The sequence below is a fragment of the Archocentrus centrarchus genome, chromosome 19 (genome assembly GCF_007364275.1).
Source record: "Archocentrus centrarchus isolate MPI-CPG fArcCen1 chromosome 19, fArcCen1, whole genome shotgun sequence".
Taxonomy (NCBI): Eukaryota; Metazoa; Chordata; class Actinopteri; order Cichliformes; family Cichlidae; genus Archocentrus; species Archocentrus centrarchus.
This window is the reverse complement of record NC_044364.1, coordinates 21,169,838-21,314,016: the sequence shown is the minus strand read 5'-3', so window position 1 is coordinate 21,314,016 and position 144,179 is coordinate 21,169,838. Positions and strand designations below refer to the sequence as shown.

The window sequence follows — 144,179 nt, the reverse complement described above, 5'->3', positions numbered from 1 at the left end:
AAAGAAAGAGGAAACATTACTCCACAGGCTGTAATTCCACCGGCAGACAGGAATGAAAGACTAGAAAAACAACCCACAAATTTTAAGACAGCGCCACCATTTGTGATCCACATGATGGTGCACAGGTTCACTTTGAACCTTTGGATTGGTCTCCATGTGGGATCTTTTAACGATCATTTATTTATTGAAATGATGATAAAGTTTTGTGTTTTGTTGCAGAGGTGAGTCTGTCTTTGAGTTTTCCTTCTTCGTAAACGCAGAGCTGCTGTTCAGTTTTCACTGTTTCTGATTTGTTCTGAACGTGTTTAGCTTGTTTTCCATGTTTGAAAGCGTATCGATCGCCCGTCACTGCGGTTTCAGGTCAAGATGACTTTTCAGTTTGAAGCGAGCAGATTTCACCAAAGTGAATGATTTGTGTTCGAGGACGTTCGGTGTGAAATTAAACTGTAAATGATCAACAACAGCAACAACAACACATCTGCTTCTGCTAAAAGAAGTGAGGATGAGTCTTCTCCACTGCATCTCTCTCTCTCTCTCACACACACACACACACACACACACACACACACACACACACACACACACACACACACACACACACACACACACACACCGGAGATGTGAAGTGTGTGTCGGAGGCGTCCAGTGGGACAGAGCTGAGATGTGAGATGCTGAGGTCTTGACCTCGTCTTATTTGTGAGTGTGAGACACTTTCAGTTCGCTCAATTATCATACAATACACCCACAGTGTGAGTGTGTGTGTGAGAGTGTGTGTGTGTGTGTGTGTGTGTGTGATATTTTAATAGCAGCGAGGCTGCTGGTAATTACAGTCAGATTGCGTCGGCAGCAGCAGAATACACTCACACACACACACACACACACACACACACACGCTCATAGATAGTGTGTGTGTTTAAAGGAGCAGTCTGTCATATTTCCTCCTCAGCGGTCTGACCAGCAGCAGGTAGAAGAGGCGGGGCTTGAACCTGTGGCCTCAGCTCCATCCAGGAAACAGGAGAGCTGAACAGGAAGTCGAGGGTTACAGTGTAATCATACGTCAACACGTTTAAAGGTTAAAGTTTAAAGAAGTCTCCATCTTTAAACTGGAATATTTCCACTTAAAACCACAGATTCCTTAATGAAGTGCTGCCATTCCTTTAATCCTTCTTCCTGCTGCCGCAATTAAAGTCAATTAAAGTTACTCTCTCCAAACAAAGTACTGCAGGAAGAGCAGCAGAATCCACAACCCTCAGCGGTTACTCTGGTTAATGCACATTTGATTTGTTGTCTCATTCATGAAACCAACAGCCGTTCATTGATATGTGACACAGTGAAGTTACTGAACAATGTGTTCCCGCACACTCGTCCCACAGCCGTCTGCACCCAGTGGAACCAGAGATGCTCACCGGCTCATTTTCATGAAAAACTTCATTTAAAATGCCTGGAAAGACATTCTGTTTGGACAGTTCACTTATAGATCAGTTCTTTGTGTTTTTGTGGTGGTTTGGTTGGTGTCTGGTGTTTGTAGTGGTCATCGTCCTCCTTCTGTCTCTGTCGTGTCAAGTGTTGGTATCCAGCTCAGTGTTCTTTGGCTGTTTCCTGTTTGACCGTGTAGCTGTGGTGCTGTGTGTTCTGGTTTTACCTGTTCAATCAGACCTCTGCGTATTCGTACCCGCTGTCTCCTCTCTGTTCTCATGTTCTGGTTTATCATTTCGGCACTTTTTGGACTTTCTGCTGAAGATTAAAGACTCACCTGAAGTCCAACCTTCATAACAAAGTCTGACAAACATGCAGGAGTTTCCTGGAGAATCAGGAAAGAAGGGGGCAGGTCTGAGCTTCAAATTTTCAGTGAAACATTGTTATCTATTTTTTATACATAGTGAGTACTGACAGGTTAATCTATTGGTGTAACCATGCAGGGTTATACAGTACCTGCACTTCAGGTATAACTGTGCACAGTGCTCAATGAGAAGCTTCACAGGTGATACACCTATGAAGCTTCTCATTGAATATAAGGTTGGGACACAGTGTTTGACCTTTGACTAAAGTAAAGACTAACCCTGGAATATGCCGGGCACATGTCTCATAAAGTCAGACTGAAGTTGCAACAAGCTGCAGAGAGCAGGTGAGGAGGGCAGGAAGTCAAACACAGCAGCAGAATAAAGATCTGGTCATTTTTCAAAATTAAAGGCAGCATGCAGAGTAAACGTGCTTCATGTGTTTCTGCAAAACAATCAGAGTGTAAGAAATACTGTGTGTGTGTGTGTGTGTGTGTGTGTGTGTGTGTGTGTGTGTGTGTGTGTGTGTGTGTGTGTGTGTGTGTGTGTGAGAGAGTGAGGTGTTGAAGGAAATAACTGCAGAGAAAAAGAGTCGTCCGTCTCTGAATACTGATGATATTCAACTGTCTGCTTCAACTCCCCTGACACACACACACACACACACACACACACACACACACACACACACACACACACACACACACACACGCACACAGTCAGATGATTGGTATTCGTGGCAGTAGGAGATGACGGTGAAGAAAAAGACTGACAGTCGTCTGTCTGTCAGTGAGGAAGCAGGTTAACAGCCAGACAGCCAGACAGAGGTTATATTCACACAGTTTGGGAGGGTTAAGGATTTTACACCTTCTCATCTTGAACAGGTCATTCCTATTTGTTGAAAGGTAATAATGGTGATGTTAAAATAGAGCTCAGCTCAAGTCCAAACATCAGATCAGACATTTTAGCTGAGAACTCAGAGCTTCAAGGTTCAAACCCAACTTAAAAAGCTGCTTATTTAAGAAATGTTTTGTCCTAAATTTGACTAAAGTACATATAACCTTGTTTATCTCCTTGTTTTTGTATTTGGCTAATCAGATTAAACCCAGATTTGGTTCACGTAAGCCCGGATTTGATCCGTGTAGGCAGCTCAGGTGGATAAATTGTGGGGAAGTGTGTGAGGATAAGGTGACACTTGGACAGATGTTGTGTTGTGCCAGCATAACATTAGAGTTAAAACACTTTTATCAGGATTCCATCTAACAAAGCCAAAGGTTTACACTCTCACACACACTTCACTTTGCGTGACTGGGCAGAGTTTCAAGAGTTTCCCTGTAAACCTTTAGCTTTGTTAGATGGAATCATTATTTATGATGTGCAATGACCGCTCAGGTACCAGACCAGTTTTCTTTCTTCACCGTTAGTTATCTATTATATTCTATTTTCTTAAATTATTCTATTTATTTGTAAATGTACACTGTACATAGTTTCGTGCGACTTGCACTGGAGGGACCTCAGAATCTGAATTTGGTTCCTGTCGTGTTTTACATGAGAAGAATGACAATAAAGCTTTTGAATCCTTGAATCATGGATGACCAGCTGAGGTTACTGGGTTACTGTAAGAAACAAACATTTCTTCTCAGAGCATTATTAGTTATGTACTTAATGTTATGTAAAGACAAAAAAATTATTGTTATTGGCACTTGGAGTTGGCTCTCACTGCAGTATTGCATCACTTCCTGTTCCTGTTACAGAGCACAGTGGTGTTTTTGTATAGCTTAACTTGTGTAGCTGTTTAATGGTAAATCTCTAGATAACAAATGATTTCATTGTGTAATCTTCACGTGCTTTATCCAGAGCACAATCTCTGCTGAATCACCTGTAAATTATATTCACTAACTCACTAACAGCATGGCTTCTTCTTCTGTCCCTGCTCTTTGTGTCTGTAGCCGGGATAACAAAGATTCAGAGCTCTGCTGAGCTCAGTGTTCCTGTAACTTGAAGTAATAATGACTACCTGACTGTTCACAAATAAAATTTTAACCAGTTACCTCCTCCAAACCATCAACATGTCTATTAGACCCCATTTCTACTAGACTGCAAAGAAGTTCTATCATTAATTAATGCTTCAATCTTAAATATGATCAATCTTTCTTTATTAACTGTGCCACAGGCCTTTAAGGTGGCAGTAATTAAACCATTACTTAAAAAAAACCATCACTTGACCCAGCTGTCTTAGCTAATTATAGGCCAATCACCAACCTTCCTTTTCTCTAGAAAGAGAGCATAATTCTCCCATATTGACTTCTCTTCACTGGCTCCTTCAATAATCAGGCCCCATTTTATCTTAAAGACCTCATAGTCCCATATCACCCAAATAGAGCACATCGCTCTCAGACTGCTGGCTTACTTGTGGTTCCTCAGACACACACACACACACACACACACACACACACACACACACACACACACACACACACACACACACACACACACACACACACACACACACACACACACACACACACAGCTCAGGGGTCTGTTTGCAGCCTCCTCCACCTAGGAGGTGTCCAGGAAGCATCCAGTCGGACGCTTGAACCACCTCATCTGGCTCCCTTCACTGTGGAGGAGTAGCAGCTCTAAATTTCTCCATAATGACCAAGCTTTTCATCTTGTCATGAAGGCAGAGCCCAGACACCTTTCAGAGGAAGCTCATTTCTGCTGCTTGTGCTTGTGTCCCTTGCTGCTACACTCTCCCTGGCTGTTTGAGTTTCATGGTGGTAGGCTGTGCTGGCTCACTCTGATAGATACAGAGTCAAACTGACATCAGCTCCCTGTCTTTAACAGCTGCTGACTAACAAAGCATTGTTAACCTGTTACCTTTGCTCAGCTCACCTTTCTGTAGAAGAAAGTATGCTGACTTCCCTCAGTTTTCTTTCACTCCCTCTCCGTGCTTTCTGTGCTATCCGGATGCACTGAAATTGTTTTCCTCAGGACAGATTTGATACAGTGTGTGCATTAGTAGTGGCCTTGGTAAATAAATGAGCTGTTCTGTAAAGGTGAGTCCAATGAGGGGTGGACTGTGTTATTTGCAAGAGGTGAAAGAGGCATCACTGGGTCTCCAGTATTTTTTAAATCAAAGTTTAATCACTAACCAAATTCTTCAGATGATTTAGTGATGACACAACATGTTGAAGCAAACTGATCTAGCACATGGTTTGCAAACACAGCCTGCGGACCTACATTTTACATTTTACTTCCAATACATACAAAACATAAAATCTCAGAAATGCTGCAGCTCTGATTGGAGTGAACATCAACAGACTAAAAAAAACTAAAGTCTTATTAAATTAAATAAAATTTTATTTATATAGCACCAAATCACAGCAAACAGTTGCCTCAAGTCTTATACGCCAATCATACAGCAAGGAGCACAGCACCATCTGAGCTTTCCAGGTTGTTTTGCATTCTAAATGCTTAGAAGCATGTGCTGCATCATCGCTCAATGATTTCTGACAATGCTGTGACATTACCTGGGACATCCATCCATCCATCCATCCGTCCGTCCGTCCACCCGTCTGTTCGTCCATCCATCCATCCAACCATTAGTTGCCACTTATTCTGACTCAGGACATGGGCAGCAGTTTAAGCAGACACAACCACACCTCCCTCTCCACCACCACCTCCTCAATGTCTTCAGGGTGAACAGCAAGGTGTTCACAAGCCAACTGACATGTAACCTCCTCAGTGGGTCTCCCCAGGACCTCCTACTGGTAAGACGTGTCCAGAACACCTCACTCAGGAGGTGTCCAGGGAGCCTCCTGAGTGACAGGACAAAACTTTGGGGTGTTGAAGAAAAAAGGACACATAATATTTCCTTTCTATAAATTATTACTATTGGGGTGTGGGCTGCATTGCAGAGTATTCTAACCTCCACCTCCAGATGAGAATTACACCAAAAGATATGAGCTGTTTAATAAAGTACCACCATGAGATGCTGCTTGAGGTTTATTCCTTAGCAGAGCATCTTTAAGCAACTGAGGTCTTCAGTCTGTTCCAGGTACAGAAGATACACCTGTCTGAGTCACATGATTCAGCTTCAGATCAAAGAGGCTGTTTCCCTTGAAGAAGTAGGGAGGGTTTTCTGGAAATAAGATTATTGTGGAGTCTTTGAATGTTGAAAGTTTTCTCTAATACACAAACTTATGAAGTACCACACGCACACACATACACACACACACACACACACACACACACACACACACAGTCCCCACAGATGCAGTTCAATAACAGAAACATACTAATTAATACTAAAACTGACACACACTTTGTCTCTCTCTGTTTATCTGTCCACTATCTCTGTGCTTGCTCGCCCTCGGCTGGGATAATTGCCTCAATGGCTGACATCATTACACTGAAGTATGTGTGTGTGTGATGATGATGATGAAGTGTCATCTCTTAATTACATTCCTCTCCTCTCTCACCTCCTGCAGAGCTCTTTGATTAAACATGTTAACACTGTGATCATCTCTCTCTCTCTCTCTCTCTCTCTCTATTTCTATATTTCACACACACACACACACACACACACACACACACACACACACACACACACACACACCACACACACACACACACACACACACACACACACACACACACACACGCACACACACAGATGTTAAAGAGCAAGGAGCAGTCTTTGATGAGACTTTAAATGTTAGAAGAAGAAACAGAATCAGAGTCAGAGGAGCAAAGAAAACTGTGAAGGATCAATGAAACACGACAGCAGCAGCAGAAGAAGCTGCGTTCATGCTGACCACAGAGGATCTGCACAGATATGAAAACACAGAGCAGATCTGAGACTGACCCTGATTGAGACATGACAACTTCTATTCATACATCTGATCAATGAACCCGCAGCTGCAGAGCAAAGCACCACAAATATGAAGATTATATTTTAGAATTATAATAACGATTATAATCCACATAGTTCTGCCCAGAATTCTGATTATTTTCTCTGACCTCTGTATTAAACAGTTACTTCTATGATGTTTTACCAAGAAATTCCCAACTTTATGTTCCTGTGAGACTGTTTTGCTAACTGCTCATATTTTAAACTCTTAACATCCACCACATTACTGAGAACTTGTATGAGGTTAGGGCAGGCTTTTATTTGAGCACATGCTAAAAAGGCAAATGTTCAGAAACTAAAAGGTGTAACCTACAAGATGACGTTTCTTACGTCCTCACAGTTTTTCTGTTAAAGCTTCTAAACAGGTGAAAATTCTGCAGTGAGGAGTGGATGTCAACCTTAACCAAACCCCAAATTGACTCTTGGTGACAGAAACAAACATCTTTTCTTAAACTCATACAAGGGTATAAAGGAAGTATGTGTATTGCCCAAGTGGTCGGTGAATGGTTGCAAGGGATTACTGACTGGCACAAAGAGCTATACTTTACTGCACCTCCTCGTGATTGCATGGAAGACACCAACTTGTCTGCAAAAACTTGCTAACTACTTGGCAAGCAGTGGTAAAATGGTGACGTGTGCAACGCAAACCAATAACGAGACTCTTTGCCTTCAAAATAAAAGCTGTGCCTTTTGAAATGTTACTTTTACTTTGAAGCTCAGTGAGTAAATGATGAAAGCCTGCAGACAAGCCAGCATCTTCTATATAATCCACAGGCAATGGCAGCAAATTGCTAGCAACCAAAGTGATCACAAAGAGGTTTTTGGTACAGCTTTCTCTTTGTGACAGATTTCACCTAGCAACAGCCAGAAACTTCCAGCAACCACTTGCCAGCCAGTCAGGTAATACATATTTTTCCCTGTGTGACTGAGGGCCTAACAAAATAGTCATAGTAAGTAGAAAGCATGATAATTAAACCAAAATATTGCATTTAATTGGCAAATATTGTTGTTTTTTTAAATCCCTGATTTATTGTTAAGTGTTTATATTATTCAAATATATAGTCCTTTCTGCGAATTAACATGGGATTCTATGGGGACTGGCTCACTGATGGAGCCTCTGCTGGACGTCAGAGGAACTGCAGGTTTTGGTGCTTCAGCGTTTTTGTTGATGTTTTTATTGGGTTCATATCTCCTCCTCCTCCTCCTCCTCCTCCTCCTCCTCTGATGAAGAACAGTTTGTCTCTACAGCTGCTGATGAATCAGCACACTTTCAGTTGCTCAATCTGTGTGTGTGTAACATGCTGCTAACAGCCATTAGAGTGCTCATTTTATTGTTTACAAATGGCATGTGCGTGTAAATAAATGGGTTGCCGTGGCAGCTGCTAATGAGGATAATTAGAGGAACACAGTCGCAGAGATGCTCTCATTAAGAAAAGACAGCCTGAGGATGCACACGTGCACGTTGCACGCACACGCACACACACACACCAGCTGACCCGGTCCAGACCCTGTTCTGAGGGTCAAAGGAGACAATCTCAGCCTGAAGTATGAACATGAGAACAGCACGCCTGAAACACGCCACGATAATGCGTTTGTGTTTCATAAAATGAGCAGTATGTGTGTGTGTGTGTGTGTGTGTCTGTGTGTGTGTGTGTGTGTGTGTGTGAAACCAAAAGAAGTTCAAGTGATGACCTTTTTCACAGCACAACTTTGTGAGCGTTACCAGGCTAACAGGTGCTAATGAACACATGCACACACATAATATAGGGGTATAACTGTGTGTGCGTATGCATGTGTGTCTAACAGATCCATTAGTGTCAGATTATTAACAAGTTCTGAATATTATTGGTGATTCATTAATGAGGTAGCGGCAGAAGTGATGATGAGCTGCTACTGCTGTTAGCACCTGTCAGACCGCCACTTCCTGTCAGAGACAGTGGGTGGCGGCCAGGCTGCGAGCTGATTGGATGATAGGTTTAATTGGATAACTAATAGAAGTCAAGAACACACACTTTATGCATGTGGATGCTTGACTCTGACATTCATGTTCTCACGTTGCATTGACCCACTGTGTGTGTGTGTGTGTGTGTGTGTGTGTGTGTGTGTGTGTGTGTTATCATCACATGACCCATCAGCTGTTCTTTTATTTATGGTTTTCATAGCTCATGATGCCCTCAGATGGTTGTATCTACAAAGCTTAATTAATGTGTAAGTGAGTCGAACTTAAAGTCAGAGTTTTTTCCTTTTACCTGCTAAATTACCATGGCAACTGATGCTTAACACATCACCAGGTCAGGAGCAGGTGATGTTCAGAGTTTCAGTTTCAGATCAGCTGGAAGCTTTTTTTTTTTTTTTTTCCCAGCATGTTCTGAGGGTGCCACAGACTCTCTGCTGGGGGATATGCTTGTTATGAGCAGCTTGTTACTAAAACCTCTGAATGAAGCCCAGCTGTAAAGTTACAGCAGCTCAAACTGTGCGCCTCATTGTCACTGAATGTGCACGGATTCATTTGGTGATGCAGAAAATGTCTAAATGTTCTACTTGATTCTGATCTGCTGCTGAGTCTCTTTCAAACTGCTGGAAACACAGAACACACACCAAGAACGCCTGTTCAGTCAGTCACATTCATTTCACTTTGATCTGCGACCAACTGAAGTGATTTCCACGTCTCCTTCATCAAGCTGTGGGACAGGAAGCTTTAATGCTTCACTGGATCCAGTTGAAAGTTTCAGAGCTCTGATGCGCAGCCTTAGAAATAAGCAGCAGCACCGAGAGCGACTCAGCCACAAAATCATTCACTGCAATTCAAATCTTTATTTGATCCTCTGTGCCAGAAACCAGCTTCTGCAGCATTCATCTCTCAGATTTTTATGTTCTTTATAGATTTTAATCACCATTTTATCATCATTATCTGGTAACGGGGGCGCTCACAGGGATCGTTTTTGCGTCACGTGACGTGTGGAATGCAGCTGTTGTGACCCGCTGATGTGCGCACGCTCAGAGCCTGAAGCAGAGAGTCTAGCTTAACTGTAAAGTCACAGTCATTATAAAATTCAAATAAATGAACTTTTATACCTTAAATCAGTTTAAGAACAAACACCAACACAAAAAAACAGCTGATGTGAAGACAGAGAGTCTTACTGAGCATGTGTAAAGTGAGTGCTAAACAGAGGTGAACACTGACTTGTTTATTTTAAGCGTCACAAACTTCATACGTAATAAAGTACTGACTTAATAAATGAGTGCTACTACAGTAGTACTCTGAGTGGGTTTTGTTTAAGTACTAATACTCCATTACAACTACTGTCATAGTTACCACAGTTGTATCAGTCATACTGCACACAGTACAAACAGTACAAACATGGTACTTAAAGTACTCGTGTTTAAATTATTTGTGTTTCTGTCATCATCTCCTCGTCCTCTGTTCTTTCACCTCCTTCCCTGATCTGCCTCCTCGTACCTCCTCTTCACTCCCCCGTCTCCTTCATTGCCTTCTTGTTTCTCTTCCTCCTCCTCCTCCTCTTTATCCCCACCCCGCCCCACCCTGCATCTTCCTCCTGCTGTCAGATGTGGTGAAAGATCAATTTAAAATCTTTGCACCTCTGGACTGAAATCTGAACACTGCTGCAGCTCCGCGGGGCGATCGGCACTCACACACACTGACAGGCAGAGAGAGAGAGGATGATTGATAGAAATATAACACTTCATCTCTAACCCCACTCCTCCCTGTCTGTCTTTATCTCTGAGTCTCTGTCTGACAGATAAATTGATCAGAATATTGGAAAATAATGTTCCAGCGGAGAACCTGTCACACACACATTACTGTCAGTGTGTGTATGACCAGCTCTGGAGCCACAGCGTCAGGACATTTATGAAAAGTCAGGACTTTTATGTAAAGTTGTCATGGTTACCACAGAGCGATGACTCAAATGCAGGACCCAGAGACTTGGACCAGTTTAACAAGTTTATTACAGAACCTCAACAACAGGTGAGAGCAATAAAAGCAGGTGTGTTAAACAAAGATTGAATTCTGGGAGCCGGGCAGCAGTATACACTGAGACTGTCGACGGGAAACGAGGCTGTGAATCTATAAATCATCAGTGCATTTGTATATATAATGAGCAGTGTTTTAGAGCCTTATATCTGATGTCTGATTTGTTAGCAGGCAAGGGAGGAAGCTCAGGAAGGTATTAAGTTATCCATTGGTGGGCAGAGAGGATGAATTACCAATCTGCAGGTGGGGCTGGAAGCTGAGGGCAGCAGGTAAGTTTTGGAGAGATTTTTCTGTGTCCTGAAGTGTATTCCTTGTATTCAAATTTAGGCTTGCCAGAGGATTTACCACCTAGAGAGGAATTAGGAGAAGGTAATGGCAGTTTGAGGTCAGGTTTCAGGTTGGCAAAAACTGAAACACACAGGTAAGCTTGGGCCTGACACTACTACAGTGACAGCGGTGAATGGAGGTGAATGGAGGTGAATGGAGGTGAATGGAGGTGAGAGTCGGTCTTTAAATCCACAGCAGTAATGAGTAATGATGGAGATGGCTGAATCCTGGAAACAGCAGGAAAGACCCTGACTCCAGGTGATGCTGAGCAAGGAGGCAGCCCACCTCAGGGTCACCTCCACCTCCAGGTGAGTAAAGAGGGAAAGAAAACAGCAAAACCAAGGGAGATGGAGGAGGCTGGGAGAGGGAAAAGACAGAGATGATGCCCAGAGGTGACAAAAGTCAGGACATTCATGCAAAATAAAGATATTTATGCAAAGTGAGGAGATTTGTGTGACCCACGAGTACCGGTCAAACGTTTGCACACCACACTGTGTCCTGACCTCACTTCAGCAGATCTCAAAGGGTGATTTGAGGGTTTAGGTGTAGTTTAAGGTTTCAGGGTTCAGGTCAGGGACCGCACCTCTGTACAGTGAAAGTCCTCACAAAGACAGAGGAACAAACGTGTGTGTTTCATACACCAGCAACATTTTTCAAAGGACATTAAACAAGTGTGTGTGTGTGTGTGTGTGTGTGTGTGTGTGTGTGTGTGTGTGTGTGTGTGTGTGTGAGATGATGGTGTTGTGAGGCCATAAAGTCTGCCATCTGACACCAGCACACACAGACTCACACGTTGCCTTCAGGCCAGCTCATTATACACACACACACACACACACACACACACACACACACACACACACACACACACACACACACACACACACTCACACACACACACACAGAGCTATCTTTAACCATCACTGTGGACTCGGTGATTGTTACTGAGATTCTGACACACTGATATCAAACACACACAGATATGAAGTTGTAACCTCATTCGACCTTCCCTCTGGCTCACACACATCTGTGTGTTTATTCATTTGTTATTAGAAACACACACTCGACTGCCGATGCCTGACTGAACTCAGCACAAACCGTCAAAAAAGAGCGAAACTTTCATCATCATCAACAGCTGACATGATGGCAGGTGAGTTGCTGGTCTGTAGGTTTCACTCAGAGCTCTGCGGACAGTCACCTACATGTTGTAGCTGTTTGCTGCCACCAGGAGAGTTAAAAAGCAAATGTTTCTCAGCTTACACGGCATCATCATCATCATTGAGCTAGATGCTCCTGTTTTTTTTTGAAAATTCCCGCAATCTCTGAGTACTCAAACAACAACAGCAAGTATACAAGTAAATTTCTCAGAGATTTTTATCTTAGTTTTCTCTTACTGATCACTTTGCCCCCCAGGTGACAGAGGAGTTAGAGAAGAAACTCATTTAGCACGTTAGCAGGGAAAGCCTGGATGATGGAGGGAGGATTCCAGCTCCTGCCATGTCTGGTTTAATAAAACAGACAAGATAAACTCAGCCTGTACTTTCAGATTAGCATCTCTGAGAAATCATTTGGCTGACTGAATGTACACAGATTAACCAGCTGTTTTCCTAATACACCACCTTCATTTTTCATTAATATTGTAATCACTCTGTAGATATTGCCATGACAGGTACTTTTAACTCAGCTGTGACAGAGAGAGACAGCATGTGTAACACCATCTTGTGCTAGTACAGAATGTGATCTCACTAGTATGGTTGGTTGAAACTTCATTTTCAACAGAAAGAATCAGTGGAAATGAAATGTCTTTGGAAGAAAGACCAGATTAAAACACATGATGTCTCTCCTGCATCATGCTGCACTCTGCCTGGATGTCTTCACGTCAAAGAATTTATAAATATTAGTTCTGGAGTAATCATCAAAGTGTTTACTATTAGCTGACAATGACAAGTGATGGAGGAATTATTTAGAAGAGTATCCAGCCTTCTTGGAGTTGCTGGGTGGGGTGCTTGAGGTTGCTCCAACGCTACTGGCAGGACAACTGGACCATGTTTGGGTGGTGGTTGAAGTAAAAACTCATGTGTGGGAGAAGTTCAGTGAGGCCATGGAAAAAAGACTTTGGGACGGCCTCAAAGTGATTCTGGCAAGTCATCAGGCGACACAGGAGGTGTCTCTACTCACACATGGTATGGTGCAGGTGGGGCACTGCTGGCTTCAACTGAGGATATAATCAGGAAGTGAAAGGAATACTTCGAGGACCTCCTTAATCCCACTGACATGCCTTCTGGAGAGGAAGCAGAGTCTGGGGATGAGGGGGACAACTCGCCCATTACTGGACAAGGTCACTGAGGTCACTCTGGGGTGGATGTTATTCACCCTGAGTTTCTGAAGGTTCTGGATATCGTAGGGCTGTCTTGGTTGAGATAGCAGATGTCACGTGGAGCTATGGGCCGGTGCCACTGGATTGGCAGACTAGGGTGGTGGTTCCCATTTTCAAGAAGAGGAACTGGAGGGTGTGCTCTAACTATCGGAGGATCACACTACTCAGCCTCCCAGGAAGGTCTATGCCAGGGTGCTGGAAAGGAGAGTTTCTCTGTTAGTTGAACTTCAGATTCAAGGGGAATAATTTTGTTTTTGACCTAGTCGTGGAGCAGCTCTTTATCCTCTCAAGGATATTCTGTTGTCTTTTTTTCTCTATTCTATTCTATATAGGTAGTGGCCTGCAGCTCGCAGCAGAGTGTGAAGCAGCAGGTATGGAATTAGCACCTCTAAGTCTGAGGCCATGGTCCTCAGTCGGAAAAGGGTGGAGTGCCCACTCCAGGTCAGGGATGAGCTGTTGCCCCAAGTGGAGGAGTTTAAGTATCTTGGGGTCTTGTTCATGAGTGAGGAAGAGGGAAGCAGGAGATTGACAGACCTATTGGGGCTGCAGCTTCAGTGATATAGATGCTGCACTGGTTTGCCATAGAAAAGAGAGAGCTGAGTGTAAAAGCAAAGCTGTCAATTTACTGGTTGATCCGTGTCCTTACCCTCACCTATGGTCATGAGCTTTGGGTAGTCACTGAAAGAATGAGATTGCAGATACAAGCAGTGGAAATGAGCTTCCTCCGAAGGCTTGCTGGCATCTTCCTTAGAGGTACAGTGATGAGTGCCGTCAGAGATGGGCTCAGAGTAGATTCAGTCCAAGGCAGACCCAGGGCCTGCTGGAGAGATTGTATCTTTGGGCTGGCCTGGGAATGCGTTGGTGGTCCCCTGGATAAGCTGGTGGAGGTACTGTGGAAAGGGCTGAGGAAAGGGAGTTGGATAACCAGAAAAAAATCCATCACTCTGAGACATGATGTTTCTAATTTCAGAACTATTGTGCAAATGCAAGAAAGCAGTCCTACATATTTGTTTAATGGGTGCATTGAAGGACATATCCTGGTCAAAAATGGCTCAGAGGTTCCTCACAGTGTTACTGGAGGTCAAGTTAATGCCATCCAGAATAAGTATCTGGTTAGACACCATGTTTCTAACATTTTTAGGGCCATGTACAATAATCTCAAATTTATCTGAATTTAGAAGCGGAAAATTAAAGGTCATCCAGACCTTTCTACTTTAAGACATTCCTGCAGTTTAGCCAGTGGGTGTGTGTCTTCTGGCTTCACGGATAGATAAAGCTGGGTATCATCTGCATAGCAATGAAAATCCTTGCAATGTCATGAATCTTCTCTGTGATCTCCATCTTTACCTCCTGCCTGGTTGCTCGCTCTCCAACATCCTCCCTGTACATGTCCAAACCATCACAGCCTTGCCTCTCTGACTTTGCCTCCAAGCTGATCAACCCGAGCTGTCCCTCTGATGTTTTTAATCTTCTCCATCCTGGTCACTCCCAATGAAGATCTTAATATTTTCTATCCCGCTACACCCCTATTTCTCTATATGAGGAAACACCTTTACCTGCAGGTGAAACCGAGTAACTGGTGATGACATTGCAAGAGAGAAGCCTGCATCTCTAAGGCAATAAAACAGGACAAAGTCCAACTGAAGGAACTGAATCAACTGTGTCCAAAGCGGAAGTCAGAAAAGGCACAGCATTCCAAGGTGTCATTGTCAGCTAAAATTGAACACTTCAATGATTACTTTAGTAGTAATTCTTTTAAATGCTTTAATGTGAAGATGACGACAGAGTGCCGCAAGATGCAGGAGAGACATCATATGTTTTAATGTGGTCTTTCTTCAAAAGACACTTCATGCCACTCGTTCTTTCTGAAGTGAAGTTTCTTTTGTAGAGCTGTTGTAAATAAACAGCTTAGATTAAGGTAGATGTTGATAACTTTTAATTATAGAGCATTTTTGGAACAATTTGATATAATGCTGAAAACAATATGTAATGCCATCACTACATGGTATTATAGAAGCTGTACAACTGTGTAAGAAGTCCGCATTGAAGGAACCGTGACCGTGCCACTTCTAACCAGGCCATTCAACCTTCCACACATGCAGTGTGAAAGTAGCTGCTTTCATATATCACACCTGTACTGCTGCAGCTCTGCTCACCTGCTGCTATTCAGAGCTGCAGCCCATCATGTCCTGACTGAGCTCCTGTCAACACCTTCAAAAACACAGTAATGTCTTTACTAACTGCATGCACAGCACACACACAGACACACACAGTGTGCCCTCTCCCCAGGTAATGACAGCAGGTTGAGTGTAATAGTCCTTTAATTGGCTCTGCGATCAGTTTGTCACATCTATGGCCGACTGTGTGTGTGTGTGTGTGTGTGTGTGTTTAAAATGAGGCCATCTATCATGCAGAAAGATGTTCTTTATATAACACACACACACGGCCTGAAGGAAGTGGTGACCGTGCCGCTGCTGTGGTGGTATGAGTGATGAAACCTTGCAGCAGGAATCTCATTGTCTTGTTATGCTCCTATATCAGCTCTCTGTCACCATAGTGACCACCATCCGTCACAACAGGAAGTCATGTGACATTTATCTCTGATCTGCTGCCCAGGAGGATGGCAGTGTGTCCCTGAATGACCTTTGACCTCTGATCACAATATTTATCATAGTCCCAATCGACTCCACCCCCTTCAGGTGAACCTAAACACCTGAGTGTCTCTTCCTCTCAGGATGACTGCTGTGCTTGCTTTAAGAACCACACTGATTGGATGTGAGGGGCGGGAGGGAGGAGCTCCTCCTCTTGTCCTGTAGAGGGCAGTGTTCAGATGAGGATGAATTAAAAAAAAAAGGGCCTTTTTGAAATAGAGACTGTTGGAGTCATTGATTAGTTAGTGCTATTGTTTAGATATTAGCTGCAGTCTCCCAAACAGGGTGCTCTGAGATGTTCCTCAGTGACCAGATGTGAATGAAGGTAAAATAATTATTTCCACCTACTTCCAGACAAAACATTTCCATTTAGTAAAGCTGATTTGCCCACAAAGCACTAGCATTCTGCTAATGCCTGCTGATTGGTTGGTTAAGGATTTAGGACAGGCACCTGTTTCCCAACAATAACTCCAGCAGACATTAGTGTCACAGTCCCCGGTCTTTCTGGCTGGCTTTCCCTTTTCCCTCTTTCTCTTTGCTCTCTCCCTGTGTTTCAGGCCCAGAGTGTGTGATGGTCTCCACACTGCTAACCGCTCACTTGATGTCCCACGTCATGACTCACACCTGTTGGCGGTTAGGCTGACTGAGTCGATATCTTAAAAGGCTGTTGTTTTCCTCAAGTGGACGCTGGAACGTTACACTGCTAGAGCTACCAAGTTCAGCTCTATTTTAAAACCATTGTGGCAAGTTCTCTTTTGTAGATATTCGCTCCTCCTCACCAGCAGCTAAGAAAGTGTGCAAGACTGGGAGTAATCTGGAGAGTGGTCGGAGGGAAACTAAACTACTGAATCTTACCACTATCCTCCGCCCTAAAGCCCGGGGTTAACGCCCAGCAGAAGCTTCTGTGTATGTAGAAGAAACAGCTGTGGTGGTTGAAGGTGATGCTATCGGGAGGTTGCTGCTTCTAATTCTTTGCTGCTGCTCGCTTTATGCCCCAAATTAATTTGGAGGATGCTGTAAAGTGGCTTTTATTGAAACAGACTTTAACGTACATTTGCTCTCTCTGGTGGGTGTGTCAAAAGTGTTAGCCAATCATCATCAGTGTACATAAACCCCGCCTGCCAAAGCGTTGCAGAGGATGAATGAGCTGTCACCAGGGTAATGACAGGATGTTCACTCTTTAACACAGTTTGATGAACTGTGTTTGCTGAACACCAGCTGATGCACTGTCATCACAGGGCATCTTCTGATTGTCCTCACAGCACAGCTGATTGGCTCATTACCTCTGTAAACAAATGTGAAGCTGCTTGATTCCTTATAAACACCTTTTTCCCTGCAGGTAAATTCTCAAAAACAAGTAACCATAGAAACTGTCCTCTGAGCGAATCAGAAGGCTGATAGCAGGAACTAATAGTCTCCGCCCTCACCGCACACGATAAAGCTTATTAAGAGTTATTGGAATAAAAGTGTGTTATTGGGATAATAAAGAGCTCTCACAGCTTATTGGCTGTTATTGCTTCTGTCTCTATTCAAACCAGCTGTGTTTCTATTGGCTGCAGCTGCACACTTCCCGCCTCCAGCAGGACATCTATATTTGGTTAGCTCATATTGACAGGATGCACATATTTGGTTATGAGATATTGACAGCAGGAGTGGATTGAGTTACAGGATATTTATTGCTGGGGGTGGGGGTGGGGTGGGGTTGCTGTCATTTCTCTTTGTATGAAAATGTCAGTTTATAAAATGTGAAATCATGTGGTGGAGGTAAATACAGGAGGCGTGACATCATGGACGAACTGTGTGCCCCTTTTTAAGGGCGGAGGTGCAGTGTATGACTGTTTTAAAGACAGCAAAATTAGGTGGTGAAAACTTATTTCATAATGCTGATCCTGCCGTGTTTACCTGGCCAGGACTTTTAAGGCTTATTTATGAAGAGATCTGATTGGTGTTTAAAGTTTTCTCACTCACAGGTGATACAGTAGGTGTTATGAGACAATATCAGTGCATTCAGCTACACTCTTTGATGCTTCCTATAGTATCTCTGGTTCCTGTCCAGTCCAGTCAGTATTTAGTATATTTTCCTTGTGTGAACCAGCAATAAAGTTGCATTTAAGTTCAGTCGGGTCTTCCCAGTCCTGCACTGGGGTCCTGCTCCTGCCTGCCACACAGCTGATCTGGGGGTTAAGTGAGGTTAAGTTAAAGAAGAGCACAAATAAAACTGACATTGTACACTATAAATCTAAGAAACCGCTGCAAGAAAGTGCAACACAGAACGGTGACGATGCCTCTTAAGGTTTAAAAGATCAAACCGTGTCTGGTCATTTTAATGCAGAGGTGAATTTACCCCTGGAACACTTTAACTCCATGAGGTCAGGATCAGTGATGAACCCAGTGGCGGTCCTAGCCTGTTTGGCGCCCTGGGCGAGCATCCCTGCCGGCGCCCCCCCCCCCCCCCCCCCCCCCCCACACACACACACACACACAATAGCGATCGCCGCACTACTACACTTGGGGGGGTAATGAGCGACTGCTGTGTGGTGTATGTAGCTTTCTGCCATGGTCTGACAGACAGGCTTTAACAGAAGGTCCCCCCCACCATCACAGGCACACTCAGAATTTCTTTTAAATTTTTATTTGAAGAAACATGGAAGAAACTGAAATATTACACAGCTTCTGCTTACCTTTATCTTTGCTTGTTTCTCCTCTTCTTCTTTTCTCTTTTTCCTAAACTGTGCACCTGATGGCTTTGACCTTTTCCTTTCCATCTGCCACAATTCGCCACCACCACCGCCCATCCCCAGGGTTGTCAGATCTGACTGACAGTTGCCAGCCCAACACAACAAAACCTCCACTGAAACTCATGTTAATAGCACCAGGTGTGATATATATTTAAATATACAAGCTTTGGGTAACTTGTTAAAATTTTGGCTGCTTTTCACCATATTTGGTAGGTTTTTAGGAAGTTTTTATTGTAAAATTATATATCTATATAATTTTATAATTATATAGAAATATCTATATAATATTCCACCCCAATGTGTTCACAAGCTGCCCAATCTGGCAACACTGCGCCATCCACCAACATTTGTCCAAACTGTCTAGATTCGTATTTGTGTTATTTTTTTTATCAGGATTCGGGTTCACACAAATACTGTGATTTAATGACCATATTTACAGTATTATAAATGAAATGGGCTTTGTGTTCTATCAGTTGTGTGCATCTAATTTTATTAGACGCACAGATTCATTCTGTGGAACATGGGAGGAAAAAAAAAAAAAAAAGAGTCAGTTTTGCATATCTCGCAAAAGTTTTGCGAGATCCTGAGTTACTTTTGCGAGATCTCGCAAAACTTTTCAATATTAGGACATACACTTCGCGTTAATCTTGATATGGCAGTGTCCGTGAGGATGAAAGGTTTGGCGAGAGACTGCCAGCAAAAGTCGCCTTTATTTATAATTCAGCGGTTACTGTTGGCTGTAACCAGGCCCAAACTGTACAGGCATGAATGAATGAACCCGGCTGACAGTCTCACTCTCACGCCATCACTGCTTCACTCGACTCGCACCCCAGGCTGAGAGGAGAAGGGGGCGGGGCAGCGCTGTGTGTGTGACGGTCTAGTGAAGCAGTGACAGCGAGACAGACAGAGAATCCCCCGCCTGCCCTTTTTCTTCTGTTACAACCTGTCTGACCATGGCAGAAAGCTACATGCAATACACAGCAAGCAGAGGGCGCCCATTATCCCACAAGTGGAGCAGTGCGGTAGGCGTTGCTGAGGCGATCGCAATGCGTTGGGGGGAGGGGGGCGGTCATGCCGCCCTAGATGAAATGCCGCCCTGGGCGGCTGCCCATGTCGCCCATATCAGAAACCGCCACTGGATGAACCCCATCCAAAGTCCTTCTAGAAGCAAGTCCCAACACTGAGCACTGCCAACACCTCAGGGAAGTTATCTGGGCAGTTATTTTGAAGCACTGATTGCCAAGACTTTGGAGAATAATTACCTCGCCCACTGACAGGTGGAGGCGGGATAACTCGGAAAATTATCAACGGATTTCAATGAAAATTTCTGGAGTTGTTGGGGGTGTTACAAGGGCCAATTGATTAAAATTTGGTGGTGATCCAGATCATGGATCACCATGATCTGGCTCCAGGAACTTAAATAATTCTTTACCATTGTGAAAGAGGGACAGAATCACATTTTACAGTTTTTAAAAGCCCATCCATCCATCCATCCATCCATTCGCTTCTGCTCATCCTGTTCAGGGTAGAAATAAATTTCTAGTCTTTTTGATTTATTAATTTATGACGGAGTATGACAATATTGGGTGGCATCTATAGCAGAGGTCCCCAACCCCCGGGCCGTGGACCGGTACCGGGCCGTGGGACATTTGGTACCGGGCCGCACATAAAGAATAAATAACTTAAATTATTTCCGTTTTAGTTATTATCTGCGCCTAAACTATATTTTATTTTGAAAAATGGGCGGATTCGCTCCGTTACTTCCCTCCATGACTTCCTCTTGACGTGTCAAGACGTTTCTGCTCACATGATACGTCACCGCTAAAATTAAACCCAGAAGCTTCAGGCCTGTCTAACGAAATCGGTTGGTTGACCTACATAACGCTTCTTTAAATTTTTGAGTGCTCAACAAGAGTAGAAAAGCGCTATGTAAGAACTAGTCCATTTACCATTTTTATTTATCAACACCGGGGATAGCAGTGAGGTAGACCCAGCCATCAAACTGACTCTCCAGCGCTTGACACCGCGGCTCTGCAGCCACGCTCCATGTGAAATCGGCCGAACCCAGTCAAACCAGAAGCCAGCAAAAATGAGTATCAGAGAAACAAGCTCAGGGGGCTTACACTGATTCAGTGTTATGGTGAGTTGTATTTTTCATGCGCTTTATACAGTAAAAATCACCTAAGTCGAAGTCGCACAAATCGGGTTTTCGCTCTAGTTGGATGGCATCTGCAGGTCCTGATTTTTCCTAACATTAATTCCAATAAAATCATCACATAAATCCGTCGGATATTCACCTACCTCGGATGAAAAATCTGGTCCCATTGTAATAAATTTCCAGTTAAATGTGATCGCATAAACTGGATGAGTTTAGCGCTAAAACCCTCCTCAGCTCCTGTCCGCCCACTTCCATGCATCGGCTCGTTCGTGCACAACTACACACACACTAACAACGCCTGGAAATTGTTTTAGTGTTTATATCAGTTCATTTCACCGGTGACAATCGTGGCAAGTGTAAGCTACAAACTTGCACTTACGAGTAAAATTTCAGATTATAAAATTTGCAGAAGCAAATTCATAGATGAAGCAGAAGCCATTGCAGCGAAATTCGATAATAGACCCCAAACTGGGCCATTTGAATCCGACTGAGGTGATTTCTACTGTATTTGTTTTTGCGGTGTATCTTATTTTGAAGGCATGTTTTACCATGGCTCTAACAGCTGACCAGGGAGCGCTGTGGGCAGAGAGCCTGTTATTCGTGTTGAGGCCGGATGTTACGAGAACGCTGCTGATAGAGTTGCATATGAATACAAAGTGGATTCCCGTTTTTTATTATTATACGTAGAAAATATCACACTTGGTTATGGTCGTATCATTTATTTTGACGTATTTATTCGCCACACCTTAAAAGCCGGTCCGTGGAAATATTTTCTAACACTAAACCGGTCCGCGGTTCAAAAAAGGTTGGGGACCACTGATCTATAGTATAAAGTATAAATTGGGGTGGGCGAGGTATGCGCTCTACTGAGCATGCTTCTAGTTTAAAAAAATAACATGTTCTGATCTGGTAGAGTCAGACTACTGAGGTTAAAATAAATAAAAGAGCATGTGTGAGATTTATTTAGCAGGAACATGGAAAACATTCAGCTTAACTGAAACTTTCAGTTTCACTGAAGTCAGAACATAAAAATACTTTGACTGCACTTTTTACTGCTATCTATAGACCACACACACACACACACACACACACACACACACACACACACACACACACACACACAGATTCAATTAGTTTCTATGAAGTAGTACTCGCTAACTGTCTGAACGCCGCCTCAGCAGAAACTAAACTGGTAACATTTCAATCCTCTGCAGGCTTCACACACACACACACACACACACACACACACACACACACACACACACACACACACACATACACTGTGAAGCTGCCGTCGGCCTCAGCAGCGGCAGGATGTTGTTGTTGTATTCAGCAGATTCACAGGTTTTCCCTGCAGACGCTTCAGACGTCCTCTTTATCTTTGGAGTGTCGCCGCTGTCGTGCCTGCAGGCTGAACACGAACGCCTCACATCTGGATTCAAAACATCCACCAAATACTTCAAGTATCAGATTTCTGTTTCTCACCAATCAGCACGTGGGCAGTTAAACAGTGAACAGAGGTCAGTTTAACTTTGCACACAATGACACAGTGTGTCACATGCAGCACCTGTTTGATTAGCCGGCACTGAAGCCCCACAGCTACAGATCCTCTAACATCCAGCAGAGGCTCCAGCAGTGAGTTAGTCCCCAGTGACTCTCATGGGGTCTAGAATCTAGAATCTCACCAGATTCATCGCCTGTGTCACCATCCCAGGAGGATGGTGACACCGGCTACTAGCTGTCTGCTAGGCTTCACCTCAGCTAACTGGAGTTCCTGAACTGGACCTCTGGACCGTGTTTGTGACCAAGATTCTCGCATTAGCTGCTAATTTAGCACTCCACTCCACTCCACTCCACCCTCTGGCACTTCCCGAGACAACTAAAACAACATGGCTCTGTAAGTCAGTGGTGGCTACATCCATCCTTAGGCCATATGTAGGCTGCGTTGGCTGCTGTTACAATCAGAGATGAAGCTGTGGGCTGCGTGTTGCCGTGGTAACAGCGATGTTTAGGAACAAGTCTTTGTGACTTTGAGTGTAAATGTCACCTCTGACACAGCTGCTGTTGTTTGGATGCAGAGTGGAGTGTGTGTACAGCTTATTGACAAAGACAGGAATCAGTCTCTCTCTCACACACACACACACACACACACACACACACACACACACACACACACACACACTACACACACACAGTGTTACACTGGTGACATTTGTCTTTCATCATCATGTAAAGGTCACCAGGAAACGGCCCTCTGCCAAACAAACTGCTGCTTTATTAGCATCACATTATCACTGCATGTGTGTGTGTGTGTGTGTGTGTGTGTGTGTGTGTGTGTGTGTGTGTGTGTGTGTGTGTGTGAAACAATATAAGAGCAGCAGGCTGTCTGTGTGCTGAAGTTACTTTATTTAAACTTTAAGTTTAATTTCATGAACAAAGACACACATGACGAGTTTACTGAAGATGGGGGTGCAGCACCTGGAGGAGGGGGGAGGTGGAGGAGGAGGAGAGGGAGCATGGGGTGGTGGAGGTGTAAAGTCTTCTGAGCTCACAGGTCCTAACAGAGTATGGTGCCTGGTGCTTTCAGGAAGGACGGACCCAGCCTCTCACCTGCTTGCATCTAAGCTCCTCCCACCTGTCATGTGAACAGAGGAAATGGGGAAAAAGTGAAGATGAGGAGGTGAATGAAGGGGAATAGGCATTTAACCAGATGAGACATCCTTAAATTAGAGCCTTTGAAGTGTGGTGTAGCTGGAACATCTGTCTGTCTGGAGGTGATCTCAGGTGGTGAACAGAGTTCATGCATTAAATGAAACTCACAGCCTAACAGTGTCACAAGATCCATCCATCTTCTATGTTTTATCACGGTCTGGGTCACGGAGGCAACAGACCGCCCTCTCACAGCCACCTCCTGCAGCACTTCCAGAAAGATACCAAAGCATTTTCAAGATAGTCAGAGTTGCAACCTCTCCAGTGTGTCATGGGCCTGCCTGGGGGTCTTCTCTGGTAGGAAATGAAACACCTCACGTAGGAGGCTCCATCATGGTCAGATGAACCAGCTCAACTCTGAACTCCTGCTGGAGGAACTCAGTCGTTCCTTACTATCTCTGAGTGCCACAACATATCATACTTCAGTGTTTTTATCACGGGAACAGGGTGAAGAACAGAAAGTTTAATCATCAAAAAAAAGTGAAACAAACTTGTCCTTCCATAGTTTCCAGTTTTCTTCTCCTGGGCTTTTGTCAGATGCCACCAGTGGTGTAAGTATTGGGACATCTGAAGTAGAAGCTGCAGGTTTATCAGCCAGGAGGCTGCAGTGTTCAGAGACTAAAGCCTACTCAGTCAGTTTTAGTAAAGATGGTGGTTTGGGGTAAAATGCCCCTTGACAACAAAGATCCTGAGTGACGGTCCCGTCTTATTAAACCTCAGCATCCTCTGTCCTCCTGATATCCTTCAACAAGGAGCACTGAGGCTGATTTCAGGTCAGAGTCAGGAGTATGGAGGAGGCACAGAGCAGAGACACGAGGAAAGCTCTGATGCTACTTTCCCGCCGCCGAGGAGCCAGTGCTGGTGCCAGTGCTGGTGCTGGTTTCAATGAACCTGCAAAACGCTTAAGAACGGGCCCGCATTCCCACCGCGTTTCTGTAAACTGCTCCTTTATGTATGAGTGTGGGCGGGTCCTTGTCTGGCCACGCAAGCTGAAGAACACAAACGTGGGAGAACACGCTCCCCTTTGTTGTGCTGCAAATACGTTTTATGGTCCAAACCAAACTACTGCAGCATCTGTGTGCAGCACAGAGGTAAACACAGACAGCGATTAGAGCAAGACGACAAGTACGCACTTTGTGTCCTTTTATTGTGATACAAAGCAGCAAGTTCAGCCTTAGAGCCCAACCTAATTCACAGTGAAAATCGCTTTGCTTTTCTCAGGTAATACACATGTAATATGGTAGAAAACTTGATGTTGAGATGGCAGAGTCACCCCTTTCTGCTGCTTTCATCATGCGTTCTTGGTTTGAGACCAGCTAGTTTGCGGGGCCGGAGTTGAACCCGTTTTTTGGCCGAGCACTGAGTGCTTCTGTGGTGGAAAACCCGCCTAACGGTTCAAATAAAGGCACCGGCTCCGGAACCCTGTTGGTGGGAAAGAGGCTTGAGAGATATTTGGACTCTGAAAGTGGTTCAATCCTGCTGGGCCAGGAAGGTCCATGTAGATGGACTCTACCATAATTTGTGAGGGCTTGACTGGAAGAACTTTAAAAACTGTGGCTGGATAAAGTGTGGAAGTCTTTAGATTTTGCATCAATCTGATTAATGAACCACATGTGAATTGTTGCAGGGTTTTATGGATCATGTTCCTGCCTGACTGACCAGCTTCTTTAATCTTGGGACCAGCATGAAGCCTGTGCACGTCTAATTTCTGTGTTACACCCTAAAGCCACCGTGCCTGCTGCTTACTGTGCTGTGATTTTGACACTTGATGGGTCACCCCACACTCCTCAGATTCACTTTTTTGTATTTTGTAGTCACTAAAGGAGCAGGATGGTGATCTCACATAGGGAGAAGCAAACATGGAGGCCACTGAGGTTTGTTAATGTGCAGAAGAACGCAGCAAAGGATGAAGACAAAGAGAGACAACTGGTAACACTTTATAATTGTTGGTAAGAAACAGTGAAATCATAAACTTTAATGTTAAGTAATAAAATTACGAATTGCTGTATTGCCTGGATTTGAATGTGACCATAAGCGGATGTTTGTGAGCAGTTTTGACTCACTGTTTGGACACCCGTCAGGAGTGGGGACACTGTGGGTCATCTACTAATCCAAAAGTCAGTGGTTTAAGCTGCGGTTCTCTGAATGTGTGTGAGACACACATTTGTCACATGACTAAAGCTAAAAGAAACACTGTGTGTCTCTGAGAGGTCAGTTAGCATTAATCATTTCATTGTCCAGAGTAAAATAAAGGTTTACTAAGTTTGACTGAATATCAACTTTAAACTCATTAGCTCAGCTTTTAATGAAGGAGCAGACGTGAGTGTGGAGGTCATGACCTTTTACCTCCAGTCTGTCCCTGAAGATGTTGCAAAGCCCTCGTTTCATGATCACCAATTAAAAACCTGATCTGAGACTCTCATGAGCAGAAAAAAAATCCCATCTGTTCCCTGTGGCTGAAGTCTGGAGAAACTCTCCTTCCTATGCTCCCCCCTCTACTCCTCCTTTCACCTCCTCTAACTCCTTTCACCCCCCCCCCCCCCCCTCCATACTAACCTCGTTTTAAACTTCTCCTTCATTTCATTTGCTCGTTTTTCGTCCCTCCTGGTTTCTTTTCATTTTTCCGTCTTCGCAGTTCAAACTGAATTTCAGTCACAGTGGGATGCGTGTGTGTGTGTGTGTGGTATATTATGGTATGCATTGCAGTGGTGACGGGTAATGGGAAATTGATTGTGACAAAACGACATTACAGATGGACATTTCCATAAGAGTTTATTTATGCGGCGTTTCCAGGGGGAACATCATCTCCCTTCATATTCCCTTCTCCGTTGTCGTGGCGCTGATGTGATGTGGGCAGGTTGCTGTGGCGGCGGTCGCGGCCTCTAGGGGAATCGAACCTGCAGCGTCCGCTAACAAATGAACAGCCCCGCCAAACGGGCCGCAGTCGTCTTTTCATTTAACCCGAGCGGCGCTCCGGCCGCTCCGCACTCCCTCCAAATCAACAGCTAATTTCATTCCCATGATTCCCCGCTCCGCGGCAGCGCCGGGCGTTTGGTCGGCAGTTTATTGGCAGATATGAAGCCGGGCCGGGCGACGGAGACGCAGTAATTATGGCTGTAATAAGCCGAAGTTCTCCATGTAAATGGAAACAAATCAGATGTGTGTAAACAGAGAGCGCAGTGGCTCCGGGACTTATGGGTATCTGAACTGCTTCACTGTGACACCTTCTCGCTAATGACGCACTCAAAATGTATTTTCAGCCAATCATCTGAGACTGAGAGCGAGTCCGACAAAGTTTCACCTCAGGAAGAAAAGGCACTTCTTGTTATTGATCCTTTACATTGATATCCGGGCTATTGATAATGTGATTGTGTATGTCCTTCCATCATCTCTGCCCTGTTCGTATCATTTTAAATTTCACATATTTTACTTTCTTAACAGCAACACAAATATCTACTGTAGGAAAGGAGGCTTACAGGGGCTAAGACATAATTACCACATAATGAATTTGTTATTTTTACCCAAAAATCATTAAATAATAAAAACATATAAAAAGAACATGCTGTATTTCTCCTGCTGTCAGTGCCAGCAGTTGACGGCTCAGCTGATTGTCCTACTGCCTGATCTCATATTTGGCAGAAACCAGCAACTGTTCCTCTGCTAAGTTAAATGCTACAGGCCTGATAAAATCATGCCTGAGCTGAACACCAGACATGACAGTCTGGAAAACAATAGAAACAAACTCAGCAAGAAATTGTGGAAAATCCTGGCAGACACGGGGCATGCTCTTTATTTATTTATTTAAATGATGTTTTCCATTGTTTTTATACTTAAAGCATCAATACAATCAACCCAACAAAGAAAACAATAAGGTAAATCTATCTTAAGCTATAATCACTCATAAATGATTGGTTGCGTGCACATTTGTTCATGTTGCCTGTTAAAAGATATATTAAAAAAATCCATTCTATATGACAATACCAACCAGCAGACTGCGACTAAGGACGAGGGAAGACTGAAGCTATACAAGAGGCAACTTTATTTTAAAGCAAAAAGTAACTCAGAAAGGCAAAAATACAGACAAGACTAATGAAAACATGTGATCTGTAAATTATCTAATAACAGAGTGGGTGTACTCTGTATCATCAGGTGTTTTTGGTCACAGGTCACTCTCTATAGAGAACACAAAGACAAAGAGGACTCAGACATAGGTCCCACACTAATACCAAACCCAGCATAAAGAGGTTCAGTGAATGTGGTGTTGAAGGTGTGGAGGTGGATCAGAGTGTCAGAGGAGACTCCGTAGAAGGACAGAGTGCCGGCAGGATAGTCCACATACACTGCTACTCTGTTAGAGACAGAGGAGGAGGAGGTGGAGGAGGTAGTGGTGGAGGAGGAGGAGATGGGTGTTTCTCTGTTATTATGCCAGACAGAGTAACCATCATTATCAGAGCAGATCAGACTCCAAGATTGACCGTTTTTTCCAAACACACAGTCTTCACTGTTTCCTGTCCTTCTGATTCCTGTGTAACTCACTGCGATATGAACACCTCCCCTCCACTCCACCTCCCAGTAACTGCGACCAGTCAGACAATTTACACACAGCAGCTGAGGCCACCAGTTAAATCTGTGTTGATGATTAGAATGTCGCTGATACGTTTCCGCACAGGTGATTCTCCTGTTGCTGTCAGACAGTCTGAGGAATCCGTTTACTGTGTTTGTGTCTACCTTCAGTTCACAAGCATCTGATGGACAGAAAAAGACAATACAGCTGCAGTTTATCACCTGTTGCATTCTTTTTGTGTAGTAAACTAACATATGCATTTATACTGGGATGGTGGAAAAGTACAGAGAATCAATTTACATAAATTCCAGGGAGTTCAAACAGCATATTATTGTACCATTTTGTTGGCTAGTAATTGAAAGGTTGGTGGTTCCAGTCATTGCTCCTCTAGTCAGCATGTCAAAGGATCTTTGGGCAGATACTGAACCCTGATGTGTGGTCTGAATGTGTTAATGGTCAGTTAAAAGCACTTAGGCATAGAAAATAGCGCTCACATGAATGTGTGGCTCAAAGCACTCAAATAGACTAGAAAAGCACTATATAAGTACCAGTCCATTTACCATTTGAGGATAAACTAATATAGTGACTATATGAACATGGTAGGCTAAATAAAATAAAATGTTGTCATCTATATTTATACCATAGAGGAAACGCTTTCAGCTGATCCAAAATGCTGCAGCGAGAGTGCTGACAGAGACTGTCAACAAGCCAACATGTTGGCTTCTCTTCATTGGCTCCTTGTTAAATCCAGAATTGAATTTAAAATCCTTCTTTTTACACACAAGGTCTTGAATAATCAGGCTCCATCTTATCTTAAAGACCTCTACTGTATCACCCCAATAGAGCATGTCGCTCTATTGCAGTGTTTCTTTTTCATTCACCTCTGTTTATACACCACTCTGCATTTAATCATTACTGTAGTTATTATTAATCTCTGGCTCTCTTCCACAGCATGTCTTTTGCCCTGTCTCCCTCCCCTCACCCCCAACTGGTTGTGGTAGATGACTCCCCCACCCTGAGCCTGGTTCTGGCTCTGGTAACAGGGTTCTTCCTGTTAAAAGGGAGTTTTTCCTTCCCACCATCACCAAGTGCTTGCTCATAGATTGTTGGGTTTTCTCTGTATTCTTGTCTGATCTTTACCTTAAAACATATGACCTGAGGCAACTGTTTGTTGTGATTTGGCGTCATATAAATTGAGATGAATTGAATTCAATTTCAATTACAGTCATACTTTCCTAATAAGTCAGCAAGCCACACTACTGTCTCAGAGAATCAGTGATATTAAATATCACCACTGATTAACTGGCTAAAATTGTTATTCTGCATATTCTTCATACAAATATTGCATACATATATCGCATTAGCTTTTAGTTAATATTAGTGTTCCGACATAGTCATCTCTACATAGTCATATCCTCTGTAATATATGCATCAATTCAAAAAAATTAAACAAATGAAAAATTATTTATTTGGAATTTCACAGTATGTCCAACTGCACTGACACATTTGATATTGCAGAGTCCAAAATAAATGCAGGGATTTTTTGTTTATTTTAGTGCAAAAGACTTAAAAAAATATAATTAAATATGCTTACACTTCTTCAGACTAGGTTTAAGAGTCTGAGGTCCACAATGCTCCATCCTGAAGAATAAATAAAGACAGAAAAATCAACTTGAATCAGCATGAACAATATCTGTCACTTTCACATAACAAAATATATCTGCCACATTTATCAATTACCTGATAATCTCCAATCTCGACTGTGGATCTTTTAGCGCAGACAGCAGTTTTCCAGACTCTCCTAGATGATTATAACTCAGGTCCAGCTCTCTCAGACACGAAGGTTTGGCACACAGAGCTGAAGCCAGAGATGTACAGGCTTCCTCTGTGATCATACAGCCAGACAGCCTAGAGATATTCCAGTTAATTTAGTCTAGCCTACAGGATAATATCAAGGTTAACCTCAACAACATTAGTTAAATATTTATAGTTCAACATGTGAAGTGGCTTACTTGGATCAATAGTGTATTAAATATGTCAATATGCAAGTACATTTTACTTAATTGCTGTAAAGTTCTGGAAACAGTTAACTCACTTGAGAATTTCCAGTGTACAGTGTGGACTCTGCAGTCCAACAGACAGAAGCTTCACTCCTGAATCCTGCAGATCATTGTTACTCAGGTCCAGCTCTCTCAGACATGAGGACTGAGAGCTGAGAACTGAGGAAAGAGCTTCACAGCTTCTTTCTGTGAGGTTACAGTCACTCAGCCTAAAGAGAGTTTTAGTCATTTAATTCACAGGTCATTTGACAAAGTAAATGAAAGTACAATGAATAAACTTCAAACAAATAAACAATAAAGTCCTGACCTGAGATTTTTAAGTGTACAGTGTTTTTTCTCCAGTCCAGCTAAAAGCTTCTTTATTTCTGAATCCTGAAGGTCATTGTTACTCAGATCCAGCTCTTTCAGACTAGAGGACTGGGAGCTGACAACTGAGGACAGAGCTTTAAGACGTTTCTTTGACATGTTACAGCCATTCAACCTGAAAATAAGAGATTATAGTTCAATGTGTGAATTGAATTACTTGGATTACTAGTGTATTAAATATGTCAATATGCAAGTACATTTTAATTAATTGCAGTAAAGTTCTGGAAACAGTTAGCTCACTTCAGAATTTCCAGTGTACAGTGTTGACTCTGCAGTCCAACAGACAGAAGCTTCACTCCTGAATCTGCAGATCATTGTAACTCAGGTCCAGCTCTCTCAGACATGAGGACTGAGAGCTGAGAACTGAGGACAGAGGTTCACAGCTTCTCTCTGACAGGTTACAGCCACTCAGCCTGTATCATGATTAAAAAAAAAAAAAAAAAAAAAAAATATATATATATATATATAAATTTTGTTTCCTGATCCAAAACATTCTATAACCTCCAGCTGTTCCACATAAATTATCTCGAGTGTGTCCTGGGTCTCCATCAAATGTCCAAACAGTTATCCTCTAAGATGTGTTCATATTTGTACATTCAACAATGTACAAATAGCCAAATTACTTCAACTATCGCCTTTCAGCACTATATCTGCCAAAAGATATAGTGCTTCACTCTTTCTCTAAGGTTGAGCCCGAACATTATTTAGAGTAAGCTCTTTTCAATCACTTGTATCCACAATTTTATTTCTTTGATCCCTACCCATAACCTTTTGCCAATGGAGAGAGTCGGAACGTAGAGTACCAGTGTTGTCTTCACACTCAGCAGTTCTCTTAATCACAGCTGACTGATATAGCATCAGCATCATTACAGACACTATATCGGCCAATTGAATTCCACTCTTCCTCAACAGTAACATTCTGCATTCCTTTCTGTGTTGAATTTGTATGTTTTCCTTGTACATAGGCTCTATTCATGCACTCTGGATTTTTTTTTTTTTTTTTGGTAAGGCACTCTGGATTCTTCCCACAGCCCAAAATGTGGATATGTGGTGTGAACCTGAGCATAAATTGTTACCTGTCTTTTTGTGTTAGCCCTGCAATACACTGGCGAATGCCCAGGGTGTATTTAGTTAAGATATCTTTCTAACCCTTCATACTCACAGAGCTTTCTTGGAGACTTTAACCACTGGTAGCAGCCTCAGAAGAGCCTCCTCTGAAGCAGAGTATTTCTTCAGGTCAAGCACATCCAGATCATCTTCTGATGACAGTAAGATGAAGACTAGAGCTGACCACTGAGCAGGAGACAGCTTATCTGTAGAGAGATGTCCTGAACTCAGGGATTGTTGGATCTCTTCCACCAGAGAACGATCATTCAGTTCATTCAGACAGTGGAACAGATTGATGCTTTTCTCTGCCGAAGGGTTCTCACCGAGTTGCTTCTTGATATATTGTACTGTTTTCTTTTTGGTCTGTGAGCTACTTCCTGTCTGTGTCAGAAGGCCTTGTAGGAGAGTTTGATTGGTCTGCCGTGAAAGACCCAGGAGGAAGCGGAGGAACAAGTCCAGGTGTCCATTTGGACTCCGTAAAGCCTTGTCCACAGCAATCTTGTAGAAATTTGTTGGATCAAGTTTCTCTGTGAGCTGCTTTGACCACACCGAATGTTCTTCCAGCAGATTGACTCCAGAGTTGGTGAAAGTCAGATGGACATGAAGAGCAGCCAGAAATTCCTGAAAACTCAGATGGACGAAGCAGAACATCTTGTCCTGGTACAGCCCTCTCTCTTCTTTAAACATCTGTGTGAACACTCCTGAGTACACTGAAGCTACTCTGATATTGATGCCACACTCTGTCAGGTCTGATTCATAGAAGATCAGATTTCCTTTCTGTAGCTGATCAAAAGCCAGTTTTCCGAGAGACTCAATCATCTCCCTACTCTCTGGACTCCAGTGCTCATCTGTTTCAGCTCCTCCATCATACTTGACCTTCTTCACTTTGGCCTGAACCACCAGGAAGTGGATGTACATCTCAGTCAGGGTCTTGGGCAGCTGTCCTCCCTCTCTGGTTTTCAGCACATCCTCCAGAATTGTAGCAGTGATCCAGCAGAAGACTGGGGTGTGGCACATGATATGGAGGCTTCGTGATTGCTTAATATGAGAGATGATCTGTTGCTCATTTTTAAATCTCTTCCTGAAGTACTCCTCCTTTTGTAGGTCAGTGAACCCTCTGACCTCTGTCACCATGTCAACACACTCAGGAGGGATCTGACTCGCTGCTGCAGGTTGTGTGGTTATCCAGAGGTGAGCAGAGGGAAGAAGGTTCCCCTTGATCAGGTTTGTCAGGAGCATGTCTACTGTGGCAGGCTCGTTAACATCGGTCAGAATCTCAGTTTTGTGGAAGTCCAGAAGAAGTCGACACTCATCTAGACCAGCTAAAATGAACACAACCTGGAAGTCTTCAAATCTGCAGATTCCAGTTTCTTTTATTTCAGTAAAGAAGTGATGAACAAGATCCATCAAGCTGAATTTTTTCTCTTTCAGCACATTCAGCTCTCTGAAAGTGAATGGGAATGTGAGCTGGATGTCCTGGTTGGCTTTGTCTTCAGCCCAGTCCAGAGTGAACTTCTGTGTTAAGACTGTTTTCCCAGTGCCAGCCACTCCCTTTGTCAGCACTGTTCTGATTGTTTTATCACTTCCAGGTAAACTTTTAAAGATGTCTCCTGGTTTGATTGCTGTTTCTGGTATCTTTGGTTTCCTGGATATTGTTTCAATCTGTCTGACCTCATGTTTATCATTGACCTCTCCAGTCCCTCCCTTTGTGATGTAGCGGTCTGTGTAGATGTCATTCAGAAAGGTTAGGTTTCCTGCTTTTGCAATCCCTTCAAACACACACTGGAACTTCTTCTTCAGGTTAGACTTCAGTTTATGTTGACAGACTGCAAGAAGAAGTTCTAAATGGTAAAGAAAGAAAAAAAAGGATTGAGAAACACTAAACTTTAGTTCAGTTTTATTTATATAGCACCAACTTGATTAAGGTGCTTTATATTCTAAGGTAAAGACCCATGTAATACACATGCAATATGGTAGAAAACTTGATATTGAGATGGCAAAGTTACGCCCTTCTGCCACTTTCGTCACGTGTTCTTGGTTTGAGACCAGCTAGCTTGTGGGGCTCAAGTTGAACCCATTTTTCAGCCGAGCACCGAGTGCATTCACAGTGGAAAAACCGCTGAACAGTTCAAATACTGGCACTGGCCCTGGAACCCCATCGGTGGAAAAGTGGCCAGAAATGCCCTTTGGCCTCACTGACCCTGATGCCCAGCAGGCCTTTGAGTCTTTGAATCTGTCAAGACCCGGGGAGGAAGAGGACACACAAGCGGTGGCTGATGAAAGCAAGGTGCAAGTTTATTTACAGTGATCGAGAAATGTGCAAAGACAAGGGGGTCCAGGGAGGCGAGGGTGGAGGCGGCTGAAGCGGGTCGAGAGGCTGGAGGAATTCCCAGGTGGTGAGGGGAGGTCAGGCAGGTGAGTGAGTCAGGGAAAGGAGCCAGCTGTGGTACGGCGTGGAACTGCAGGATGACGAAAAGCAGGGGTTCCGAAAGGACGAGCAGGAACTGACACGGGGATCTGAAAAGGAGCGAACACGAAGAGCAGGTAAGTCATATAAATACACGAGAGCGAGAGTCACACGAGAGAGCCGGTACTAACTGAGAAGTAGTCAATGATCCAGCGAAGAGTGATGGTCTGCTGGCAGCTTAAAGAGACCCTGCCTGATGACTTGATCCGGAGCAGGTGTGGTGATCTCCGCCCTAGGGAGGCGGAGACACCGGAACCTCCGCTGTGGCCCGCAGGACAAACACACATGTATACAGACCAGGGTTATAATAGTTTTGGATTCTACATTATAGTTTAGTTTTAGTTAGTTTTTACTTTTTTTTCTCTAATTCAGTTAGTTTTAATTAGTTTTCAGAGTGGTTTTGCTCGTTTTTATTAGTTTTTATTTTTGGTTTTATGCTTAGTTTTAGTTAGTTTCAGTATTAGTTTTAGTATTTTCATACTTAATCAGGTACGCTTTAAAGATACCCTTTAAAGAAATAAATTCAGCAACCAACTGTTCACAGACAGCAGAACTACATGCTAAATGTGTGTAATATTAAGGACACACATGAACATCAACAGGGAGAAACTGCTAACAATATGAACTCCAAAACTCGATAAATTCTACAATAAACTCCCAATAAAGTTCAGTCTCAGTGCAGCAGATTAACAACAGCTACATGTGGTGTTTGACAAAAACAAACTCCTTGAAGGAGTCAAAGCTCAAATCCAGCTGCATCCTGATGTTCTCCACCACCTGATGCTGCTTCTGTTTTGGAGCTAGCTTGGTTAGATGCTCGCTGATTAGACTTGCAGGGTCTTTGCGGCCTATGTAGCCTACGGAAGTGTCCGACCTCATGTCCGCATTTATGCATGTATAGCTGGATTGCGTGTGTTAATTACCTTGTGGTTGTGTGCTGGGGGTTTTTTGGTCCTTGCTCTTTGTGCTCAGTTTTTAGGGTACAAACATATTTGTCCCTGTTTTTTCACTTTCTTCATTCCCTCACGTCCATTCCCATAGTTTCAGCAGCTCCCTCCAGGAATTTGCTGACATTTGTGAGTCCTTATATTGATGCTTTGATTATTAGTCCTGATTGTTATTATCTGACTGATAAAGTAGCCGGAAACGCACAAGGACTAAACACAACGTTGTGGGCTGCGTTGACCCGACGAGTCGTCACGTTTCTCTGGAGGTGCAGGCCGGGTTGCCTTGTAGGATGAGAGCGGTTTCCGTAGCTGCCTTGTGTGCGCTTCTCAGGTCTACTTTGATGTTGGTGTTTTTTTTCCTGACTAAGAAGTGTTCCGTACATCATCCACAACATCATCCACAACAAGACACTCGCTGCTATCTGTGCTATCATAGTAAAAAAAAAAAAAAAAAAAACACCACATGGGACTCTCTGAGGAGCAGCGCGGTGTGCGCACGGACGCACATGCGCACCCATTTGCCCGACGGCGTTCCGAGCTTAAACTCGGAGAGAGGAAAAAAATGATTTCATATCAATCCATAAGACTTTTGAAAAAATAACAATATCTATAATTTCAGTTAGTTTTAGTTAGTTTTGTAAACTCACAATTCAGTTTTAGTTAGTTGTCGTTTCTTCCTTTTAATTTTAGTTTTTATTTATTTCAGTTAACGACAATGTTTTTTCAATTTCAGTTTTCGTTATTTCGTTCGTTTTCGTTAACTATAATAACCCTGCTACAGACACACACACACACAGACCCTCTCCCTAGGTTATGACAGAAACAACTATTTGCATTAGCACTAATTCTCATCCAACCGGACACAGCCAAACAATTCATTATAGAAGTCAGCACTTCAGACACAGGAGTAGGAGCAATTCTGTTGCAACAGTTTGAAGGCAAACTGCGTCCTTGTGCCTTTTTCTCACGTTGTCTCTCCCCAGCTGAGCAGAACTCCAATGTGGGTGATCATGAGCTATTGGCCATTATACTGGTATTGGAAGACTGGAGACACTGGTTGGAGGAATCAGAGCAGCCATTCGTGATCTGGACCGACTACAGGATCCTGGCCTACCTCCCATCAGCTGAACGCCTGAACACCAGGCAAACCAGGTGGGCTCTGTTCTTTATTGTAAGGTAAAGACTATACTATAATTACAGAGAAAACCCAACAATTAAAACACCCTCCTATGGGCAAGCACTTGACAACAGTGGGAAGGGAAAACTCCCTTTTAACAGGAAGAAACCTGAGATTAAAGTTAAGCTTTATAACTGGATAATTTTATCTAACTTTAATGTCTTACTAGAAAGCTGTCAAAAACTATAGAAAGAAAGGCAAGCCTGCAGTCTGGGAGCAATGTACCCTATTCAGGCTATGAGGTCTTGGCATAGCATGACAATGAAGTTTCAGTAAACTCTCCCCAGCGGTCCCTTGGTCACCAATGCTGGTGTGCACAAACATAGTGCAAAATGAGCCAAACACCGCTAGAATCGAGATAGCTGTCTGAATCAGTTGGAACATGGTAAACATGGCTGCTCATGTGAGACAGAAAGGCAACTCAGCCTCAACAAATTCATTTGAAAAGATGGAAAAGGTAAGAAGCTATGAATTTGTGTGGAGAAGTTAAATGGCAATGACTGTTCAGAAATCATCAACTTGTACTTTGTTTTGTCATATTTGTTTGATAACACAGTTTGATGACTGGGTTAGATGACTGATGAGTAGCATTTTACTATGTAGCTACTGGTTATGTCTAACGATCTGCAGGCGTGCACACTTCATCATTCTCATGTAGACCTACAAAGCTGCTCAGAACATACTTATGAACCAGCTGGACATTTTGCAATGACAGAAGAGAAAATCAAGCAGATTTATCTTTCAAATTCAAATTTCCTAAATGACAAACAATTTAAAAATGAGAAGTAATAACTAATTACTAAACTGAAAAGATCGCTGGTATTGATTTGACCTTGATCCTGCATGCCATCCAAATGAACTCACCTGATCATGATTTGTATTTTTGAAAAATGGGAGAAACGAGGGGTAAAGTAACAAAAACAAAAAAAAATGTAAATTATTTTACTAGAATGTGGTTCACTGATAGGATGTGATATCACGATTAATCAGTGAACCACACCCAACTCTGTGTCAGTGCTCTCATTCAGGATTGTTTGACTTTCACCTTCACACCAGGCCTTACTGTGGTCAACCTGAAATAAAGCAAAGGATGGAGGGCTGCCTGAACTAGTTTCAGAGGCATGGGACTCCCAGCCACTCCCCAGATTTGTCTGCCATAGTCTGAACACTTCTGCTGCTCTGTCCTCCTCTAATGAATGATTTACTGTTGGGTGGGTGCCTGAGATATATGAGTACATAGCAAGTCTCTCTGGTTGAATAGGAGGTAACAGGGTGCAGACTTTAACTTTTCTTTATTTTACCAGGCAACAGACATAATGGCACCCTGACTGCTATTAGGTACTGGGATGAAATCTGTGGACCCATTGTCAGATCCTATGCTGGTGCATTGGGTCCTGGGTTCCTCCTGGTGCCTGTCAATGTCATGTGGCGAGACTATGCAGGCAGTTTCTGAGGATAAAGAAACTGACACCATTGACTGGCCCTTATGGTGCCTGACCTAAATCCAGTAGAACACCTCTGGGACATTATGTTGTGGTCCATCTGACAGTGCCAGATTGCACCTCCAGGAGCTCAGTGATGCCCTGGTCCAGATCTGGGAGGAGATCCAGTGTTACCAACTCAGTAAGGAAAGTAGCTGTTGGCTGTCCGAAAAGTCACAAGAAGTCACTATACGAATCATTTGTAGTTATAATCAATGCTGGAGGAGAGATGAATAAGCAGTCACTGGAATAAAATCCCTAAAATACGGTACTGTCCAAGGTATGATATCTCTGTATCAGTCACAGATACGGACAATATCCCAACGAAAGTGCACCGGATCTTTGACGGATACGTTTTGGAGATTTGTCCGTAAACTAACAAGATTGGACCCTGAAAAAATCCAAACTCTGAATGAACGTCTGTTACATATCCTGATAATATCCATTTAAACATCTGTGACAGATCAGATCTTCCTGTATTCTCTCCGGAAACATTTCCGGATAAAGGCCCTTTTTGTCCAGTGAGTGTTCTATTCTGGGGGTAGGGGCTGCAATCAAACAAGCATCAAACAAACAAGGTAATTAGCTCAGAAAAAGAAGAACAGGACACTGTACCGCAACAGGACGCAACAACAGGAAGTGAAATGTTACTCCTCACTGAATACGTCAGATTGGACCATCCAAGCAGCCATAAAATCTTGGCAGTATATTCAGAATAGATCCAATGGTTATGGTTGTATATGTTCAAGAAGAATTTGTTGGCATCATATTAACATCAACATAGTCTAGTGGTGGTTTACACATTCACCTAACAAGCAAAAGACCTCCAGTTCTATCCTAGGAGGAGCCACAAATCCCTTTGGGGTTGTGCCAGGAATGGCAGCTTGTTACAAGAAAAAGGAAAAACCCTGCCAAATCCTCTTTTATTGCATGATAACAGTGGAAGTTGAAAATATTATTTTCGCCAGTGTTTCCTTAATTTCCTTTTGCCATCATTTTAAAGCTGTTAAATTCCCCTTACTGCTCTGCAGTTGGTCAGCCAGCTTGTTTTGCTTCATTCTCCTCAGGAAGTGCTGTGTGATCTTTAGAAAAGCCTCGCTGCTGCTCCTCCTCTGTTCTTCATCTTCATGCTCCAACATCTCCTCATCCTCCCTATTTTCTAAGCATTCTGGGTAATCTGGACTCAGAGCCTTCTGGATCTTCTTCAGCTCATTTTTCACAAAAGTGATGATATTTTCCTCCAGCAGCTGAAACAGAAAGTAATTTAAACTTTCAACACAACATTTCATTTATATGTTAGATTTGCTGAAGGTCAGTAAATCTGACAGTTTTGTGACTGAAAGGCCTGAGCAGGCATTTTTGCAGCTGACATTATTGCGCATGTCTTTGTAGAGGAAAATATTTACATGAGTCATACAAATGCGAATCATGCTAAATTTAACACAAAAAAAGCCCCTGTTATTTTGTTGTGATATTTGCTGCTACAGTAGCAGTGTTCATCTATCTATCTATCTATCTATCTATCTATCTATCTATCTATCTATCTATCTATCTATCTATCTATCTATCTATCTATCTATCTATCTATCTATCTATCTATCTATCTATCTATCTATCTATCTATCTATCTATCTATCTATCTATCTCTCTGGCTGCAGCTAGAGTACAGCCAGGGACTAGAAAGAGAGAGCATATTTCTCTCATATTGGCTTCTCTTCATTGGCTCCCTGTTAAATCTAGAATAAAATTTAAAATCCTATCAGATGTGTTATATACACATATCACTGGGACTCAGGCAAACTTAACATTAATGTTTGAATCTTACAGTGTATAAGACTGACTTTTATAAATACCTGCTGCCTCACACAGCCTACAGAAAAACAGCAGTGAACAGAGTAACAGTAACACAGAGGTGTCTTGTGAGGTGATGGTAAATAATGTTTTCTCTTCATCTTCACAATGTACAGGTCAGCTGTTCCACACAGATTTCAGGTTTATAAAGTAAAATAGTTTGTAATAGCACAGCTGTCCTCTGGATGAATCCTGAGCTGTGGCTGAGTCACACTTATCCAAAGATCACGCACACAATATCTTTCATCACCTGAGCCCCAGCAATAACTAATGGAAGAGTTATCCCTCATATTAAAAAACATGGATTATCCTTCAAGTCCCTCTCATTGATCTGAAGTGTTCATAGAGAAAAACATGCCGGCTTTTATTACTATATTATTGTGGTTGTGGTTTTATATGTATATATATATATATATATATATATATATATATATATATAAATAAAAATTAGCTCATTGTTAGTAGATCACTCTTAAAACTTTAATTCCAAGTGGAACATTTTGTGGTCTAAACAGAGCAGCACAGACATTGTGGTGTCTGTGCTTGTGGTGTGAATGATTGTGTTGGATTTAGTTTGTGGTTAATGTGAAAAGTGTAAACAGACCATAAATATGGAGTCCAGGTGAGTTTGAAGCTCTCCTGAGCTCTCCTGCAGACAACTGTAGAGAGAGAAAAAAAATACAATGTGTTAAAGGTTGTCATAATAACACGAACATTTCTGTAAACTCTGCTGTTAATGAAACATATTCTAACCAAGGTGTAGGTTGGTGTGTGAATTTAAGATTCTTGCTTTCATTAAATAAAGCTTCAGTTTCTACTGAGCTCTGAAGCAGGAGGAGGTCTGGGCAGCCTGCTTTACAGTGTTAAATTTGGCACATGATGATAATTTAGTTTTAGTCTACTGATGAAATATGTTGTAATTTCAATAAAAATATCGATCAATTTGGTTTTATTAGTTACGGGACAAAAGCAACAGAAACCATCTGAGCCTTTTAAAGGTGCCGCAATCTCCATCTCTGCCGGGAAACATTCAGTGATCAGGAGCTGCAGCTGTTTGCTGAACACCATAAAACCTTTGTGATCTTCTTTGATTTATTCCTAGTTTTAGCTTATTGTGAAAAATGAGTTATCTCTGACTTTTGTCGTCTCTCTTCTGTAACTTGTGTTTTGTCCTATTTGTTGTTCACGGCCTCTCTATGATCCTCTTTTCTCTTCCCCTCAGATGGCTGCTCCTCCATGATCCTGGTTCTGGTGCCTGGTTCTTTGAGTGGTGCTTATTGGGGGAAGTAAGATTGTTGGGCTTTTCTCTCTAACATTGTCCTTCCTTACAAAATAAAACACCCTGAGACAATTGTTCCATCATAAATAACTGTCTGTGAACTGCATTTTGGACTAAAGCCACTCTGCAGCAAACACATGACACCATCCATGACCACCTGTCATGGTCTCGGGGACTTTGATCCAGAGTTTTGAGTTTTGTGACTTTTTGAGATGTGATTTATGGTCTGGTTATATTTCTAGTCCTCTGAGTATATTATTATTTCCTAGTGCTTCTGAGTTTCTAGTTCTTGGTTCCTTGTTAGTTCCCTTTCATGTCCAGTCTGTCCCAGTCCATTTTATCCTTCGCCTCTCCTGTGTGAAGTCAGTCTTGTCTCCATTTTTGTTTACCTTTCTCTCTTTGGTCAAATTCAGATATTTGAGTCTGTGTCTGTTAGCTACTTCCTGTCTTATTTTGATAGTGTCTCATCTCTTGTGTACTGTGTTTAGTTTTCCTTCCTTGGTCTTGTTTCCCCAGTGAGTTTCAGCTGTGTGGCCTGGTGTCCTCATCTCCCTAATTACCTGGTGTTGTCATGTCATCCCCTCATGGTTGTGTGTTCTTTTGTTTGCCTGGAGATTCTTGGTTTTGAATTATTTGCCCTGTTCTGCTTCTCAGAGTATTTTTGTATTTTGTTAATGAACTCAGCATTAAAACCACACAGCATCATGCTGTTTCACTCAGAACTGAGAGACAGATGGGTGCAGCCTGATATAGAATTTTCCTCAAAGAAATCCAGCTCCATAATGCAAAAAAACAAAACCAAAGACTGGGACAATGGTTCATCTTTGAGCACCACAATGACTCAAAGCAAAGAGCTGAGACAACTCTGTAGTGTCTTAAATTTGAGGGCCTGGAGCCACCACAGAATGCCTGTGTAAAGACCTGAAGATGGCAGCTCAAAGACCATCCAACATGACCGAGGTTTAAACAAGAATCTTGGTGAATAGAGTCAAGAATATATGAAGTTCTTACTGAATTAAAAAAAATTAAAAATAGCACAATCCTTTTAAAGTAGTGCATGCTAGGTACTCCTTCACTAATGGGAGAAACTTGGTTTTCGGTGTCATTCCCACAGACACTTCAATGTGTTAAGGGGTGAAAAATCTCCTGCTTTTGAAGATCTGGACTAAGACAGGATTCCTTCTCCTACAAAATATTTAACTTCATTTTTCATTCGTACCTTTCATCAGCATTTTGGTTAGCGTTAAACTGAAGAGGATGACCCTTAGACTGGTCACTCTTCATGGAAGTATCACTGGGTTCAGGGGAGCTGGGTCTCTGCTCCAGCCTGAGACAAACAAGTCATCATTTTAAAAATTGTGAACTCTCTCTCTCTCATATATATATATATATATATATATATATATATATATATATATATATATATATATATATATATATATATATATATATATATATATATAAAACAAACAGCCTGCAGAGTCCTGTGAGCTGGACTCATCCTCTGCAGATGATCAGTTAGCTGTTTTACAACTACTCTTTCAAGAATCTTTGAGAGAAAAGGAATGTTGGAGATTGGCCTATAATTAGCTAAGACAGCTGGGTCAGTGATGGCTTTTTAAGTAATGGTTTAATTACTGGCACCTTAAAGGCCTGTAGGACATAGCCCATTAAGCCATAAAAGAAAGAACTCAAAAATCAAAGTCACAGCTATGCAGCATATTTTATTGAGTAAAGGTCAGAGGTTTCTGACGAAAGATGAAAAGATCAAACTGCTGGACTTTCATGCAGCTTTACTGCTGTATGAAGGGCCTTTCATTGGACCTACTATGATTAACTGCAGTATTCTTCCAGAATAAAATTGGTAACAGAAAACTGTAACAAAAATATTCATTTTTTGTGTGTCATCAAGTTTTTTTTTTTCCTTTTAGGAAACTGTAATCTTGTTGTGTAGAAGTACTTCTCAGATATTTCTGGTTTTATCTGCACATACACGTCATCATCATCATCTGCTTGAAGAGGCTCGTGTGCAGAGCTCCAAAGCTCTGTGCAGTTTTTCAAATGACTGAAAAAGGGTTAAAATGCAGATAAACACTAATAAAAAATAACTTTTATTTAACTAACATTTAAAAAAAATTGATGATTTTCAATTCAATTCAATTTTATTTATATAGCGCCAAATCACATCAAACAGTTGCCTCAAGGTGCTTTATATTGTACGGTAAAGACCCTAAAATACAATTTTCAGCTCCTCTCACAGCTGGAAAAATGTAAGCTGATGAGAGCAGGATCTCGTCATAGTGACTGAAAACACATAAGAAACCAGCTGACACTCAGCTTTCTGTAACACAACAAAAACCTGAAAAACATCCAATCAGCCGATGAGTTAAAGACACACCGAATCATCTGTGGTTGTGTCTTTGTTGAGACAAACCAGAGCCTGAAGTCTTTTCATGCTTCATGTTGCATCCCTCATAGACATTAAGAAAATTTCAACAGTTATCAAACATCGCTGTAAGAAAACACTGTGACAGAAATGTGCAAAGTTTATACATTTTTACCACTGAAACCAGTTTTAAGAAACAAACATGGACAGACCTGGTGCACCTAAACATATAGTGAGGGTGCCTGCAGAGGCCCGGTCAGCCAGATCTTCAACTCCTACCTCCAGCATGACCTGGAGTACAGTGACAGTGTGTGTGTGTGTGTGTGTGTGTGTGCGTGCGCGTGTGTGTAACAGTAGCCTTTTAGCAGAACGTGCTTACTAAATCATTTCCTTGTGTGTTTTTAAAGCTATTCGTTTGTTCAGTCACTTCCTTGTTGTTCTACTCAGCTGCTTCCTCCTGATCATCACCATCATCATTATCTGATCAATCACAAACCTGATATGTGGATATTTACACGATTTGTAGGATTTTTCATTGTGTTTCTTTCAGCGTTTCCAGAGCCTGACAGCAGGTAGCTGGTTTCTTTTCCTGAGTCTGTTTCAGCCCATGATGCTGTGAGGAAACCTGCAGAATAACATTGTTCTTTCTGTGTTTCAGTCTTTGATGATATTACCTCAGAGCACCTGCAGGCCAAAGTTTAATCAAAGACTTACTTTGGAAATACTCTTAAAACACTGTTTCCTGTCACATGACTCAGAGAGAGCAAGCTGTCAGTCAGAAAGAGGGAGGCTGTTGTTTTATTCATGATGAGTCTCGATCATCCGATTCAGGTGAAAGACACGAAAGTGGATCATTGATAATTTATCAACAGCTCATAATGGAGCACTCTGAGTGTCTATGTGTTCGAGTGGATGAGTGTGTGTGTGTGTGTGTTTAACAACAATAGCCTTTTAGCAGAACACACTAACTAAAATGTCTATTCATGTGTTTTTAAAGCTGCTCGTCTGAGGGAACGCTGAGGGAACGCTGAGGGAACGCTGAGGGAACGCTGAGGGAATACTGAATAGGTGAGAAATAAAGTCAAAGCTCAATAAAAACCAAAAACTAGATGAACTCCAAACTAGAACACTAACATCCCAAACTCCACAAGAACCAATCAGGAACCAGAACACAAACTGAGGTTCAGCATCCCTGGAACGAGGAAACAAAGACAGAAACCAAACTCAGATCTGCCGACTAAGAATTCAAAACTCTGAAACAACGGATAACCTGAGAACTGCGACAGCATGAGTCCAGTCATTCGAGGCCAGCTGTGGTCAAAATAAAGCTGCAGATGTGGGCCAATCACTCTTCGCTGTCCTCCTCTAAAGTCTTCATGAGTGTGAGTGGGACCTAACAAAGGTTTTAGTTTTTTGTCCGTACCATTGCTCAGTTTTTCCATCGTTCTGCTGCTTTGTTTTGCTTTCTTTTGCTCCTCCTCTGGCTCTTTGGACTCTGTGTGAACTTTGCTTTGGAGCGGAAGGATTTGAAGGGTTAATGAGGAGCAGAGAACAAACTTTTAATGTGAAATGTTTCCCGCAGCAGTTTTCCAGTAAACCGGAGTGTTGGAGGTTGAGTCGAGGCGTCCGTCGGGCTGCAGATTCGATGATATTTCCTTCTATAATTTGAGCTGTCAGACAGTCTGCTGTCCACACCTCCTCCCCGCTCCTCCCCCTGCTCCTCTCCTCGCTGGGTCATTTGTCATGGAGGAAATCACCGCTCAAATCTTCCACGGCGGTAATATCTCTGTCATTCACCCTCCTCCCCCCACCTCACTCGTCCTCCCCCTCTCATCTCTGGGTGATGCTATCTGAGGAGAGGAGGTGACAGTCTATCAGAGCACCTCCTCTCTGCTCCCCTGATAACACTCCACTGCTTATAATGTTAAGAAGATGATAAGAAATAATAGTCTTTCTCTTTTTCATGTTGGAGTGGAGTATCGGGGCCGAGGAGCCGACATCCATCACCTGCTATTTATCAGCGCTGAGCGGCCGGACGGCGGCACAACTTTTACAACTGAAGAGGAAAATAATAACTGAGCTGCAGAAACAATCAGCAGAGAGATGCAGGAGGTGAGTTATTAGATTAAAAGTCCTCTGACAGTCACATTTTATCTGCCCAGTGTGTCCAGAAAAACGATGGAAGAAGAGATTCAAGTGCAGTTTGTAATTTCTGCTTTCACAGATTCAGTTTCTGTAAAAACACTCAAACATCAGCAGATGCTTTCTGTTGCTGACCTCAAAGACCACGCTGAGGAGACTTTCAAAATAAGAGTTCAGCATCAGGTTAACCGGGATCTGAATAATGAAGCATGATAATAAACAACAGACACATGAATCATTTCCAGAAGCTGCAGAGTGACGTTATACATACAACACTTTATCATCAGGAGTCGGTTTCATGTGGACAATTTCATTCAAAGTATTTGGTAAGAATCAGACATCAGTGGATCACTCAATTTATACCCAAAATAAAGAACACAAAAAAAGCTAAAGACAAAGAGAACCCGGGAGAAATGAAATGTGAGATGAATTGACGACCACAAGGAGAACAAGGAGGCAGGAGAAAGAAGTGATGAAGAGGCAGAAAACAAAAAAGAAGTGGAAAAATCAAATTAAAATACAGAATTAAACTACAAAACATCAACTTTATTGATTGAAAACTTTTGCATCAGCATGTTAAACATTTTAGTTTTACATGTGAAAGATTTACATATATTAAACAGAAACTGGCCTCTGAATGAACAGATAAAAAACCCACATTAATGTGAGCAGAGTAAAATAATGCCACGGTCAAAGGTTAAGCTTCTTTTTTTAAATTGAGTTTCAGCCTGAGACTCGTCCACTGTGACGGTCACACACCTCCACAGGCGTGTTATGGTGTTTGTTGAAATATTCCACACAGATCTGGAGAAACATCTGGACAAACCTGTTTCCTGTTTGGACCTATCCTGTTGGACCTGTTTGGCCCAGTGATTTTTTTTTTAATTCATTGTATTTCAGGAGAGAGAAGTGTGCCTGAAATATGGTCATGTGAAACCACCCGACACCGTCTCACCACTGTGAATCTCATGATTCATGTCCGTTAACACCGGGACCAGAACAGAACAAACTTATTTCAGATTTTTTCAGTGACAATGAATGTTGTGCTTATGGATGATCTGCCCTGATGGAAACATGTGAGTAGCCGAGGATGGAGCCCTGGAGAACACCACAGAAATAAACTCATCCCATATTGGTGACCAGGGTCCGAGCTGCACCGTTGTGGTTGCCCACTCTGAACCTTTGCATGCAATTAAACCAGCAGCTGACCTCCGCTTTCAGACCGGACTTCCTGACTGTCCGTCAGCTCATATCTGGGTTTCAGGGGGACCTGGTTCTTACAGCCAGGTCTCCTCGGGTCTTTGTGAAGCTTTGATGCAGCAGAATCAGAAACAGCTTCTTAATGACTTATTGGACCTTTGTTTTAGTTAAAGAAACATCTTCATCAGCTTCATCTCCTTCTCTGGTTTATCAGTTTATTCTGATTATTACATGCATATGCTGTTGTGCGGTATTTAGAGACTCACTGCTGCACCTCGAGGTGTTTGAGTCCAGCTTCAGATTGTGATGTTGTTTAAAAGTGCTGCATAAATAAAGTTTATCATTATTGCTCAGACTATCCTTACAGCAGCAGCAGTGTTTGCACGAGGGCTGATGTTTCTGACTTTGGCCAGCAGGGAGCTGAATAAAAACTCAGCGAGACAAACACTGTCAGCAGTCTCCATTTAGGAACTGTGTGTGTGTTTGTGTGTGTGTGCATGCACTCCCGATGCCTCCTGAGACAGCAACTGTCAGCCGTTTACAGGACGCTCTGTGTGTGTGTTGTATATTTCCATATTTCCTGTCTAATGGCAGCAGTTTCTCCCTCTGATATCATCAGCACTTCTTTGCTCGCTCTCTGTGTGTTTGTTGTGTTTTTCTTCACTTACATTTAAATTAATGTTGAGTCCATAAAAACAGGACTTAAACTCATTTCCATACAAAGAAAACGCTCACATGCGGAAATGTTTCTGCAAATGAAACAACCTCACTAATTACTGCCGCTTCACTCAACACCAGCTTTTTATTTTTTTTTATGGATTATTTACAGTGAAAAACTCTGTGTGTTTGTTGCATTTAAATCTTTATTTTCTGATGATGTTGGTGGAGGATAAATTCAGCTTCTCAGTCCCAGAGGAGATGGAATCTGAGCATCCAAATCACTCTCTAAAAGGATGCAGACGCATCATCTTCAGTCAGACCGGAGTCACTTCAGTGTTAACAGATCTCAGTGGATCCATTCATCGATCAGTAAAACAATCCAGTTTAAACATCATTGCTTAACAGCAGGACTGTATTCCTGATGTGGACTTCATGTGACTTCATGATGATCCTCAGAGGATCCACTTTGTTTCAGGCTCAAGCGAAAAACCAGCGAGGTCAGTCCCTCATGAACGGTGGCAGTCGCCAGATGCTTTGCTGTTTTGGCTTATTGTGCACCTATCAGTTCTGGGATTTCCTGACTGTGCAGATTAAACAGGTTTTTCTGAGAATGATGCTACAATGACTTAAAAAGACGAGATTTTCTGGTGAAAACACTGAAAAAAATGATTCTTTGCATTCAGATTCTGCTTTTTCTCCTCCTGCCCCACCTCTTGTTCAGGACGAGGCTGCAGCAAGTCTGACGTCGCCCAGCGCCAGTAAAAACGGTGACATATGTACAGCTCCAGTCAAAAGTTTGGACAGGTCTAAAATTCAGAACAGTAAGTCAGAGGTCAGCTGGGAGCCTCTTGTCATTTTTTTTTAGACTTATTTTGCCTTCTTTTTGCTATTCTGGCTCACAGAAGCTTTAATCTCATTTTACATCTTATTTTTCTAACCCTAAAGTTTGAGATACTACAGGTGTGTGTCAGGTTTGAACCGCTCCTGTAGCCTGTACAGCTCTTTGGTAACTTTTAAAACACGTTTTTTTGAAAAAAAAACTTGATTTGATGTCTGTGTTTTTTCTTTTGGCCACAGGGAGTGGAAGTTTTTTTGTCATCGTTGCAAAAAGAAACAAAGTTTCTGATAAATTCAGGGAGATGAATAATAATACGTATTGAAACATGAGTATTTTATGGACTATTTTTAAAGTTTTTTTGTGTGTGTGTGTGTGTGTGTGTGTCTTGTTGTTATTCGATAGCTGAGGTGTAACCTTTGGAAGGAAAGCAGTGAGTTCAGGTTTCAAACACATCTTCACACATGTTGTGACCTGATCAGTTTAAGATGGGAACTCAATCTTATTAACATCTTAAATCCCATATTTTCATTTTACATCTGATGACGTGAGGACGCAGAACAACCGCGATCCGTCCAATCAGATCACAGCATGCGGTGGAACAGTCTAACAGGCCTGTGGATGTTTGCAGCACAGCTGACTCCTCCCTCCTCATTTACTCCACAGAGGAAATCAAACGCGCCTCACGCACACTCATTGTTCAGTCTGCGTGTGTGTTTTATGCTAATTCAGCTGCTTGACTGACACACAAACGGGCTGGAGATCAAACCGCTATCTTGTATACTAATAGCTCCTGATGTGTGTGTGTGTGTGTGTGTGTGTGTGTGTGTGTGTGTGTGTGTGTGTGTGTGTGTGTGTGTGTGTGTCTTTCCTCAGGCTACTCTTCAGCCAATCAGGTGAGTCCAAGCCTTCTGGGTTTTAATTAGAGACAAACTACACCTGTGTGTGTGTGTGTGTGTGTGTGTGTGTGTGTGTGTGTGTGTGTTATTAGGTTGCAGATTGGTGTTTGTTTCCACAGTCTGGATGTATTTCTTTGTTTTAATGAAATAATCACTGGATTCAATTAGCTAATTGATCTGAAATTGTATTGATTACATTTAAAGTATTTCACAGTTTTAGCTGAGTTATCATCCAAGATCCAGACATCCATGGATGTGCATGAGAGGTGAGACTGTGGAAACAGGAAGTCACCTGGTTTCACCTGAGCACTTTCCGTTGGATCAGCGTACTAACAGTCGTTTAAATTTAATTCAGTTCAGTTTTATTTATATACTGCCAAATAACAACAATCAGGTGCTTTATATTCTAAGGTGAAAACAATACAATAATTAAAGAGAAAACCCAACAATCAGACGACCTCCTATGAGCAAGCACTTGGTGACAGTGAGAAGGAAAAAGTCGGTTTTAACAGGAAGAAACCTCCAGCAGAACCAGGCTCAGGGAGGGGCAGCCATCTGCCGCGACTGGTTGAGGCTGAGGGGGGACAGACAGGACAAAAGACACGTAAGCATCTTGAGGCGACTGTTGTTGTGATTTGGTGCAATATAAATAAAATTGAATTGAAGTGAATGTTGTAGAAGAGAGCCACAAGGAAGCCAGCAGTCTGAGAGCGAAGTGCTCTGTTGGGGTGATATGGTACTATAAGATCTTTAAGATAATATGGGGCCTGATTATTTAAGACCTTTTATGTAAGAAGGAGGATTTTAAATTCTATTCTAGATTTAACAGGGAGCCAATGAAGAGAAGCCAACATGGGAGAAATCTGCTCTCTCTTTCTAGTCCCTGTCAGTACTCTAGCTGCAGCATTTTGGATCAGCTGAAGGCTTTTCAGGGAGCTTTTAGGACAGCCTGATAATAATGAGTTACACTAGTCCAGCCTAGAAGTAATAAATGCATGAATGAGCTTTTCAGCATCACTCTGAGACAGGATGTTTCTAATTTTAGAAATATTGTGCAAATGTAAAAAAGCGGTCCTTCATATTTGTTTAATATATGCATTGAAGGACATATCCTGGTCAAAAATGACTCCAAGATTTCTCACCGTGTTACTGGAGGCCAAAGTAATGCCATCCAGAGTAAGTATCTGGTTAGACACCATGTTTCTAAGATTTGTGGGACCGAGTACAAGAATTTCAGATTTATCTGAATTTAGAAGCAGGAAATTAGAGATCATCCAGGCCTTGATGAGACATTCTTCCTTCTTAGCCTAATTTTTGGCAATTACACATTGTAAGTGTTATATTATTATAATATTACATATTATATTATAATAACTTATTATAAGGTTACCCACTGGTTTCCACATTATTACTGAGATGGAATATAAAGGGCTACTGAGAGATAAAATGTGCAAAGGTAAAAAAAAAAGAAAAGTAAAAATTTTAACCTGAACTTTGAACTGGAGTTAAAATAATATTTTCTTGGGACACTTAGTACCAACTGAGCATTGTTTAAACCCCACAGCCTGCCTGAGTATTGCTGCTGACCATGTCCATCCCTTTATGACCACAGTGTACCATCTTCTGATGGCTGCTTCCAGCCAGATAACGCTCCATGTCACAAAGCTCATCTCAGACTGGTTTCTGAACATCACAGTGAGTTCACTGCCTCACCAGCCCAACAGAGAAGTGGTGAAACAAGAGACTCTCATCATGGATGAGAGTGGTGTGTGTGTGTGTGTCTGTTATGCAGTGATACTGAAGCCTCCTGAGACAGCATGAGTCCAGTCTCATCAGTCAGGATCTCAGTTTCCTATCAGAACTGATCAATAATTATTAAATAAACAATAATATAGACTCGATTTAAAGCTGTGAAAATCAGAGCTGAAGGGAAACACCCAGCCAATCAAAACCTGTGTGTGAGACGAGGGAGGGGGCTACAGAGGCTCAGAGGGTCAAAAATAATGAGAGATTAATTTAATAACAAGACCTTTGGAAAAACCTCATCCACCCCACTGATGTGTGTGTGTGTGTGTGTGTGTGTGTGTGTGTGTGTGTGTGTGTGTGTGTATGTTCACTCATTAGAGATTTGAAAAGACAGACAGAGCAAACCTGTCGTTTTTCATTCCCCCCCCTTCATTTATCATCATCCACACACACACTCACACATACACACACACACACATGGGTGTCTCTGTGTGTGCGTGTGTTGTATTGTTGTGTGTAATCTTTCTTTCTGAGCTGAAAAGGGTCAAAACCACAAATTAACTTTCTTCTCATTAATTTAACCGGGATTAGCAGCCAAACACACACACACACAGAGTCTGTGTGTGTGTGTGTATGTGTGTGTGTGTGTGTGTGTGTGTGTGTGTGTATGTGTGTGTGTGTGTGTGTGTGTGTTGTTTGGGGTTAATGGTGTTGATGTTGAGTTTTAATTGCTTTCCATTCAAAGAAAATCCATTAGATAATATTCATTACCTCTCTCCACCCCCCTCCTCCGTCAGCCCCACCACCACCCATGTCCACATCAATATCTCCAACCTCAGAACAGCAAAGCTGACACACCAATCAATACCTGATCAATAAGCTCTGCGGCCTGTGTGAGGTCTCATTTATGAATGACAGATGAGCTGTTTCTGTGAAACTCTGATTTAAATCTGAATCAGTTTAAAACAGAAATCTTCATCAGCTCTTTTTCATAGTTTCTTATTAATCAGGAAAGTCAGAAGATGTTCAGAATGCGAACAAGCATCACATTTGACAGGAAGAGACATGTGAAGAGAGAGGTATGCGTAACTGAAACTCTCAAAAGCTTTTATTTAATAACTTTGATAACTTTTAATAACTTAATAACATTTCTTTGCCTTGATAAACTCTTGGTTGCAGGCTGCTTTGGCTCATTATCCATCTGCTCCGTGAAGCTCTGTCTGATCGGTTTGCAGCATCTGTCTGAGCAGAGCGTACAGCGCTGTACACTTCACAGTTCAGCCTGCTGCTTCTATCAGCAGTCACATCAGGACCTGGTTCCATACATGCCCACGCCATGACACTGTCCCCACCATGTTAGACAGATGATGTAGTAGGCTTCAGATTATGAGCTGTTTCTCTCCTTCTCCATACTTGTCTTTACTATCATTCAGCCACAGCTTCATCTTGGTTTCATCTATCCAAAGATTTTTCCTGACCCGTGCAGGTCTTTAGATGTTTTTCGATGTGGTCTTTCTAAGACTAATCTGACCTTCCTGTACTTTAGTGTAACCAGTGATTTCCACCTTGTAAACTCTGTATTTCCATCCATGAAGGCGTCTCTTGATTGTCGATCTTCACGGTGATCCTCCTGCTTCCTCCAGCGTTCCTGACTTGTATCAGTGTTGTGAAGTTGTTTTTCTGAACTACAGAAATAATTCTGTCATCCTGCACTTCAGGTGTCTTCTGTGGTTTTTTTGGGGGGTCTTTTGGTGTTGCTGAGCTGCTCAGTGCATTCTTTCTTTTTAACAATGAGCCTGTAACAGAGCACATGTTCACCCAAACCAAACAGCAAGCTGAAACAGGAAGCCTCGGCCCCCTGCCTGCTTTTATGTGTTTTATCACAGTTTAAATCTCAGTCATCCAGTGATGCTTATCAATGCTCCACACCGATTTTATAAGCATCCAGGGCTACTTTAAAATAATATCCCAAAAATGCTGAGATACAAACCAATTATTAACCAATGATGAAACAAAGTTAGCAGTTCATTAACAGTAAATAATTATTAACTAGTTAAGTTTTCCTTTTATTAGTGAAGACTGATGAAGAGTTCCTCGGTGAGCTTTTCTTTGAATGCTTTTTAAATGAGCTGCAGGGAGTCTGTTCACTGCTTCACTTCAAACTTATTCTGAGTAAAACACACATAAACTTTATTAATGCAGAATGTGACTGTGAGGGGACATCCGCGCCTCAGCGGAGAGGGTAAAGGTGAGAAAGGTGCCGGAGCGTCCTGAGGATCAGAGAGGACGGACAGGAAGTCGCGTTTCATCTGCCGTTTGCATCGTTTCTGCGTCTCTGCTCTCATTTTTCTTCTTCTCTCTCATATGTGCCGTGTTCGCCCCAGCCGGGCCTCCATTAGATTAACCTGAACTCTGCGTGTGCGTGCGTGTGTGTGTGTGTGTGTTTGGGTGTGTGTGGGTGTGTGTAATTGTGTTTCATAGAGTCTAAATATGATCCATGTCTGTTGTCACGGTGACAAGTGAGCGATTATCATCCTGCCTTTCTAATATCGGGCTGAAAACACACACACACACACACACACACACACACACACACACACACACACACACACACACACACACACACACACACACACACACACACACACACACACGCTGTTTTGTCTGCAGTAAATTCAGTTATTTTTATTAATAACTGCACTCTGACAGACCAGACTTTCTGTCTCCTTCTATCCATCCTTCCTTCTTCCTTTCAAACCTTACCTCCTTTTTCCTTTCTCATTTCTTTTCTTACTTCCTCTTTTGGTCTCCTTCCTCTTCTTTAAATCTGCCTTCCTCCATTTTTCTGCCTTTCTTCCCTCCTTTCTTCCTTTGTTACTTCTTCCTTCCTTTCTTCCTTCTTAACCTCCCTTCTGCTCTCTCTCCCTTTGGTTCTTCCTTTCTTCGTCCTTACCTACCTTCCTCTCTTCCTTCCTTTCCCTTCCTTTTTATTTCCTTCCTTCCCTCCTTCCTTCCTTCCCCCCTTCCTTATTTACTTCCTTCCTAAAAGCAGGTTTGTGGGTCACACTCGGACTAAGTGTGAGTTTCTGTGTGTGATTGATGGAGCGTCTCCATAATGCGTTGATTCATAATTCATCTGTCGACATGACAGCTGATATTTTATTCAACACACACACACACACACACACACACACACACACACACACACACACACACACACACACACACACACACACGCACGCGTTGTTTTCTTAAAGGCAGACAGTGTTTTAGCTCCACCACACTGAACCATCAATTATTCACCTCACTGTGTGTGTGTGTGTGTGTGTGTGTGTGTGTGATGGAACGTTATCTTGATGTCACTACACGCTGTTAGCACCCAGCTTACACACACACACACGCTCACACACACGCTCACACCCACACACGCTCTCTGTGTAAACAGTGTGTGACCTCGTTAAGCCTCGTTAGCGCTCTCAGCGATCACGTTTGTTTGCAGGTAATTAGTTTGTTTTGTCTCTTTGTTTGTCTTGTTTTAGTTTAATCAACAAACATGGCCGCTCCCCGGAGACACCCCCTCTCTCCCCCCGCCATGTTTACAGCCACCGGTCGTCACGGAGACAGGGCGGCCGCAGACTCAGTGAACCGATTGGCTGATTGATCTGCAGACTGAGTTTATCTCAGAGTTAAACTGGTTGAACTGGAGTCTCAGTGGGAAAGAGCGGCTGAAGTTTCTCTCTGACTTTGTGTGTCTGTGTGATAAAGTGAACGCCACGCTGCTGTAAACACACTGCTCACACAGGGACAACATCCTCATCAGACTCATTAACAAACTAAAGTCCAACTCCTCAGACAGACTGCAGCTCAGCAGCCTCACAGTAAAGGCTCTGAATATCTTTCTACCTTATTTTCTATTGTTCCGCATCAACGTCATGTGACTGTTTCTTTCTCTTTGGAGGAAACAGCAGGAGGAGGCGTTCACCCGGCATGCTGAGGTGTGTGTCCCACATGCTGCCCTGTTTAAAGGCTGAGCTGTTTTTTTCCAGCATGTTGATCTGAACAATCACAGGTTAGTTGAGTTACCTGGATTGGTCATGTGATTCAGCACATGCTCAGACTCAGACTCGCCCTCTTACGTGGTTCCACACAGACTCACGAAGTTTAAAGAATGGAGTTCAATTATTGTAGCAGTCCCTCAGACCCAAGAAAACAAGGAGAGCTTCGACAGGTGCAGTCCATTCCACAGTAAATGAAAGGATCTGAGACTTCAACTCGTTTCTTTGGTCGTTCAGACATACGTTGTTTCTCTGTAGGCTGCCAAAGTTTTCGACATTGCACGCATTTGCTTATTAGCTTTGCAACTTCTTTACTGCCACCAATCACCCAAAACCCATTTGCTCTGATTTCCATGGGCATCTGGCTTCAGCCTTGATGACAAATGCATGAAAGTGAGATATGATTAGCATTGTAATGTGATGGAAATCTTTTGTTCCCATAGGAACTTTGAGCCAGACAACCAGCAGGTTGTTAGGATCTCTGATGCACTAAGGCCTCTAGAGGCATGGTCCACTGGATTCTGAGCTGTGTCAATGTAGTGCCACTGTTTGGGATCTGTAGTTTGCCTAATCAGCTGTACTGATTTGCAGCGAAGATGTGGAATCTTCGTGCCTCATTGTTGATGTATGCCAAGACTACTTCAGAGTCAGTCCAAAAGAACTCCTCATCAATGCTCATCTCAAGCTCTAATTTTAGCATAACGCTCATTTTGGCTGAGGTGACTGCAGTTGAGAGTTCTAGTCGTGGGATACTTGTATCCTTGGTAGGTGTGACTCTAGCTTTAACTTTAACTAGACTGCAGTGTACTTTGTCATCATCATCACTTTTGAACCTAATGTAGGACCATGCCCCATAGCCTATATTAATGGCATCAGAGAAGTGATGCAGTTCCACTTTAAAAATGTCCTTTAGTTCTGGTGGATGGTAACATCTGGGTAATATGACTTATTTTAGCCTTTCCAAAGCATTTTTCCAGTCCTCCCACCATGAGTGCAGATTGTGGAAATGGGGTCGTCCCATTCGGTGCCTCTAAGGCACAGCTCCTGTATACTTTTGCCACTTAAAGTGAAAGAAACTACAAATCCTAGTGGGTTGTTCAAAGATGAGATAATTGACAGTATGCTCCGGCAAGTAGGGGGCTGGTCCTTTGTGTTTACATTGAAGTTGAAAGGGTCATTTTTGATTGACCACTGGATTCCAAGCACATGACCTTCAGGTGTGGTATCAGGTTTGAGGTTGAGTGACTGTTGTGTTAGCTCTTTCTGATGGTGCAAGATGAGAGAGAGCATCACTTTGGTTGGAATTGAACTTATGCAGACGTAAGCCTGCAAGTTTGCAAAGGGCTTGTGTTTCAGTGATGAGCTCTTGCGCCTCTTTGACCAAAGGGACACTCGTCAGCCCATTATCTACATAAAAGCTCCTTTCAACAAAGTCTGAGGGCTTTGGATAATCAGATATGTGCTATTGTGCTAGGTACTTAACCCCTTAACTGGCAGCAAAAAAATCACCTGACAAAAACTACATAACGCCTTCTGGTTATTATTGGCTCTGAAAAACCCATTTCATAGCCTATTAATCGGCTGCGTCTGGTCCGCGGGCCGAATGAAGTGCATTTATATGGCAGGCTAGACCCGCCCATTTTGACTGACACCTCATTCGGCCAATAATGTTAAGAAATGGGTTTCCCAGAGCCAATAATACTCAGAGGGCGTCACGTAGCTTTGTCAGGTGATTTGGTGCAGCCAGTTACATGATTGGCCGAATGACGTGTCAATAAAAATGGGAGGGTCTAGCCTGCCATATAAAAGGGACTACAAACGGCCCGTCACCGGGCCCTTGCCAGTTAAGGGGCTACGGCCAAAAGTAGCACATCCAGAGAAAGATCCAGCACCAAACAAATGCACAGCCATTCTGTACTCTTTGGGCTCTGTGTCTAATTCCCCATCCGGCCACCATAGAAATCGTAAGTAGTTCCGCATCTCAGGGCAAACGAAGAACTGATGGAACATTCTTTCGATGTCACAGATCATGGCTACATCCTCCCTTCTGAAACAGCAGAGCACTTCCACCAAAGAGTTAATCATGTCAGGACCTGTGAGAAGAGTATCGTTCAGTGAGATGCCAAGAAACGTAGCAGAACAATCAAAGACGACTCTTAGCTTTGTTGGCCTTTTGGGGTGGTACAGCCCATGGTGTGGGATGTACCATGCAATCTCATCATCAGTCACAGGAGGGGCTGGTTCTGCATCACCACTACTGATAATGCAACTCATAAAGGTGTGTTATGCTCATGATACTGTTTGTTCGCCTTTAGCTTTTTCTTTAGGTGTTGCAGTCGAACTATGGCTAGCCTCTTATTGTTGAGAAGGGCTGGTGGCTTATTGTCCTTGAAGGGAAGGGGCATCTGGTAGTGTCCATCTTCTCTTTGCTTTATGGTGTCCCTGAGGAGTTGTAAAAAACACGCTGATTCGAATTTTATCAGTCCATTAAATGCACGTTATTAACAATTATCAGACCCATAGTTAAGGGCCAGGAGGGGCCATCTCCACCTCCTAGCCAGTCAAAAAGGTTGTTATCATCGTTCTAATTGAGGATCACTGTTCCAGTGTGATGTGGACTGGAGTGGATGTCTGGAGTGGAGCTGGATTCCGCTCTAATTAGTGATAACGGCCTACTGAGACAGCTAGCAGGTTCAGGAGGCCCAGTCTGAACTACACTTATGGGACTGATAACTGTTAATAAAATGCATTTAAGGACTGATAACATTCAAATCGGCTGAATTAGAGCAGTAGTTGACTGTTGGGAGGGACTACGATGAATCCAGATCCACTCCAGACATCCATTTCAGTCCACGTCACACCAGAACAGTGTTCCTCGATTAGAATGATGATAACAACCTTTTTGACCGGCTAGGAGGTGGAGATGGCCCCTCCTGGCCTTTAACTATGGGTCTGATAACCGTTAATAACATGCATTTAATGGACTGATAACATTCGAAACGGGTGGTAAAAAATGAACATCATCTTGGGATACGTACTTATCTTCATAGGCCCTCTAGGCCCTTGACTTGGGTAACAGCCTCTGCACAGCTTTGGTGAAAGTCTGCAAACTCTCTCAGTGCTAGGGGATCATTAGCAGCCATTTTGGGCCATTTTGCAAGCTTGGTTCTAAATGCCCTTTGGACAATGAATGGGCTGCCATACCTTTCTTGTAGAACATTCCAGATGCCCTGGTATGCCTGCTCAGTGTTACAAAAAAAATATCCCTCTACTGCCTTTCGTGCTTCACCTGCATGATAACTCTGTAGATACAATATTTTTTCACATACAGGTAAGGGTTTGTTGCCAATTAGTGCCATAAAGGATACTTTCCAGTCAACAAACTTTAGAGGGCCACCACTAAAGCTGGCTCAGTTATAGGAAGTCAGTTTAAGGTAAGGGAGTTTGCAAGAGCTTCAGCTAAGCTAAGTTCTTCTCATTCTGCACTGGGGTGGTGATGCTTAAATGATGGAGCCAACAGATTTATGGAGGGCTGTGGTACACTGACAGGGTCTTTTAAAGTGTTTTCTAAGTTGTGGCAGGATGCTAGATCACAGTTTTCAAGGTCGCTTAAAGTGCTTAAAGCTCTTACTCGTGCTGCTGATATTTTCACTTCACTGTCTGCCTTCAACTGTTGTAGTTTAATTTTTTCCCGCTCGAGCCTTGACTTTGTTTCACTTCTTCTTGTTTTAACTTTGCCCGTGCCTCATTTTCCTTTAATTTACATTCATTCTCCATTTGGTTGACTTTAGTTTGCTGTGGAAGTATCTCTTGTGTGGCCTTTGCTTGGTCTATTTTAGCTTCTGCCTCATGGCAGCTTGTTGAATCTGTCTTTGAGCATGCAACTGAACCATCTGGAAACACACAGCCATAGTCATTTTTGTTTAGCATCACCCTTACCCTTTCCTTTTCAAGATGATCATTAAAAGGCTGATCAATATTTTCTTGTCGTTAAGCAATAAGCTCACAAATGTCTGTTGTAAGCACAGTACAGGCATCCATTTTTTTGACTATGTTTGGGGTCATGTTTTGGTTGCAGCAAATGGGCTCATATATATAGACACAGGTGATGTTTTACCTGCTGGGCATTGCTGCCTGGCACACCTCCAACAGTGCCAATGGGTTGATTGCAGGGTCGTCAGCTGGGAACCACCACTCATCAATGTTTCGCTCCATTAATCCCGGAACATCTTGTGGTGGCGGAGGAACGGACAGGGACGTCTCCCTACCACCCCTGCAGCCAACCCTAGGATCCTTGTTTCCCCCCAAAGTTGTCTTTCCTTCTTAGCCACAGCCAAAGCTCCCTGCTCTGTCTGTTCTGCCAGCTCTTTGAAGGCCTTCTTCAGCTTGTGGCCAGTGACTCCGACGCTCTTCAAGAAACGCTGGATTGATTTTCCCACAAAGCCTCTGCAGCCGACTTCAACAGGGCAAGTGACAGCTGACCACCCTGCCTCTCTGCGCTCTGAGAATTTCTCTTTCTTCCTCTTGAAGGCTGCCTACATCTCTTCCTCCCATGGTATAGTGAGCTCTGCTCTAATCACTGTCCCATGATGACGTGGGCCACATTACAATATCTGGTTGTATAGAAGTTGTTGCAATCTCTGTTGGGAACCAGAGCTTGCAGTCAAGGTCCACTCTCAAGTTCCAGTGACACCCAGGCTTTAGCAGTGATCTTCACTTTGGTTGCTTTTCTGTGCCCTGGCTCCTTGTCTTACAAAGTGGATCAGTTGCTGGGATGTTGCTAGTTGGTCTCTGTTTGCGTCAAGCCTGCATGCTTCAAGCATCTCTGCCAGTTTGCGCAGCACCCTGTCGTGGTGCCACCTATACCGGCCCTGCGCCAACGATGTTTTACAGCTGGAGAGGATGTGCTGCAGATTTGGACCTGGAGTGTTGCAGAGCTGGCAGATTTCTTCAGAGCCAGACCACAGCCAGAGGTTGATGGGGCTAGGGAGTGTGTCATAAGTGGCTTTGATGAGGAAGCTTATTCTAGCTTGAGGCATCCTCCACATATCTGTCCGGCTAATTGACCTGTTGATCACTCCTTCCCAGTTCATCCAACATCCCTGCTGCCATTGGCTAAACGCTATGATCTTATAGTGCTCTTCCTCTTCCCTGACCACTTTTGAGACAATGAGTTCTTTTCTCTCCTTCCTAGATGCTTTAGACCAGAACTTGGGAACTGTTCCCCATCCTAGTCCAGCTCTCCCTGATTGTATCCTGCCGACAATTTCGTGGTGCCTCAGCCTGCTTACGGCTAGGTCAACTGCATCCTCTGCCCTCCACTTACGACCCGTTTGGACTGGTGCTTTGGCGTCTCTTACAGATGGATCTGCTGAGTCTCTCAGCTCTACCACGAGCGTCACCTTCTCTTGTTTGTAGCCAAGGGTGATAGATTTCAGTGGCAGCTGAAGAATGTTTTGACCAAAGAGGGCTGCGGTGGAGAGGCTGTGTGGCAGGCCCAGCCACTTGTGAACGAAATTACTGGCTTTGGCATCCATCTTTTCCACTGTGGTTAATGTTATGTCACACAGTTTGAGAGGCCACATCAAACACTGGTAGAGGGTAAATTGATTGCTCCAAACCTTGAGTTTCCCGGGGAGATAGCATCTGTCAATCCTTTCCAGGCCTTCAGAGTGTTGTTTCATGATGGTAGCAGTAATGAGACTTGGCAGTATACAGTCTCCCAAGGCTTTGCACAGGCTGCTCTGCCAGTAGTGGAATCCTTTCCCCGTTCACGGTGAAGCAGGTGATGTAATTCCTGGCTAATTTGTGAATTGAGAAAGTTCGAGATTTAGATGGTTTGATTTTCATTCTGGCCCATGTAAGGAGTTCTTCAAACCTTTTGAGGAACTGGACAGTACAAGCCCCAGTTGGTAGGAGGCTTGTTACATCGTCCATGTAGCTTCGTAGGGCTGGTAATCGTTGGCCTGAAGGTGATCGTACTCCTTGAACCATCTATCTCCTGCCAATCAGGATGATCTCAAAGGCCGCTGTAAAGAGGATAGGAGAGACTGCGCAGCCCATGGCAATGCCCTTCTCAAGGTGGTGCCAACCAGTTGTGGCCTCCTGTGTTGAATAGCAGAGTTGGAAACTGGCAAAGTAGCTAGATACCAAGTTCTGGATACAAGTTGGAATGTAGAAGAGTTCAAGGGCAAAGGTGATGAGCTGATGGGGGACAGAGCCATAAGCTAGACAACATGGAGATCTGTCTTCTCATGCTTGGCTGTTTGGATTTGGTTCCAGATCATGGATGAATGTTCTATGCATCCAGGGAATCCTGGAATTCCGGCTTTCTGGCAGCTGGTATCGATGTACATATTAGCTAGGAGATAGTTGGTCAGTCGTTTTGCCACTACAGAGAAGATTTTCCTTTCGACATTCAATAGGGAGATACCTCTAAACTGGGTGATGCTGCGGGAATCCTGCTCCTTTGGAGTGAAGATTGTCACTGCCCTGTTCCATTCAGATGGAATGACTTGGGCCTTCCAAGCAACTCTCATTAGATTAAAAAAGGAGCTTTCAAACCAGGCTGCAGTTCTTGTAGACCCTGTATGGTACACTGTTCGGTCCTGGTGCAGAGGCAGATCTTGCTTTGTCTACCACCTGCTTGATCTCAGTCCATCTGGGTGGTGTGGTGTCACACTGTGATTCTGGGTCTGCAGGACAAGGTACATAGCTTGGCGAACCAAGTGGAGTGTTTTTCTCCCTATCGTGTAGTTGTTTTGTGATGTGGTCCTCTAGTTCTTGTGCAGTGACTTCCAACTTCCCATTTTTCCTCTCCTCCAGCAAGCCCTTTTCAAACTTAAAGGGATCCTGGAAGAACCTTATCCTCTCCTTCGCTTTCTTGCTTCTCCGTCTCCGAATTCACTCAGCCCTCCGCAGTGTTGCAAGCCTGTCTCTGATCTGGTCCCATACTACTTTCAGACCCTTCTTCTCGCTCTCACCTGCTCTCCTCCAAAACTTCCTGAGTAACTGCCTTTTCTTCACTAGCTTGAGTATTTCCCTCTGTTGCCTTTCTAACTCCTCAGGCATCTTCTTTCTTTGAGTCATCACCCCAAATCTCTTCTTGCTTTCTTTGTAGATAATATCACCAAAGTGGTTTAACTTGGTGATTGAGCTTCCTTTAAGCCACTTTCCAAGGATTTTGTACAGATCTTGGTCAAAACTTCTCCATGCCTCTTTGTTGTTGGCTCTAGGCCACTTAACTCTTAGCTGACGAATTGGTCCTCTCTCTCTTGTTTGATTTGCGGTTTCACTGCTGGGAGTCTTCTCGTAACACTTATTTGGTAAAGTGTGCACCTGATTCAGGCAAGGCTGCTCTTCTCTCATCTGCCCATCTGCCATATTGGATTCAGCAACACTGTGGTGCTCAACCGGGCTCTGATTCCTCCTTGTCTTATATGCTAGAGCAGTGCAAGCTTGCATTTGGGCCACATTTCCTCCACACTGTGTTTTCCCTTGGTGGATGCGCACTTCCTTAAATGATGTCACTTTAGATCACCCGCAGCTGCATTTCCTTAGGATCCTTTGCTCATTGGTGATTTGCGTTTCGGTCAGTTCCATGTTGTCCATCCTATTCTGTCCATCTTCCTTCCCGCCTCTTGGTGGACCTTCGGGCTGTTTCTCCTTATTTGTGCTTGTAGTCAGTTTAGGGTGGCCTCTTCTTGAGACTGACGAGGACCTGTGGAGTGGGTGACTGGCCTGTCCACCCCTGCTGCAGTCTTTCCTGCTGTCAGTCAGTCTTCCCTGACTGCCCACCAGTCTTTCCTGGATGCCAACTGCCCTGTTCACAGTAGTCACTGGGGGTCCAGAACATCTACATATAGACACAGGTGATGGTTTACCTGCTGAGCATTGCTGCCTGGAGCATCTCCAACAGTGCCAATGGGTCGATTGCAGGGTCGTCAGGGACGTCTCCTGAACTCCTACCACCCCTGCAGCCAACCCTAGGATCCTTGTTTCCCCTAAACCTTGTCTTTCCTTCTTAGCCACAGCCAAAGCTCCCTGCTCTGCCTCTTCTGCCAGCTCTTTGAGGGCCTTCTTCAGCTTGTGGCCAGTGACTCCAATGCTCTTCAAGAAACGCTGGATTGATTTTCCCACAAAGCCTCTGCAGCCGACTTGTACAATTACATGCTTGTCCCTTATGTCACGGCTGGCACTGTTTAAATCTTCGGGTGAGCAGAAAGCCTTTAGTCTTGTTCTAATTTCTTTAGCTGACTCCTTCCAGGGGTTATATGCTCTGTTAAATGCTTTTTAATTTCTCTTTGCATCCTGTTCATGTATTTCCTTGCCCTTATTGGTTAGGCATCTTTCACGATTGCTGGATCTCACTTCTTGCTGCTCTACATTGTTGGGTACTTCAACAGGGCACAACATTTTGTTCCTTTAATGTGTGTTTGCTTTTTGTAGTAATGTCTGGACTTAAATTTGAATGAGTGTTGCTTTAACTTTAAAACTTTTTAGGAAACAGCACTCAGATCAGACATTTAAACCATGTAGGTACACAAGTTAGCAACTACACCAATGACTGTAAATACTGCTGATATACCACAAGTTACTTTGGAGGATAAACGATACAATTTAAGGAATAGCATTTACCTAGTGCGCATACACTGTAGCTTTAAGATAGTAAAACCACAACTGCATTTGAGGTATTAAACTCTGAATTAGTGTGCAGGTAATTTGATCTTATTATCAGCAAAGTCATTACGGAGTATAATACATGAACCTTTGTGAATAACCGAGTCAGAGTTCAATATGAAGAATGGCGATGAAGGAGTAATGATTCTTGACAGGAGTAGAGTCTCTCTCGGCTGACACACAGGCCTCACTTGACTGACACGTGGGTTGCACTCGTCTACTATGGGATTTTCTTAAACTCAGCAACAAGTTTTCACTGTAGCAGTCCCTCAGACCCAAGAAAACACGGAGAGCTTCGACGGGTGCAGTGGATTCACATTTACTTCATTCAAAACCAAATATTGCTGGAGTGCATCAAATACATCGTGAAAACAAAAAGGAAAACATAAAATACATCTGCTTAGGTGTCTCTGTTTGACTCAGAATATAAATACATTACATAAACTGCAAACTTCATAAACTAATACAATTCTAAACATGTACCTCGCGCCGCTGTCCAAGGGCTGCAAGGTGTTCATGTTGTTAAAGTTCATGCTGTCCTGCTATGAATCCTTATTGAGCTGTGTTCTGACAAATGGAAGCTACCAGTCCCAATTCACAAAAATAAAGAGCATCCTCCTCTTCCTCTCATCAGCAGGATATTCCATCCCCGAGTACCGACTGACAGGAAATGCACCAAAACCTCCCTAACTCTTGTTTTTTGGTTTTTAGGGAAGGCAGAGCTCATTACCAACTAGGCTGCAACACCCTCTATTGTGCATAACTGGTAACAACATAGATTAAGCTTATAAACACAGAACAGACATTTATAATTGTAATTTAATAATTATACAGTAATCTACAGTAAATGGCAAAGGATTGTGGGAAATATGGGCCCACTACTGTAGTCCACTTACAGTAGTGAATGTGCCCAGGAAAAACTGGCGAATGGCAGAGGAGATTTGTCTTAAAATTCAAATTTTAACCATCCACTTTAACAGCTAACAGCCACTCAGGCAGAGGTTAGTAGATATTATTATCATTCATTTATGCATTTCTGAGACATTTTTAAGGGTATTTTCCTTGGCCTTGCTTTTTGCTCTGTGCTGGAAACAGCACGTTAGCTTTAACCTGTGTTACTGAGATTTTATTAACATAAAGCTTACTAGCCAGGGCTGATATTCAGAAATACTGAAAATATTTTCTGAACATTTAGCTTATTTCATTCTTGTTTACAGTGTTTTTGTAAAATATATTAAACCTCTTTTAGATGCTCCCGTATGCTCCTGTTACATTAACGTTTCATGTTTCGTTACTCCCGGTTAGCTAATCACTGTGCGAGGCAGAGGTTCCCCAGGTTTTTACTTTATATCATTCTCATATTTTAAAGTGTACCTTTTTGTGTAACCCTGGAGTGCCTTCCTGTGGCTGTTAGTGGGGCTGTGGAGGATTTCTGTCTAATGTGGACTCTTAACTTCATCTGTTTTAGCCAAAAGTAAGAATAGCTAAATAAACGTTAGCTTGTTAGACAAACGTGTATTTTCCTCTGCGTCGTCTGACCTGAGGCAGCAGTGCTTTAGTGTGTAACAGCAGTGTGAGGTGAGTGCAGAGCAGAGTGAATCAGGCAGGTAGAACATGGAGTTAAATGCAGCATTTAAGCTGCGTTTTGAAGAACTTTTGTTTCCTTTCAGGTTTGTGTTATCAATCCCGTCCTTAACAACACCAGAGTCACTTTTTTCCTGATGCTGGCAGTTGGATTTCTGATGTAATGGTGGAAAGTGGTGAGTAAATAAATATTCATCAGATTAAAATCAGATTTTAATGAAAAAGTGTTTGAAAAGTTACTGCTGTGCTGTTCAGACATGGAGCTGAAAGGTTCAGGTGTGCCTGTCGTGCTAAAAAAAAAAAATGAAAACACCAATCACATGGAAAAGAATCGGAGCTGCTTTCAGTCTGTTTCTGCCCAAGAAAAACAAAAAAAAATGATTGCACACATTGATCATTTTTTATTGCACACAGGACAAAGCCTCATTTCTGATGCAGAGGGATTTAAAAACATCTCTGTAGGTGATCAGATTTTATTTCCCAGCTGGTGGCGCTGTGACAGTGTTGCTCTGTAGCAGTGCCTTTCAAACCGTCAGCCAGAAAAACTTCAGTCACAGAAAAACCAACCAGAGACTTTTGTGCAACGCTGCAGTGATGTAACAGATCAACACAAACATTGCTGTGACATATGAAAGCTGAGGCAATCGTCCTGAGCTGTGCTGGAGCTGCGGTGGGTTCCATCATTGTGGGACTGCTGCAATACTCCACACTCTGTCTGCAGGGTTTTTCTCTCTTTTTGCATGTACAACAGGGAGGATTCATAAAAATTCTGATGCCGTTACATAAAATAAGAGCATCAGTGTGTGTGGGACCTCCAACTATGGCTGCTTCACAGCTCCTGGTTGGTTTTAATACAAATATGAAAACAAACATAAACAATACGGGAAACAAATACATCAAAACTCTGTTCGGAGTTACATACAGCAGCTCCTTCACTTTCTTTTTTAATATAGACTACACTGAAAACACTCAGGTAACGTGTGCATGCTCTGACCTCTGACCCCAGCTGTCCATGGCAGGTTACCACAGCAACAGCTGAAGATCAATACCCATTTCTTCTCAGAGGTGAGAAAGGGTTGATGGGAAAAGTTTCTCCGCCTCTTCATCGGCGGTACAGTTCAGGTCCTGAAACCGAAAGCTGAGCTCAGGATCATCAACTCAGAAAAATAATCCGTTAAATGTGAAAGAAGGCGACAGCTCTTCATCACCAGTAAAAATCAGCTGTTTTAATGTAAACAAACCGTTAAAATGCTGGAAACTGAAACTGAAGAGTGACGTGAAAGCAGCTGCAGGGTTTGTCACACAGACCAGGATGTGTTTTAGTTATTTTGTTCTCAATAAACAGTCACTTAGAGGAAGCCACGTGCTGAGAATCACGATCCTCTGAAGAGTTCCCTGAACTCCTCAGTCTGCTGAGCTGCCTTCACTGTCCTCAGGAATAAAACAGACCAACAAACACACTTTTTTTTTTAAGATGAATCGTTTCCCTCATTGGTGGCCCCCGGTGAGGACATCAGTGATTATCATTGTTCCTCATCATTCCTGCAGAAAGCAGAAATACCTTCAGGAGGAAGCGCTGAGTGTGGAGCCGCAGACGGGTCAGAAACTTTCTCTGAAAAACATCTGGAAGTTTGAGCTCGTTAAGGCAAGTCACATGATTCTAAAAGATCCAATCAAATCACTAAAGAGGGAACAGGTGGGTTAATGAGCTGGATGTGACTGGGACACACACACACACACACACACACACACACACACACACATACACACACACACACACACACACACACTTTTGTCTGTGTTAGCAACTGATGTAAACACCCTGATTGGACGATTAGACAAGGTGAGACAGGTCACACACACACATCGAGGCAGAGTGTGTCAATGCCTACCGATCAATAGTGGGCTGATCAATAGGTCGGGCATTGATCAGCAGTAATGGAGAGCATCAGTCTGCGAGAAGCAGCTGAGAACATCTCGTCTGATGTGCTTAAAGCTGTTTGTTTAGCGTTCAACACAAAGTCGGCAGATAAAAAACACTCAGCTCGTCTTTGAAGTCCAAACGCAAAATGAATACGTGGCACAAACAGGAGGTAAACAAACGAACAACAATCAAACATCAGCCAGCAAACACAAAACAACAACACAACAGCATCTGTGTGTCAGGGAGGCACACACCTCCCTGACACACAGATTCTGCCTTCACACAGCAGCATCCTTGTCCTCACCATCTTCCTCTTCATTCTGTTTTTTCTCAGACTGAGTGAAACACATTTAGATCTGTTACATTCTCCACTGCACTTAATTCATTTTAAAGAATCAAAATACACAGAAAAACATTTAAAGTCATTTAAAGTCTGATTCTGTGTCCATGCTGTGATGTTTTGTGTAGTCATTAGCCGCAGACTAAAGAATAAAGTTTTTTTTTTTAATTAATTATTATTATTATTGAGGTGGCTGTTTGTTGTGATTTGGCACTTTATAAATAAAATAAAATTGAATTGAATTTAATCATTCCAGTCATACATATGCCATTTTTCACTGCCTGAATGATTTGTTTGAAAAATATAAAGCTAAACTTCCCGACATCGACCTCCTGGATTCTCTCTGTGTGTGTCTAAAAATTGAAGCATCCACTTTTTTGTCTCCACCCCAGGACATCCTGTGTAATAAAGCAAACACCCCTGGTTTGGAAGGCCAGCTAGATTGTTGTGTGTGTTTTGTTTCCAAGAATAATGAGTCAGCTTTCAACACATCAATCAGTCTGATTGTAGAAATTATTTTACCTCTCCTATAGTGGCACTCTGACACGACCCACAGGGAAGTCTGAGGGAGATAGATAGATAGATAGATGGATAGATGGATAGATGGATAGATAGATAGATAGATAGATAGATAGATAGATAGATAGATAGATAGATAGATAGATAGATAGATAGATAGATAGATAGATAGATAGATAGAGAATCAAAGAAATACAAAATAAAATAAATAGTAAAAATGTAGTTAAAGATAATAGTAACAGTAAGACCGACATTGTACAAGAGAGTAGTGCAAACTGCAGTAATAACTAGCATGCACACTAAAAATCAGTAGCTGAAGATATAATATAGAAATATGTGTGTGAAATCTTATGCCTGACAGGTGTGTTCACCTGTCACAGAAAACAGAGTTACACAAGTTTCACAGAGAACGGTAGGAATGATTTCCTTTATGGCAGCAGGGCTGAAGCAGTCTGAGAGAGAAGGAGCTCTGCTGCTTCAGCAGTGTGGAGTGGAGCAGGTGAGATGGGTGGTCCATGATGGAGAGCAGTTTGTTCAGTGACCCTCATTGACTCAGACACCTCCAAATTCTGGCCAGTGATGGTTCCAGCCCTGTGAATTAATTTGTTGATCCTGCTGCCATCACTGATGCTCATTTTGGATTAGTTTGAGCAAATGCTAGAGATTTGGGTGAAAGTACGGCCCCAGATATTAAAACAAGTCAGAATGAACATTTATACCTCAGTGCGTCACTCACTGCTGCCGAAGCATACCTTGTTTGTAAGCGAGCCACGCCTGCCAGGCAGTGAGAACAAGCTGGCCTCACAATGTGATTCACCCAGAAACAAAGAGAAGGAGCAGAAGATGAAGCAAAGAGAAGGAAGTGGAGACGCACTGAGCTCCACACAATAAAAACACTGGGGCTCAGATTTATGGCATCATTGCTACACCGCAGTTAGACATGTTTACATTTCCAGCACAGTGTTCAGGCATGAAGCTGCAGCCTGAAACATCTGCTGTTGCGCCTGCAAGCCGCTTTGCAACCCACCTTCATCCCAGCTCCTCGTTCATGCCATTTCTGACTTAATCAGTACATTTGTTGTCACTAATGCCTTATCTGTTCTACAAAGGAGGTCTCACTGCAGAAGATCAGAGCGACACCACCAACAGAAATCAGAGAAGATGGAGATGATCTTCTAACTAAAGAGTGGAACACCAAATTCATTTCACAAGATCAACAAACACTTTGTGAAGCTTTCTTGCATTTCGGCCAGCTGTCGCACAACGTATGGTGATGGCTGGAGACTAAGTTTCACAAAGCACTGTGGGAAACTTTGACTGTACCCTGTAGTGTGTACTAACACAAAATGTTGAACAGAGTGAAACGTCTACATGGAGCACAGAGGGCAACAAAGGAAAGAAGGGATAAAAACAATGAAAGATGGAAAACGAGTGTTGATGGAGGAGGGGAGCTGCGGTTGCCATGGCAGCCGCAGCTCCCTGCTCTCAATCAGGTCCTCAGGGAGACCCCCAGAGCTCCGTGTGTGTGTGTGTGTGTGTGTGTGTGTGTGTGTGTGTGTGTGTGTGTGTGTGGAGGCTCGCCTGGAAACATAATCATGTTATCCTGCAACAGAAGGAGTCACGCACCTACACACACACACACACAGAGCAGAGTCTGTAGAGTCTTTTTAAAGGAACATTCAAAAGGACTTTAAAATGTTGAAATGCTCAGCTACCTCTGTCTCTCTTAGAGGTCAAAGGTCTCTTGGCCCCCAGCAGAATGTGAAGGCACAGGTTGAGTCATTGTAACTACAGCAGCAGAAGATCAAAAAGCCGCACACCTTCCAGAATAAACCTGACCTCTGAACACTCACAGAACCATGAAAACAAGGCCGTCTGAGGTAAACTGACCCAAAGACTGAAGAGAGGAAGACAAGACCAAAGGAGGAAATGAAGGCATGAAGAGTCAGTGCCTGCAGGAGGAATGTCACCACCACAGCAACACACTCTGCCATGGAAATGACATACATGCATGGATGCACGGATGGATGGATGTTAGGGTTGTAGATAAACAGTCCAAGAAATTTGTGATAAAGAAAAGATGAGAAGGGACTCAGGAAAGGTGAAGTGGTTCTGGCCGCTGTGACACAGACTGCTCAGGAATGTGACGCGGGTCTAATGTGGGTCTGAGGTTACAATGACGTGAGGATGGACTTCAGTCAGCTCTGTGTGATCGTTTATCTGTTATCAGCTCTCATTGTGGCAATGCAGATACTTCAGTCAGCTGGAACTTTTTGCAGTAAAACCGACTGCCAGTGCTGCACGAGCAGCCTGTTGAATGGATGCTGGCTCTCTGTGAACCACCACCAACTGTTTCCCCACAGTTTACCAAAGGTGCCCAACCAAAAACACAGTTAAAAGCAGTTAGGTGGGATTTGGCTAAAGCACTCATCATAAAGTATGCAGAGAAACAAACAAATAAACAAACAAACAAAAAACCCACTAACCAGAAGCTTTATCAAAAAGGAAAGTTTAAAATAGAGATGAGAGGGTTCCACAGGAGTGGGGCCTGAAAGCTGAAAACCACCAAACATCACAAAACCAGAACAAACTCTGACTCTGCTGGAAGGAAATAAAAAATAAAGAGAGGTGAAATCAAAGAGAAATAAATAAAAGTCTGCGTAATAATGAGGTTTTGGGGTTATCAGTGATTTATCTTAATCAAATCCTGTTTGTGCTTTTGTGTCCGCTGAGGGAACAGAGCTGTTTAATAAAAGTTCATTAATCGCTTTCTCTAGTTTCTGTCCTCAGCACCAAAAACAGATTTTAATTATCACTTTTTAACAGAATGGGAGAAAAGCAGAGGAAGATATGAAAAAAAACAAATGATAAGAGAGCACAGCGTCACATGATTTACATTGTTAACGACACAGACTCGCTCTGCATGAAACAAAACAAGCTGTGTTTCCAGCTGAATGTTAAGCTGTCAGCTGCAGAAAACAAAGTCAGGATCACAGGACAGACAAGTCTGACATGCTTCATCAGCAAAATAAAATAAAAATAAAATAAAAAATAATCAGTGACCCGCCAGCTTCTCCTCTGACTCTGCATTCAGATAAAATAATGAAATTATCACAAGGCAGAGCAACATACAGCATAAGGCGCAGATGAATCAATGTAGCAAAATACAGTAACAGGCACAGTATACAGTAAATGATATGGTGCAAAACATGGTGGGTGTGTAAACAGCAGAGTTATGCAAATGGTGATTCGTAGTAATGTACATGGAGGTCAACAGTTCCTTGTGGGGTGAGTGAATAGGTTTATTTGTAGGAAGAAGCTCTCTGTGAAGTGGGTGGTGTGGGTGGAGATACTCCTGGTGCAAAGAGGCTGAGGTAATGCCTCCAGGACAAAGAATTCCCTGAAGTTCAGGAAGTTCAGTCCCACTGATTGTAAATGCTTTTCCTGGGAGGTCAGAGTCCCTTCAGTTCAATTCAGTTCAGTTCGTTTTATTTATATAGCACCAAATCACAACAGTCGTCTCAAGGCACATTATATTGTAATGTAAAGACCCTACAATAACACAGAGAAATCCAAAAATCAAAACAACCCCTATGAGCAAGCACTTGGTGACAGTGGGATGGAAAAACTCCCTTTTAACAGAACCAGGCTCAGGGAGGGGCAGCCATCTCCCATGATCAGTTGGGAGTGAGGGGAGGGAAACGGGACAAAGGATGCTGTGGAAGAGAGCCAGAGATTAATAATAACTAATGATTAAATGCAGCTTGGGGTATAAACAAAGTGGAAAGGTTTGAATGAAAATACTCAGTGCATCATGGGAACCCCCAGGCCTATAGCAGCATAACTAAGGGAGGGTTGCGGGTCACCTGATCCAGCCCTAACTATAAGCTTGATCATAAAGTAAAGTTTTAAGCCTAATCTTAAAAATAGAGAGGGTGTCTGTTTCACGAATCCAAGCTGGGAGCTGGTTCCACAGAAGAGTATCCTAGGAATCACAAGGAAGCCAGCAGTCTGAGAGCGAAGTGCTCTATTGGGGTGATACGGTACTATGAGGTCTTTAAGATAAGATGTGGCCTGATTATTCAAGACCTTGTATGTGAGGAGAAGGATTTTAAATTCAATTCTGGATTTAACAGGGAGCAGCTGTACAAATGTTTGAGGGTCCCTCCTTCAAAATCTGTCGGTCTGCAGTTTGTTCCCGAGGCTGCTGGTGGTCTTCAGAGTCCATGTAAGGGAATCACTCAGGTGGAGGTGGACACTCAGGAGTCTCACCCTGCTGACTATCTCTATAAGGTATTTCAGGAGAGGGATGGATGACCTCATCCCCTCCAAAAAGTTAATGATAATCTCCTTTGTCTTCTCACCATGCATCCATTCATTTTCTTCAACCAGACAGATGAGATATATAATCCACAGTGAGTTGTGGGTTTATCCACAAGTCTCTGAAGATTCAATTTTCTAGTAAAGTTTGTCACCAATTTATCTGCAAAAGTTTGAGATGTGATTCTGAAATTCCCAAACTGAATACCTCCTTGCCCTGGTTGTGCCTGGAGATCCTGTCCTTGAATATCACAAACAGGATTGGAAACAAGGTCCAAGCTTGAAAGTGAGTCCAACACAGACACAGCTCTGACTTTGTTTATACCAGAGAAATGGTGAAACCCATCAGCTGACTTCATGGAAAAGTTATTGATGAAAAGGCTAGTAAAAAGCTTAAGTGCTAGCAGAAAGCAGAAAACTTTCAGTACCAAAAAATCTTGTGCCTGCAGCTGCCTGTTTGTACAGGACTAGATGGCTTGTATCAAAGATCCCAGTTTCTTTACTCCTGAGGAGCCCAAAGCAGGTCGCCAGCTGTACAAGTAAAGTCAATTCTGTTTAATTAAGTTTATTAAAGTTACAAACCAACACATTTTTTTTTTTAAATATGGACATTTTAATTCTCTAAATTCACCTGACACACATGGTCAAACTCACACCACTTAAGACCAGACAGCAACGCAGCAGAGCGCACAGCAGTGTTGAAGATCCATGAACACTGGTCTCCAACTCAGTCTTTGTGAGGCTGGTTGGATTAGAAGCTTTGCACAGAATAGTTTCAGATGAGTTATTAAAATCCAGCATTTACCATTTATATGCTCCTGATATGCTATATTATACAAAACAACTGCATTATTTATCACAACTATTTACAGATGATACCCACATTTACCCCAGTCTGTCCCTAAGTCTCCTTCCTGCTGGGAACTTAAGAAAAGAAAGATTTGATATTCCCAATCTTCCTGTAGCTAAAATTTAGAGATGAGGAAACAAGGCTTAGAGTGAGCACTCATCTAGAAGACCAAAATCTTAAATTATCAGCTCCGATTATATTCATGTTAAGTCTGCTGTAAAATCAGTTATTGTCATGATACTGGCTGGTGGTCTCCTGCAGTCCCCATTTTCTCCTGTGTATTTGTGCATTTCTGGGCATGGCACACACCTATTCTGCAATCAACCTGCACACCTGATGGCTCTCCACCAATAAAGCTCTGCTTTGTATCTACGTCAGCTGAGCTTCTTGTTTTTTGGTGAACTAACTCCTTAGACCAGGGGTCCTCACATCCAGGCCTCGAGGGCCGGTGTCCTGCAGGTTTTAGATGTGTCACTGATCCAACACACCTGAATCAAATGGCTGAATTACCTCCTCAGTATGCAGTCAAGTTCTCCAGAGTCCTGCTAATGACTTCTATATTTGACTCAGGTGTGTTGAAGCAGAGACACATCTAAAAGTTGCAGGACACCGGCCCTCGAGGCCTGGACTTGAGGATCCCTGCCTTAGACTCTCCAGCACAGGTCTGCACCTTGTCCCAAATAGGTATATCTTTCCTGCACTCATGTTTTAGTCTTTGTCTGCCTTTTGAGGCCCTGCCTGGTACAGCAGTACCATCTGAAAAAAATCACATTAATCTGTGAATTCATTCAGGCACAAAGAAACCATAATAAAATATAAAACATGTCAGCGGTTTATGCTGCTGAAATTAAAGATTAGTACTCGTTTGTTTGATTCATTAAAGTTTTTTCAGATTTATCTTTCTTTTCTTCACCAGGAAACTCAAAGAGCTGGAATCCTTGGTGACCTGAACACTGAGCTGGACTTCAGATCATCACTCCTGGATTTCAGACTTCCTAACAGACCACAGAGTGTGAAAATCAATCAGAGCACTTAATCACACTGAACCATGGATCCTCTCAGCCCTACTCTGTTATCACTGTTCAGGGCTGACTGCACCTCCATTTAAACAGCAACAAACACCATTAACTTGTGGTCAGGCTGATTTTGTACATGATGGAGATGGTCTACAGGGACGAGGAGGAGCTGAAAGCAACCTTGCTCTGTGATCTCATGTGGTCCTTAAACACCTTCTACCTGGTAAAGAGAGGAAGGTGAAAGAAGCCAGATTATCTACCACAGCACCGCAAAGAGCATCCTCTCTTACTCTGATACTGTTTAAACCAGGATAGATGCACAGAGGTGGGGGTGGGGCTGAACTTCCAAACATGGACTCTGTTTATGCTGGAAAGGAAGGTTGGTGATATCTTCTGGGACCAAACCAACCAGCCTGTTTTTTTTCTCCTGCCAGCACCAATCCTGACATGCACAGATTCAAAAACACACTTATTTTTCTCTGAGCCACATAAACACGAACATAGTCCTCTCTGTTCAATCAGCCTGGTTTGATGGTTTAACTGTTTGTACAGCTCAGTTTGCATCACTACTCCTAGATCTGGACTCAAAAAGATCTTACTGAACAGGAGCTGCTAACTTCGATATTAGCTTTGCCTCACTTTACAGTGATTGGATGATTGGAATTGACATGATTAGCATTGATAGGCTTGTTTTGTTGTCATTTTGCCTCAAAGAAAGCAATGGAGTCAATCAGAGCGACCTGCTGACTTTATTCACTGTGAAGAAATCGTTTCCAAACAGCCAAACAGTCATTAAACAAGATTTACATTAAAAACAACTGAAACCAAACCAGTGGAGCTGATTGGAGGTCAGCTTTGATTGACAGCGCTATAAATGTGAGAAGACATTAAGTTTTCTTTTTTTTTTTTTGATACAAAACAATGGTTGTTTTTCAGTGTGGCACCACCACATACACACGTCTAAAACCCAATGAAGACGACATGACTCGACATCCATTTATACAAAACAATCTCAGATATAAATACACTATTTATAATCTGTATGTTACAAAAAGAGATTCCCTCAGTGAGCTCAGTGACGGGTGGGGGCGGTGTGATCAACCACAGTGACGTATAAATATTCAGCCAGCTACAACTTTGGCAAAAATCACAAAACCCACAGAGAAATACACACAGGGGCGGGGCTTGAGTGTGTGGGGCTGGGTTTTAGGGTAGGGGGAGGGGCCTAGGGTTAAAAAGACAACTCTGAACAAGAAGACGGACAGTCACAGTAGCGTATCAGGATGCAGGATTTGTTTTTACAGTGCAAGCATAAAAAATAAACAGACGCACGGGGGCGGGGCTAAAAGAAGAAGAAGGGGCTTGTAAGGGAAATGATATTTTTCATTCATTATTCTTATCTTTGTGCTTTCAGAGGTCAGACGTTTATGTGCTGAGGTTACTGAAATGATTAAAGGCTTCAAATGATAAGGCCTCAGACCTCTGGGCTCTGTGACTCTGAAAACTCGGCAAACATTCCTGACAGATAAAATAAACCGAGTTCATGAGCAGACACGGACACAGCGCTCAATTCTGTAACAGATTTTAGTGAATTCTCAGTGGGAGGAGCCTGTCATGGCTAAGCTTCCCATTTGTTCCCTCTCTGTTCTCCTGAGTCTGTTGGCACCAACACTTCGTAGCTCAGGAGGATTGCTGTCTCTCAGAAATAACAGGAACCTCCCATCTCCCCTGAACCCCTTAGTAAGACATTGCTCCTCTTTTGTGTCTAAAGAAAAAAATAGATCTTCCTTGTTTTGTCTTCCTTATGGTGTGGAGGGCGGACCTTTTGTACCAGCACTGCTCTACAAAAACTGCTTGAAGCTGAAACCTACCGACAAGAAATGTATCCTCTATGCTATTCTTCCAATGGAAATTACCCAACTTCGCATTCTCAGATCTTTCAAGATGTCAGGTGATTCTTAATAGACAGATCTGGCTGTGCACTGGCACCACGCTCGTGGAAAACACGTACCTAACACCCAAACTTCCCCCAAAACTGAAAATGTTCCTTCCTTGTCAGATGAACAGGTTCCATGTTTTTCACGTCCACACCTCTCAAGCAGAAGGTGCCTTCTTTGATTCCTGCCTTCCTTAATCTCTGAGGAGAAATCCTCAAGCCAAGCTCCTTAGCTAGAGTGCATCCTTCTTCCTAACTCCTTCAATAACCATCTTTAGTTTTCCCTGAACAGAGTGTCCAACTTGTTTGTTGGATCTTTAACCTCTCTGTTTCCCTTTTTATCTAAGTTTTCATTTCTTCTTTGGTCCTCGTCTGGAGATGTACCTCCTACCCTGCTTTCCATTGCCTGACATGTCCTGTTCCTACTTTGGAAGTCTCTTTCCTACATGCATTTCATTAGAAGGTTTCTATTTTTCCATGTTCTTCAGCTTCCTTCTTCCCTCTTGTCTGTAAGTTTATTCAAAAGTAAGACTTATGCTTTGCTAAATGTTTGCAAAAGTTTGATGCCCATGTGATGGGATGTCCTGGATTATTGGGAAGATCATCTGTAGACTTGGTCAAAAACAAAATCCTGAACCAGGTAGTGTTTGTCCTCCCCCCACTGAGCTTCACCTAAACTCAGGTATTTTCAGAGGTATTCATCACATCACACAGTCATTATCTGCTGAAGAGCGCCATCAGCACCCTGAATACTAGATGAATTATATTAAAAATAACCTTTTTCTGTTATTTGAAGCCTTTAATCTCACTAATCTTAAAATTCCCATTTCTTCAACTAAAATGCATCTCAAGCAGAGGAAGTGAAGTCTCAGGTGTGACATTACAGTTTTTACATCAACTGACCCCGCCCCCAAACACAGAGTATAACATCATAATTACAGAGAGCTGAAAGCACCTGCAGAAAACTGCTCTACAAAAACTGCTTTTCAGTTTCTTCTTTAGAGACCGGAGGCTCCGCCCAGTCACAGACGACAGGATCACTACTCTGTCCTGACTGGTCAGCTGCGGCCCCGCCTCCTTAGGCCACAGGCCTCTCCTCCTCTGAGGTGATTAGTGCTCGTGGCTGAGGGGAGGAGATAGGTGAGGGATGAGAAGGAAGATTTTCTACATCGGAGGAACGACGAGGCCGGACATGGCTGCAGAGAGAGGGAGAATGAAAGAAGAGATTTGAATTCATTAATTAATTACAACCATATAAACACAGAATTTGGCTTTCTGCATAAAATGCACCCGCAGGTCTTGGATAACAGACACACCTGCAAAACAATTTAACACAAAAGTGTAAAAAAATGTTCTTGTGATGGTTTTCAAAATTTCAAGTGTTGAAAAGGTTACATCTGATTTTTTAAAGTCTTTTTTAAATGAAACATCTGCACGTTAAAGTTTTTCTGACAACATATTTTTCCTTCTTGTTGATGGAGGCCTCCAGCTGCTCCTTTATGTGTTTCTGGTTCTATGAAGCTCCAGATGTTTCAGTGGGTTGTGGTCTAGACTGTATTCAGGTCAGTTATAGAGCCATGCTGCTGGAGTACGAGCTCAGTGTGGTTTGTTCATCGTCTGCTGAAATCAGAGAGAGCTTCCCTGAAACAAAAGTTGCTCCTAAACCAGCAGATATGGTTCAGCATTAATGGGGCCTTCACAGATGTTCAGGTTACCCCTGCCATGTGCACTAATGTCTCCCCCATACGATCAGGGATGCTGCTTTGAACAGTGAGCTGATAACACTCTCCTCTTTGGCCCGGAGGATGCAGCATCCATGAGCTCCAAACAGAATCTCAGCTTCTCTGCTCGGCTTCAGTCTGCCTGTCTGAAATGAGCTCAGGCTCAGAGAAGCTGGTTTCTGAGATTCTTCTGGATTCTCTGAATCTTTTCAGGAGGTTATGAACCCTGATGAACGCCATAAATTGTTCGTCATTTTCTTTTATGTGGACACGTGATCTTTTTAAACTTTTGAACTATTTAGCTAAAGTGCTGTGAACTCCTCCACATCGGCCTCTGCTCTCTTTGTTCAAATTGAGCAGGTTTATGAGCAGGTCAATGTGCTTCCTACAGACTATTTTCTGTTTACTATGGAACTTGAATTATTTGCCATTTATTTACACTTGAAAAAGCCTTCACCTTGCTTGGACACAGGGTTCTACATCTTCAAGGTCTCTGTTTATTTTCTGCCTGAAGCAGCAGCAGTGAGAGATGTTGCAGTGCTACCAACAACACTAGAAGATGTAGTAAAGCTGTATTTTCCACCTCAGTTGTGAAACATTTTAAGAAGACAGGAGAGGACGCCATGATGGCAGAATCAAGGGCAGAGAGAAGACAGGATGGAGGGAGCAGAGGAAGAGGAGGAGGGATGAAGGGCAGTGATGTGTTTTTCTAAAAGGACACGTGGTGAAAAAAGACTTTCTAAAGACAAACACTGACAGTGTCTGTGTGTGTGCGCGCATGTGTGTGTGTGTGTGTGTGAGAGCTATGGAGGCTGACCGAGCCTCCGGTCTCTGGAGGCCTGTAGCCCTGACAGCCAGGAAACCGGCTCTCTGAGGGGAACGACGGTCTCATATAAACACAGCAGGCGGAGACACACCACGGATCATCAGTGAGAGCCTCACGCTCATCACACAACACTCACACTAACAGGAAGCCACCAGTTAGAAGTGGAAACACAGCAAATGTGGGCCAGTAAAACCAAAAGGATGGTGGACTGTGTCGTTCATCTGCAGAATCAGATGAACCAGATGCAGAAGATAACGTGCAGAGTGAACAGTGTGTAAAATGTTTTCTTTCTTTAACCCTTTGAGATGAGGAGAACCAACTCAAATTCCTAACCCTGCATTTTAGAGTCAAATAAAAGGAAAGCTTTGGCTGTCAGTCAGACAGTATACAGGTGTATACAGAACTTCATGTGGTCAGGTAAGACACCTCTCATGTTGCCATCCTGGTTTGTGAATCAGACCTATTTGCTCATTTTTATTGTTCTGTTTGTTGGAGACATGCAGAAAGATTCAGGTGGATGTGAGCTGGTTCCAGGATGGTGGAAATGCCCCAAGGAGAGAACAAATCCAGTCCATAATCTGGACTGACTCACAGCTACAAATCCTCCAACATAAATCCCGATTCACAGCGAGCTCAGCTCTAAATCTGCTCCCTTTGTTGTAGAGAAGAAGAAGGCACCCCAGTGTCCATCCTAAGCACTAAACACTCACAGATATAAGTAACGTCACCTGTGTGTGCAGTGTAGTTCTTCACTGTGTGAGCTCATGAAGACGCATTGTGGCATGAAGAGGAAACACCTATTTTACAGTTTTACTTCATCCACAGCAGAGGAACTTAGCGGACCATCTGAAGACTGTTAGATTTGATCTTCCGGGTCATTCCTGGCAGAGATTACATGCTACGTTCCTCTGATTTCAGGTGAACTTTGTTTCTTGCAGCTTCTGGATTGGTTGCTGTCTCCCCTTTTTGTTTTATGTAAACCAGGAGACTCCAGCCATCCTCTACCCTCAAGCTGGATAAGTAGCCTTTTTTTCTTCAGGAATGATTCCCCTGAAACGTGTTTCTGCATCACAGTGCTATGACCTGTGGGTGATTCCTGCAGAAATTCAGACTTACAAGAAGTGTAAGTCTGAATTTCTGTCAGTTCTCATGCACTTGATGATCTGATAGTTGGACAGCGTTCGCAGACTTAACGGGAACTCAAAGTCTGAGAGTCAGAAACAGAGATTCATGCAGTCTGCTCCTCAAACTGGATCTTTTTCCACACTGTTACCAGATGTCAGCAGATGTGAAGAACTTCATCACAGGTGACGGAGAAAAATCTTCTCCCCTGATGAGGGTCACCTGACTCCAACTCACTATGTCAGCTGAAGTAAGACCAGTGTGACTCAGACAGGTATAGAAGAGACCAGCGAGTAAAAGTGCTCATTCTGCTGTTTCAGGTCAGGTTACCGTAGAGCTCATGTTAGTAACTCCAGTGGTCGTCTTTTTACTCCCTTCATCTCACATTACATCCCCCGACCTGACTGTGATGATGAAGCTTTACCTGAAAAAACTGACCTGTTTCTGACATGACTGGAAAATTTTTTAAAAATCTGATGAGTTTTTTTTTTTTTTAAATATCTGAGCTGATAGCATTCACAGCGTGGTGACACGTCATTCCTCATTAGCCTCCTGGTAACTACAAAATGCATGTAGCAGCATGCAGTTTAATTTACCAGCTCATTACACACACACACACACACACACACACACACACACACACACACACACACACACACACACACACAGAGTTTAATTTAGTTGGATCACGAGTCTGTAAACTGACACTTCACTTCTTCAGTCATTAACACAAACTCACACAGAACCTCCAAATATTAAAAAAAACTGAAAAAAAAACCTTCTGGGATAAAGAAAAAAATAACATTTATAAATATATTTAACAATTTTAGAATCAAATGATTTTAGGATGACATGATTTCAGAATTATTGTTTCAGGGTTGAAGGTTTTTGTTGTTGGATGTGAATCACTTCACTGATTTTATGCTCAGTTTCTGGCTGCTGCAGCTGCAACTATTAATATCATTCAAACTGTATTTACTCATCGGCCTGCAAATGGATCACCGCACACACACACACACACACACACACACACACACACACACACACACACACACACACACACACACACACACACACACACACACACACACACACACACACACACACACACAGTGGCCTTTTTGCCTCGGCGAAGGCGGAGAGCAACATGAATATTTAACACTCGACAAACCTCTCTGTCAGAAACACTGACATCACACACACTGGCTGCCAGAGTGCATGTGCTTTATCTGTGTGTGTGTTTAATGCATGTGTGCATGTGTGTTTAGAGGATGTATCTGTGGGTTGTAGTGAATAAAACATGCATTGGCCTGTCACTCTTCATGCAATACTAACAGGACTCAGGTTACCCACCCTGACCCAGTGTGTGCGTGTGTGTATGCGTGTGTGTGTGTGTGTGTTCCTTGCATTTACTTGTCTGCAGGCATGCTGCTGTTTACAGCAGAGCAGATGAAACTGAATCAAACATCAGCAGAAACATCTGTTCACCTTCAGTCAGATTCACATTCGACTCGACTCTGAGCTTCTAATAATAATGAACTTCTGCTAATAATGTGGCTCCACCCCTTTAATTATACCATGTAAATGTATTATTTTTTCTTATTGTATGCTTTTTTAAATTATTTTTTTAATTAAAAGTTCTTCTAGAAGCAAGTCCCTCCACTCAGCAGCCATCTTACCTTCTGATCCACATCAATCAAGGTCTTCAGTACCAAGACGTATTCCTTCTCTCTGTCCCTAAAGCTCATTCTGAATTTGGAAAGGAGTTTAAATTCATGGAATCATCCACAAAATTTCCCAGTAGAATTGGTCCTAGTACTGGTAGTAGTATTGTAGTACTCGTAGCTGTATTTATAACAGTATTTGCAGTTTAACACTTTCTGTATCATCCAATGGTCATTTTTTTCAGGAATGCAGATCCACTTAAAAAGCCAGTAATGAACTCAGTCACCATCACATGATACAATTTAGCAAATAGGATCCCTCCTTTGCATCCCACACAGACTGTTAACCTGCCAAAGCCTGCTCAGACCTGATTGGTTAACAGACCTCAGATGACAAACTTCTCAAACCAAAAAATTCAACTTATTGATACACACATATCCATTTAAACTGATCAGGAGGCTGTATGAAGTGGTAAGGAGCTAGGAGGAGTGGTGAGCAGGTGTGGGCTCACCTTGCAGCCCATTGGCATTGTTGGCAGAGCAGTTGGGTGGAGGGGGAGGCGAGGCTGGCGGCCGGACGACGGGAGCAAAGGCGCTCTTCTGTTTGACGGCAGCCGAGAAGGAAAAAACTCCATGTGAGGAGTTACAGTTAGAGACGGCCATGGTCGGACTGGAGGGAACAACTGAAACGCAGAGAGGAACCAGTTTAACCAGCAACTGTGATGGGACATTAAACTACTCAGCTGCATTTAACCTGGTTAACTCTGTTTCATTTCCATAAATTATATCATGGTATGCTACAAAATACAAGGGTAGAATACTAGCACTACAGGGAGTGATATTGTTAGTATGGGTAGTGTTACTGGTAGTGTCTGTAATAGTACCGGTAAAGCCTGGTAGTAAGTGTAGTATTGAGAATATTTACCTTGATACTTACTGCCGTAGGGCGAATTGGCCGACGACCCATTGAGGAAACCCGGCGATGTTGCCACTCCAAGGTTTGGCATGCCCGTGTTGCCGTAGCCATTCATGCTGTTGCTAACTGTATTACCATAGTTACTCTGTTGGGGGGTGGAGCTTGGTACATATCCTCGCGGTGACACGCTGCTGGTGTTTCGACTGTAGCCAACTAGAAGAGAGAACAGTGTTTTAGTAACACTGCAGTATTACTCACTGCACTACTGACTCAGCAGGTTCAGGTACTGTGACAACCTTGCTTCACTGTGATTGGTTCAGCTGCAGAGCTCCTGACATTCAACACGCAGTTAGCTAGATGAGCTACCTGTGAGCTAATTTAAGCTAGATGAGGCTGCAGGTAACTTTGCTCCAAAGGTGGATTTTTTGATACAAGAACGTTCCTTTAAGGTTCCTTTTAGCAAGTGTTCGAACACCTTCCACTCTGAGAACTGATGATGGAACATCCGGGTTTCACAAACAGTGGAAATAGACGGCTGCCGTTCCCTCATTCTGGCTCTGCTGGAGATCTTTTCCTGTTAAAAGGGAGTTCCTCCTCCCCACCATCACGCTGTTGTCTCTAATTGTAGGGTCTTTTCTGCACAACATAAACCACTGTGAGGTAACTGTTATCAACTATGTTCTAAAAGAGGAAGGATGATACTCTGTCTTTGATGTTGGTCTGCTGGTACATGTACACCTGCAGGATGGTGGGTGCTTTAAGGATACTGAAGAGTGGAATTTGGAAGATCAGATTGGTCCTTCATATGATGACATTTTCTAAAAATGCAGCCATTAAAAATCGTTTCTGAACTTTGAGAAGTAGTCACAGTTCAGTCCAATCAGATCCCCGAGTATGGACTGGGAGACAGCAGAGAGGGGGAAGTAAAAGACAAACAGGAAGTGGATAAGCTAAAATAAGAGAAGGCCCACCTGAAGTTATTAATATCTCTCTTCCAATGACAGAGTGCCTGTGCTTAATGTGGTAAGAGAAAAATTAAAGGTCCCAAAGCTGGAACCCTAATGTCAGTGGAAGGGGCTACAAGAGAAATTCATGATGATTCACAGAAGCAGCCAAAGATTCTTCCTGCTGTGATTTCACAAACAACATGAATACTTGGTCCAAATGTGTTCTGGTTCCTGAAAGGCAGAAAAGTCCCACACTAGAACTGAGCCAGAAGGAGTCAATGATCCAGAAGACTCAGGTTCTTCACTCGGTTCTCTTGGTTCCACTCATTCCTCAAAACATCATCAAAGTAACGTCACTGAAGGAGGTCCGAGCTGATCACAAAGCAGCAATTTAAATCTAACACTCGGTACATCAGAGTCACCAGAAGCAGGTTTGGGCAGCCATCCTGGATTAAATCAGAGCAGTTATTCAAAGTTCCCATCTGAATTATTAGAAAGACTATTCATTTCTTTATTAATTTCTATTATCTTTAATATCAGTGGGCACTGGGACATAAAAAATGTTACAAAAGTTTGGCAGCTTTTCCCCAAAAGGTTGAGGTTGCACACAGTTTCACAATGTTGGCTTTTGAACAACGGGACTGTGTACAATATGTCCTGTTCTCACTGTCGATTGGCTCTTTGGGGGCACGATGGTCACCATTTTCATCTTTTAACTGTCCTCCCATAAAGTCATGTTCTTGATTTTTATACTTTCTCTGCTTTTACTTCTTCCCTGAAGAAGAACCTGACCTGGCGATTGGCATCCAGCCTGCTGGATCTCAGCGATGCTGCCGTGATTGCAGGTATGTCTGCAGTGACTGCAGTGTTATGATGACCTGCAGGACTCAGGGGCACACAGATAAAGCAGCAGCAAAGACTGCGGCCTGCTTCATAATCTGATGCTTTAGTCTTGTTACAGGCTCCACAGAGTCCTCGTGCTGTAGTGAGGTCACGTCACCAGATAATCATCAGGTGTCATGTGACCAGGTTTATCATGGCCTCCCCTTTAATGTCATCTCTTTCCCCCTGTTACTCCTCTGGCTGCTCGTACCTTGCGTGGTCTCAGAGACGTTGACGGCGAGCTGCCCGCTGAAGGAGTTGACTCCCATCATGCCATGGGAAGTGGTGTTGCCTAGTGATGGGATCTGGTTGTGGTTCCTGGGAACGCTGTAGAGAGCTTCAGCGATGTCCGCCGCTCGTTTCAGGATGATCTCCTGGAGAGAGGACAGACACAGGACTATGAAACATCTGGATTAATGCAGCTGCAGAAGCTCAGGCCAGAGGAAATGTGATCACGTACTGATTATTACTTTACCTAGATGGTGATTCTTCACACTACGTTCCCTATAACACTGTATTTCTAGGCTGGTGATGTGGTGGATGTGAAGAGGTTAAAGTCCTAAAATCAAACCTATTTATTGCATTCCTAAAACTGCATTGTTTAAAAAATATTGTTTTATATATTAACACCAAAAACTAGATTATTAATTCTGATTATGATGGTGGTTCTCTTCCCTATAATTCAAAGAAATGCACAGAAAAATATTAAATTAATCAGGATCCTATGCTGTGTTTTTAATTCAGCTGCATAAAATGAGAGTTCATGGTTTATAACCCCAGCAGACAGTTTTCCGTTAAAGTAAAGTACAGTCTGAAGTACTTTGTCATGTTTCTCCTCAGTGATTTCTGATTTCAGAAATATTCTTTTTTTACTTTGTGCCGTCTCATTTTATCTGGTCAGGATTAGAGGAGTTCACCTCTCATAATGACTCCTTTATCGCCTCACTTCTGTCTTCTTTCCTCTCTTCTTCGTCTCTTTTTTCTGCCTGATCGAGTCTAATGATCAATGTTATTTCACTGACCAGTCTGCAGGGGGCGCTCTAAAGTTAGTCTGACACACATTAAACAGTCATATTTAAATGTCTCACACTAAAAACACACACGTTCAGTTTGCACATACATGACAGAACATGTGACCTCACATGTGACACACACACACACACACACACACACACACACACACACACACACACAGCTGTTATAATTATTGTCACTACATTTGGATTTACATTCATTTAAAGCCTCTGTTCTCTGTTCAAGGTTACGCTTTCATTTCAATAGACCTGCCGGTGTATGTGTTACTGTCAAGACTGTGTGTGTGTGTGTGTGTGTGTGTGTGCGTGTGTGTGATTAACTGGCGGGTTGAGAAGCGTGTCGGAGAGACTCGGACGGGGAGGATGGGGGATATAAAGAGCTCCCCTCCTCCGCTGGTGTTTCACTGTTTCAGGAGGCCGTGACTCATAAACCTGAAGGAGGAGGAGGAGGACCGTCCTGTTCACTGAGCTTCATGTGAAATCTGTTCTTTGTAAGAGCATCTCTGAAGTTAAAGAAGCTCTGATTTGATCTTTGAATCCAAATTCAGTTTGAAGGGGATTTAATCCATAAGCTGGGCCAGCGTTACAATAAGTCACTGTTTTTGATGAATCTGACTGTCTTTACTGTGGTCGGTCAATCCAGCACCACCAAGAAAACTGTGAAAGGCAGAAAAATCAAATGAAAAATGTTCATAAATATTCTTTCAGTCAGATTTAGAAAGCTGTGCGTCCACGTGGCTGTCTTTCTTAAATAGTTTCATAGGCGTGAATGGATACAGATGCTCCCTTACTTCTGCTTTCTGACATGTTCGTGTTAATTTCACTGAATGTGAAGCTGTGACTCACTGGAGAATTAAAACTAAGAAGCATCTTTTTTTTCTTTTGGAGTCACAAAAAGAGCAAAAAAACTACTTAAGTGAAAATATTGCTGAAGATTTCAGAGCAAAGGAAGCTGTGGAGGTTTAAAACCACCAACACAGACACTCAAAATCCCGCCATGAATCATTTTGTGTTGCGTTTTCTCTGTCTCCGCTTTTTGAGGCCCGATGTGACGGTGGTAGCCCCACCCTAAATCCTCCACTGATTCAGTCGCCCCCTGCTGGACAGGTTTGAGGTACTTCGGCATTGGCTGTGTACTTCTCAGTGGTTGCTGATTTTAGCTCACAGTGAATTACTTACAGCATTTAGTTTGTGATCAATATGCATACGAGTGAAACTGGCTGTTTGATTTTATATTCTGTCTTCTTGTTTTTAACTCGTCACACTTGGCTCGCTTTGATCGCACACCTGGACTGATGTGTGTGAGGTTACATTTATGAAGGGAAAGGTGAACTCTTGTTTTTTGCTGCACTCTTGATAAATGTAACGGAAGTCAGTAGATTTTTTTTTTCATATATTTACTGTGAACATTTCTTGAGTTAATAACATTTTATGAGAGAACTGAAGGACATTTTACCTCCAAACCCTCCGCACACTCTCAGAGGTTTGTACCTGCTTCACACAGTTCTTCACACTTCCTGTTAGTTTCTTTGCCCCCCCCCATGGCTCATTCTTTATCTTCTACCTATGTTACTCTTTCTCAACGTTTCACTGCTGTAAGACATCAAGATTCAAACTGACTCTAACTCCTGAAGCTGCTCCTTCCTTGGTGAAATGTGGCTTTATGCTATCCAGGTTACCTTTAGAGGTAAACACACTGAGCTCAGCTGATCTGTGGACAGGTGAGCAGCTTACCTGGTTGTTATGAGGCATTCCGTAGAGTGCCTCCACCAGGTCTGCTGCTCTCTTCAACAGCACCTCCTGAAACAGAGACAGAGGAGGAAGAAGAAACAGACAGTGTAATCAGTTAGTGCTGATACTGTTACACCACAGAAGAAGAAGAGGACAAAAGCTTGTGGAAATCTAAACTCATGTATGTCAACTTCAGGTGTGAACAGGTGTTCTCAAAGTGCAGGAACTTTCTGAAATTTAGAGGAGCTCCACCTGTGTTTGTGTGTCTGTCTCCACTCTCCAGGAAGTGATTACAACCCTGTGTGTGAAGAGTTCTTTACTTCAAGAAACAAACATCAAGACCACAAACCACAAACAGGAGAAATCACACACCATGGAAGTGAGAAGACAAAATTTAATGACCTGCAGCAATGACTTATAAACAGCTGGAGAGTGAAGACGAAGCACTCAGTGCATCATGGGAACCCCCAACAGCCTAGGCCTATTGCAGTAAAACTAAGGGAGGGTTCAGGGTCACCTGATCCAGCCCTAACTATAAGCTTGATCAAAAAGGAAAGTTTTAAGCCTAATCTTAAAAATAGAGAGGGTGTCTGTCTGAAAGCTGAAGGCTCTGCCTCCTGTTCTACTCTTAAGTATCCGAGAAACCACAAGTAAGCCAGCAGTCTGAGAGCAAAGTGCTCTATTGGGGTGATACGGTACTATGAGGTCTTTGAGATAAGATAGGGCATGATTACCTTGTATGTAAGAAGAAGGATTTTAAATTCAATTTAAGAGAGAATGAGTCCAGCCTTTTGGTTGAGCCCACATTAGTCTGGACAATAGTCCAGCCTAGAAGTAATAAATGCACAAATTACCTTTTCAACATTACTCAAGATGTTTCTAATTTTAGAATTATTTGTTTAATTTGTGCATTGAAGGACATATCCTGCTCAAAAATGACTCCAAGTTTCCTCACAGTGTTACTGGAGGACATGCCATCCAGAGTAAGGATATAGTTAGATACCATGTTTCAATAACTTCAGTTTTATCTGAATTTAGAAGCAGAAAATTAGAGATCATCCAGGCCTTAATGTCTTTAAGACATTCCTGAAGTTTAATTGCTGTGTGTCATCTGGTTTCATGGATAGATAAAGCTGGGTATCATCTGCATAGCAATGAAAATATATGCTGTGAATTCTAATAATATTACATAGAGGTGATGATAATTATAAAGATCAGAAGAGAGAAACTGTTTCTCATTATCTTCCTTTAAGAATAAGTGCTTTAATCAGCCTGATGCACAAAATGAACTGATCTCAGTCAGAATGAGGGATTTATAACACTGATTGTGCTCTTTATGCTGAAAGTCAGTATTGGGCTAATGTGAGTCCATTTTCACATTTTGTGTGTAATTCAAACTGCTTCAAAACATGTTTTAATGCACTAAACCACATGTATCAAACTCAAGGCTAATTATATTTGGCCCACAAGATAATTTAATTTATGACCTCCTGGTAAATAGCGCTCCCACCACTACAAATCCCACTATGCACTGCAACAGCAGCCGTGCAGGTCAAGACCCATTTTCCCGCATTTCCAATGACACACTGATCAGTGGTCAGCAGATAAAAACATCAGTCAGCACTTTTTACAGGGACAGTTAAGCCAGCCGGCCCCCCAAAAACGAGCAAACGAAAAGTGGACTTTGAAAACAGGTGGGAGGCCTGGACCTGTTCACCGACACCGGAGGTAAACCCTGTTTCTTTTCCCTCCCTGCGGTGTGCGGGGAAAAGAGTGAAACTGTGGGACGGATGCGGGAGAAGATGCAGAGGGAGACCTGCACAGGTGAGCTGAGAGTGCATCACTGCATCACCCACCAGGAAACGCTGCGCAGCAAGAAATTTCAAAATTTTCATCAACTTGAAATGTTCTCATTTTCCCTGATGCTATTTTTGAAGAAAAATATTATTTCATATTTTATTTAATGTGTTGAGGAAAATGTAGCTGTATTATGGCCATTCAAATTCATATTGCAGTTTTAGACTGTTCAGTAAAGGTTAATCATGTTTGGCCCATGACTGTGTTTTCAGTTTTGTCCCGTTCTGTGATTGAGTTTGACACCCCTGCTCTAAACCATTTAAATCATGTTTCTTATGGAACTCAATAATTTGTGATCGCAACTCATAAACATCATCATTTCAGTTTGTTTTTATCATCAGCAGGTTCAGAAGGTTCTCCTCATTTCTGCTGTCGCAAACTGAACATTGAAGTAACTCAGTGTGTGCGTTTGTTTGGACCTCTACTGAGAGCTTTAAACAGTGTTTATATTAATCACAGCTCAGTTACACCTCACAGAGCGCATAAACACACACACACACACACACACACACACACACACACACACACACACACACACACACACACACACACACACACACACACACACAATCTGAGCCTCTTTAAAACTGAAGCACTTCACTTCAATGAGCAGCTTTAGTCTTAAAATGCAGCCAAACAAACAGTTCCCACTCTCTGTGTGTGTTACAGTGTGTGTGCGTATGTGTGTGTTACAGTGTGTGCATGCATATGTGTGTGTGTAATCAGGCAGTGACAGAACAATGCTTCATTTAGTCTTTATCTTAATTAAACACACTCTCAGTTAATCTGCTGCTTTTCATTACAAACTTCTTCAGGAGGCTTTTCAATTAACCCCGCCCCCTCCATCCTCTTCCTCATCATTTTCCTCCTCTCATCCATCCATCTTGGCATCCATCTGCTCTGCATCTCCTCCTCTCATTCTTTTTCTTCATCCAAACACCTCCTCTGTTTATCCATCGCTTCGTTCCTCTTTCCCTCCTCTCTTCCCGTTCTCACTTCTTCTTGTTTTTTTCTCCACTCATCAATGACCTTATTTTCTCATCTGTTTATTCTATCTGTATTCTCTTTTTCCTTCCTTTAATGTCCTTTTATTGTTCTTTTCTCCCCTTCTTTACTTTCATCAGTGTACTTTCCCTCCTTTTATTTCCTATTTTTCCCCCTTCCTTCCTCTCCTCATCTCCTTCGCTGTCTGTCCTTCCACCATGTTACAAATATCATTTCTTGGATCACAAATAAATGTTATGAACTGTGATTTACAGCCAGTTTTACACACTGTGACTGTCAGGTTACTGCCAGTGCATCTACGTGTGTGTGTGTGTGAGAGTGCGTAACACGCACGCTGAGAGGGGAAGTCATTCCTGTGAAGGAGCTTTCAGCCTCCGATCATCTTTAATCTGCTCGTTTATGCAGAGCGATGTTCAAGTGTGTCTCTCACTCACTCACACACACACACATACACACACACACACACACACACACACACACACACACACACACACACACACACTGTTTATAGAGACAAATGAAAGCCTTATTATTACAAGTGTTTCGTTGTTACGCAGTCACATGATGAGCAGCTCTCTGCACACACACATTAACAAGGTTAGAGCTGGAGGTTGGGATGTCATCACTGAGAAGGAAACCAATTATTCTTTTAACCACACACACACACACACACACACACACACACACACACACACACACACACACACACACACACACACACACACACACACACACACACACACAGATCCTGTCTTTAAGCCCCAGCAGCAGGAAATGAACCTTAATATCTGAAACATGATGAATAATTACAATGAGATGAAAAAGTCTGAATAAATAAGATCATAAAAGGCCGTCACATCAAATCTAATCCTCCCTGTGAAGATGACAACATCTGCCTCCACCCCTCCAAGGGTTAATTTCTAAAGCATAGAAATTAACCCTCGAAACACCTGCTCCACTGCAGGGTTTTTGTCCAAATGTAACACAGACATTAATAAATTTAAAGATATAAAAACAGGAACAAAATTTATTAATATCTGTATTTTATAAAGACCTTTGTGACTACTACATTACCTTATTGTGTGATTTTTATTTATAATAATGAGATAAACATCAGGTCAAACTCATTGTCCATTCGAGTCACTGCAGAAAAACAGGACACGATTATTAAAAGTAAAGTAGAAAAGAATGAAAATTACAGCTGAAAAATCAAAGCTCCAAAACTTCAGTTGAAGAATGTTGATTCAAGCATTTGTCTTATGACCAGCTGGTTCTTCTCCTTTCAGGTAAAGAAACTGTGTGTGAAGTCACTCTTTCATTGTGGGAAGTCTGTAATGATTTATTTCACAAGTGAATCATTAATAAATGAATGTAATCAGTGTGTGGATATGTTTAACACATCCACACACTGTGCACTGTGCTGCAGTGGTTTGAATCATATTTATCTAATAGACTCCAATTGGTTCATGTAAATGGTGAGTCTTCTTCACACACTAAGGTTAATTATGGAGTTCCACAGGGTTCTGTGCTAGGACCAATTCTATTTACACTATACATGCTTCCTTAGGCAGTATTATTAGAAAGCATAACATACATTTTCATTGTAATGCAGATGATGCTCAGCTTTATCTATACATGAAGCCAGATGACACACATCAATTAAACAAACTGCAGGAATGTCTTAATGACATAAAGGCCTGGATGACCTTTAATTTCCTGCTTCTAAATTCAGTTAAAACTTAAGTTATTGTACTCTGCCCTACAAACCCAAGAAATGGTGTCTAACCAGATACTTAGTCTGGATGGCATTACCTTGGCCTCCAGTAACACTGTGAGGAAACTTGGAGTTATTTTTGACCAGGATATGTCCTTCAATGCACACATTAAGCAAATATGTAGGACTGCTTTTTTTTTGCATATCTCTAAAATTAGAAACATCTTGTCTGAAAAGTTAATTGATGCATTTATTACTTCTAGGCTGGACTATTGTAATTCATTACTATCAGGCTGTCCTAAAAGCTCCCTGAAAAGCCTTCAGCTGGGCTAGGCTGCCGGCGGTTCCCATGATGCACTGAATATTTCTTCATTCACCTCTTTTCACTCTTTTTATACACACACCATTACTCATTAGTTATTATTAATTTCTAGCTCTCTTCCACAGCATGTCTTTTTTTCTCTCCCCTCAGCCCCAACCAGTCACAGCAGATGACTGCCCCTCCCTGAGCCTGGTTCTGCTGCAGGTTTCTTCCTGTTAAAAATACTTGCCCAAGTACTTGCTCCTAGGGGGTCGTCTGAGTGTTGAGTTTTCTCTGTATTATTGCAGGGTCTTTACCTTACAATATGAAATGCTTTGAGGTGACTGTTGTTTTGATTTAGTGTTATGTGACTGGGCCATAAGGAAGGCTCTTCATCACACCACACACACACGTGATGTTTTCACAGGTTTCATTGAGAAGCTTCAGTGGATGCTGAAGCCACATGATTTATATAAGTCATCATTTATTCATTCACTGCTTTATCTTAACCTCTGCCATTATTTTCAGTGTTGCCATTTCACCATCCGGAGACTGAAATATTGTGAGCTGGGATCATTCACTTTGGCCAAAAGCAATGCATGACTTCCACAAACTGAAACGTGGCTTCACTCCCCCAAAACACATTCATGTTAAGTCTCAACAAATGACTATGCCATAAAAAACTGGGAATAATGTGGGCTCAACCAAAACTAACACCATAAGACTAATGAGGAAGGAAACAGAGAATACCAAAGGTGCTTTAGGCTACTGATGGGAAAGCATAACTATTCCAATATCCATTATCAGCTAACAGTGATGGTAATTACAACTCACACTCAGAAACAGCTGGTGCTAAGTGGGGCTCATTTAGGGAGGTTTCCTACTGAGATTTTATTCAAAATTGACCACTGTTTGTTTGAGGTGGAAGGACTAAAGTCTGTGAGCCTTCACGGGCTCTTAAAAGCCAAGCTGCTGATGTGACTGAAACCAAAATTCTGGCTCCACCTCCTGATCCACATCCAAAATTTAATAGGTTCCTTAGCACATTCTCTACCTCTACACCATGTTTCCTAAAAATCAACCTTGTAGTCTTTGCTTAATTTTGCCAACAAACAAATGATACTAAAAATATATCCTAATTCACAAAGATAAATGAAAACTAAACACATCTAAAACCATGCTCCAATGGATTGTGGAAGTCAGACATAAAATCAACACAATAATGTGTGGTGTTTGCTGTGGAGGTCCTGAAGATGCAGCTATAAACAAAGGTGGATGCTGGATGGATGAGAAGCAGGGTGACAATGGGCCAGTTTGTCTGGCTTGGAAGGTACATGCTCATGCTGACTGCCAGAGGACCGCTGGAAGAGGGGTGTCAATTGTGTTATCTGTTGCGATCTATTTAGTCACTGCACAACCGTAGTGACAGACTGGTTTGCAATAAATCAGACTCTATCTTGGTGGCTATTGGACTTCACCAGGGCTGCCTTTATTCACCGGTTCTATCCATGACTTTTAGGGACAAGATTTCTAGGCTCATCCACAGGGTTTCCAGTTTGGAGGCCTCAGGATCAGGTCTCAGCTCATTGTGGATGATGTGATTCTATTGCCCCTGAGTGGTGATGAATCTGCTGTGGTGAAGAGAGCTGAGCGTGAAGGTGTAGTTGTTAGCTGATATACATTCCTACCCTCACCTATCACCACGAGCTGTGGGTAGTGATTAAACGAAGCCACGATGAGAAATTCATCTCTCCACCACAGATACCTTCACGCACTGAACATCTGCAGGGATTATACTCCCATCAGGCCCAGGATCACCTCAGGATCCTACAGGACAAGGGGGCGACACTTCACCGAGACCCACTGCTGGGTTAAAAACCATCGTAAACTGCACTGAATCGAATGTGGACACTTACATTTCACATAAAAAATACCTCCTGAGTTTATTATGGAGGACAGCAAAGAGACAGAAACAGAAACAAGACGACAGAGGAGTTTTTTTTTTATAAATCAGATAAGAGAAACAGTGATAATCGTGTGTGTGTGTGTGTGTGTGTGTGCCAATCTCCTTTCTTGCCACATGGCTGCACTCGCTGATTACCTGATTTGACTGTTTCAACCTCCCTGTTTGCCAATGGGCTTTACACACACGCACACTCACACACACATACACATACACACTCGTATGTGTGTGTTTGTAAAATGTAATGCTCTTTCCTGAGTGTGTGTGTCTGTGTGTGTGTGTGTGTGTGTGTGTGTGTGTGTGAGAGAGAGACGGAGAGAGACGGAGAGAGACGGAGAGAGACGGACAGCTAATGATGATGAATGTCGGGTCACTTCATTTCCATAAAAAAAGCTTTAACACCAAACACTGACGTTAGCCTCGACTGTCCGCAGTAATCCGGACTAACGGTGTAATCTCTGCTTCAAACTGTTTTTCTTTCTTCTTTCCAACATGACCTCCAAGTGTGTGAGTCCGTTGTTGCGGTGTGTGTTGTGTGAGACAAATAGATGTGGAAGCAGTATGACGTTTCTCTGGTTTCTTCCATTTTGAGGTGTAAATTCCAGCATGCTCGTGTACATTGGAGCCACTTGTTTGGACCTAATTTTTTAGCGTTTCCTGTTTTCAGTCCTGTTGTAGTTTCTTACTTCACTGTGTTTCTTTCATGATCAACCAGATTCTCAAAAGCTGCTTCAGTTTCTAAAACTAACTGAATGCAGATGAACAGCAGATTCTTCCATCTTTTAGACTTCTGTCTGTATGTGCTTCAGTATTAGAGCTTCTTAGGTTCTTCTCGACCTGAAAAACAAGCACTGACAGAACAAACTGAGCTCTGATCACTCTGATGAAGTCAATGTCAACTGACCCTGTTTGTCCACGACTGCTTCAAAGGTCAACACTAAACTTCCTGAAAGCAGCTTGCTGTGAGCTCAGTTATAACTGGTAACTTAAACTGGTGTATACTGGTGAAATAAGCATACAGTACAAGCAGAATTTCCTTCCTCTGCGCAGTCAATTAATACCAGGCTTCAGTCCGGATGACCACTTGTAATGGTTTGGCCAAAGCCATTACAAGCAAATCATACAAAAAACAAACTTCACTGCTTTACTATCAAATGTTCATCAGCCAAATGTCTGCCCACACAGTCCTGACAAAACCAGCTCCAAAACTTTCAACTCCACACATGCAGGAGGAAATGTGTTGTGGATGTTTCTGATTGTGTCTGATGATGAATCCAAACAGATTATTTTCTGAGGAGGCCGCATCCATGGAACGAGATCTTCTAATTTGGGTTTGTTTACCACTTTTGCACAAAAAGAAGGGGTTTAATACTATGTTGGTTCTTTTTTCTACCTGAATCTTATCTGTTTTTTTCCCAGTAAAGATTGTTTTCATCCTTACATTTGTGGTTCTGAAGAAAGACTCTCTCTGTTCTTTACTTTGAGCTTCTAAAACCAGAATAAGGTCTCGCCCAGGTTTCTGACAGAGCGAAATGATGTTTACATGTGTAAACTCATGACTACGATGCTCTACAATCCGTGTCATACCCGTGCACATGTAAGCCCATAAGCCTAGTTGAGTTGTCGGAGTCAAACCTCTGAAACAGTCGGGATTATTTCCAGTTATTAGAGTTTCTGTGGTCGACAGTCACTCGGCTGCACGCTGAGCACAAGGCAGCGTGGGTAATTGAATAAAACCATTACAGATGAATTATTAAAGACGTGGTGGGATGTGGTTTTCATTATGGAGCTAACAGCATGTCAGCTCACATCAGAGCTGCTGGACACAGAAAGCACACTGCAGAAATCCTCTTTCAACTACTGAAAGGTTGTTCATTAAACAAGGGGATGAATAGAAATGTCAGATGATTTACACCAGGATTCTGCTGGTGGAGGATCCGGATTAGGCTTCACACAAAGAAACAATCTTATCCCGTTTTTTCTAAACCTGGACAGACAGCAGCAAACAGCTGATCCAGGTTCACAAACCTGCGTACAGATGCAGGTTTCTCATGTTTTATGGACACATCATGTTAAAAAAGTGGGATTCTTATTTAAACACACACACACACACACACGCACACACGCACACACACACACACACACACTGAACGGACTGTTAAACTGGGAGTCTTGACCTGACACAAAACAAAAAACCCTGAACCCGTCTCCTTGTTTCTGTTCTTGATACCATCAGTACCTCATTGACACAACACTTTCTTACTCACGCAGCTGACCAATGACTGAGTGAGGTAAACCTCAGATACTCCTAAATCTGTCTGAGACCACATCTATTTTTTGACATCTCCATCTGGAAAAACTTCCCCAAATTTAACCGATAAAAGCTGCAAAACTGTGAGCTTAAAATGAATACGTTCAACCTCCATGAACGAGAGACATGGGAGTCCCTCGAGGTAACTGCTGTGATTTGGTGCTATATAAATAAAATTGAACAGAATTGAATTGGATGTCTCTGTTTGGTTATTATCAGTCCAGAGGGTGATTCAAAAAAGCTTTACAACAATAATTAAGTGGCACTAGTGGAAACAGGAATGGAGCAAAGCAAATCCATGGAAGTAGCTTCTTATGCGGCACATGTGTGAGTCTTTGATACTGGTGCTGGTTTGGCCTGAACCCAGTACAAAGTGCTCCAAAGGTGAAACCTTAATGTTGTGTAACAAAGTTCAGTCACCCCGAAGGTGTCGGATCATCTTAACCTTAACTCAAGGAAGGGTAAAACCAATTACAGTGTGTTTTCAGAATCCTGTGAAGGCCCTTTTTAAACCCAGCTGCAGCTGTGTAAGTTCTGCCACTGCTTCATTAGAGCATTATAGATTTATAGACCTGGCTGAATTTGCCTTCAGCCACCACTCTAAAGCATTATATATTTGGGAGCATGGTGGCAGGTGGGCCTGATGGGATTTCCCTCATGTGAACCAAACTTGGCCAAATCAGGAAATATGTTTTGAATCTTTAAATTTTTGTTGGTGCAGGTGTCGAAAAGGAGGAATGGATATTTATGTCCAAAACTGCAGGTGGAGAAAAGGTTTCATTTAAGCTGTGTGCATGCGTGCGTGTGAGTGAGTGTGTTATATGGAGGTTTGTGCAGGTGTGTGTTAGAGACCGCGAGTCAGTTTGAGTGGACACACAAACACAAGTTAAACAGCAGAATCAGTAGATGCAGCTGATGATTATCAGGACTCTGAGCAGCCAACCAGAACGCAGACTGATGGAAAAAACACACCAACAATAATCGCTTATTCTGTCTGTGTTTGTATAAAACAATTGTGTGTCTCAGTGCGTCCTACCTTGGGTAGCCTCTCCGGGTCTCCGGGGTGACGAGGGATGACCTTCTGTAACCTCTGGAAGCCGTAATCAATGGTGGGCTCGTTCAGTGCTGGGGAGGAGGAGGCTCATTGGTTAAAATCATCATTTATGTTCACTATCAAAACTTTTTAAAAGTCTTCAGGCTAAAAAAAAAAAAAAACGTGATTCCCGTGTTAAGCGCTCAGACTGTCTTCAAAGGGCTAGGATTGAACATTCAGTGGCAGATCAGATATGGGAAATTTTACTGATGAAGGACTGGAACAAAGCACCCAGCACCACTATTGAATCACTGAATGAGAGAAGATATCTATTAGATACATTACTCACAGATTACACGTAAGTGTCTTCATTTATTTGGATAATTTTGGATTAAAGATGTCAGTTTTTGATGTGGTGGACAGTGTGAATACAGTCGTGCATGGACAGAACAAAGGAAAAACGTAGCTGGAAAATAAATGTGAATGAAGGTAATAAAAATATGAGAAAAGAAATGTTTACAGGATTAATTTGGTGAAGGATTAGATTAGAATTTCTTCCTAATCTGTGAGCTTTCATAAAATTTGAACAGGCTCAAGCCTTCAGATTATTGAGGCAACTTCAACATAACGACATTGACAGGAAGAAACACAACTGAACAAACACATGGAGGCTTCATTAGAGTCACACTGATGGGAAAGCACACACTTCAGAAGCTGTTTGTCCCGATAATTTATGCTACTCTTTGTGAGGTGTAATAACTGCAGTCGTGCACATCACGGCGAATCTGCGATCCTCAGACACGCCGAATCCATCAGACTTGTTCATTTTTTGTTTTCCCCTCCCCTCCTCTCTCCTCTAACATCATTTACAGTTTAAACTGGTTGGGAGGTGATAAATCAGAGCGTCAGTGAACGCAGCCGAGCACAGCGAAGACTCAGTGTGTGTGTGTGTGTGTGTGTGTGTATTAGAGAGAGTGTGTGTGAAGTGCATGAATCATAATCCTGTCTTGGTTCAGCTGCATTTAACAAGCTTTAGACTGACTCTCCTATACATCAAACTGTGTATGTGTGTGTCTGTGTGTATGTGTGTGAATGTGTTCAGTCCTTGAAGGCTCACAGGGCGTGACAGGCAGCAGTTATAAGAGTGTGTTAGCTCTCCAGATGTCTGTGTTATCTGCAGCTCGCTGCGAGTAACTGTGACCTTGCGTTGTTGACTGTTACACACTTTACTATAACCTGTGTTTCTTCCACCTGCAGTCACTCTGATTCCTCATGGATAAAACCTGAATGCATCTTCACTGTGTCTTTAAGACACCTTTAAGCTCAATCTGAAGCCCTTTTCCTGGTTTGTAACCATTTCGTTTAACGAGAACGTCCAAATGCAATTTCACACACTTCTGTTTAAAACTACCAACCGGCTCCAAGAACTTCAAATATTCGATTCTTCTCCATCATCATCAGAGAGCATCTGATTCTGCAGCAAAATAAGCCCAAACATCCAGTCAGTCATAAAAAGTTATTTTCAGCTAGAAGGAGTCCTGCAGCAATCTTACCAGCATTAAATACATGAACCGAGTCTCAGACAACATCAGTCTGAAGCTGGAGTTATCACAAGAAAGAAGATGCAGCAATTAAATGAACTTGAAATGGTTGAAAAACTGGCAGTGGTTTGTTACCAAAGAGCTGCACAGCTGGGTTGGTGGTGATTTACCCTCGGGCTGTTATATTGACTGTCAGAGGCTTACAGTTTCTGCTGAGTGAAATAGTCAATCCTCAAACTCCAGATTTCCACCATTTATTCACTAGTTATTCTGCTCCACATTCAGCCCCATTCTTCCACATCTTCACATCTCTGGAAACAACTGACCTGCTAAATATCGCAACTGCAGACTGAACTGAGACAAACTGCTTTCATGAGTTCTGTCTTTATGTATGTGTTCACATTTCACTGCAGTTAGTTTAACAAATAAATACAGCTCTCCCTCCAGCTGTCATTAACTTCCTGGGAAGTCTTTACCTGATTGGTTAATTGTCTGAGATGAAGCGCTCTATTCAGGCATCCAATCAATACACTGTGATAGTGCATCCACGTGGTAACTAGCACAGTGTGCTGCTGCTGCTGAAGTCCCAGCATGCTGTTTAACTGATCCTCTGTTGTTATTGGCTGCTAATAAAGATTTGATGGCTTTGAATTGATTGGACATGACACAGAGCATAGATCTTGCAGTCCCTGAATGTCTGAAGACACGGCTTCAGCTCTGATTTCAGCTACATCATCAGCTGCAAAGCTGAGGGAATCCTCACGGATCAGTGTGCAGGTCATCAGTGTTTTCTGTTCCTGCAGTGTTGATGTCGAGTGTGTGTGTGTGTGTGTATACACCTGCTGTCAAACATCAGCTCGGCTTCATTTTGATACTAGTTTGTTTTTGCACTTGATTGATAGCTCTTTTAACCATATGACCGAGTTGAGTCGATGTTGGCTTCTTTTTTGTTGTTGTTTTTATTTGTTGGTGTTAATAAGTGAGTTTTGCTGTCAGACAGTTCAGGCTGCAGTGTGTACAGAACAGAACGTCGATACAGATTAGAGGAGGAGCTCAGAGCGATCGACAGATGTAGACAGAGGTGCTGTAATTCTCTTACATTCAGGTTTGAGCAGCAGTGTTAGTCGTGTGTGTGTGTGTGTGTTGAGGAAATGAAAATCTGAAGGCGGATCAGACAGGAGCGATCGATGCTTTGGAATCAATACTCATGGAAATTTCATGACTGTTGAAGCCATCTGTCTGCCCGAGCGCACATATTAACACACATTTCACCTCCACAGAGAAACTGTAACGAGCTGTGTGGTGTCGTTTATCTATATCAACAGGTTTCAATGATGGATCCTCTCTACTTTACTCATGTATTTCACATGCACAATAACCAGGCGTATGTATAAAAGATAAGCTGTATATCTATATTTGTGTTTAATAGTTTTAAACGATGCTGTTTTCTGGATTAATTCACCGTCTCTGGAGAGAAAGATTCTGTATTCTCAGCTATAAAGGTCCAATATTAGGGCACAGATTCCTTAACTTACTTACTTAAATCTCACATTGTTCACTTTATTCTTTTAAAAACTGGAGGATTTAGCTGCTTTGCAGAAAAAAAAATCTTCTCACTACTACCTTACTTATAAAATTCCTTATAAAACTTAATATACTTCTGCCACTGCTTATTCTGACTCCTGCATTGAAACTTCACCTCCTTCCAGGCTGCATGAAGGAGGAAAGCTTCAGCTCCACTCAGCAGCACTGAGCTCAGCTTTAGGTCAGCAGTGTAATGATGGTGGATGAAGGGGCCTTTTTAACTCTGTTAAGATAAAACCCATCATCTCATATTTCATGACTTTTCCTAAAATGAGTTTATTCACCATTCAGTGAATTTTGGAGTGTCAGATAAAAAGAAATACAATTACAACCTAGAACTGTGGACGGAGTCATTAATGATAAATAAATAGTTCAATAGATAAATATATAGAGGGCTGTAGTTAAATAAAAGATGAATAATTACCACAGGACTGAAATGGTCAGGGATGGGATGTTGAGCTCGATGAGAGGGGGTCAGAGTGTATGATGGATGCATGGAGAAGCGGGCGGGTTGCTGGTTGTGCAGAACTGAGCAGAGAGTCCAGAGGGTGGAGAACTAATCTGAGCAAACAAAGAGTGAAATCCAGAGCACAGCGACCAAAATGGGCAGGTTTTAGGCTGGAGGAGTAAAGCTGAGGAGGTGGAGCTGCAGACTGAGGAGGAGCAGTGTGAATAATGTGATAAGTGCAGCATTTCAGGGGTTTATTCCACCTGGGCTGTGAGTAAGAGACGGTCACAAAGGTTCAGCCCCAATGGGCGCATTTCTGGTGTGGGGCCCCTTCTGCATGAATTTAAGTTAGCTCCATATTTTCAAATGTGGACAAAATATAGAGTCACCCACATCCCTCTCACCTTCATGCCAGCCCAAAAACTGACTTACCAAAATCCACGTGATCACATTCCAGCGATCTTTGAACCTGCATCCTACACGTGTTGCTGAAGTTCTGAGTCCTGCTGAGGCTGAGGTTTGTGTTATGTTAGACTGAACTGTATCCCTGTGCAGTGTTCAGCACAGTGAAGGTACTTTTTTCCACATCACTTCCTGTTTTCTTTGCCCCTATTTTTGCTGTCTTTGGAAGAGCCAGTGCAAAGCATGCTGGGAGTAGGCTGGTGCAGGGTGGAGGTGATGGACCTCTCTAAACTGCTGAGGTTTGAAAGCAGCTGCTGTGTGGAGTGGAGGTCATGTGACTGATGATGTCACATACACACGTGACTGTTATCCTGTGGGCTGCAAACAGCTCAGAGGTCATTAATGTGAAGGTCCAGAGGCGGGTTTAGGGTTAATGGGATTTAAATGTGTGTAATTACGCCGACAGCAGCATGAACAGAAAAAAAAAAAAGGAAACGTAAACAGAGATGAGGAGGCAGGGAGGAAGGACATGAGGGAAGGATATGTGGAAAGATGGTGAGAAGAAATGCCCTCGAGTCTGGCAACAAATGCAGAAAGATGGTCTCATGAAGGCAGAGCTGTCAAAAAGACAGCTACAGCGGCTCAGACGTTCAGGTGAGTTTCTGAGCTTTGACCATCAAAATTTATTTAAAACTAATCTTGTTACTGACTGATGTTTGTCTTCAGTGAGAGTCTCAAAGGGTTTCTGAACCCTGAATGCTGTTTGAAGGTGTTTGCAGGTATGCTTCCTGAACACAGTGGAGTCCCAGCAGGTTAAAAAACTGGTGCAATTTCTTCTTGACCTCTGCTTGTTTGATTCTTGAGTCTGAGAAAAATTCTTTTAAGATTGAAAAAAAAAAAAAACTTTTTTAAAAAGGTGTCCAAATATCCCATGTGGTACCTGCTGCTAGAGGACACGTAAACTGTAAGATGTAGTGTTTTCCAATCCAATCAGCAGGAGATGTCCTTACCTGTGTAGACGAATCGTCCTGGTGCTCCTTTACAGAACTGCTTGGACTTGTAGGACAGCGTGACCTCGACGACTCCAGGGATGTGACGGGGAGGAGTCTGGACCCGAATAGCATGAGGGGTTATCAGCTGGAGAGAGAGAGAGATAATATGAGTCACTGTATTCCTTGTTTGTTTTATTGATTGATTACCCAATCAGTTGAGAGGGTGTTACCTCACTCCACACCAACATGGTGCCAAAGACGACCTGAAGGCCATCGAAGAAGTTGTCTCCAATCAGAATGACGGTGGCTCCGCCCGTCGTCCAGCCTTCGCTGGGACTGATGGCTTTAATGCAGGGAGTGGCTGCTGGACGAGAGACACCAAGAGGCACAGAGGGAGGGAGTGAGAGAGAGAGAGACAAGTGTTAGCATCTCATTATGTGAAGTTTCTCTGCAGTCCAGCAGAGGTGCCACAGTGAAGTCAGTCCCCATAGACTCCCATGTTAAAGTTTCACAGAAGAAATAAACATGTAGTACGCCACCCTCGTGTCCAAATATGATCACTTCTGGCTCCAACAAAACAACATGGTGAGAACCAAAATGCTTAAATCAAGACTTCAGAGTGGGGCTTCACAAACCAATGGCTGAAGTCCATGTTGTAAGTTCATTAGGCTTCAGTCTGCACACACAGGGGACACTTGTGTTTACCTCTGTTAACACTGGTCATAAAAAAACCTCTGCTCTGTCTAATTGGCTCAAGGAAAGAGAACTCTTTTTACACATGAATTCAGGTGCACTGATACACAAATTGAACTTAGATATGAAATTCTTGGTTGTATAAGGAAAGCTGAGGAAAACAAAAATTTGTTTGGGCTGTTATAAATTATAAGAACAAATTTTAAAACAGTCCATGAATTAAAAGTCAGTGTGAGCCACAGCCAGTCAAAGAAAAACATGCTAAATGTACCCTGCAAAAGCAGCATCCACACACATTATTATAGCATGCATGCATTAAACCATCTGCATTTCAAAACTACATTATATTGCCATAAGTATTCACTCACCCAGCCAAATAATTGAGTTCAGGTGTTCCAATCACTTCCATGGCCACAGGTGTATAAACCAAGCACCTAGGCATTTAGACTGCTTCTACAAATGGGTCGTTTTCAGGAGCTCAGTGAATTCCAGTCATCTGTGCAAGATGACCAGCTGTGAAATTTCACAATGCACAATGCAAAGCGCTGGATGCAGTGGTGTAAAGCACACTGGACTCTAGAGCAGTGGAGACGTGTTCTCTGGAGTTACCAATCAAGCTTTGGTGTAGAGTAGGGGTGCCCAAACTCGGCCTGTGGGCCGCTCAGGCCCCGCCCCCTACTTCCAGCCCGCGAATAGATGTAAAAAATAACATACAATTTGGCCCTCTAAGTTACTTTTTTGACATTTCGCCTTCCCCTCCAATTAAGAGGGTTAAGCAAAAGGTCAAAAAAGTAACTTAAAGGGCCAAATTTTATGTTATTTTTGACATCAATTCGCCGACCAGAAGGGGGCGTGGACGGAAGCGGCCTGTGGGCTGCAAGTTTGGGCACCCCTGGTTTAGAGGAACCTGACTGGCCTGCACAGACTCCTGACCTCAACCAGACAGAGCACCTTTGGGATGAATTAGAGTGGACACTGTTATCAGGCCTTCTCATCCAACATCAGTGTCTGACCTCACAAACCTGCTTCTGGAAGAATGGTCAAAAATTCCCATAAACCCTGGAGGAAAGCTTTGTGGAAAGCCTTCCCAGAAGAACTGAAGCTGTTATAGCTGCAAAGGGTGGGCCCACATCATATTAAACCCTATGGATTTAGAATGGGATGTCACTCAAGTTCATATGCGTCTGAAGGCAGATGAGCAAATACTTTTGGCAATATAATGTATCTGCAGGAATAATCCAGAGCTCCCCGTCAGGCCTTCTGCCAACACATGAACAAACAGTGGATGAGGAAATGAGTGTATCACATCCTCTGAGGTGTCTGCCAGTCATTGGTCACTGCTGTCACTGTGAACGCACCCTGGTTGAATATCATGATGTTTGTAGTGCTGAGGCTCACACAGAATACCGATCACTCAGTAACCAACACACAGTCTTCATCACAGAAAACACTCGGAGTCTCTCACTGCAGTCAAACATGAAATGATCCAAAGATCTCTCACGACCTCTCAGAGGGGTCCAGACCCACAGGTTGGGAACCACTGATCTACATTGCTGCAGTACTGAAGGTCACACACACGCTGATACACACTGACACACACACACACAATGTGATTTAATTGGGTCGTGGCTTTTATCCGCTTTAGCTTAGTTCACTAAAGTGCCACGCACACACACACACACACACACACACACACACACACACACACACACACACACACACACACACACACACACACACGGTGCTTTCATTTCACTTTATAATTAATCTGCAGTCGCACTTGATAGAAGAGAGAGAAGTAGTCATTACCGGCTGAGAGTGTGTGTGTGTGTGTGTGTGTGTGAGAGAGAGAGAGAGGTAGGGCAACTAATCTCATCACTGATGACTTCAAATGACATTACAGCACCTGACCTCTATTCTATTCTATTCTATTCTATTCTATTCTATAACAGGGCATCCGCCGAGTGTTGCGTGATTTAAACAATGTTTACAAAAGACTTCCTTTGAGTTGGCGTCATGTTAAATCTGCAGACTTTTTGTGATGCTGCTGCTTCATAGTTTAGGAGCGGCTTTGGGTTTGTTCTTTTATTCTTATATCAGGATGGGTTTCTAATACCTTTGTGTGAAAGTAATGGCTATGTGTTTATATCAGATCATAAATCACATACAGACAAAAAAATAAAAAGAATAAAAAGAACGAAAAGAACCTAAATCACGGAGACCCAAGTCTCAGCAGCTAAGCCCCAAATCTAGTCCCAAGTTTCCATCAGAGGTCACATCACACAGAGTGAGTATCCCAGCAATCATTTTTATTATGACATAGTGTAGAAACTCTAATATACTGTACACACACACACACACACACACACACACACACACACACACACACACACACACACACACACACACACACACACACACACACACACACACATCTGCTTCTGGAATAAAAGCATTCTGGGGAGTCTTGCATGATTGGTGAATTATTTCTACTATGAATTTCATATATTTTAGTTTCACCAGAAAAACTGTAAGCATGTTGCACAGATGAGGACTTCCTGTGTGATCTTTTCGTGTTTGTGGCGATCTGAGGAATGCGTCGTTTTAGTCAGAACAAAGATGGTGGTTGTAAAAATCGAGCTGTAGTTCTGGTGTGAAGGTGGAGCTGTCGTAGTGAGACCTGCAGGTTTTAGTGTGAGACTCTGTGTTTCCGCTGTGCTGAGGCAAGTCTGCAGAAATAACCGAGCACAGAGCTGCAAAATAAGAGAGGGTTCAAACCCACGGGACTCCACTGTGCTCTGACTGGGAGGGGTGGTTTCCATGGTAACTGTCTTTAATTAGGAGGGCAATTAAAGAGGTTGAACGGCCCACGAAAAGACACTCTCACACACACACACACACACACACACACACACACGCACACACACACATGCTGTCCTCTCTGGGGACCCTGAAGCGTTTGGTCTTCCTACCCACAAGCCACTGGGCTGATTCCTTTTCAAAGACCAGATTACACTCGTCTCCCTGCCCGACTGTTCAGGTTCCCGGTACAGATTTCTTCAAACCAGTAACAGATCATCTCAGTGCAGAAGCTCCTCAGTCCAGCTGAATGTGGTCAGCGGATTGACTCAAGGAGGAAATCAAATCTGCACACGGAGCTGAAACTCAAACTTTTCACATGCAAATTTGTGGCTTTACGGCTGGAAATGGCTCTGACAGTCACGACCTTTAAGAGAACAGTACAGCAGTTCTCCTGTTAGCAGTTCCAGAATCTGCTGGGTTTTTATAAGGTCCTGCTCTGGAGTCTCCACGTTAGCTCTCTGGCTGTCACCACATTTGGATGAACGGGTGGTGCTGTTATCAGCGCCATTATCTAAGGTGGGGGGCAGACAGCCAGCAGCTGCAGCCACCTGTGTCGGGATCATAAAGTGTAAAAAGTGGCGTACCCTCAGACGGGTCCAGTCTCCGGGCTCGGCGGCCATGTTTGGAGTTGTTGTGTACGAACATGTTGTCGGAAACGGCGAGAACGTGACCGTCCACATTCACCGTTGTTGACACCACCACCTGCAGAAACACAACCAAAACATTTTATTCATAACCTGCAGAAAAAAGGAACAATAACCAGTGAATAACAAACATTTATAGTGATGAAATTTCACGCTGGAGCTGAACGCTGCCTCAATTAGATTTGATGCAGTTCTCCTCGTGGACCGACACACACGTGAAACGTATTCTTTCCTCTTTAATAAAGTTTCCAAAAAGAAAAATGTATTGAAATGGGTTTTCTGGAATTCTAAGTCAAAAGGACGTTCTTGTCAGTGTGGTGATAAACTGCTGCTTGCTGACCTGGAGATAACAACAGTTATATTTTAAGCACTTTAAATGAAATCATGTTATAAATGTAAAAAAAAAAAAAAAGACATCTTCTGGAGCCCCACCCCCTGTGTGATGTCACAGCCTCTCCGGACTCTGACAGGTGCCAGGTTGTGGCCATTCATCATCCGTGGCTGGCTGCCGTGGCGAGGTTGTTGCCGTTGATCCATGGCGATGGAGCAGAAGGTCGCACAGAGAGCGAGTAGAAGTGTCCTCTCTGTCGCCACGGTGACTAACCAGCACATCCTTCACCCTGCTGTCACCACGACAACCACAGACAAGTCCACACCTGACTTCACCTGTCTCCCTCCTCTGAGCCGACTCTCTCTCTCTCCTCCTGTGACTCGCTCGGCCCGTCTCCCTCCTCTGCTGGTTTAACTGGACTCAACATCCTGTCAGCTCGGCCAGCACGGCGTGGCGGCGAGTGTGTGCTGCTGTGTGATCGTGTTACTGTGTGTGTATGCATTACTGTGTGCGTGTGTGTGAGACAGCAGATGCAGTGAAGCTGCGAGACAAAGAGCAGACGGAGGAGGAGGAGAGTTTTCTCTAATGACGTCTACTCTCTTTCGGCAGGAGTGAAGCTTTGTGAGTAAAATCTGACTGAACACTCACCTTCTCTCTGAACGCGAGCTGATTGGATGAAGAGCAGGTGTACACCATCAGATTTCGTTTAAAAAATCATTTGTGGGGTAAAGCTGAAGGCCCCGTATCACCCAGAGGTTTCTGAAGCTTTGAAGCCCAAGTTTTAGCATTTAGCCGCTGTTTGTTTGTTTGTTTGTTTGTTTGAGGAAGTGAGCAGCAAACCGGAGCTCAGTCTTTTTGGACAGTCTGTTAGTCCAATGAAGTGCACATCAGCCATATTATTGGTCAGAAAACAACTGCAGTTAGCTGAGGTGAAGCCTAGCAGACTGGCTGTAGCTGCTGTCAGTCAAAGAGGCCACCTGTCTGTCAAAGAGGCCACGCCCCCAATAATTCAAACTTTAAGCCTTAATTTAAACATGTGAGTTATAGAACCCCCACCCCCCACAGTTTTTATGAAGGGGAAATTAGCTACAGAGACCAAAACAGTTCCTGTATCAGGCTGTAAACATGTTTATTTCTGCTGTAGTTTTAACATGGGAGTCTATGGGGACTGGCTCACTGTGGCGCCTCTGTTGGACTGCAGTGGTACTGCAGCTTTTGGTGCTTCAAACCCTAACACTGAGCCTTCATTCTTCAGGCTGATGGTTGGATAAAGTCAGAGTATTCACTGCCACTAACACGGTATCAGCATGTTACCGCAGTCTAACCTGGTGTAACTCAGTTAAGACACAGACTGATAACAGCAAACAGTTGTGTGGTTACTGGGTTTGTGTGATTGGCAGCGAATACCTGTGTGATATAATATTTGATCATGAGCATGTTTCATAATGTTCGTGACTTTAAACCAAAATCTGACATGCCAGTGGAATCCCTGCAGTGAAGAAGGAGACGTGATGACTATGAAGCTGAAACTTCACACATGCGATCGTGGATGTTCGACTTCTTTAAGGAGCATTTCTACAAACAGTGACGCTGTTCAGAGCTTTTTAAGGTGCTGATGGACTTTAAAGGAAAAACACTGATATCTTTGATGCTGCTTTAATCACACTTTATACACTAAAGTCATAAAATAATTCAGGTGCTGTTAAGTCTGTAGCGTTCTGCTTCATGTTACTGAGGTTGTTTTATTAGCAGTAATGATCAGTTTTAGTTTCTGTATGTTTTGTATGCTTGGTGGTATTTTATTCTTTTTTTTTCCAGTTTGATGTTTTTCATTTTTGTCATTTCATCTGAAATCTTTCCTCCTCTGCTTCATTTTCCCTGCTGCTCCCGTCTCCTGTCTTCAGCTGCTCTTTTTGAGTCTAATGGGATGATCCAGCTGATCAATAATTAGAGGATCAATCACAGGCCTGTTGTCACTGATAAGCTGTCAGCTGGTGCTCATTGTTAAGTGGCTGATGAATGGACCACTTGTGGTTGAGTGTGTTTGACTGTAAAGCGTCTTTTATCTGAGCAGTCGGTTAATCTGAGCTTTATGGAGACACTCGGGGTCAACAGCCTCTCACTGAGACAAACTGCAGGATTAAACACGATGAATTCCAGCAGCTTTATGGGCTTCGGTGCGCCTCGTGTTATATAACTCAAACAGCGTGCGAGTCAGCTTCTACCGCATCTGCCATATGTGACAATTATTGAGATTATGATTGAAATTTAGACATAAAATTCCCACAGAGGACGTTTTATGCAGCTTTAAATTCAGAGGAGCTTTTTTTTTTATATATTTTATTTTTATCTCATATTGAGTGTCTGCACAGGGATGACAGCTACATTTTAAAAGATGTCAAATATATGAAAATTTGTCTCTTAATCCATATATTTTTAATCATATTAACCCTCTGAGGTCCAAGCCATCACAGATAACAAGCTTACCTGAACTCTGCGTTTTGGAGGCTCTGAACATGCGGCTAGAAAAACTGTGAATTTCCACATAAAGTGAGCCACCTGGTGACCGACCCCCCCCCCCCCCCCGTGATGCTGACATCAGGATAACTGGTCTGTGTTCTTTTTCACATCATCTTTGTCTTGTGCTTTAAATCCAGTGCACCTCTTTCCTTTACGGCGCTGGTTTCACCCAAACGAGCGTCGGACCTTCAGCTGGTTTCACCCTCCCACATTCTGTATGCAGAAGATCAGCAGCTTCAGATATTTGCTGCATGTTTCTGTGTGTGGAGCCAGCGTCAGTCTGAACCCTGCAGATCCCCTCACAAAGCGTCTGTTGGTCTCACAAAGCTCCGGATGTTGAGGAGAGATGTTCGTCTGGTGGGGTTTCTTGGACCTCGTGTTTGTGAAGAATCTTCTGGTAAACCACATGAAGACGACCTTCTTTCTTTTATTAGGATCAATATTAGCTGCGGCCACACACTCACACTCACACAGACAAGAACGTGAACAAGCAGGCTCTTCTCCAGAAGTAATAATTAAGATTCATATCAAACCCAGATCAAATTGTAATTCTAATGAACATTATTTCTTCTGTAATGTAATTTTCATTTACTTTACTTCCAAAATTAAAGTTATACATGAGCTGGGACACCTGACTCATCTCATTTGTTTTTCTCTTCACTTGTAATTAAAGTTCAAGGAAAATAATCTTTAGAGTAATATATATTTTTTAAAAGTTTAATTATTGATTCAAGGAATGTCAAATAATGGTGATCTCTAAACTAGCATGGCTGCGATCAATCGAGCTGCCCTGGCTCTTAGTACCAAGCTACTTTTTTTGATGTGAAACTTGAATTTAATTGGATTTCCTAAAAGCGATTAATGCACTAAAATAATCTGATGTTTTTTGGGGTGTAAGTTAAATTTCTATATCCTAAAGTCCATTAAATATTTAAAATGCTTCATTCAGACACCAAAGGCTGAACACAAAAACATTACAGATGCGTAAGGAAATAAGAGGGAGGACAGACAGACAGACACACACACAGGCAGACAGACGGTCCCTGATGACCTCTCATATTTTATCTGCAAAGCAATAAGCCTTGGGCCGCCCTGCTGCAATGCATTGTGGGTACAGCAGGTCCTCCACAGCCATGTCCTGCCCTTTAGGGAAATGAATTCATCTGTGTGTGTGTGTGTGTGTGTGTGTGTGTGTGTGTGTGTGTGTGTGTGTGTGTGTGTGTGTGTGTGTGTGTGTGTTACCTGAAACCGCCTCATGTCTCGTGGGTTTCCTGCATTTTTCAGACAGTTCTGGTTACACTTCAGGAAGAACTTGAGGAAGAACCTGCAGACACAGATCAGATGTGATCAGGGCTGATTGCATATTGATCAGTCAGTAATAAACTCTCAGTAATCAGTCAGGCATTGATGAACACACACATGCACGCCTCTGTTTGGTTCAGATTAAACTTGGATGATCTGCTGTCACACACAAATGTGTAAAAATCAACTCAGAGATGAGGCCATCAGCAGCACCTGCAGTATTAACGGTCGCTGGATGAAAACAGTGATATTAACCCTGAGGTCCTAGTTATCGGCGATGACTCTAAACCGAAGCAGTCCAAATATGTCAGTTTTTGTTTTAATTAAAATCATTTACTGATCTGTTCGAAATGGGCTTTTAAAAGAAGAAAATAAAATGAAAGATATAATGTGTGAGAGACCAAAACACGAGCGCCTCCTCAGAATATTTGCTGTACTTTTTTCTTTGTTTTGTTTTTGAAATTATTTTGGTGAAATGCTGCAAAAAAATTTAGCTTGACCACATGATCTCACTGAGTGGATTTTTTATACTAGAAGTGAGGAAAACTGAAGCACAGAAATAAGTGAAGGAGGCAGTAAGGTGGAGGTTTTTTCCCCTGTGGAGGTGCTGGTGGATGTTAGGATTCCTGGTCCACTTCCACTAGCAGGCTGAGTGGGACGGTCTGTCCTCCACAGTGCTCCACAAACCCGAGCATTATGGCTAACAGGTGGATTCTCCCATTTTAGTACAGCTAGCCACCAACGAACCACCTCTTACTGCAAACAGTGACAGCTGACAGGTTTTTCTCTCTCTTTCAACACAAAACTCACTGCTGCAGCCATTGTTGGTACAAACGTGACCACTTTTTGGTTTTAGTTTCCTCATTTTACACTCAGTCTTTGGCTCTGTCACTAGTTAGCTAACGTACCTAACATAGACCAATGTAGGACTATTAGCACCGACCAACCAACCAACGAACTGATGTCATATTCTACACTTGGAAAAGACGGTGCAATGTTTCTAAACACAAAGTTATGAAATTATTTAATTTACTCTGTGTTCTTGTCCATGTTTCTTTCTTTCTTGAAAAGGACCAACAGTTGGACATCTACAGCTCAGCTCGGCGGTTTCCTGGGTTTTCTGCTGATGCTGTAAAACTGCCCCACGCTGAGAACGTCAGACCCCTCAAACTAAAAGCAGGAGTTTCTTTTGGAGTCGTTTCTCTTTGTCGTTCTTTTAGAACATCAGTCAGTCCAAACTGACAGAGAGCAGCAAAGAGGATACAGAAAGCCATGAAGGCTTTTTAACTGACAGAAAATAATCTGGAAAATTAACAATTTTGATAACGATGTTTTCTGCTGCAAGCTAATTACTTTGAACCTAGAAGTGAAATAATGTGAGCCTATGAATGGACTACACTAGGATCACATCTTCCAGAGGAGCGACCAGGAAGTGTCCAATAATAACTTATTTCTGGGTTTAGGACTTTTCTGTGCCCTCAGACCCCTGTTCAGTATCTCTTCTTGTAAGACTTAGAGGATCTGCTGCTCACGCCGTACAAGTCAGATACCAGCAGGAAGCCTCGGAGCTGTGCAGAGTCCACAGCTGGGCTGAGCTTGGCTTTAACAGACACCTGCTGACCAATCAGGGTTTAAAGATCTGTTGGTTGATGTGTGCTTTATGTGTTTCAGAGAACACATGGAAGAAATATTTACACTCAGTAAGGATATTTGTGTCTGTATGTTTAGTTCCTGTGTCTTACAGTGGGTAAATCCAAAGGACACGCTCTCTGTCATCCTGTCAGCTGTAACCCTGAGCGCTCCCTCTCTCTCTCTTCCTCTGCTGTCATCCTCTCCCAGGAGAGATGGAGGGATGGAGGAGAGAAGACAAAGAGCAGAGACTACAGCAGCATCCACGCTCGACTCTAAACACCACCGTCTGCTTCTCCGAAATCTGTCGGCCTTCTCGGGTCTGACGTTCTCTGCAGAAGCTCATTCATGTTTTCTACAATTTCAGAAAATACTGTGATACCAGCTGTTTAGACGGGGGGGTGTGCGCAGGGTCAGTACCACAGCATCACAGTGGTTTCCACAGTAACGGGTTGTAAACACACACACACACACACACACACACACACACACACACACACACACACACAGAAGGACAAAAAAGACAGAACTCGCTCTAAGGCGATGTTTCTGGTCTCTGAGGGTCTCTGCAGTATTGATTACCCAGCATTCCTTGCAGCTTGTCTCTAATGAGCCTACAGAAGGACAAAGTGCTGACACTGGCACACACTCACACAAATGCGTGCACACACTCATACCCACACACAATCTTATCTCTGAACAGATGCTCTGTAAACAAATTGAGCTTTTCCAAAAAGAAGTTCAGCGCCGCAGACTGAAATCATTTGTACACTTTGAATCAGTAACCAACAGAGGAGCCTTCAGCTATTATAATAATAATATTAATAAAATAATATTATTATTAGGAGTTCAAGAAGCTTTACTGACTGCACACCTGTCCAGGTGAACACTGATGCTTTGTGAATTCTCAGGTGTGCTCGCTTTCAGTTGGACCTCAGAATAAGTGTTGAAGGGCGTGGCTGTTGCGCCATTGGGAAGTACATCATCCAATCTGGCCCAAACCTCTCAAATGTGATAAGGGTCCACCTCCAAAAGCAACAGTATGGTACTATTAATGATAGTTGCAGCGCCACCTAGTTTATACTTTGATGTACTGCTCCTCTCAGGTTGACTGCATCCAGCTCAAAACTGGTCTGAATAAACATCAGACCTTGATGATGCTTCGGTATGAAAATTATCAGTGTTCATTTAACGGCACACATTGGAGGCGTGGTGATTCACCAACAGTGTTGTCGCTGCCTGCTTCATTCTCCGAGTGTTAAATAACACTATTTTGTTTTGTTGGTGTCACCATCAGGTTCTGGCATCACTGAGTTGGGGTTCTCACTTCCAACTCATCATTTATTTAATAAGAAAACTGTTGTGATGGGGATTATTTGAAATCTTAGGTTACATTAATGTGGTCTTTTTTTTGGGGGGGGGCGGGCAAACATCTCATGATGTGTGTTAGTTAGATTGTATAATGTTTTTGACCCCAGACTGCCAAACTTCACATACTCTGACAGGACAGGGTCAGGGTGCTTAGACCTCAGCGGCACCACAGAAAAACTGTACGAGAATTCCTTTAAAAGGTAAAACGCACCACGAACACGAAGACAAACTCCAACCCTAACCCACTTCATGGGTGTTAAGAGGTTAACTCTAGCTACATCTTCTCCTAATCCAAAACTAGTTTTTAGTGTCTAAACCAGCAAGTGAAAGTGAAACAATTCTGTGAGTGAATAAAAACCCAGAAAGGTTGAGTTGGATCATAAGTCAAGCTCCAACCACCTAATATGGACTCTGCAGTTCTCTAAAACATGGTGCTGCCTCTCAGTGGCTGAACGAGCCACAGCTGGTGCATCAAGACACCAACGCAGAAACCACGCGGTTATGATGAGAATACCACGGTTACGACTGCCCAGCAGGAAGTCCTACTGATGTTTGTCTGAAGATAACATCTGTCTGTCAGCGTGACCTCTGACCTCTGATCGGCTGCTCACACACAGTCTTATCACCATGCTAACTGCCCGGCATCAGCAGTCTCAGCTGATCGTCCTCTTATCTTCTTACACACAGACTCAGTCTATCTCCACCCTCCTCTTCACCTCCTCCTCGTTTCGCCTTCCTCGTTTCCCCCGTATTTCCTCGCCAGCAATCGAGGTCATAAATCTACACACAGGACAGATTAAGCTTTCAATTTGTTATGTGATAAGCAGGGAAGACCCGACACACACACACACACACACACACACACACACACACACACACACACTCACACACTGTAACTCTCATATTTACGAGCAGAAAATTAGGACACGCCACAGATTTATCTCCACAAAGAATAGAAGTCAAACACACACACACACACACACACACACAGTGTCGGAGTTAATATGCTCTATGAGGTAGAAAATGTAGTCGCAGTGTGAGGACGAATTATACTGACGGTAATGTACTGCCTCAGAGTGTGTGTGTGTGTGTGTGTGTGTGTGTGTGTGTGTGTGTGTGTGTGTGTGATTTACGTGCTGCTGGCAGCTCTGTCTGTTAATCTGATGCGAGTCATTTGCGCTGCTCTCTCTCAGGTTCATCTTTACTTTAAAGCAGCTGCTGCCTTTAAACACTGAAACTCTTCACCGTCTCTACACACACACTCATTTTCTGTTACTCCACATCAAATTATCTTTTTATGAAATGTCATGAATAAAGATAAACATGTTGCTTTCACAACAACAGGAGAAACGATAATAGGTGCTGTCGTCATTAGGAGAAACTCAAGTATGCTGCAGATGCAAATATCAAAAACAGATATTAATATTTGGACATTTTAATGAGTAAAAAATGCACCTGCAGAAATGACTGAGCTAAGAAGTCAACCTTCCCTTTGGTTAAAAACTACAAGCATGTGAAATGAGTCCAAATGTTCAGTAAGAATAAAAAATAATATTGATTCCCCCTCGAAATTTAACTTAATTTCAGTTTAGTTTCATACATTTACTACTTATGAGGAACTTCTATGAGAACACAAATGCAGACATTAGCTGGTCTTTAACTATCGGATCAGATCAGAGTCTGTCAGTCTGCTGAGTCACAGATTTATCCGTATCGACATAATGCAGAAAAAGATGTCTGAAGCTTTTGAGCTTTTCTGTGGTTTCATTCTCAGAGCTGACAGATTTAAGACATCTCCTATAATCAAACTGGACCTTAACCTGAAGACGCCTTCAGAAGAAGTTCAGGACCATTTTCTGGAAAAATTTGTCAGCAGTGGGGCTTTGAGATTCAGTCTCACAGAGATTACAGAGGAGCTTCATGAGGAAAGACAAACAGCTGCTGTTAACAAATCAGTCTGACTGCCACTTAGATGTAATTAATGATGCTGCTAATTAGCAGCAGGCAGGTAGGTTAAAGGGGGAGGAGCCAAGTCACAGAGAGGAGGAGGAGCAACCAATCATCAGTCAGTGGATTCAGTAATCTCACAGTAGAGCCCTGAGAAATAACATGAGTTGATGTGAGGCCTGAAATGCAAACAGAAAGAGAGCAGCAGCTGGACTGAAACATGAGGAGAGATTATCCAGGTACATCCAGAGACTGTCAACAGACACCGACCTGCTGGATGTTCACTTCCTCTTTGAAACACCAAACCATCAGCTTCCTTTACATCTGTTTCATTGTTTTTTTTTTTTGTTCTAATTTTCATCCTGTAAAGTTTGAGTCCAGCTGCTCAGTCTTTGTGAAATGAAACAGAGCATGTTGAGGTTCACTGGCCCACAACTTCATATTTTTCATTTCAGTGCCACTGGCAGGATTTAATTTCAATAGATGTATAAGAAATTTAAATGTTCATGGATTATAAACAGCTGAAGCATCACTGAGAGTTCTTCATTTGATTCAATTCAATTTTATTTTTACGGAGCCAAATCACCACAAGCAGTCACCTCAAGGTGCTTTATACTGTAAGGCAGGGATCCTCAAATCCAGGCCTCGAGGTCCGGAGTGCTGCAGGTTTTAGATGTGTCCCTGATCCAACACACCTGAGTCAAGTATAGAAGTCGTTAGCAGGACTCTGGAGAACTTGACTGCGTACTGAGGAGGTAATTCAGCCATTTGTGTTGGATCAGGGACACAACTAAAACCTGCAGGACACCGGACCTCGAGGCCTGGATTTGAGGATCCCTGCTGTAAGGTAAAGACCCTACAATAACACACAGAAAACCCAACAATCAAAATGACCCTCTCTGAGCAGGCACTTGGCAACAGTGGGAAGGAAAAACTCCCTTTTAACAGGAAGAAACGTCCAGTGGGACCAGGCTCAGGGAGGGACAACCATCTGCTGAGGCCAGTTGGAGGGTGAGGGGAGGAAGACAGGACAAAAGACACAGTGTGGAAGAGAGCCAGAGATTAATCATAACGGGTGGTGTATAAAGAGAGTGAAAAGAGGTGAATGAAGAAGAAAGACTCATGAGAACCCCCCAGCAACCTAGGCCTATTGGAGCATAATTAAGGGAGGGTTTAGGGTCACCTGATCCAGCCCTAACTAGGACTTTTTCATCTTCATCCCAGGGTTTATGTTTGGGTTGAAGTCTCCAGAATCATCTCAAACCTGACAGATGGCTTTAACTTCAGGTATATCCTTGTTTGCTGCCTCCATAATTCAAGAACCACATCCACACAGTGAATGAGTACTGCTTATGATCGTTTTCAAAACATGTTTAGTGGCTTGGAACTTTGCCCGTTTCTTTGTGCTTTCTTTGTGCTTGCTAGCGTGGTGATCAAGCAGCAGATATGCTGACCCTGACCCCAGCTCTGTACCAATCATCAGCCTGCCCAGGTATTCACATCACAATTCCATCCATCTGCCCATCCATCCATGCATGCATCCATCCATCCATCCATGTTCATTATTGCTCATCCAATTCAGGTTCAGAGGGGGAATTGGCACAGAGTTTGGCTGGGAAGTGTGGTCTGAGAGAGGATCTGCCGTTGCAAAATATCGTAAAGAAGTGTGAGAGAAATCTGAGTGTGTGAGGGTCACAGCTTTTTCTGTGAATTTTGGAAGAACGAATGTTTGTTTCTGGAAACAACCCTGAAACTGTGTGTGTTCAACCTCAGGGGTCAACAGCAACAGGAAACCAAACACATGTGATTAGCATGATGAATCCGCACCACTTGACCTCTGACCGCTGCTGTAATTGGAAACTAGAGAAGCTGTCAGGCAGTAGCATGCTCCTCTCCGTGTTCTTAGCGTGTTCCCTGTGAGCTCTCACTGTGTCCTTGTCTTGTTCTCTCTTCATGTTCTTGTTTATCTCAGTTGTTGTTTGTGTGTCCTTGGAGTGTTTGTTGAGTTGTGTCAGAACATTTGTTAGGGTGTTGTAATAACGCTCTCTGAATGTTTTATCCATGTTCAGTTTTAATTAGAAAATGATCCCCAACAAGCTGCATGGGAAAAACAGACCAGCAGAACTTAACGGGCAGAATCATCAGCTAACAGCAGAATCTGCTGCCACTCTTCCTTCAGTCTGCTGCTGTGTCAGGGTTACAAACCACCTGCAAACTGTTCCTCCAGTGAAGAAAGGAGCAGGAGCTGTTTATTCAGTACCACTCTAAATTTGACCACTGCAACACACCAGCTGCTGTGCTGTCTGTTATGTGGCGCTGGCTGATCTGCTTGTTGAATTAAATTTGAAGACTGACTTTTCCTTATTTTTGATATATTACACATGATGGAGTCACTAATATTTTGTTATCTTATGTTAAATTGTTGAACTATTTGCCCACACAGTCACATTTCATATGTTGTCTTTGGATTATTTTCAGTTTAATTATTAGGTGTTTAATGATGATTTACAAATTACTGCAATTCTGGGTCTCAACTTTTTTTGAAAGCTGAGTTGTACACTGTGTGTGTGTGTGTGTGTGTGTGTGTGTGTGTGTGTGTGTGTGTGTGTGTGTGTGTGTGTGTGGTCAAATGTGTTTGGGCCTGTCGCTCTAATTATCACCAAATGCTGGACAGGTTTTTGCTAATTAGCATCTGCGGCTGGTTTGAACATGGAGCTAATTAACAGCTATTATGACTCTCTCTCACACCCACACACACACACACACACTTACACATGCACGCACGCACACACACGGATTGCTTTTTTATAGTCAGAGACAGAATATGTGATTTGCACACTTATGAAGAGTCGTGTGTGTTTCAGTGTCAGATGGTATCACAGGCTGAAGAACTGAGCACCAGCTGTTACCACACACACACACACACACACACACACACACACACACACACACACACACACACACACAAACAGTAAACAGAGGCCTTTCAGGTCAAGGAGATAAGATGCAGTCCAGATGTGTCACAGCTGTGCTCAGATCTGATGTAAAGTCAGCGTCACGTTTCTCTGCAGTGAAAACGTTCTGAAGGAAAGTCCCAAAGTTTTCTGATCTTAGAGAGCAAACCTCCTTCATAAAGATGTTTTCCTCCATAGGTTCTGCTCGTCAGCGCTGTGGTTCTGTCCAGACTCGGGTTCAGGTTCTCAGTTCTGGTTCAGAGCAGGATGTGGCTGGTTTTTAATCCAGACAAGTTTTTAATTCCACTGAATCAAAAACCACTGTCTTTACTGAACCACAGTCAGAATTACTGTGTTGGTGCGAAATATTACGTAATGTTTATAGAATTTGAGATAATCTTTGTATGAAGACAGTCAGAAACAGAATCTGCATCTGCAGACCCTCAGTGAATTTCTACCCACTACTGTAATATCAGAGCCATTGGTGGAAGAATAGCAGATGTATCCTGGTCTCCAGTGTCTCAGTCTTGGACTTTTGTTATCCTCCCTCCACCCTGAGCTCCTCCTGCAGACTGGGATGCAGCTCACCACCGAGCAGCCTCATTCATTCAGAAGGTTAAATGATTCAGGTGAGTTTGAACTTAATTTATGAGGTTACGCTCAGTCTTGGATACTTTATTCAAGACTCTCAGGTCTCTGAAGGTAGGTTAGATAAAACTATATTAACCATTTACTGCACCAGAGAACAAAGACCACCCCAAAAGATGACAGCCAGTTGTGAAGATTGCTCTCCTAACAGGGCGTATTAATACTAAAATCTTTTCTGCTAAGATTAGAAGATTAGATTAGTCTCTTCAGCTCTCTGTAGACTCTAACTCCTGTTTGAGACCTAACAAAAAAAAAAAAAGCGAGATCTGCTTTATTTCATACCTTCACAGTATGGGATGGGTGAATTTTGACCCAGGCCAAAAGTTCCCTCATAATAAGTGTCTATACCAAAATTTGAACTACAGCTCTATTTAGAATATCTAAATAGACTGAGTGTATTTTTTAGGATTTACAACACTTGTTTTTGGAGGAAAATCATCTGTTATCATACAATAGCAGGTCCTGTTTTAACAAAGACATGAAAATAACACAGCAAAAATGATTTAAATATAGTCTGCTTAAAGATGTTGTTAAAGAATGAAATTTCGGGTATTTTACAGTATGTAAGGGTTAAACAGAAAAATGCTCTGCAGTCACTTAGAGAAGTAACATTAACGAACTCACTGGTGCTCTAAAAGCTCCATGTGTACCATCACCACTGAGTTTCCAAAGAAAACAGATGCTGCCAACAAAAAAACAGCTGCATGTGAACACAGAGCTGTAAACAGCTGCTAAAGCTTTGGTCCCCCACAGCCTGACATCAGTTTTTATAGGAACTACTTCCTCAGCAGAAAGTAGTTCCGGCTGAGCAGTTTCAGGCTGAGTTGCACTAAAACAGAACTGAAACCTGACATGGATCAGAAATAAAGACTGCTGTTTGTCATCTAACAGAAATCTGATTTATCCAGAAGTCTGATGCTCCTCCTACGGCAGACAGACAGGGTCAAACAGAGCGGCAGGAATATTCAGACCCTGACATTTTACTGCTAAACAACTTAATGTCAGCTGTCAATCATTCTCTCTCTCTCTCTCGCTCTCTCTCTCTCTCTCACACACACACACACACACACACACACACACACACACACACACACACACACACACACACACACAAACACACACACACACACAGGCTCCTCCTCAGTTTTCAGACTCTGATCTACAGAGGAGGAGGAGGAGGAGGAAGATGAGGTAATTAAATTAGATAATGAGGAGTCCATCAACTCTCTGTTCACAGTAAATGAAAACAGACAGCTCCTCCTCCTCTGCTCTTCATCACAGTGAGAGGAGGAAGTTATTAACAGTTGGACCAGCAGGCCTGAGATCCCTGATTCCTCTTCTGTCTATGAACATGTTTAACTTCCTCAAATGTTCACTGCATTATCTAATTTGAATTCATCTGCCAATGAAAATCCCTGCAGCTATGTTTATAGAAATATTCATGGACCATAACTTGAAATATCTGAGACTCTTTTTTTGTATCATCTTTCCTCTAATTAATCTCTGACTCTAGTTAAAGCATCTAATTCAATATTCATAAAAAAAACAGCAACTGAAAACTCTCTTAGTAATACAAAAGATTTCTCTACGAGTACATCGTTATTCTACAAATTGAGAGAGCACTACTAAAAGTGTCCTTTATAGTAAGCGCAAACTTCTTATGGCCTCTGACAGTGGACTCATCTCTGTGTTTGTCCTGTTTGACACTGCTGATCTCAATATTTTTCTACAGAGATTAGACCACATTGTTGGTATTAAAGGAAATCCAGTTTGTTTATGTTAACAAGAAGTCTTCCTCACACAAAACTTAGTGATGGAGTTCCACAGGGTTCTACACTGGGACCACTTCTATTTACAAAATACCTGCTACCCTTAGGCAGTATTTTTTAGAAGGCATAGCATGCATTTTCACTGTTATGCAGATGATGCTTCTACATTCAGACAAACTGAAGTTATTGTATTTGGCACTAAAAACCTCAGATGATGGCATGTATTGGCCTCAAGTAAGGGGGACTGAGGAACTACTCAGCAGCAGCCATTTAGCAGACCAGGAAGTGCCTGTTCTTCCTCATACCTGTTCTTTGTAAGATGGAGCACATTTAAATATTTGATTAAGCTCATTTCATTATTAAATAAGCACTGAGCAGCTGATGTTTCATATTACAGGCTGAAGCTCTGACCAATCACACACCAGCTCTGCACATGGATCAATAAAATGTCAGTAGGGTCTTATTCTGTGGGATTTTAATTCTTATTAAAGGTGATCTTGTTAAGTGTTCGCTTCTCATTAAGATTCAGCTGACAGAAGGAGAAAGGATCATTAAGTGAAGAGGAAATTTAAAAAGAGTCAAAGTTTAATTTTACAGCTCAGAGGAGACATGAAGGGAAAAAGCTGAGAAAGAGAACCTTCACAGGAAGTGACATAATTATGCCATTGGCTGTGGCCAAGTTAATAAGATAAATGTACAAGAGGAAAACAGAAAAGAAAACCAGAAGGGTACTCAGTAGTACCTCTCCCACCTTTCTATGTGCTGATACTACGCTGCAGTAGATATTACCCAATGCTGTCATAGTCCATCATATATTACTAGATCACAAAGACTAGAAATGTATTTTATTGGCTCCTAAAATGTGTAAAATGTGATTTTATAGTTGTATTAAAAAAAGAGATCTGCACAAACAGATACATGGTTATGCATCGTAAGAACATGCTCAAAAAAATGAAATGAAAAAATATGAAAGAAAAACAAACACGTGTGTGTGATTTTTGTGTAGGGTTTCAGGTCACTTTACATAATTTAAGATAGAAAAAGACAATTAACTACAGATAATAATTATTAACAGTAATTGTTTATACCAAGTACCAAATTTCATCACGATAGCTGAAAAATGTCACCAAAGATATGCTAAAGAGGTTTTTTAAAGTTTTGAAAATTTCAGGTGACCTTGACCTTTGACCTTGAAAATTTAATCATATGTTCTTGGGCCCCTAAGGAATATTTCCACAAAGTTTTATCAAATTTGGTTCAAAAACTTTTGAGTTATATTGCTGGCAGAGAGACAGACCGACAAACAGGAGTGCAAACATCGCCTCCCTCCACCTGTTGCTGCGTGACGTAATAAGACAAAAATGGGCTCCAAACAAAACAAGAAGCACTCAGAGAGCACAAACCTCAGCTGAGGCTGCGCCCTCTCTGGGCAGTACTTCCTTCTAAGTGAATAATGTTGGATTTTGTATGTATTCATTTTGTTTTCTTTGTTCTTTTTAAAAGTACTTTCAGAAGTTTGTAGTGCAGGAAAAATCAGATCAGCCTGACAGATTTTTACTCTTATTATACAAACATGATGTAGGAGCAGGTCATGATAATAGGCACTGATTTGTGGACAGGAATAAATTGAGCTTATTATATAATATTATATTGCAGCATATTTCTAACTAACCAGGCAGCTCATTCTCTCTCTTGCCACCTTATTTAAGGCTAAAACATATTTTGGGGTCACTTGAAAGAAATGCAGATGCGAAATGTAAAAGTGAGGTCAGAAATCAAATGTGACATGATATTTGGATGTAAACTATAATGTGTATGTATGATGTATTTAGAATCCACATATACAAGTATCATACCTAAATATTTACCAATACAAAGAAGGGGAGCAGAATCTGAAGCAGAGTTTTAAATATAAGACATTTTATGAAAGTTTGGGCTTATTTGCCGTTGAAGAAGAGGTCAGAGGTCCAAAGTAATGTGATATTTAGAATCCCCATATATTATTCCCTAAATGCCAATATGCTGTCAGTACAAACAAAGGCAGTAGAAAACATAGTTTTAAATAGAATAGTTTCAATAGGAATTCAACCACTCAGATTTAAAGGGGACAAAACATTTTTGAAGAGGTGTAAAGCTATTTCGCAATGTCCTTTAACTTTAATCTTTAAAATATTAAAAATGATTGAATCAGAGCTTTTTACATCATATGCAGAACAAGAAACAGAAAACTGCCTAAAGTTGATTGTAGATGGATAAAGATTAGTTTTAAATGTATTTTACAAAAAAAAAAAAGTAAAATACCTGGAGAGATGCAAACCAAATTTTACTGTCTTTAGGATCTAATAACCAAATGTTTTAAAGTTCATACTTAATTTACAAACTTGAATATTTTAATTTTTTCTCTTTCCAAAAAGCTCAGTCTTCATTAGAGGTTCAAAGAACTGAGGCTGAGGTTTCACCTGACACCAAAAACCATAAGATAAGTTTTGATGTAAGTAGTAATTTGTTAGGTGACTTTAAAAAACACAAACAAAATAAACAAAAAACATCACAGCCCATAAAATTTTTTATACATATATGATAGTATTGTCTGCATATCAGCAAACAGAGCAGTAAATCATTAATAAAACAGTTGTCCTAAAACAAAACCCTGAGGCACGCCTTTCTGCTGAGTAATCACATCTGAAACAGCACACTGATTTCTGTCATGAATATACAAGTTAAACCACAGCAATGCATGCTGGGAAAGACCACAAGCATGGAACTTTTCCAAAATAAAAAAAATAAAAAAATCAAAAGCTGATTGAGATCAGAAGTTACCAGAAGCAGAGAAGCCACTGAAGCCACTGCACTTACAGGAGCAGAAGATCAAACTCAAACCAAAATGATGTTACAAAAACCTTTATGATCAGTTAAATCCTGAAAGCAACAGCAACACGGACTGGCAACCAGCAACCACAGATCACAGAAAATGCTGAGCAACAGGGGCAACAGTTTCGCACTCTCACTGTGTGCAGTTGACAGAAGTGACAACAGCAGCGTCGGAAGTGTTTGAAGGTAAAGTCAATGACATCATCAGAGAAGGTTAAACGCTCGCTGCTGTGAGTGACAGACAGATGATGTTGTGGCAGCTCGTTAGTAGATGCCTCGTTAAGAACTCTTTAACACAAACAATAAATAACAAAACAAAACACAAAGATGTCACTCCAACTCTGTGTGTGTGTGTGTGTGTGCGCGTGTGTGTGTGTGTGTGTGTGTGTGTGTGAGAGAGAGAGAGACCTTTGTACTTAATTAGCCCATCTGATGCAACGTAAAGCTGAATACTGAAATACCAACAGTGTGTGTGTGTGAGGTGCAGCCAGAAAACCACACACACTCATTTCTTTTTTTTTAAATCGTTAATCAATAGCGATGTGTCTCTACCGGCAACGCTTACTGACGATCAATACTTACAAACACACACACACACACACACACACACACACACACACACACACACACACACACACACACACACAAGGAGACACCAGTTAAATACCAATTAGACGTTGCAGATTTATCTCCTCTGAATCTGTGTCCTCGTTACAGTGAAGGAGGACAGAGGAAGAGAAAAGATGAAGGAGAAGAGAGGAAGATCTCTGAGTGGAGGAGAAGGAGATGAAGAGGTGAAGAGGAGGTGACGAGGAGGAGCAGTTTGTGAGGATAAAGAGGAGAGGAGAGATTTGGTTGTAAAGTCAGTGAGCGTCTCCGCCATCAGAGCGTCTGATGTCTAATGATGAACAAGACGATCAATACATCACCTCTAACTCCTGACAGGGCAACACACACACACACACACACACACACACGCTCACACACACACACACACACACACACATGCTCTCACACACACAAACACACACACACACACAGTTGCACAGTGTGATCATTTTTCTGCTCCTGAATCGAGGCTCAGAGTGTGTGTTGGATAAAAACTGTAAAAAAGCCAATAAAAAAGGGATTCTCTTCATCTTCCCCCCCAAATTTTAAGATGAAACTACATGAGTATAAATTTATAATTTTATAATAACGTATAATAAATGTATAAATTAATAATTGATCATAAATTGAATGATTTTATCTCTGAATGTCTCATCTTGTCCAACAAACAGTATAAATATGTCTAAACCGCTCTCACCCTGTCCCTTAATGTGTCTTTTATTGACGTGTTTTAATGACATGTGAAACAATAATTCTGATCATTCAGAGAAACACAGATTGTTTGTTAAAGTCATGTTGCTGAGTATCCACATGGTCAATTTAACATAGCTTAAGAAAAAAAAGCTATTGGAGGGTGATCAGGATGTGATGCCAACATGAAATTCAAAGAAAAATGCTTTTGAAATTTTAAATTTAAGTTGCAGAACGAAGACGACGGTCAGTAAAGTGTGCCATGGAAAGCCCGACACTGCAGGCAAGACAGCTGGAGGCATCGACTCTGTGCTCCATAATAAGAGGCTGCTATTAATAAACCACCGCCTGATGTGTTGTGTGTGTTGAAGTCTTGTGGTGAGAAGTTTAGAAGCAGAGAATAAAAAGCTAAAGGGCGGCTTCAGATAGAAGATGGAAAGCAGAAAGTTAAACCCGGTCATGATTGGACCAACAGGAGACATCACACAGGGCAACCTCACAACCTTCCAAAGAGGAGCTCACACATGGACCAGACCACTGGACCAGAGCTTGTGTCAGGACCCAGAACCCAGACTGCAAGGACACCAGGAGAGGGAGGCACTCTTAAGAACCACAAAGTTTAATTTTTAAAACTAAAAAAATCATCCCTACAGTTTTTAATAAAATGCTCTGCTAGCCTTACAGAATAAAAATAATATTTCTAAAAACTCTCAGGAAGTTTGAATGATAAAAAGTAACTGTCAGTGAAGGATGTTTTTAGCCTGTTCATCAGTTCTTTGATGGATAGTTTCTCTCTTTCAGTTTGACTTCAGATCAAATTGTCCTTTATGTGACCTATGAAGTAAGAGTTTGACCCCTTCAGCCAAATTATCCAGCCAAACTTTATTTATATATATATATATATATATATATATATATATATATATATATATATATATATATATATATATATATATATATATATATATATATATGTGTGTGTGTGTGTGTATATATATATATATATATATATATATATATATATATATATATATATATATATATATACACACACACACACACACACACACACACACACACACACATATATATATATATATATATATATATATATATATATATATATATATATATATATATTCCAGTTCAGTTATTGTGGCTTCACTGTATTGCAGATTTTTTAAAAAGAATATTACTAATGCATAGTGCATAGGTATTTCTGTAACACCCTATAACTATCACTCACTTAATAGAAGTAACGACCGAGGGCAAAGAGGCAAAGATACTGCACCACCTTCATCGTGCTCAGTACTGCACAGCCACATAATTCATCATCTTCATCATTCAAGTTGTAGTAAGAGAGTGGGAAAGGTTTATAGGCATGTGGTAAGGGTTTATAAAGCCTTAAAATATATATAATTAATAAAAATATATATTAATATAACACTGCTAAAATTCAATTTCTCGTTTTTTTTGTCTCTTAAATTACTGTACTTCTTTTACATCAACACAAGCGCAGATTTTCACCCTCACGATAGGTGAGGATCACTGTATATATGATTCACTCTAAACACATTTGGTTGTGTCCTGATGATTTTGTTTTGCACTGATTTTTCTGTATGAAAAATGTTTTTTCTCTTTGACCCAGTGATCCAAATGCCTTTTAGATAATTAATCAATCCTCAGAATTCTAATGTTAATTATATTGATTAATTAGCTGATTGGTTTGTTTGTATACACACAGCTAATCTTACAAATATTTGACTGCTGCCTGACACTTTTATGGAAATCGCTGGTTAATTAGTCTTAGTTTATTTATATGTTCTCCCGATTGCTTCATGCCCCCCCCCCCCCCCCCCCCGAAGCCTTAAACCCTCAGGTGAGCCTGCCAGTCAGCTGTTTAATTTGACTTTATTTGTGCTTCCTGTGAACGGCGTGTTCGGCAGTGAAACAGCAGCAGATGGTGTGTTCAGGGTCACACTCTCCACTCCGTGACTGTTTCCCAGGAAGACTAAAATATTCAGCTACACTTCATCTCTCCATTGACTCCCATGCATTCATACATTTAACATTTAGCCGGCCGCGGCCCTCTGGGGGCCCAAACATTATTCTGCTGTCAGTCACCCTGAAACACGGCCAGTAATGAGATTCCATCCAAAACCAACCTGCAGCATGAGAGGGAAATCACACCTACGCCCGCTAAATGATTGACAGGCCGTCGTCCTCCCATAATCCCATGCTGCAGACACCAGAGACCCTCACAGACAGGAGATTGTACCCCCCCTCCAAAAAAAATTTCTCACATCAGGTATTCAGAGCGAGAGCATGAAAAGATGAGAGCTGGTCCCATCACCACCATCATCAGCAGCTACAAACAGGCAGACAGAAAGATCGACGGCGAGCTTTTTAAAGACAGAAAAGACGTGAACGTGACTGAAGATCATCGCATTAAAACGTTCTCACAGTCGGCACTCAGAGGGGATCGTCCCATGATCGCTGACCCTCCAAAGCTCCCATCCTCACTCAGAACAAAGAGACAGACGAGACGGTGCTGGTGAGGCTCACCCTGCGGGCTGAGGCCCTTCAGAGGCCGTGAGAGAAAATAACCTGCACAGAGAACAACTCACACAAAGGCAGTAACTAACAGCAACACCACAGGAAGCCTGACAGAGGAGCAGTGGGCAGAAATCACTTCACTGCTCTGAAACTATGCCTCCAGAGGACGAACTGAAAACATCTCAGAGGACCAATGCCCATGCAGGTTCTCAGTCATCCAGGTCTGGATGATTTAAGGTTCTTGAAATATTTTCAAGAACCTTAAAAAAGCCCAGTTCCCTTTGACTCGAGCACATTATATTATCTCAGAGGTCTGGAACTAAATGATGATCGCAAAAAACAAAGGACATCCTTAACATGTGATGCAGGGCAGAGTAAGGGTCTCCGTGGTGAGACTCAGGGTGTCACAGCATGAAGACTGAAACAGGAAGAAGCTGCAGCTCCGCAGCCTGTTAAACAGTAGTCATGTTTGCAGATGATACCGCACCGTTCTCACGTGATACCTGCTGCGAAATGTAACACTGATAAAAAACCTGCATGAACAGCAAATGTTCTGCAACAACACAATAAAAACCAACTAACAGACATCACCATCAAAACTTCCTCAATCCATCATTTACATAAAAAAACAATGTACTATTTTATATATACTATTTTCTACACAAATTGGGCATTTTTTTTCATAAAACACTTATAAAACACAGCTTAAGGAAAATGCTGATTTAGTATATATAGCGTACGTGTGTGCATATGTATGATTGTAAGAATTTCATGGATAAAGAAGGAATTAAAACTGTGAAGTTTGAAGGATGCAGTTGGTTTTTTAAATTAAGATTTCAGATAAACACAGTAATTGTAAAATTCCTATGTATTATATGTAATAATAATGAAAATTACTGGTAAACTTTAAAGCTACTGTCCTGTAGTCAGAGTATTAATGAACTAAGTGTACTTAAGTGCTATCAAGAATGAAGTAGAAGTGCAGGATATTTTGGTTTTTTTGAAACACTTGTTTAAAATTTGATTTTCTGCAGCTAGAAACAAGAAATGAAAGGTTAGAAAATTTACTTGAATAAATTCATCAGCAGCAAAAACAATTTTGAAGTCAAATTTAAAAATCTGTTAGTTCACACACTCAAAAATGAAATTTAAATTAAGCATTTTTCTTGTCTGTGCTCATATTAAACGAGTTTACTTTGAATATTGAATATCAAACAGGTGGCTGCGTCCTGTTTTATTTTGTTAATCTTTTCATTGCATGTCTGTTGCTTTTACATCCTGTCTTTGTCTTTTCACTCCTTTGTGACAGTCCGCCCCGCCCTCACTGCGTTCACCTGTTTTTGCCAGTTTTTTGCGTATTTATAATCCAGATTTTCTTCCTCATGCCGGCATCAGAGTTTATGTTTGATGTTACTTTCTTAACATTTAGCTTCTACATTTTAGGTCTTATGTTTCAACAATGCCAACAAAATAAAAGGGAAAAAGAACCTAAAAAAAGATTTTGGTGTATGAACCCTTTTTGTGCCTTAAAGCAGGCTTATTTGCTGGCAGCTGTGTGGAAGTCAGCAGTGGATTCTAATTTACTGAGTGTCCTGGATGTGAAACAGCAGAAATGAAACACTGTTGTGTTACTCTGAATTTTCTTAAAGTGAGAGTGAATGAATCGCGGTGTTTGTGCTCTCTCTGCAGTCTGACCCTGACATGTTTCCTGTTCACTGGACGCCGTCGAAAACACAGGAGACCTTCCCATCATGCATTTCAGCTGGCAGAGGGAGGAAAAAAGAGCTGCTGTAAAAATCACCACTTCTCTTTTCAAAAGGCTGCTGCAGTCACATCCATCCCTCCATCCATCCATCCATACTCCCCCCTCCTCCATCCACAGCCTCAGAGAAGAGGGAGGGGGAGGGAGGAATGAGATTAATACTCAGGAGGAGGACGAGAGCAGAGGAGGAAGAGGTAGAGGAGGGGGAGGTGAAAAGAGAAGAGGAGAGCGTATGATTCCTCATGGGAGGGAAGGAGGGAGGGGAGAGGGAGGAATCTGAGAGCTGAGAGGAGGAGGAGGAAGATGAAGAGGAGGTGCAGCCTTACCCACATCAGCCCAGTATCTCCACGAGTTATCCTGTTTGAATGATTTAAAGCAGAGCTGCACTTAATGTTCACCTTCCATTAGCCCTTAAATTCACTGAACTACTCAGCAATGAATCACGCTCCCATCACACATATACAATAGATTCATGTCAATGAAATTCAATTCAATTTTATTTATATAGCGCCAAATGACAACAGGTCACCTCAAGGCACTTTATACTGTAAGGTAAAGCCCTTACAATAATACAGAGAAAACCCCAACAATCACAACGACCCCCTCTGAGCAAGCACTTGGTGAAAGTGGGAAGGAAAAACTCCCTTTTAACAGGAAGAAACCTCCAGCAGAACCAGGCTCAGGGAGGGGCAGTCATCTGCCGCGATCGGTTGAGGATGATGGGAGAGAGACAGGACAAAAGACACAGTGTGGAAGAGAGCCAGAGATTAATAATAACTAATGATTAAATGCAGAGTGGGGTATAAACAAAGTGAAAAGAGGTGAATGACGAAGAAACACTCAGTACATCATGGGAAGCCCTCAGCAGCCTAGGCTATTGCAGCGTAACTCAGGGAGGGTTCAGGGTCACCTGATCCAGCCCTAACTATAAGCTTTATCAAAAAGGAAAGTTTTAAGCCTAACCTTAAAAATAGAGAGGGTGTCTGTCTCCTGAATCCAAACTGGGAGCTGGTTCCACAGAAGAGGAAAGCTGAAGGCTCTGCCTCCCATTCATCTCTTAAGTATCCTAGGAACCACAAGGAAGCCAGCAGTCTGAGAGCGAAGTGCTCTATTGGGGTGATATGGTACTATGATGTCTTTATGATAAGATTTAGCCTGATTATTCAAGACCTTGTATATAAATTAAATTCTGGATTTAACAGGGAGCCAGTGAAGAGAAGCCAATATGGGAGAAATCTGCTCTCTCTTTCTAGTCCCTGTCAGTACTCTAGCTGCAGCATTTTGGATCAGCTGAAGGCTTTTCAGGGAGCTTTTAGGACATTCTGATAGTAATGACTTACAATACTCCAGCCTTCTAATTTTAGAAATATTGCAAAAATACAACAAAGCAGTCCTACATATTTGTTTAATGTGTGCATTTAAGGACATATCCTGGTCAAAAATGACTCCAAGATTCCTCAGAGTGTTACTGGAGGCCAAAGTAATACCATCCAGAGTGAGTTTCTGGTTAGACACCATGTTTCTAAGATTTATGGGGCCGAGCAAAATAACTTTAGTTTTATCTGAATTTAGAACCAAGAAATTAGAGGTCATCCAGATTTTTATGTCTTTAAGACATAAAGACCTGGATGACCTAATTGATGTGGCTTCATGGATAGATAAAGCGGGGGATCATCTGCATAACAATGAATAATTATGCAATGCATTCTAATAATACTGCCCATTGGAAGCATGTATAATGTAAATATAATTGGTCCTAGCACAGAACCCTGTGGAAGTCCATAATTAACCTTAGTGTGTGAAGAAGACTCCCCATTTACATGAATAAATTGTAGTCCATTAGATAAATATGATTCAAACCACTGCAGTGCAGTACCTTTAATACCTATAGTATGCTCTAATCTCTGTAATAAAATATTATGGTCAACAGTATTGAATGCTTCATTGTGGTCTAGCTGGACAAACACAGAGATGAGTCCATCCAAACATCATTTGTAACCTTCACTGATGTTGTTTCTATACTGTGATTAATTCTGAATCCTGAATGAACCTCTTTAAATAAACCATTCGTCTGCAATGTTTTATTTGAACAGCCTTCATTCAGACTCTCTGTTGTCGTGACATCTTTAGAGTCAGAGCTCAGGTATGTAAATCAGATCACCTGAGTGTGACAAAGATAACTGACTAATAAACTTGCCCAGTGCTACAAAATCAAACCAGCCCAGCCTTCATGTTCGTACTGTTGGGTCTCATGTTTTCTCCATTTGCTTTCTGTAGCATCAAACCGCCTCTTTGTCAGAAGCTGAAAATCAATGGGCTAATGAACACAGAACTAAATTCCATAAGATACCGAACCAGAAAACTGTAACTTGCAGGAGAAGGTGGAGCAGCACTTCCTGTGCCAACAACTCCTAACATGTGAGGCAAGAAGAATATGAAAGTGCATTCCTGACACTCAGTGTATCCACTAAATATTCAGACAAAGAGAATAAGACAGAGAAGCTCCTTTATTTCTACGTCAGATTTCATTTCTCAAAGAAACCAACATCCACAGCATGTACAGATCACAACAGCCTCCCTCCACAGGAACCCAGCAAGAACTGGTAATTCAAGGTTCTGCATCTCTCTGGCATTTGAAGCACCACCAAGAAGTCCAGCCTCATTGTTTCTTCTTTATATTTTTAACAAAGCGGCCATTCTGGGACTAAACCTGGTTCCCAGGATGTCACCAATCTCTGCCCCATTCAAACACATTTCGACCAGACGTTTCCGATTCTGGACCAATTTTGCACACCATTGTCATGGCTCATCACTGAGCATCATTGAAATCTTACAGATTTCACCACTCTGATTGGTTTGAGGTGTGCTCAAGTCACTTTGGTCTCTGTGGCTATGAATCAAAACTGAACTCAGAGGTTTATTTGTCTGATGATGCCTGGTGAAGTTATGAAAAATGTTTCCTCTGAACAGTTCAGGCAGGATGAAGTCAGACTCACCCAAACCCAGTAGATCAGCTGACCCAGCAGCCCGGTAGATTTCGTTTATCACATCCTGCTGATAACTCATATGGGGGCGCTATTTAAGCTGCTTCAACCTGATAGCTGCTGCTGCCACTGCAAGCCGCTTTGCAACCCACCCCAGCTCCTCTTTCTTTCTGTTTCTGACTTTATCAGTGATCATATATGTTATTGATGACTGATCAGCTCTACGAGAGAATCGTTGCTGCTCACACAGAACACAACCTTTAACCATGGAAAAACAGAAATAATCTGTCTGAGAACATAAATGAGCATTCCTCCAACAAAACAGGAAGTTACATCATGCGCCACATGTTATCCATCTTTATTTAATTCATCTTTTTTTGCATCTGTTTGTTGCTCCCCGTGTGTTTGTTTGTAAACTCGCTGTAACAGTGAGCACACAAACAGTCTGACAGGATGATTCAAACACACATACACACTCAGGGATCTGTTGCTGCTAAAGTGTGTGTGTGTGTGTGTGTGAGCATGTGAGCGTGTGATGCTTCGTATCTGTTACCTGTCGATGATGACGGGGTCTGACGGCGTCTCGTTCCTGTTTCCGCAGCTCTTCTTATCACAGCAGCGACTGACACACAGACAGAGAGAATAATAAAAACAGATCCATCACAGCTCCGTCAGCGATTGCAGCACCTCATATTTCTTTCAGACAGCACAGCACAGGTGAGACACCTGCACATGCCCACTCTGTATTCAGGAAACAACCTCCAGTCTCATCTGGGGCAGAAGTCATAATGGAAATAAAGATCCTCCCCCTTAAACTTCTGACTAAATCCTGTTAAAGGTCACTGTTCACAGAGTAATTCAGCTCTTCAGGCATCTAATTTGAAGCAGAGAAGAAGCTGTACTCTCTAATGCTGAGCTCAGGTGGGTTTTGAGGGGACCCTTCAGTCTAGGTCTGGTAAGCGTTTCTGTGGTCTTACCTGCACATGATCTCGTGTGTCAGCAGAACTCGGCACATCTCCGGGTTCTTGTCCTGGCCTTCATAGATGATTGCCTGAAACACACACAAATAGGTAAGATGAGGATCACCTGTTACGCTTCCTCCCAGCCCCGTCAATCGGCCTGCAGCCGAAACAGCTCCATTAAAGCCGGTTTCATTCGTCTCAATTAGAGCTCATTATTAGCCATTAGTGCGAGTGTGAGAGGAGCAGGACGCAAACATTTGATCCTCTGAATGTTTCATTACAGCTGCAGCCTGCAGATATTCACATGAAACAGCTGGAATCAAACACATGAAAAGCCTTTCTGTCACAGAGAGCGCCGGCTGACGGCTTGCTCGTTAAAACGCACTAATTGAATGACTCGTTAGATTTAAATGCTGCTGCTGCTTTTCATTAGTGTCAAAACAGAGAGACGAGGCTGCTGACCCAGCGCTTTCTATTCCACAGGGACTGTGCCCAACAGCGCCTCCTGCAGGCACCGCAAACATAATTTCCATTAACTGTGCTGGTGGAGCGGGTTTATCCTCTGGAGAGCAGGAAGGAGAGTCCCAGAAAGCAGTAACACGCTTGGACCTAATCTGGGCCTCTTTTGGCTTTATACAAGTTGCAGAAAGTCCAAATCTGGCTACAAAAAAAAAAAAAAAAAAAACCTCCAAAAACATGGCGATGTCTGTAAGCATCATTTTCAAAAACCGATTGATGACGTCACAGCAAGGGGGGAAGTGATGTTTTCCTACTTTTTATGACTGAAATGAACCTGAACAGAAAGGAGCAGGTGAATGTGTGTCTGAGCGACACTGAGCGTGAACACGTTAACATGAAGCTGACAGACTCGCCACGTTCTCTCCATCGTTTCAGATGATGAGGAAACTGCTCAGACATGAACGCAGCAGATGGCGGCGGCTCTCTGCGATCGCAGGTTTATTCTGTAAGCGGCTCGCTTGCACGAGTCTGTAACAGCTGATTTATTGACACGACGGCAGCAAATCCAAACAAACTGTGACACAACGTTAAATCAATCTCTCTAATAAACTCAACACGGCAGCTGAGTGAGTGCTGCTAGTGCTTCGTTTCTCCACTGACATTTTTTACTTAAAACTAATTTAAAAGGACAATTCTGAAAACATTAAAATGATGAACATGCGCTCAGTGTTTAAAGGTTTTCAGACGGTATTTGACTTCGATGCTGCTCAGATTTCTGTTTGGAGGCTCTGAGAGAGAAACCTGAGCTATATTTCAGAGAAGGGGCGAGCGGGGGTGGGGGGGGGTTGTCTGTCAGATCAGGAAAACAAAAAATTGTCAGAAAACGTTTCAGGTGTCAGAAAGAAGTCGGCCTGAAACTCCATCTGACAGTTTGGACCGCAGAAGGGAGAAAAACTCGCTCTTAGTGTGAAATGTCTGCTGCTATGATTGGTCTGCTGGAGTTTGATTAATCAGCGCAAACCAATAATCACTCCTGTTGCTGCTGTTATTGATCAGTCTCCTCCCCTTGCAAATACTGATGATCATTAATCAATGATCTCACCTGTTTGGTCATGGAGTCGATGAGGCGGACGTACAGGTCCTGCTCCGTCCTTACTCCTGCACACAAACCAACAGTCATGATGTTTAACCTGAGCAAGCAAAGACGGGGCTGTGCTGGTCATGAAAACGAGCGCACCCACCGTTACTGTAGAGCAGCTGCAGCTTGTAGTGGATCCCGTTGTTGGTCTTCTCTCCTGTCGGCTCCTGGAACAAAGTAAGGAAACAAACTCAGGAGTGGGTACGTTTGGTTTGTGCACCTGGTGTGACCTCAGAGATCTGGGTGCGTTTGCTTTCGGCTCCCTTCAGATTGATCTGTGGCAGTGATGAGGCACACAGACTGGAAATAGGTACCGGCAGCCAAATTTTGTAAAGTCAAGGTTAGGAGGGTTGCTTTGCTTAATTTTGTTGTAAAAAAGAAGCATACAAAATTTCAGGTCAATATCTCTTAACATTTTTGAGATATGGCTCCTGGGGTACCCACTGATTTCACTCTATGCAAAAGTGCAATTAGCGTTTGTGAAACCATAGAAACAGATTTATGGCCATTTTCTAGTCGTTTCTAACCAATAGTTACACGTTTACAAGCCAAGGTTCATGGCAATTCAAAATTTTAATTTACATGAGTTTAAAAATCTGGCACTATCAAAAGGTCCAGGTGGCATTTTTGGGACACCATTATTTCAGGAAAGGACTCTGAAGAGGCAAGAAAAGCATAGATTTCTAATCTAATATCTAGACCTAGCTAGCCTATTTTTGTTAGGGCCACAGGAAGTTCAAAATTTAAGATATAAAGAAGATATAAAGGTCCAAAAATGCTTCCAAGCCGCTTTTTGACCGCGAAAAAAATGGCCGAAAATATATTTCCTAAAGAAAACATTGAATGCAGCACATGGCTTTGTTTACACCAGCAATCAATCAGAAGGCCGCATCATGATCACGTGACCGACTGTAACTCTGCAACACAAAATGGGACCAAACGAAGCCGCCAGCATGGACCCTAGCTGGGGTGAGTTTCAATGGTCCAGTTGGGTGTGGAGAGAACCAGCGGGGTTTGGGACCTGTTTGATTTAAAGAAATCTTCAAATCCTTTATTTTGGTGTAGAGATATGGAAAATATTCCAGCGGGAAGGGTTTAAAAATTTCATTAAAAAGGGGTGAAATGATGGACTTTTGAGTAGAAAAAAATGTTTAATTCATGAATCTGACATTGAGAGAAAGCTTGTAGAATGCTTGGGAATAATGGGAATAAGGTAAAGAACTTTTTTTTTTTTTTTTTTAGCTCCAGTCGCAACTCCTTTCAGGAATCTGCTGAAATGCAGCAGTGCGGGTCACTGGAGGTAAACAGCTGGGCCCAAATCTGGCAATTTTCTAAGTGGATTTGTGAAGATTAAGATTTTGAAACACTTATTGAAATTGGTATGTACGGGCTGAGAATTTCATAAACTTTTATTTGGTGTAAAAATATAAATCCCAACAAGCAGGCCTGAACAGTGGCAAGTTGCAATTGAACCATTTATCACTGTTTGAGTGGCCACTTGACCAACTCTATAGCTATTAGCTAGGTGCTGCCTGTACCTCCTGGAAACACAGTTTGGTCAGTGAGAGAAAAACTACAAAGATCTACTGGCAGAAAAAGAGCCTTAGAATAATGTGCAAGTTTGATACAATAACAATACTGCATTTTACTATGTTTACTCTGCAGGTAACTACCAAGCACACCTATCACAGGTGCTGCAGTCTGTGGTATAATTCCTGCAAGTAAATTATGGCACCGGGGCTGTGGTATCACTTTAACATCCAGCAGACTCTGCAGCTCAGGATGTTGAGTAGTGAGTTAGAAACGTGGCGCTGACAGTCTCAGCCATCCAGATAAATGTGTATTTCATATAAATATGAAATTATGTTAAAACAAAAGCCAGATGTGATGCAGGTGTTGATTAAAGTCTCAGTGTTGATTTGACTTGATTTTAGCTGATTTTTAGACGCCTTACAGAGTTTGGTCAGTTTGTCCGTGGAGCGTCTCCTACCTGTCAGGCTGCTGTGGGGGCGGAGTCACTAACGTTCTGAAACTCTGGTTTCAGGTTTGATCTCTGTTATTCTTCATAACAAAGAGGGTGTGTTTGATTTCTGTCACCTCCAACCTCCCTCCGTTTGGCGTCTGTCTTAGCTTTGGACACTGTGTGGTTGGTGTTTGGTTAATGTCCCAGCTCGCCCCTGTGTTTCTCTGTGTCTCACCTTTTCCTTCTCCACGAAATCGACGTAGGCGGTGCGTTCAATCTCAACGGGCTGACCCTGGCGGTCGTACAGAGCCAGCACGAAGTGGAAGAAGTTGGACTTTCTCAGGTTGGATGGAGGCTGCTTCTCAAAGTGAGCACGAGCTAACCCCACCCCGCTGAAAAGCAAAGAGATGAATGTATGAGAAGACAAAACCTTAAAGCACGCAGGACATGGAGGTCGAGGTCAGCGTGAAGGGACGCATACAGGCAAGCGTACACTGTGAGAAACATGCTGACGGCTGCTGTTAACACAGTTTACCTCCTGTGAGCTACAACAATAGTTCATTACTGTAAAATCTGCAGAGCACGATCAGCAGCTTTTTACTCATCATACTCCTATTTTAGTTTTCCTATTTTTATCCCCATAAACAGTTTCACATTCACTGTAAAATGCTGTCAAATGTTTGGGTCATATGCTCTTATTTTGGTGTTCCAGAAACTGTTTATTACTGTAAATGCATGTAAACGCTTCCATCCCTGATGCCTCATGCTGGAGCGGGTCTGAAGCCAGATACGAGTTCAGTTCTCCGACTCTTTGCAGCTCAAACACACAGAAGACAAACGCAGGTCGGACCTGATTAACTGCAGCTAAAGCTTCACGCAGTCCTCAGCCACAAAAACACAGCAAACGCATCCACGGCATTCAGAGTCTGAGCTCAGCAGGAAATAATCATCCAGACACGCTGAATTTAAACATCCACGGTCCCAGAAGTCACCACCACCTACATGCCCAAAACCTCAGCTCAAGCAAGAGTGCGAGACTTCAGTCTGATAAATTACAAATAATACTGCAGTAATAACAGTATTAAAATGTGTTTTGTCAAAGGCATTTAGAGTATTTATCCACATTGCAGAGATCAGTGAGAAGTCGTGCATTTATACGGCAGTACAAACTGATGAGTGTCTGAACACACTGTGAGCGTGTCAGCGGGAAACAGGAAAATAAAACACGAGTGCAAACACGCCTGATCTTTTTCAGGTGAGCTGTGTTTGGATGCTGAACAGCAGGTCTGTCGACTGTCTCTCAAACACTTTAAAAACCTTCTCACGGGTAAAAACCTTTCATCCAGAAGGTTTCCCTCATTTCACAGCGAGAAGGTGACTTTCTGATGGGACAAAATGTGTCAGAAATGAGAAGAAAAAAATCAGATTTAATGAGTTTAATCATGAAATAATAAATAAAATGAATAATTTAAGTTTAAACCAAACAGGAAAAGCCAAACAGAGGTCATCGGTGTGAGAAACACACACGATCCAGTTTATTCGTGTGTGTGAGCTTCATCTGAAGGTAAAAACCTTCATATATCCAACATCACACCAAACGTCCTGCACACAGAAACTTTATTTAAAGGTTTAAAAATCACAGGAGCGGAGCTTCGGGCTTTAACCTCCACCTTTAAACAACACGTTAAACATGCTAAAAACACGTCAAGGCTTCAGGGGACATTAGAGAAAATCAGATTCACACAAACTGTGAATCACACGCTCGGCTCCGTTTTTATAAATATTCATGTGAAGAAGTCAAACTGCAGCTTTGACCTCGACTGCAAACATCATCGGAATATCTCGCAGCGTTAAATCAGGACGGCGGCACAAAGACACAAACACGCCTTTAATATTTCACGTTCAGGATAAAAAGCGCAGAAACAACCTGCACTTTATTTCCATGACATTCATTTAAATTAATTAAGCAGGATGAGGTTTTTATAAAGCTTTGCATTAAAACTGTGAAAAAGGAAAAATAAATCAGTCTCAGACATAAATGATGCTTTTAATCTGAAGTCTCCATATTATTACAAAATGTTAAAATATCCAATTTCTCTCAGATTTCAGAATTAACTTTATTTTAAATTTTTAATTTATGTCATAAAATCATCTTCACGGTGTATTTCTAATGATCTCAGACTGAAAACTGATCACAGACCAGCATTTGTTTAAAGAAGTATTTCTAATATTCTGTCTTTATGTTTAAAATGAATTTCCTGCAGATGTGAACAGATGTTCAGATTAATTTAATTTAAATGTTTCTGTTCGGATGTTTTTATAAAAGCAGTTTTCAAACATTTACAGTAAAAACATGAATTTTGTGGCGTGTCCTCAGAGCTGATGCTTCAGTCTGCCCTGCGTGAGGAGAAAGTTTATCATCCTTAAATCTTTATAATGCTGAAACAGGTCAGACGGTCACAGGTGTTAATAATGTTAAACTGTGAGAACAATCTGATGCTCAGCTGGGGACCGCGCTCTGACGGCCGCCGCCGCCTCGTTTATTACATGAAGCAGTTTAACCTGAAATCCTCGACCGGGCGGACACACATGATCCAGACCCTGAAAACATGAAATCAGAGCGCAGGTAAAATAAAAAGCACTTCTCCTCAGCTCAGAAACATGTTTCACTTTTGGAAACCAACATGAAGAAAATGTTTGAGTCTTTGGCTCAAACTCAGGGAACATTAAAGATGAAATAAAAATCTTTTGGATCACTTTTAATAACCGATCTCTGATTCTTCCTCTCTTTGCAGTCATCGGAACGCTTTGAGTCAAACTCACATTTTACTCTGACTTCTTTTTCTGTTTCTCTCTGAGCTGCAGGAATATTTCCAAACTTCAGAAACAATTTTCCTCACAGAAACATTTTAAAATGGGATTTTTAATCTGTTTGTTTGACCTTCAGAAAAATTTGAAGCATCACTTTTTTTTTCTCTGGGTGAATATTTTTTTTCAGCTGCTGATTTAAAAATTCTTTTATTTGATAATTTTCTCTGACTTGCAGATTTCTTTTCTCTGCTTTCAGATGAAGTTTGGAATAAATGAAAGCAGCACTTAACTCTGCTGTGGGACCGCTGGGACTACAGCTCCCAGAATCCCTGCGGGGCGGCGGAGAGTTTACCTCTGAGCGGCCGTGTTGGCGTCCACCACGCCGGCCGAGTGCATCCAGGAGCGAACAGCCAGCGGCTCCTCCTTCATGTTGGCTGTGGCCCCGCGGGGCAGGTTGTCCTGGATCCCAAACATCTCAGGGGCCCCGACGCCGCGACCACCGACGCTGCAGCACAGCCGCGAAAACAAGAAGAAGAAAAACTCTACAGGGAAAAAGTCCAGCAGAAAAAAAAATGTGATCTACAGGATGGACCGAGGCTTCTGATTGGGCGACATTTTCTTCACTGAAACCTCGAAGTCTGAAACGAGGCGGTGAGGAAAAAATAAGAGGAGGAAGAAGGAGAAAAAGAGAAGAGGAGGTTATGAGTTTAAAATTCTGCAGAACTTTTCATCTGTTTTTCAGATTCAATTCAACTTTTTCAGGACAGAAAAAAAAAATCCACTCTGCGAGTTTTTAAGAGTTTTTTTTTTTTTTTACAAAAAATTCTCGGCCATCATGTTGAAATAAAGGAAGGAGGAGGAGGAGGAGAAAAAGGGAAAAGAGAAATAAAATCCTCAGAGGACGAGAAAATGAGGGGGAGAACAGAGCCGGGTCCAGACGGCGAATCGAGCAAAGTGTCTTTTTTCTTTTCCCCAAAGAGAGCAGGAGAGAGGAGGAGAGGCGGGCCGGGATGGAGGGATGAGGAGCGGAGGAGAAACTCTCAGCCCTGCGGCCCCACAGGACTGGACGCCAAAACCCAAAAACCCCACGGGTCTTCCTCCGAGCCGCTGACGACATCACAGCAGGGGCGGGGCCTGGCTATATAAGGAGAGGAGAGGTGAGAGAGAAAGTGTGTGTGTGTGTGTTATTGAGAGAGTGTGTGTGAGAGAGAGAAAGAGATGAAGACACGGAGGAGGGGGAGGAGGCACCAACCAACTAACCAACCAGAGAGAGAGAGAGCCAGGCCTTGATCACCCCATGAAGTCATCTGCTCTCCCTCTCTCCCAGTCTGACCCACAGTCTGAACCAGTCTGGTTTAAGGATGTTTGTCTGATCACTTCATGTGGTCTTGGTGGAAAGCCAGTGAGACATCCAGTCCTGCTCACGTGGTCCAGGTTCTGTTGTGTCAGACCTTGAATTAGGTCCATTTGTCCCTGATGGCCTCTGCTGGCTCCAGCCCAGCCTTCAGGAGGAGCTCAGGGTGGATGGAGGCGCAAAAACCAGACCGAGTTCACATCCAGTCTCTCATCCAGGTCAGAGGTTGTAGTTTCCTCAAAGTGGACCAAATCATTTCTGAACTTGATCCCAAACCTGAGAAGCACAGTCATCAGGTTCTGGATCAGGAGACTTCAGGACCATATCCCGTCCCGCTACTGGTCTTCATGTTTCTGAGACAATAAAAATCTTCTGTGACTCAAGTTTCCGATCACTTCCTGTTTGGTCTGAGGGACGGGTCTAAATGCTAGCAGCAGCAACCAGTGGGGTATAAAAACTGGTAGGACAAGACCCGTCCACTCGCTCTCTGAAAGCATGCTGAGAGGAAAAGTCGATAAATTTAAAAAGCTGACAGCGTTTGCAAATCTGAGCTTAAATAAGCTTGTGCCATCACCAGAGGGCGCTGTGACCTGAACGTAAACAGGTTTGGGCCTGTTTTTCCTGAGAGGGTGGTCTCAGAGGTGTCTGAAGACCAACGTCCATGAACCTTTCAGAAGTCGAATCATCTCTGAGTGTCCTTCAGTAAACGTCCAATCAGCAGACGCATTGAGTTCCAGTTTGTGCTGCAAACGTTTGCTGAGTTTCAATAAAAATAAAAGGCGATCCTCTGCTGTCTGCTGCTTCCTCCAGTTTTCGTCTTTCCTCTGAATTCTGAAAGTGTCGGCTGATCTTCATCGCCTCGCTCAGAAACTTCCTCTGAGACAATCTGACTGTCAGACAGGAAGTGAGGCAGGTTTTTCACAGTAACGGCGCTCCAGTCTTCAGGGGCGAAGGCCTCCGAGGCTCCGAGGGGTGGACCGAGTCAGGACTGAAAACCAACGAGATGAGGAAGGGAAAGAGAGAAGAGGAGGAGGAGAAGGAGAGAAAATCTGCCTGGAGGAAGAAGAGGAGAATAAAGAGCAAGCAGAGGAGGAGGATTCACAAGAAGAAGAGGAGGGGGAAAAAAAGGAGGAGAATCAAATTATTTATTATATAAATTATATCAGCTGAGAACAGAAAAATGATGACAAGGAGAAGAACGGGAATAAAGGAGGGAGGAAGGCAGGAAGAATGGAAAGGGAAGAGAAGAGGAGGTGAGCTTTCTCCAGGATGAAGGTGAGTGAACGCCTTCAAGAAAAAATATTTTAAACTAGAGTTAAATAAATCTCAGCTTCAGCAATAGAACAACCAATAAATCATCAATAATAATAATTATATTTAATCATAATTTTCATTTTATTATTAACAGAGTTGGTGTTTGTGAGCCTGCAGGTTTGGTCTGTAATAAAAAGCCGATAAGTCAATTAAATGGACGAATAAATGAGCCGTCTGAAGGAGGGACACAGTACAGGGGGTGGAGGGGGGGGGGGGGGGTCGAGGCAATCTGGTTTCCAAATGAGGCTTCGCTCTTTCGGGACAAATCCCCGACCTGCACAGAGGGGGGAGGAAGAGGAGTGAAAATGGAGGGGGGGGGGGGGGGGGGGGGGGGATGGGGGTCATAAATGTCTGCCCCCCCCCCCCCCCCCACACACACACACACACACACATTCATTCACAGTCACGCACACATTCATTCACAGTCACGCACACACGCCTCCTCTGCCTTCACTTAAACATCCTGCTTTTATTTAGCAACTGATTCATTTTACTTTTTCTACTTTTTAATAAAATATAAATTTATGTTTTTGTTTTTATTTATTTAAATTTAAATTTGTTCATGAATTCGTTTCCCTCCTGCGTCGTCTGTGCGCAGTGAGAAACTGTGAATCTCGATGTTCAGTAAATGAGACAATCGTATATTCTGATTAATTACATTTTTAAATAAATGACAAAAACACAAATGAGCCTTTAAATGATGTAAAAATGTTTGTGAGAAAAAAGAGTTTCTCTTTTTAAAAGGTTTGGATTAAAATGAAAGTAAATCAAGTGTTTAGTTGAATGAAAGCTTTAATGATTTAAATGTTAAAGTGAGCTGCAGGAGAGGAGCAGGAGGAAGAGGAGGCTGTAAATCTTGGTGTGCAGGTCAGCAGAGACGCGCTCCTGATTCGATTGTGTGGTTTTATTTAAATGTGCGTTTTATGATCTGAGCTCATCTACATGAAGAGAAACTCGGTTAGGGCCGGACTCCATCCATCAGCTGCGGGTGATCGATCCTCGCACGCTCGCGCTGACGGACGCGATCAATTATTTCCTCACGTTTCCATGTGAAGGTGATGTTTGACTTCATTATTGCAGCTTTTACCTCGTCTGTTTCTCCTCTGTGGCCCTGAATCCTAAAATCATCTGTTCAGGTGAAAAACGGTGACCGAGTCTCACCTGAGAGTCTCAGGTTTCCTCTAAATGATCAGGTTTATATCTATGCAGATTTTACCGGGTTTCTCTGGCAAAGACAAAAATAATTTCTGAGCATAATTCAGCCAAAAAAAAAAGTCAAATGAAGTCAGATGTTTCAGAAATAATAGAAGCTTAAAACCAGAGTGAATTCTTCTCTTCATCTTTCTCTCTTTGTTTTGTTTGCATGAAAATAAAAATCTCTTTTTAATGTTTCCCTGAATAAACAGTTTTAATGTTCATTTTCTGTTTTATTTCATTTGTTAATCTGATTAAATTCACAGGATTAAAGCTGCAGACAAGTCAAATTATTCAAAATGAAAAAAAAAAAAAAAATTCAAATATTTTAACTTGTTTCTTCGTTTCTCTGCAGTTTATCATCAGATTCACTGACGAGGCGCCGCGAGTCTCAGCGCTGCAGTGTGTGAGTGTGAGTGTGTGTGTGTGTGAGACAGCCCCGTCTTTATTGTGTGTGAAGTGGTTCCTTTTGTGTGTGTGTGTGTGAGAGAGAGAGAGACCATGCGAGCGCTCAACACACACACACACATTTGCATTTAAATAGCGACATCAACCAGCGTTCACGGCAGCAAACCGGCGGGTTTCCCAGATGTCACGGCAAAGTCAGATGGGCCAGCTGTCTCACACACACACACACACACACACACACACACACACACACACACACGGCTGACTCGGTAAAAAACATTCATTTGTTCAGTTTAAACTACAGCGGCGAGTGTGTGTGTGTGTGTGTGTGTGTGTGTGTGTGTGTGTGTGTGTGTGTGTGTGTGTGTGTGTGTAAAACATGAATGAGGTCTTCACTGAACCTGAACCC

At 42.5% G+C, this 144,179-nt stretch overlaps 1 protein-coding gene and 1 pseudogene across 4 annotated transcripts; both read right to left on the bottom strand.

The window, feature by feature from the left end:
• Positions 1–27,814: 27,814 nt before the first annotated feature.
• LOC115798468 (NLR family CARD domain-containing protein 3-like) lies at positions 27,815–59,078 on the bottom strand (annotated as a pseudogene).
• A 15,807-nt stretch (positions 59,079–74,885) lies between these two features.
• Positions 74,886–140,332, bottom strand: ebf3a (EBF transcription factor 3a). Of its 4 annotated transcripts, none has more exons than XM_030755918.1 (16): positions 139,853–140,332; positions 136,925–137,081; positions 134,830–134,893; positions 134,691–134,746; positions 133,145–133,218; positions 132,721–132,789; positions 110,318–110,399; positions 106,165–106,282; positions 102,256–102,386; positions 102,044–102,170; positions 97,062–97,150; positions 86,878–86,943; positions 84,321–84,483; positions 82,302–82,493; positions 81,877–82,047; positions 74,886–77,227 (listed from the first exon to the last, which is right to left on the bottom strand). In XM_030755918.1, exons 1-16 carry the CDS (start codon positions 139,972–139,974, stop codon positions 77,196–77,198), a joined length of 1,713 nt encoding a protein of 570 aa, XP_030611778.1. In that variant the 5' UTR covers positions 139,975–140,332; the 3' UTR covers positions 74,886–77,195. The 4 variants fall into 4 exon arrangements, with proteins under 4 accessions (XP_030611778.1, XP_030611777.1, XP_030611776.1 ...); XM_030755917.1 differs by having other exon boundaries at positions 102,256–102,389; positions 139,853–140,293; XM_030755916.1 differs by having other exon boundaries at positions 82,290–82,493; positions 139,853–140,292.
• Positions 140,333–144,179: the final 3,847 nt, after the last annotated feature.

Bases quoted from the DNA above. Each gene is read 5' to 3' on its own strand.
- ebf3a (XM_030755915.1), bottom strand. From the start codon at position 139,974: ATGTTTGGGATCCAGGACAACCTGCCCCGCGGGGCCACAGCCAACATG. The intron at 132,790-133,144 runs GTAAGACCACAG...TCTGTGTGTCAG, and splicing joins ACACACGAGATCATGTGCAG to TCGCTGCTGTGATAAGAAGA. The intron at 106,283-110,317 runs GTAACACACACA...GTGTTTCTGCAG, and splicing joins GAGACATGAGGCGGTTTCAG to GTGGTGGTGTCAACAACGGT.